Source organism: Cinclus cinclus, chromosome 9 (genome assembly GCF_963662255.1).
Source record: "Cinclus cinclus chromosome 9, bCinCin1.1, whole genome shotgun sequence".
Taxonomy (NCBI): Eukaryota; Metazoa; Chordata; class Aves; order Passeriformes; family Cinclidae; genus Cinclus; species Cinclus cinclus.
Genome location: NC_085054.1, coordinates 13,166,698 through 13,271,733, shown reverse-complemented (window position 1 = coordinate 13,271,733; position 105,036 = coordinate 13,166,698). Strand labels below are relative to the sequence as shown.

Below are 105,036 nucleotides of genomic sequence, written 5' to 3'. Positions count from 1 at the left end.
GTGTGTCTGTGGCCATGTGTGTCCTGTCCTCCCTGTGTAGTGTAGGAGGCCTGTTGTTTCTGTGCATTGTGACTCCTCTGACTGTAGTGGAAACAGCTACACCAATAAACTCTTCACAGGAACTGTGCCTCTGGCTCTACGCTTTCAGTTTTATCGCCAATGGCAATAAATTAAATGGATTGAAATTCCCCAGCACAAAACTTCTTGCCCACCATAGCCAGCAACGTAGCAAGCCCCAGCTGGAGCAAGGACTGTCACCATGTTACCCACTACCAGCATGAAGGTGGGCTTTCTGTCATCATCATCATCATCAAGCAGACTGGTTACTGTGGACTCAGCCTCCACATTGGCTGCTGGAATCAGGAGGCTGGGTCCCATGTTTAACCAGAAACACGTTTTCCTGCCTGCTTGCATCCATATAAATGTGCATGTTTGTGCCCGCGTGCTCGGCAGCACTCAGTGCCCATCTCCTTGTGCAGTCTGTAGCCACACGCCAAATGGCAGGCCCATGAGCTGAACACAGAAGAAACATCTCATTAAACATGTCCTTTCCATGCTTTCTTCCCAGGCAAGAAGAGCCAGGTCCTTGTGAGCTACTGGCTGCCTGCAGCCCATGGTGATGAGTGAGGTGTCCTCGAGTCTCGCTCTCCAGGGTGCTGCTGCTGGGAGTAGGTGAAAGTCCCACTGCCCATGGTCAGTCACTGGCTGCTCCAGGGGTTGGCTGCTGAGGCAGAGGGCTGAGCCTGCCCAGGTACACAGGTGGTGGCCATCCTGTTTCTGAGCCACGGTTGTGCCATGGGGCAGGCAGTGCCTGGCCTTGCAGCACCCTCTCCAGGGCCTGGCAGCGCTGCAGAGCCTGCAGGAGAGGAAGCAGTGTGGGTGTCTATCTTCAGAGCATTCAGTTGGGAGAATCCATGACCCACAGGCTGTTCTGCCATGTTAGGAAACACTCCCTCTCCCATTCCTCCCTCCTCAGTTCTGAATGTCCAAACCAGCAGGCCATTGGTTTGGACTGGAGAGATTATGGCTGTACCCAGTCCCACAAGATTCATGTCTCCATCTGGATGTCCAGCCCTTCCTGTGCAGTACCTGGGACTGCGGCAGTGCCCCCACCCACCCTGGGATGCAGACCAGGGAGCACAAGCGGAGTGATTTGTGCCCCTTACTGCATCAATCCTCCAGATCAGAATGGGCCTGACCTCCAGCTCCAGCAGCCAGTCAGACTCCAGGATGCTGCGGTGATACCCCTCTAGCTCCAGACTCTGCCGCTCCTTGGCCAGGGCAGCCTCACACCGGCAATATCCATACCTGAGCTCTGCCAGGGCAGGCCAGCCCTGGCCCCTCGCCCTGCTGCTGCAGGCGCAGGAGATGGATGCGCTGGGAAACACGATGGGCCTGGGCATGAAGGGTGGCTGCCCAATCCCTGCAGTGCAGCAGGACCAGCAGCTCCTCCTGGCTCTCTTGCAGCTGGGCTCGCAGCACCCCAGCACTGCTGCCTGTGCCTGAAGGCTGCAGTGGGATCATGGGCTGGGGGAAGCCCAGGCAAGAGCTGGGCTGCTGAGGGGCCCTGCTGCATGTAGGGGGCTGTACTCTGCCGGGAGCCAACCCTGCTCTGCTCCTCGCTGGTGGCTGCGGTGGCAGGGATGGTGACAGTGATGCTGATGGTGGCAGGGAGCAGCTGTACCTGTTGCGGTGAAGAGAGGCTCACTTCTGGGCAAGATCTGCTGTGGCCAAGCTCTGGTGAAAGACATCAGGGACCAGCCTCAAGACCTTCACAAAGGGCCTCACATCAGCAAAGCCACACAGGTCATGCAAACTCTGGGGGCTGAAGATCCTCTGGCTGAGGATCCCCCCCTGCAGCAGCAGCCCCCAGTTTTGTTGGTAGGCAAAGAGCTGTGTGGCCAGGTGGGGGATGGATGCCAGCAGGGACCACTGGATAGGGCAGGCAGCTGGCTCCTCATGTATGTATAAGTTCTCACAGAGAGGGACCAACACCCTGACATCAAATCTCCTCTTCAGTGTGCTCAGGAGCTGCAGGTAAGAGGCCAGCCAGTCCACGTAGCTGCTGGCCATGTCAGGGCTGCCTGAGCCAGGCTGGCAGTGGGCAAGCCTCTGCAGGTGCTGCCAGCTCTCCATCTGCCCCTAGGGGCTCCGTGGCAGTACCAATAGCAGCAGCACATGGTACAGGCTGTGCAGGTCGAAGCCCTTCTGGCACCTCTGCATGTGCTTCACAAAGGTGTTGATCTCCCTTTCGAGGGCAGAGTAGAGGGCCTCCATGGGTGGCCACAGTGATGGAGAAGAGTTGACCAGGATCACAGCTCATCCACATCCACATGGTCCCGAGCCCTGGATGTGCTGGAAAACACACTGCACCAGGATGCAATGTAGGCAGGGTTGCTGCAGGGGCTCTGGTTTGGGTCACACATGTGGACTCAGCAATCAGTTCTACCAAAGGCTGGTGTGTTGCTCAAAGAGTGGGACATTTGTCCCGCTTGGAGGAGTCAGTCCTGGTCACTCTGCCAAAGGAGAGAGAGGGGGTGGATGGAAAGGAGGGCAACAGGGAGGGGCTGCGGCAGGATGAGTAAAGGGGCTGCAAGGGGTGCACTCCATGGGGTATCCCCACTTTAGTCAGACCAGAGGAGGAGGGAGAGGCTGCTGGGTGCTGGCACACCAAGACCCTGCTGGATCACAAAATACTGCTGCAGTGCAAAGGGGGAGTAGCTGAGGGGCTGCCTGCAGATTCAGGGGATGCTCCTGTGCTGGGGCTGGGGAGAATACCCCTAGCTGGGTGTCTGCAGGCCCCTAGTTCTCCAGGGGGTGCTCTGGGATGGGGCAAATGTTCATTTGCTCCCTGATAGGGGGCTCACGCCAGACCAGGACTGCACTCCAACCAGAAGTTTCTTCCTTTTTGCTATATGAGAAGAGGTTTATCTTTACAAAAGTAAGCCTGTTCAGAGACATTAAAATAGAAGGTCCATTCCCAAAATTATCAACCTTATTATTTTAAACAACTATATTGTTTAAGCAAACTGTTTGGGTTTCTGTTTCTGTCACCTGGGTTTAAGTACACTCAAGTTATCTTCTCCAGTTATTTTTATTCTCTGCAGACAGGACGGGGTGGCACACCTCTGTTGTCAGACACCACTGGCATCCATTCACACTGCCCTATGGCTGGGAAGTTAAGGAAACTGCTAGCTAAAACCATTTCTACAACAAAACTGTGAACAAGAGCCAGAGGCAAAGCTTCCCCTTCCCCCTGTGTGTCTGAAAGTTCTTGCAGGGGCTTTCGTGTCTGCTTTTCAGACACTCAAACTTCATTAAAATAAGTTGTGAAAACCCTTTTTCCTCTTCTCCATGAGGAGGGTTTTGGGGGGGGTGTGGGGCAGGTAGTGGCAGGAGACGGCAGCACAGTGCATTCCTCACGTTGGCAGGAGTGAGAGCGGCTCGGGTTTGCAGTGGGTTTGTTCAGATGTGAATTGCACCATTTTGGGGAGAGCGGAGATGATGCTGAGCAGGACAATGGTTGAGTGTGAAGCCCCAAGAGCAGCCCCAGCTCAGGGGTGCTAGAGTCCTGCTTGCTGCTGTAGATGCCAAGGACCACCCTCAGCAAATACTGCTGAAATTTGGTGTCCTTGCACATCCCTGACATGGCCCCAGCCCAGTGCTCTCTGTCTCCTGCCCTCCATCCACCTCCCCTTCATGTCACTCAAAAGAAGGGACTCACCAGGCCCAGGAGAAGCATCAGGAAGAGAGGAAAGGGCTCAGCAGGGCCCTGCTGACCTCCGGGGAAGGAACCTGCCCTCCTCAGGCATGGGTGCAAACCTTCCTCCCCATGGGAACAGCAAGTTTGGACGTGTCCCTTGTGCTGCAGCCAGCCTTTCCCAGAGCCAGTTGCCAGGCTCACAGACATTGCCACTGAACTGCAGGGCAGAGATGAAGCTCTGTCCAGATCTCCCTCACACAGGTCTTAGCAAAGGATCTTTTTCTAGTAGGGATGTCTGAATCCTGGGCACAGGCTTGGACAGCATGTTTCTTCAATACAGGTGAGTACTTCTGTAATTTGTCTGACCTTCATTCCTTTGCCCTGGGATGTTTGCTTCCTGGTTGCTGCCCTGTGCCCATTCCAGTGCATCATCCCCTCAAAGTTCTCCAGCCCTCTGGCTCTCTGAGGTTCCTGTGCTGGGACTGTTCTCCAAAAGGACTCATTGCAGAAGTCATTGAGGCACTTCTGGGACAATTCTGTGCCTGTGCAAGGTTCCCCTCTCCAGATGCATACTTTGGCTGGGATGCCCCTGGTCACAAGCCACTGTGTCTTGTTCTGCAGAGATGGCTCTCATGAGCTCCCGTGCAGAGAGGGGGCAATGCTACTGTGAGATGTGGACAGGGAAGCCTCAGCCTGAGCTCTGAAATGTGAGTGCCGAAGCTTCTTTCCTGCAGGGAGCAGCAAGGAGGTGGGCTGCTGCCCATGAGTGTCCTGTGTGGCTCAGAGGGGGGCATGCAGGAGTCAGAACAAGGAGAAGTGCTGAGCATCAGTGCTGCACAACATCCCCCATCTCTCCTGCCACTTTGTTCTGTGACCCCCTGGGCTGCCAGATGTGGTCTTGTCATTGAGCAGGACGGGAGGGTAAACCTCACGTGATTTCTGCAGAGAAGGGAGGACCTTGTGATCTCTGCTGCAGGAGCCCAGCTGGATGATTTCCTTCATCCATCAGCCCAGTGTCCCTGGAGGATGTCCCCCCCTCCAGCACACAGAGTACGGCAGCCTCACTGGGGCTGGGAGATGCTGGGGCACGGCTGCCTCCTGCTGTGCCAGGCTCTCTTCCTCAGCAAGGACAGATGGCCAGATGCTGGGGCCAGCTACTGGTGCTCTGAACTGGGGCTGCACTCACTTTTCAGCCTTGGAGGTGTTAGCACAGCCTTGCCTGCTTTTTTCCTTCGCTAGTCCAGGAGCACAGCATTTCAGGTTGCCTCCAGGAACTTACAAGGGACAAGCACAACAAAACACGGCAGGCATCAGTTCTGCTGCAGGTGCACAGCAAGAAGAGCTCTCTCTTTCAGCACAAAAAGTATTTTGCAAGCTGAAACTGTTCAGGCAAGATCAGGAAGAGGAAATATGCATGGCTCAGGCTACCAGCACCCATCAGCAGAATTCAGCCACAGCCAGGGGTAGTGATATGACACCATTTAACCTCCTTGCTTGCTTGGGTTGCTGGTTGTGAAGGAGACAAAGAGCTCCCCTGGCAAAACAGCCCAGTCTGGGCATTGCCTACACCACAGCTGCCTGACATACTTTCTTACAGCATGAATCACACAGTAACAGTATCTGGAAGCAAAGCCCTGCTTATGCATTTAGTCGAGCAGAATCCACAAAGCTGCTTGTAGCAGAATCATCTGTGACCTCCACAGCATTGTGCCATTAATAGCAAGATTTGGTCTGGATCAAACAAAAGCAGGGCAGACTTAATAGGAGAGGAAATGAGGTGGATGCGCTCGGCTGGCCTCTCCCCACATGCTCCTACTGTAATTATAGTCTGGTGCAGTTCAGCTCCCTCATTCAGAAGTCTCGTCACCAGGACTGCATTTCTCATGGCCAAGGTATAAAAGCCACACACAGATACGTTGTGGCCCCAAGAAAACCAGCAGCAGCACAAAGGGAGCAGTGGAGGGAACCTCAGCTTGTCACTGCCCGGAGCTGGATGTGAAAGGGAAAGGAAGGAAGGGTTGGGCTGAAGGAATAAGGACCGCTATCTGCAAAGAAAGCTGGAGATACCTGATTATGGGTTTGGTTTGTCAACAGAGCCAAGTGCAGATGGGCTGGTAGAAAGTCCCAGCTATAGTGCTGGCTCCAGTGATGCAGCTCAGGATGGTGCCTCAGAGGCCAAGGAGTGGCACGTGGTCACAGTGGGGTGGATGTACCCAGGATTCACCTTCTTGGTCCATCTGCTCCAGTGATCTATCTGCTTTTGTGTAGGCTGAAAATGAAGACAACATCCTGTTTTCCTGACCTACAGAGAAAGGGTAGCCCTGGAGGGCATTTCTGTGCCTGGATGGGATAAGAAGCTTTTCCCACTGTGGTCAGACTAAGCAAGGGTATAGCTGCCCTTGGCCTGAGTTCTGTAGTGTGCAGAGGCAGTATTGTGCATTGCAGTGAGACTGCTGGTGGCTGAAGTGATACAGGAGCCAGCAGGGTGCCCAGGACAAATAAACTCTCCCCAGCCCACACCATCCTCCCTTAGAAGGAGGACTCCCCCTCATGCTCCTGCTCTCTGGGGAAGCAGGTGCCACAGTGCTTGATGTGACCCTGTGAAAACCTTTCCAGACATCCTTAATCACATTCCCCTGGAACAGGGACACATCTGGTACAAACATGATCCTCTCCCCAAGGAGTTTGGGCTAATTCCTGTCACAGAGCCTCAGAGCAGCCTTTGGCAGGGAGAGCTTTGGCAGAGCTTTGATAATCACTATCATTACTTTGCAGGGTATGGGGCTGGAGGAGAGGTCCACAGCTTCATGAGCTGAGTTTAAGCAGCCCAAGCCTGAGCTGGCCTGGCCAAACTGACCAAGTCTGAGGTGTGGCTGGGCTACCTACAATCTGGGAATGGGAGAAGGGAGGACCTGCCCTTTTCAAGTGTTGATTTATAAGCTGGTTTCAAGGGAGTGTGAAACTAGAACAAGGAGAGGGCCAGAACTGTGGGATCAGTTTGCACCCTACTGCATGTTCTGTGTGTCCCCTTCCTCCTGCATGCATGCAGTCTGAGTTAGGAGAGTGCCTCGGCATCTGGTGGTCTACCAGGGTCTGGCAATGGGTGGCATGCTTGATTTTTGGCTGCTGTTCTCACTAGTTCTCTGTCTTTGGTGAACACATTCCTGGCTGTCCTGTACTTTGGGCAAGGGGGGATTTGGTTGCCTCAGCAAAGCAGCAGGACCTGGCAGTGGTGGCTATGATGGTGGCAATGCATAGCAGAGCACAGGTTCCCTTATTCTCTGTCCCTGTGCCTTCATCTGGTCCAAGGTATCCTGCCTCTGCTGCTGCCTCTCCCAAATGAGATCATCCCAGGGATGACAGTGGAGGAAATCAGTCCTCCACCCTACGAGCACAGTTCTGATGAGCCATTGAGGAAGTGGGACCTGCAGCCAAGGTGGCACATCTCGACCCCTCGCAGGCGATGAGAGAGCAAGTCTGTCAGATGCTTCCCACCCACAGCAGGGCATGCAGGCTGCCCGCCTCCCAGCAATGTGCCAGACCCGTGGCAGAAGAGGAAATTAAGATATTGTCTGAAGTCCAGGAGGAATTCCTGCCTCAGCTTGTTCCTGCCAGTCCTCTGCCGACCTTCCCTTGGTGTGGAAAGCCCAGCAGGAAGCTGACTCACTGTCTGCTACTGCCATGCCTGGGTGCGGGGCCCAGCTGCCTGCAGCACCAGAGGGTTGTTCCTTTCATGGATGCAGGGATAGTTCACTGCTCAGACCCACCAGCACCTGTCTGTCCTGGCTGTCCTCTCTCAGAGCCCATCACTCCGCTGACAAGCAGAGGAGAGCAGCTATGGCATCCTGGTTCTTGTGCTGTCTCATCTGGGCTGAAAGGAGGGTTGGGAGCTCGTTGGGTTGCTGACATTGCTGCCAAACCCACAGTCAGCACTACTGTGCCAGGTTTGGGGAAGGAGGCAACCCTGAGGTTGGGGGGGGGGGGGGGGGGGCGGGTGGAGGAACAGAGGGCTGATGGGCTGGAGAGAGGTCCCAGGCTTCTGCACAGTGGGGCTCACGTGATAATGAGTTAGCAATCACCTGCTTATCATTATTCTGTGAAGAAGCAGGTACTCACAGTCACCCCTTCTCAGGAGCAGCGCCAAAAGCCAGCTAGGGAACAGTTCAGATGTTGCAGTTTCCAAGTGGTCTCTACAAAATACAGGACTGGTGCTTTAACTAAATGAAGGGAATAAATTTCAGATGTAAGTTTCTTGTCAAGATTCTTGCCACCTTTTCTACCACGCTGATAGAGTACAGGGCTTACAGCGTCAGTCACTGATACTCCATTTGGGGAATCCAATGTTAATTGACTGAGAATTGGGAAGTTACTTTGTTCTAAGGACTTGGTCAAGGCATCTTCTACTTCCCCCTTGGAAAGTGTCAGTCAACAATAGTATTAATGCTAAAAACCTTGCCCTTTTGAAAGGCCGTATCCTCCCCTTCTACCCTGGATGACAGGACCGATGGCCAAAGTTTCTCCAGAGAAATCTGGGAGGGAATGTCTGGTAGTGGAGGCTGCCGGCCGGCAGGCAGGTAGAGGAGAAAAGTGTGCTCCTCAACTTTCCCGTGGTTGTGAGGAGCTCCACGGCCCCCTGGTGACCAGCCAAAACTGAGAAGCTTAACAGACAAAATTGTCTGCAGAAACAGTATCGGCAGGAATACCCTCTCCTCCCTTGAGGAAAAAGCCGGCTGTGGCAGAAACATCCTGGCAACAAATATGTGGCTGTAAGGAGGGCTGTCAAGGACACTGTGAGCAGGTTTAATCCCTTTCTCTGACACAGTGATTAGCCTGCGGATAGAAGTATTAGATAGGAGATAAGAACTGCAGTTAGGCTTTTGGCACCCTCTTGCATGATGTTTTCGTAAAACAGGGAAAGTGGTGTAGATTAAACTAATCCAGTATAAGTACAAAAGAGCCTGGATAGTCCCACTCAGGATAGCTCTCAATAACTTGGTATCAAAATGGAAGGACACATTGACAGTGACTCATGTGTCAGGAAACTACCAGAAGACCCAGACAGTGAAGGTGGAAGAGTGGTGGGAGTGGTCATCACAGGTGAGACAGTGGCCTCGATGCGACTCTGTCCAGTGGCGGATGTCGAACAAGATACTGCCATCTACCTCAGAATCCTCTCTGTGTTTTAAGTAGTTGAATACCTTCCCATTATTGACCAAAATAATAATAATGATAAATTAGAAAACCTTTCCCCTACAACACTCCATTAGATTTCCTTTCTTTCAGAATAATTTTTGGTGGAAAGAAATACCTTCACAGAGCACTTGTGAATTATGATCTGGGCACACTTCGATCTGTGATCGAGTTCTATCTTTGAACTATGATGTGGAGAAACTTTGCCCAGAATATTGCTCTTTGCCACCTGTTTCAGATCTCAGTGACATCATTTCGAAGCTCTATCAGGATTCCTGTTAACGGTCTCTCTCACTGCATCACGCTATGATGGCCTGCTGAAGGAACCCCAAACCCGAAATGTTCGCTATTCTGGATGACATCAACTGCCCTTACAAAGGTCCGCACTCGGCTCCTGTGGCTGTGTACAGCAGTGGTCCCCCGTCCCCGCCGCGTGTCCCTGGGTGGCACCGACCGCTCGGGCCTCCCCAACCCTTCTCAGCACCCTCCTCTTGAGATGCGCTCTTCTTCCCAGCCAGTCTCATCCCGCTCATAAAAGCTCAGGCACCGACCCGGCCCCGCCACTACCGCAGGAGCCGCACTCCCCGAGCCCCGGGGCGGGCGGAGCGGGGCGGAGCGGGCGGCCCGGCCGCTCCCCGCTGTCCGCGGCCGGCGAGGCGGAGCCAGCGCGGCGCGGGGCCGGCGAGCCGTGCCCGCCCGGCCGCGGCGATGCGGCGCTGAGAGCCGGCGGCAGCGCTTCCGCGGGCGGCTCCGCCGATGGACCCCTCTCTGCGCCAGGTGGGCAGCGGGGCTGGCCCCTGCTCGGGGCTGGGACAGGCGGGGGCCGGGCGGAGGCGGCAGGATTGGGTCTCGAGGCGAGGCGGGCATCGGGGTGCCGTGCCCCGGGTCAGGAGCACCCCCGGGGCCGTGGGACACTGCGCTCCCCGCGGGCCGCGCCGCGCCCCCGCTGCCCCCTCGCCGAGGCGGTCCCGGTTGCACTTTCTGTGGAGCGATGGGATGCGGAGGGTTTTGTCCCCGAGCGCTCCCCAGCCCGGCGCGGCACCGCGGGAGCTGCGGGAAGGGGCTGCGGGAGCGGGAGCCCGACCGATGTGCGGTGCCGGCAATGCCGACTGAGGGCTGCTTGCGGGAGGAGAGGGTTTGTCGCATGATAGTCATGGCTGCCCAAAGCCGGCTCCTTAATCCTCTGGAACGACTTCAGGGTCCGGAGCCTGCTGCTGCCTGCGTGTGCGTGTCACAGAGCGGCTGGCCTCCGGGGCGCCGGGCCGGTGGGGCGGGAGTCCCCTGCCCCTCGCTGCCGCTGCCCAGTCACCGTCGCGCCGGCGGGCAGAGCGTGCCCGGGGCCGGAGCCGTACCTGTTAGCCGAGGGCTCTGGTCCCGCCTGCCGCGGTGCCCTGCCGGGGTGAGCACACGGCCGTGCGGACACTGAGCTGCCACGGGGAGCGAGGGACTGAGGGCGCGGGGCCAGGTGCCTGGCACAGCCCACAGGTGCCCGAAATTCTCTGTGCCGCTTTTCTCGCCTGGGCGTACGCAGGTTTCTAGCCTAGCCTGGTGATGCCTTTGATTGTGAGGGGCAGGTGGGCGCAAGGCCGGGGCAGCTCTTTCTGGACCCATGGGTGACAGTGGGTGCCCGTGGCATTGGGCACGGCAGGCACTGTGGGGTGACGGGGCCTTCTCGAGGTCTGCGGCCGAGGTCTGAAAGCCTCTTGCTTGGGGCATGACACATCTGCTCCCTCCAGCCCCCAGATGGTTTCCAGGCCATTAGCCCCAGTGTCAGCCCTGCGAGCCATGGGTGCGGAGGGGAGCTAACAGCGTTCCGGAGCAGCCCGTGGTCCCTGGGCTGGAGCAGCTGATGGGCTTGGGCCTGCCCCCTCCCTGGTGAAGCACTTTCTTTATCAGAACAGATTGTTTTCCCAGATCTGGCCCCAGAGAGGAAGGAGTGGCTGCCCTCGGGCCGTGCGGCTGGGGCTGCCCCGCAGCATGCGGCAGCGCATCGCCCAGCATCCTTCAGCCATTAACTGATTAACCTGCTGCTCCTGGAAGTCTGGGCCGTCTGTATCTAATCAGATGAAGGCTAGGGTTTCCCAAAGGGCCATTTCACCAGAGCCTTTATGCCCACCCCTCTGTCAGGAGGAGCCTCCCGGCCTCTTGCAACCGAAGTAGCCACTGAGGAGCCTGAAGGAACCGATGGGAGTGGGAGGCTGGAAAGGGGATACCCAGAGGTGTGCTTCTCAGCTAATTCTACCCATCAGAGAGCTGCCTGTTTTGTCCAGCTCCACCTGTCCAGGCATGATTCTGCCATTATCTGAAGAAACAGGGATTTCCAAGGAAGGGCTGAGGGGCAGTACTGGAGCCAGAGTATCTCTGAGAGTCACACATCTCTTGTGAATCACAGACTTATATCCTGATGAAGCAAGGTAGGCAAGGCTGGAGAACTGGGGTGAGCATATGCAGGAAAGCATCAGACTTTGCTTTGCAGGAAAGGCAGTGGGGGTGGGAGAGAGGGAATGTGGCTTCCCCAGAGCCGGAATGTTTGGCATTTGCTGCACCCCAGCCACTCTTCCTCTTTCTCCATGGGGGGTTCTTGGTGGGAGGGAAAGCCTGAGTAGAAGGGAGTTGCTTCACTTCTTTCTGCAGCAGCAAAAGATGAGCTTGTCCCAGGGGAAGCATGTCCTGTTTTACAGTGAAGAACTTAGATCCCTGTGCTGTTGGTCTTGCCTTAGCAGGCTCCCATGCTGTGGTGGCAGCATTTGGATTATCCCACTCAGCTATGGGATCAGTATCTGGGGTCAGGTGGGGATGCCAGGGGTCTTCACAACTCCCCTAGTTGCCTCTTCAAATTTGCTTTGTGAAGGGTTCAACTTACTTGTCATCCTGGTTCTGCCAAGGGAGGAATAATTTTGTCCAGTTGGGCCAGCTCGACACTGCGGAAGGGTTTCCCATGTGCTGTGGCCTCCTCTGCTTGCAGACCCCAGGGACAGTGAGCTGCTGGGGTGTGTGCTGCTGCTGCTGTTCTCCTGCAGTGTCCCAAGCCAGTCAGGTTAGAAAACCTTAATCCTCAGCAGCTGGTACAGCACAAAGATGTGTGTGTGTGTGCCTCTGCTATCAGAGGTCTGCTGTGTGGCACGGCTCAGAGATGTGATGGATAATGCCTTTGCTCCAGCCGGGTGTGAATGGAGGAGTCCTGTGTGTGTGCTCTGCCGTCTCCTTGCTTGGCTGCTGCAGTGAGTCCTGTGCCCAGGCAGGGAGGAGGGGCCCTGGAGGCCAGGGCTGTGGCATGGTGACAGATGATGGTTTCCCTGTGTGTCTGGAGTGTGGGCAGGATGTGGGGTTGACACAGAGGATGTGACTCGCTCTCCAATTCCCCCTTTAGGAGCAGGAATGTCATGGACAGGGTTAAAGGTGACACTTCTCCCATCCTGTCCTTCTGCAGTCCAGTTGGAGTGACCAGTTAGTGTGGTCCCAATAGTCAGTCTGCACTGAGGAGCAGCATCCAGTGAAGTCACAGATGCTGTTCTCCTCCTCATGTGGTAGTGGCCTAGAAATGCTGGCATTTTAAGCGTTAAACAGTTTTCCTCATTGCTCTTGTGGTGAAATCCAAAGCTTTTCATCTGTGTTGTAAAATAAATCCCCTGAAGTTCTTAAGCTTTCTGACATGGGGAGAGAAAGGCGGGGTAATTCTGTGTTTATGTCTTGCATGGCTGTGGTGATTGGAATTGTCCTCTCCACAACTGTCATGGTCTTCACTTACTATTCCCCATGTTCCCCATCCTTCCCTGGCCACTGCCCTTCTCTTCTTTGTGGCCTGGGATATGTACCATAGAGATAGGATCCTTCTCTCCCAGGGATACATGCAGATCAGGAAGAAGCCTCAGAGTCAAGGCTGTGAAGGAGTACTAAGGCTACTGGAATTGCCACCATGAATGCACCCGAGCTGCTTTCTTGGCCCCCAAACTGAGGTGGGGAGCAAGTACCTCTGCCAGGTTTCTTTGGCTCTGGCAGCGTTGCTCTGACTGCTGACTCCTTGATGCAAGTGGAAAGCACCTGACTACTCCACAAAGCCATCAGGGAGTCTTACAAAGTATTGCCCTTTACTGGCCACAAGACTGAATTTGCTGTGCTTTGGGCATCTAATGGCTTCTTAATCCCAGCATGTACATAAACATCTGCAGGCAGGGAAACATGGGTAAGGAGAGCAGCTGAAAGGACTTGACTGTGAATGCACCTTTGCAGTGTGGAGCCTGCCCTGTTCATGGGTGCAGCAGGTACAGGACTGGTCTGATTTTTGGTTGCACATATAATTCTCACCAGCTTTGGGCTCTCTGTTGAAGCTGCTTGGATGCATCATCCAGAGACCCATGTCCCCAGGGAGCCCAGGTTCTGCTGGGTGGGAAGGGCTTGTACATGGCTGGATTAGGTTTCTCAATAGCTTGGTTTGCCCTTCCCATGCTCCCTGCAGTTGGGAGAAGGAGGAGTTCCTGTGAGAGAGAAACATGGCCAGATGTCCGGGAGAATCTGTCCAGAGACTCTTGTCTGAGATGAGGGAAATGGTTCAGCTGACGTGGATGATGCTGACCATGAGTGATGTGCTGTCTTTACAGATAACAGTAAGCTGAATGCCCATGTGTTAACAAGCATTGTCTTAGGAAAATGCCATCTTGGAAAGAAAAGGTACCTAGAACATCATCTTCTTTAGCAGTGAGATTGCTCTTTGAAGGAGTATTGTGGCCAAGCCTCTCTCCAGCTCTCAAGAACATGTGATTTGCCAGCTTCCCCTGACAACCTCCTCTCAGTCTAATGAGAATATTGTGACATCTGAGAAAAAGGACCTGTAGGGATTAAGAAAAGACACAAATGCTGACTGTTACATCCATCTTGTATATGTAATGCTCTGTGCCAATAGCAAACAAACAGAGCAATCCTTCTCTGTTTAGCCTGTGCAGTGGAGCTAAAGACAAGTACCACTGTCCTTGAAGTTATCCATGCAGCTAGTGTAGTATGGATGTTCCTGCACACTGAATCCTCCATCCAAGCTGTGTCTCCCCTAAACAATTCAGAGTGATGAAGAGGCAGATATAGGGCAAAAGGGTTAGACTGCCCTGTTTTGGAGCAGCAATTGCAAGGAAGAAAGCTCTTGTACCAAAGGTGACATGAAGAAGTGTCTGGCGGAAGAGAGGGAGTCCTGCTAGCTCCCTCCTTAGGGCATTCATCTGGAGCCAGGCTGCATGAGCTGCGACCTTGTCAGATCCCATCAGCAGCAAGAGGGTAGGCTGGCACAGGCTCTCAATGAGAGCCCCCACATGAAGGGAAGCCAGGTTGCCCTGGGCCAGCCTGTAGCTGCCCCATTGTGGCCTCAAAACCACCTTGTTCTGCTCTGGTTTCGCTTCTTGCCACACTGACATTTAACATAATGATCACAAATGTTTTGCAATTTCTTTTTCCCGTTTTGCTTTAAGGAGAATATGTGAACTATCTGAATGTGATCATTAAGACTGAAACTTGTGAGAGCCTGGATTTCCTGGTTATCCTTCAGTTACCCTAAACTCTGCAGTTCTGCCTCCTCATTTTTCTCATTTCTGAGATCACCCACAGTTCAGCAGTGCTGTAGAGTCAAGTCTCAGGAAAAACACCTATGGAGGGCCTATATGCATCACTTGGCACAGTGCCCAGGGGACTGAGAGGTCGTGTCATACAAGTGCAATAATTATCACAGCAACTGAACTGGTGGTGGGGCCTCTCATAGATCAACTATCAGTGAATTTGATGAGAAGGGAGAAATTAGGGTTAGGATGAGGGGGGTGTATTAGTGCTGTTTATTCCTGTTACTTGTGTCTTGAGCCAATGATGAAGATTTGGCTGAATCACACTTTCTAGAAGGGCTTCTTATTTCTGGAGGATCCCCTGCTTTTTGCAGTTTCTTCAAGTGGTTACACAACCCAACCTTGTTTTAAAATAAATCCTGCTTCATTCCTAAAGAGTCTGGCAGATCCATCCATTTTCAGGTCCTACTTTTCTTCTGCTTCATGAGAGTTGCTTTGTCCCAAATAGCTTCTCTGCAAAAAAATATTTTCTGGCACTGGATTGCCTCTTGGTTGCTGGCAAAGGGGAGCCAGCAGGTAGCAGAGGGGGGGGTCTCAGTGCTTCTGGCTGCTGTGTCCTGTCAGCAGGGTCGAGTCAGTTGAGGATGCAGGGGCAGAGATGAGGTTTGCAGCCCATGCTGGGCCACATGCTGCTCTAATCCCCCCACTATCACTGTCTGGGCTAGATAGGTAACCCCTAGCTCTGGCAAATCTACATAATGACATTAACATCTTCACAACTACTTTTGCACTACAAGGGATCTTTCTGAATAGCAAAAATGGCTAAGCCTTTTATGTTGTCTCTGGAAGGCTTCTTTCTCACACCTCAAAGCATAAGTAAGCAGTAAACTTCCTTACTTCTGTTTGTACATCTCAGACATGCATCAGATCTTGTTGCAGCCGAATGTCCTGGGAGTTTCTGCTCAGCAATTTGCAATCATCTTTGGGCCTGTGACTTTCCAGAAGACATTCTTCTGTTTGAAGTACTCCTTGCATTCCTTCTCTTCTGATGATGAACTTTGTTTGGCTGTACTTTAATCCTGTTTTGTTCTAACAGGGGGTTGTGGAATCCACACTGCTCTGATGGTCACATCCTTGTAGGTACTTACTTATCAACCAGATGTTGGCATCTGCTAGTACTGTCAGTACTACTTTAGATTTTAGGTCCTTGATGGGAATTCAAAATAGCGCTGACCCTGTCACTGCTGATATTTGTTGGAAACTCCCTCAATTAGTAATGATTTTCCCCATTCAGAGCAACAGTTTTGAGATCCCTTTGCTGCCGTTTGCTTCTCAAGAGCTGACTTTTACTGAAATACTGTGTTCTACATGGGCAATGCCATGAGAGTCAATCATGGTCCTATTTACCTCGTATGCTTGGATGCTAAGGGAGAAGAAGCCTTTGTGACTAGACTTCTTTCTACATGTTAATTGGCACTGGACCAGAGTATCTTTAAGATGCAACAGCTGAGAGCAAAACCTCCGTATTTTCCCTGGGGTTCTCATACTAAGCAACCCATGGTTATTAGGGATAATCCTGCTTTGACTCCCATTTAGATTCTGACTCTTTCAGTCTCTTGGAATTTCCTCAGCATTACCAGACTTATAAAAAAATTAATATCAGCTGTTGAGAAACTTTACTGGGCAGATCTCTGGGAACTCTTGGACCTGTTGATTTGTAAAATGTTTTATATCCTTTCCATTTACTGAAAGCACTTCAACATCACAATGTGATGCAAGATGGGTGCTTTCCAGGGATATTTGTTAAAAACTTCTGTATGTCTCAATCATCATGGCACTAAGCCTGCCAGAGTTCAGGAAGTGTTTGGACAATATTCTTGAGCACATGGCATGACTCTTGGGGTCATAGGTCTGGTCCTGTACAGGGTTAGGAGTTGGACTCGATAATCTTTGCGGGTCCCTTCCAACTCAGCATATTCTGTGATTCCGTGATAATTCATGGTGCTGCCATCCACTTCTAGCAGTTGGACATGCCTTTTTAACTAGGGATTTTAGAAAATAGTGAAACACAGACTCTTCTGTCTTTCTTGTCTCCCAAATTCTTTCCCTACTTCCAGTCTTATTTCAGATTGACTGACAGTGCATCCCAGCTCAAAGGCACTCCACTTGCTTTCTGTGTGGTATTTGAAGGAAGGACATAGAGGACAGGCAAACACCAGGAAAATGTTTCACATGAAGAGTTAAAAAACCCGAGATTACTTTATTAGTGAAATGACAAATAGGGGGAGACATGGCAAAAGAGCAGAAAATAATGGATGAGACAGAGAAGGTGGACTGAATTCCTCTGTGCCTCTACCTCTGACTGCACAAAAAGGGATTTTCAGCTTCACATTGATGAGACTGGTTTAAAAGTGTGTGTTTCTGTATAATGTGTGAGTAGATGGTGGAACTCCATAAGACAGGGAATTACTGTAGTCAAGGATGTGGCAAGATGCAAAAAGGTATATGACGTAATCCCAAATTATGCGTAATAAACATTGCAGAAGAAATACTGTTTCAGGGCTCTTGTCTGAGATTTTTACAAAGCATATGGCACTGTGGCTGCTCAGTGACAGACCACTGTATCCTTGTGGCTTCCTGAGGCCCTGAGCTCTATTCCATGGACCTCCAAGACCTCAACTGTCCATCAGCCCAGCCTCACCCTTGATGCCCTTGGCTGAATTCAAGAGAGGGAGGGAAGTGCAATGAAGCCACCTCAGTATACATTTGGTGGCAAGAGGGAGAGGGTCTTTTGAGAAGCACTGCCCAAGCTGAGAGCCGGGTAGGAATACCTTTTACTTGCCCAGTTTGGAGCTGCAGGCTGGTCAGGGAAAGTTGTGCTATGGCCAGGCTGGGCTTTAGCACATGCCATGTTACCTCCTTTCTTCCCGGGCTACAGAAGAGATGTAGGAAATCCAGTGTTGCTGTGATGTGACAGGGAACACACATCTGTAGATACCCATGTGACTAATGTGCTTAGGGAACAAGTCGTTTTAATTCAGTTCCTAATTAAAGTTTTAGGCTGGGAAGAGCTTGTAAAGAAGGCATGGAAGTGGTGTTTACTTTTATGAACATAATGAAATTCAGTATGCATTTTCAAGACTGGTGAGAATTTCTCAGATGGTTGCAAACTCTGCAGGACTATTACTTTACCTGAGAAGGAGAGTGGTTCCACTGCCCATGGTGGTATTGCAGGGGCCAGCTCATCTTAAACTGAGCTTGGAGAGAGTGTACAGTGAAGTCTGGAAGGGTTCACAGCTGCCTTTCTGTGCACCTTGTGCTCATTGCAAAGGGCAGCTCTGAAGTATGTGAAAAACACAAGGGAGCGCATTCCCTCCATTCCCATGACCGGTGGTTCATGTGTAGGTGCTTCTTTGAGAAGATTAAGAATTACCTCCATGGACCAGGCTTTTCCTGGGAGATATTTGAAGTTGGAGATGTTCTGGAGGGTGAGAAGCTGTGCAGCAGCCAAAGTGGGGGAGGAGACAGGAACAGAACAGATGGGAGGGGGAGGCGAAAGGGGAGTGGGAAGCAGTGCACATACATCAGTGACCAGAAGTGACAAACTGCTCTTAGATTATTTAAAATGCACAAACCTTTTCCTAATACTGCTATTCTGTAAAGCTGCTGGCAGACTGAGGGCTCTGCTCTTTAATTAGTGAGGACTGGGGCTGCTAATTGGCAGAACTAGCATGAGTCATAGGCTCAGCCTAGACTGCAACTCTGGAGCAGCAGGACCCATGGCTGCAGTTTGTACCCAGCTCTGAGCCCTGCTGGCTTGCAGGGCCTGCCTGAACTCAGTGAGCTGCTGTGTGGGAATTGTGGGACCAGACAGGCACAATCCAGTCCTTTTTTGCTCTACAATGTGTCTTCCTCCTGCCTTAAAAGAAGTAGACTTTTGTTTCTGTTGTCCCTAGTGCTGTTGCAGGTATTGTCCCTCTTCCCAGCTACCCCATGTTGGCTGCTGCCAACTAAGCTGTTGCTTCTGTCTCTTACCTGTGACCTCCTGGGCTGCCCCTCCCTTCCAGCATCTGGTCCTGGTTTTGTTGATCAGATACAACCCATGGTTTCATTTCAGCCTGCTATCAGAAAATCAGCAAGGTTGCATTCCTTACCATATGGGTCTAGGGTGCCAGGGACTCCCCCTCCCCACCAGTCTTACATCCATTAGCTACAGCTCTTTATATTTGCCCTATCACTTATTCATGATCATCCAGATCAATCTCTTGAAAAGTGCATTTATTGAAACCTGATTCCGGCTTTGTCTGAATTGCAAGGGCCTTTCTCGCCCAGTCTCTGCCTCGTGGTTTGCAACCACAAAGCCCACTGAGGCTGGGAAAACAGCTGGCTCAGCACAGTGCTGCTAGGAGAGCCTTTTCTAAGCCTAGGAGCATATGGATCCATCGCCAGGAGAAACGCAAAGCTTGGATGCCCAATACCCACTGAACAGCCTCAGTGTGTTAGGAGGACAAAGGTAACTTACTCATATAGTACTTGTGGTTGAAAACTTGTAGCACCCACAGAGGTTTTTGCTTCAGATTCTCAGTGCAGGGGTCTGCATTTTTGAGACGTGCCCGCCCCTTGCAGAAGGGCTGATTTGGTATAATTACCTAAATCGAGGGAAGGCACTGCAAGAGCCTCTTGTAGTATTGTGTTTGTAGGCAGATGGAGGCTGAGACAGCCAAGTTCAATCACAAAATACTGGAAAAAGCAGACAATTGTGTGTTCCTTTCACACGCTGAAAGGTGTCTTCCAAGCAAAGACACTTTTCCTCTCTGAATAACCCCTGGAGAACTGATGCAAGCCATCCTGGTTTAGCCCCTCCTGAGCACGTTACTCCTGGCAGTTGTGTAGGTTTGTGCACAAGGAGCAATGGGAAGTCTGAGTGCACTCTGAGAGAGGCTGCACTGCTGTGTCCTGAAGTTCAGCTGGGGCAGCTCATTCTTGCTTGAGCCTGGGAAGAAGCAGTTTCCAGAAGACATAGGACATCCTAGGAAAACGTGGAGATTCGGGGGTAGTCCAGAACACACAAGTAAGGAGAACAGAATATGAAGACTTGCTTCTGAAGAGTGATACAGTTGTGGAGTGCTTTCTTATGTTAGTCCCTGAATGTGTGTCCTGCTGGGCTGGGAGGCCCTGGAGAGGCCAAGGCACCTGCAGGTGCAGAGTTTTATGTCTTGTCCTCTGGAGCTTACCTTGCTGGCTTCAACAGCTGGATAACTGATGAGGAGGGTTTGTTAAACTGCTGGCCACACACTCTAATGATGCCTTGCTGCTGCAGTAAGGGCTGTGTGCTGCCTGTCTGTCCATTCCCTGGGTACAGCACACAAGATCTCACTTAATTCTTTCCCTGCTGAAACACCATACTCCATCTCCTGAGATGAGATACAGGCATGTGAATGCAAGGGAGAACTTTCAGTTTCAGTCACTCTGAAAAAAAAACCAACAAAACAAAATTTAAAAAAACATAGAAGGCCAAAGAAATCCGTGGCTTCAATTGATTTTTTGATATCCTGAATAGCAGGAAATGTTATTTATTTCTGAGTCTAGGATCCCAAAGTGCCACATGTTATTTGAACTGAGAAATGACATCTTAGAGTTTACTGTCACAGTGGAAGGTATGATGGTGTGACCAGTACTGATGAAACACTGCTCTCTGTGTGCAAGCAACTTTATTTTCTAAATTACAACCCCATGGTACAGGATCACTTTTCAGGATTGTGCTTTGCTGTGCACTTTGTGGCAAGGCAAGTTCATGGACAGATTGTTACTGAGGCCATAGGAATGAGGATGTTGGTCTCAGAGTTTGTTTAACATCTGAGTGACCTGCCCTTGATATAGGGACTGGTACATTACTATTTTATTCTTCCTTTCAGTTCCTGCTGTTGTTCCCTTTAAAACCAAAGCAATAGACCAGCCGAATAAACTCCTAGGAAAAGAATAATTGGGAGGGGATGAGCTCATTATATAAGGGGCTTGAGTTAACTGTATGATCAGTATTTAACCAGCTTTAATTGATGGAAAGTGGTTACACAAAATCATCACTGCTGTTCCTCCTCTGTCTTTTAAGGTGTTCTCTTCAAATTGGTGATTGCTTGTTTGCTTCATTTTGTTGAACTGTTTTGTCTGTGTGTGAGGGTGGACCTTCTGTATCGTAGAATGAAAGCTGAAGGGTTTTTACTCTTGTCCTGGAAGAGCAGGGGTTTCTCCATCATCTGGTGCCTTGTTGGAGCTGGGGCTCCTCAGAGCTGGCACATTGCTGATGGGCAGTGCTTGGTCCTACTGACCTTGCTTCTGCTATGGAAGTTCAGCCTTGCGGCCTGACACTTTTTGGAAGCTTTCTGCTCAATTTAATCCTTTCAACTGATCAATGAGATGTGTGGCATTGAGGGAGAGGGGAGTAAAGTGAGGGCAGTCTCTTTGGTGTCTCCATCTGCTCATGTATTTAGTCAAGGCTCCTTGGGGAATTTCATGTTTGGAAAAAAGGGCTGGTGGAAGGAGATGCACTAAAACAAACTCTGCCTTTCAGGAAATGGGGCTATGGGTATGCTGGGCAGAAGTTACAATAATTATTTGCTCTGTGGTTCCTTTTCTGGCTGTCTCAGCACAATATTCCTTTTGGAAACAGCATAACTAGGTGCAGCTATTCTGCTGTTCAGAGGCAATTGCTGTTGTACAAACAGCTACAACCTCACAGTAAACTGAAGTCATTCTGGGCAGCTGAAATACCATAGTGCCTGGGAGTTCCAACATGTTGCTTTCTCTTCCTTAGCAGCACAAAGAAGGACCTGCCATAAGTTGGTGTAGTTGTACAAAAGAACTGTGTCTCCTTGGAGAAGTGTCTGTTAATACTTTTGCATGTGGACTTCTGCTGGGAAAGGGGTCTGAATCAGTGTGAAATTTAGATAATTTCTGTGTGTTAAAGATATCTGAGCAATCCCATTGCCTGTCTCCCCCCTTTTCCCTTCTAAGTGGTATCTATTAAATAACAGTCTTCATGCCTGTGGATTGTCTCTTCTGTGACAGATTATCAGCTGCCTGTGGCTCCAAGTTAGTTTCTTCAGGGGGTGGAAAGTCTGTGTCCCCTCTGGTCTTCAGGGACAGACGGTGTAGGCTGCTGTGATTGTGGCACACTCCCATACGCAGGGTGTGCCCGCCGAGGCACTGGGGCACGGTGTGCATGGCAGGGTGCAGACTTGTCTTCTGATTAAACTGTACTTGCCTCAGGCTCTCATCTCTGCCATCCTGGGTTACTGGTGTCTGAAGGCATTGAAATGCACTGTTAGGGATGTTTACACTAAGTGTCTTATAAAAGGCTTTCTTTCATCCCACTGTTTGGAGACACAACCTTCCTGTTTTCTGACTCTTTGCTTTCTACCATGGTGGTAGTAGGAGCCTGGTGAAAGTAACAAAAAGATCCTTAAACAAATGTTGCTGTTCATGTTTATGAACAGTACTCAGAATGTGATCTGGGAAATTGATGATTTCACAACAGCAATGTCTTGCCATATGCCTCAGGACACTTTTTTTTCAAGCATCCAGAGTTTTGGAAAACCTAAGAGGATGTAACAAATCCTCTGTATAGCTCCTCACAATCTGTGTGTGATATATTGTTCATACCAGCTCTCTGGGATCTCAAATCTGTAACGTAAGATTTCATTTTTTTTCTATCACTATTGTTCACTGGCCATGAGGATGGTCTGCAAAGATCATGGGTTTAGGTGCTGATCAGATGCAATGGTGCTTTTCATTCTCTTGGTGAGGGGAGATTAATCTGCTTGATATGGAAATCCTAGACCAGAGCACAGCAGTAAAGCACCTTTTATGTACACCTTTTAAATGTCATTAAACCCAGTTCTTGTATTGGGAGGACAGAAGGTTGGCCTGTAGATGTATTTCCTACAGTAAGGAAAGTCCAGGGTACTAAAGAGTTTAGGGTGACTTAAGTAGTTTAAAAAAACCTACCTAAACCAAAACCAAATCATTTAAAATAGAATTAGTGTTTCACATTTTGTGTAATGTAATATAGAAACACTATTCAATTTCTTCAAACATATTAAGCCAACAAGCAAAGAGCTAATGGTGCTGGTGGGATTAAGAGGGTAGGAAGGGCTTAAAGCTCATGATCAATAATTTAGGGGCATAAACAAAATTAGGAAGAAGGTCAGTCTATGAATCGATGAAAGGCAGAATGGCCCTAATGTTACTCAACAGTTGAGCACTTTGGATTTTTGTCAATATTTATCTAAGCAGAGTTTATGTGATTTCAATGGGAAGACATGGAAGTGATTAGTTTGCAGTAACTGAAATGTGGTGTGACTTCATGCCTAGCTCTGTAACTGCAGGTCATGCTTGCCCTGAATCTGCCTTCATGCTCCTGCTCTTTCCCTGGTACCAGGTCCCACAGGCAGACGAGGCAGAAGAGGCCAATCCAGCAAACTCATTTTCCCTGCTATTTTGGTAGGCAAGCTGTGAGATCCACCTGTCCTGCAGATCCCTGCATGTGTGTTACCAGAAATCTGGGTTTGTGCTGAGACTTGTCTTGAGACACACGGAGCCGTTTAAGATGTTGCAATCTATGTGAAACATCACATATATAAACATATATAAACACCAGTGCATACATACCTCAGACATCAGGACCATCATGTATACATCAGTGTATACATACATCAGAGAGACACTCAGGTCATGTCATTTACCAAAGGAAACTCTTGCCAGAGTTTGCAAACAAAGCTCTGTGAAATCCTCTTAGCTGTTTGCTGGTGATTTCTGGAAGCATTTTGACTTAAAATGATGCGTGGGTGTATGACATTGTAAACATGCTTTATTTGTATTTTCTATTATTACTATAGCATGACTTTTAATGACCAGCAATTCCAAGTTTTAAAATATTTAGACAGTCAAACCAACTATTCTGTGCGTTGATATCTTTCCGTGACAGTTTCTATAAAACTTGGTGTTTCATTACTTTAGTTTCCGCATGAAGCTCATTAAAACTGCTTTTTCTTCCGCTCATGTTACATTAAGAAAAAACAAAATCAGTTTCTCTGAAAATGTAAGTAGGACTTACTTAAATATTTTCAGCGGCTGTAGCTTGGAAGTAGCCTCTGAATACTGCAGCTTCCCCCAGCTTTCCTTGGGTGTTTGCACCCTGTGTACAGATCTCAGAGGCACCAGTTCTTTCTAATGAGATGTCTCCTGTTTTTTGCAGGGTGCCAGAGTATGGCTGCGGGAGGAGGACCAGCTGCAGCCATGCACTGTTGGCTTGTCTGCCAATGGAAATGTTCTCTTCACCTCAGATTATGGAATGGTAAGTGAAGCTTGCATGAGGTTGTAGCCTATGCCAAGCTGTAGGATGGACTTCTTGGTTTTGCATGACCATCATGTTGAAATTTATCAGTGGAAATGCTGCAATTCTCTCTGAAAAGTGACCTGTCTCTGTTACAAACTATGCCAAAGATCTAACAAATGTTATAAAGAGAAGATTGTTCTTGTTCTCTTCATTTCTCTGCCTACCTCACTTTTCCTGGTTTCCCTTGTGCCATCTTTGAAGGAGTTGTATTAACAACCTAGCAAAATCATCATATTGGCTAAATGCTCCTGGAAGGAGGCAGCTCCACCAGCCAAGCAGCCCTTCCTGCCAAGATGTGCAAGCTGTGCCACTCTAGGGGTGCTTGTGCTCACCACCAGCCACTTCAGCAGTTCTGCTGTCAGCCCTTTGGGACAGGGGCACCTGGCAGTGGGCTCCCTATGCTGCTCAGTGTGTAAAGGCAGCAGAGGTGCACAAGACAGCTCAGCAAGGCAGTCAGGCTCCCGTGAGAGCAGAGCTCTTCAGCAGTGGTAAGAACAAGCTTCTTTCCTGACTGATTTCCAGCCCTGTGCTCCTGTGGTTCCCTGCTGCATCTACGGCAGTACTCATGGAATAATATTGGTAGGAAGGGACCTCTGGGGATCATCCAAGTCCTCAGTGAGTCAGCTCGCCTGGCTGACCCTGGGAAAATTATCCACAGCCTTCACAGAGGTTCTTGGTGAGTCAGACTGGTGCCTGGGCTGGGAGGAGGCTGGGGAAATTCACAGGACTGTGCCCTCCAGCAGTGAGCAATTAGAGCTGCTCAGCTGTTCTGGTGAAAGGGCCCTGCAGGTGGCTGCTTTGTTACAGAAAAAGGGATAGGTTTTCTTCAGCCTTTTACCTGGCAAACAAAGGAGGAAGAAGAGGGAAGGGGGATTTAGGACTCTGTTTTGTGGAGTCAGTGATAGTACTGTATTTTTCAGTCTAGATTTGAAGTCATCATTCTTTTATAAAGAGTCTGAATTGTTTCTTAGAGATGAAAATTTCCCTAGCAAACACATTTCTAATTTGGTTACTGTAGTCTCTCAAATGCGTTCTTGGGAAGTTGACTTGTTTTGGGAGTGCTGGATATAACTAACACATTTTAAGGGATCACGGGTAATGCAACAGCCTCCAGAGGGAGAAAAAATGGTGAGTACTTCTGTGACTTTCCCAGTTCTGTCTCTTCTGACATGCTGCTGGGGCCTTGTAAAAACTTTCAAACCCACCTGGCACCTCTGAAAGGACACAGGAAATCCCTCTTTAGAGCTGCCTGTGTGGGTGCACCCACCTCCAGCCTGTGCCCTGTATCCTGGAAATTTTGCTCAGGATAATGCTGGGTGGCTTACAGGTGTGAAAAAAAAAAAAGCTGAGTTTGGTTTTTGTTTTTTTTTTTTTTTTTCTTCCATGAAACAAGAAGCCACTGGGCTGGAGGAGCATGTGCTTTATGGCTTATGTAGTTAAAGCACATGGTGATCATTAAAGGGCTTCCTTTATTCAGTGCCACCCACGAGAGCTGTGTGCTTCCCTCACCTGCCACATTCATTGCTTTTTACTTGGAGGAGGAACTGGCAGTCCTAGCCCAGGTGAAAAGTGGTGTCTTCACCTTGGGGCAGTTGATCCCTCTGATTTTTAGGACCCCCAAATCTAGTGTCCTCATATTTGCTGTGGCCCAGCATCCCTGCAGCTTTTGCAGCTCTGAGGTAAGAAGTCCAGTCATGCTTCAAAGCTTTTGTCATTTGTTTTCACTTCCTTAAAAACACCTCAAGCAAGAAATCCATCAGAAATGTGACTTCCTGGGAGGAAAGGAGGAGCTTTGCTTATGAAACACAAGATTGGAAACCATGCTCCAGACAAAACAGCCAAATGCTTTATGGATAAATATAACTTGGATGCCAGGTGGGAGCTTTGCTTATGTGCTCAGGATGGCACTAATGGATGGAATTGAGTTTGAAAAGGAATAATTTCTCCCTTGCTGAGCCTGGTGAGCAGCACTGGCAAGCCTCATCTTGGCTTGTTTGATGGCCAGATTTTGCTTTATTCCTGACCAATGCACAGCCTTGGAGAGAGTCATGGTAATTTTATTCTCACTTTGGGCTAAATCTGAGGCAAATTTAGTGTGTCACTGGTGAGAAAGTAGAAATCTTCGGCTGTAAGGTGCATGTTAGACTGAAAGCTGATTATTCCCAAAAATAAAAGTCTGCTTATTAATACCTGTAACTTAGTGGTTCATATATTAGCTTGTTAAAAAAGGGATATTCCAGGGGCAACTTTGCTGAGAGATGAATTTGCCTGAGTTCTTACTTGCTTCAGAAAAAATAAGCTATCATATTCAGGTCAGTGTGATGAATATCAGCCTGGCATACCCTTCCTGGAACAGGATGATGGGGGAGGATCTTTCAAATTGCTCTCCTGGCAGATTGCTAGAAGCATCCAGGAGTGAGCAGTGGGGTAACAAAAGCTTCCTTATTGGAACTTTGAGGGTGGAGCATCATCCTGTTTGTGTCTCAGACCTCTGAGCTCCTTGAAGAAAGTCACTTTGACAGTCTTGGGACATGTGTCTGTGTCCAGGAACATGGATGATCCTTGCAGCCTGTTGGTGAAACAGACTGGAAAAGCCACCCTCTTCCCTGGAGGGCAGAGAACAAATTAAAAGTCAGCTTTCATCCAGTGCCAGGGAAGACCTGAAAATTCTCCCACATGTCACAGGTGCCTTCCAGAGGCACAGAGCCATCACCTCCCAAACCTCAATGGGGCTGGAGGCCCCAGCCTCTGCCTGAGGGAAGGTGAGCTGCCTGGGCATGCAGTGATGTGCATCAGATGAACCTCCACAGCTTCAGGGACAGACAGGTGACAACTTGGCTGGGATGTCAATGTGGCATCATGCTGCTCCTCCAGGGGGTAAATTTCACCTCTGTAGTGTTTCTGTCATGAGGGCACCAGGGCCAATACTACAAATCCACCTTTGTTGCTGTCCTGCCAGAGCACCTGTTTAACTCTTTATGGATATTGGAGCAGACTTTTTTTAGAGGGGGATGACTGGATAACATCAAGTTATCAAGAGGCTCAAGACAGTTATTACAGGTGACTATCTAAGCCTTACTAATAATTTACTTGTGTATTTGGGACCCCTGTTCCTCTTCAGGGTTCCATTTTCTCCCATGTTGTTTACAGGACCAAGGAAATGAGCTCTGACCCATCACTTTCATGCACAGCAGCCTCTGGGCACAGGTGCTGCCAGCTGCTTGATATCTTTCTTTTAGTACACTTGTCCACTCAGCTTTTTGTCTAAATGTTTTCTTAATGTTTCTCTTCTGGCCCAAATGGCTGCAAGTGCTGACAGAACAGTAGTAAATGAGTAAGTACCAGGCAGATACAAGGAAAGACCACGTCATACTGTGTTTTACTTGTCCTTTTCCAAACTCTGTGTAAGTCAGCAGACAAGAGAGAGCCAGGGTCATTTGCTGCCTCCTGGTTTGAAAGTGCTGTACTGATTTTGTTTCCTGACAGCCCAGTTCATGTTGTGTGTCTGCAGCTTGTACTCCCTCCTGAATCTGGTTGTCCCATTCTCCCTTTCTGCTCCCTCAGCTCTCTTGTGACAGTGCCTGAGGTCTCTGCTCTGAAGAAGAAAAAGGTGTTTTTCTTTATTTAGGGTCATGCTTGCAGAGTGGGGGTCCTACTGCTGGCAGTCAGACCTCTCTGACACCCAGGAGCAGAACTGGTGTGGAGAGGTCTGGAGAGAGCCTTTTTGCTGGACTGGGCTTTGTTTTACACTGATCATGAACATGAACTCTGTATTTTTGAAAGCTGCCAGGCTGGTGAAAGAAGTGGGCTGTGAAGGAGTCTGCCAGTGGAAGAGACAGAGTATTCCTTGCCACACAGGCATGACTGGTCAGAAATGGGGTGAACACACCTGAGGGGCTGAGCCAGGTTCTTCTCCCCAGCTGCTCTTGTGCTTGTGCATCCCAGTGATCTTGTAAGGGATGTTGTGCTGGGTTATTGCTGCCCTGCTCTGGAGGGGTGCAGGCTCAGAGCCTGAAGGAGTGAGCACCTGCAGTGTGCTGCAGCTGTGAGCACCCTACAAGGGACTCACAGGGGTGGCTTGCTGGAGGGGGCTGGGTGACCTCATTCTGTCTGCAGCCTGCAGCTGCAGGGATGGCCTCTCCCAGCAGTGACGGCAGCCTGAGCACTCCAAGAAGGTGGGCAGGAGAAACCAGCTAGATCAATGCTACAGATCATAGCTTGTTCTCTATGGAGCCCATCAGTTTCTTGCTGGTACCCAGGAGGGCTGACAAACAGGGATGAAAATGAGGTAGAGACCAGATCCCCTAGAGAAGGGAGAAAGGAGAGAAGGAAAAGCACAAGATTCTTTGGAGGGGTTACTGTGGACCAGTTTCCTTCTCCAGGATGCCTATATGAAGTCTCCCATCTGTCTCTCTTTGGGTCTTACCATCTAGCACAGCTTTGGATGCTGGGTGGGAGACGGCACATGGCTGAATTCAAGAGTGGGAAGCAACTTAAATAACTTTGTGAAATGCCAGCGTCGTGCTTGAGGAGGAGGAAAGGAAGGCTGGGATGTGCATGTGGTGGAGGGGGAACAGTCACATAATCTCAGCTGTGTTGAAAGAGGGTGAAGATGATCTGATAACTGAAGAGTGGATTATTGAGGAGAAGAAAGCTCTGGCAGGAAGAAGGATGTAGCGGTTGAGGCGAGATGAGTACGACTGCACAGAGAGATGAGTACTTCCTAGAGCAGTGATAGAAGTTAATAGGTGTCACTGTACAAATATTTTGAAAGCTGTATCATACACATACGTGTCATCACACAGAGAGAATGTCACTACTTTATTTGGCTCCTCAAGTGCTTTGCTTTCCTTTGCACATGAGATGACAAACTCTTCCAGATGCTCTCTGGCTGCTTCTTTGGAGAGTGCAGTGCCAAACTTTGGAATGTGAATTAACTTTTCCTCTACTTCCCCAAGGTCAGAGACATGATCTCACCTGTGTTTTTTGTGAAAGACTGTTCCTGGTCTCTTGGGAGCAGCTGCCATCATTATTCACAGTCATGAGTGCAGTATGTAATACCTGTCTAGCCTAGCAGCTGGAGGCTGATGCCCTGTTCCTGTTAAGGGGAAATTAAGTAACCTTTTGTTGATTTGTCTCCATCAGTAGTGAAAATGAGAGATTGACTGTTTAGCAAAAGAAGAGAGTATGTTGTATGGTTTCTGGCCAGAGGGCTCAAATAAATAGGAACAGGAACTGAAGGGTGACTATAAAAGTAGGGAGCAGTTCTGTGTCTTATTAATTTCCTTTTCCAATGCCAAAGTATAAAGGTGCACATTTCTGGTAGGAAATCAGACCATGTGTCCAGGTGTCATGAGCTAATTTGTCCTTCTCCCCATTCTTCCAGGTGTTCCAGTACCCCAAGGCCACCCTTTCCAGAGAAAAGGTCTTACCCATGCACCAGACCAGCGCTGATGGGGTAGAAGACATGTCCATGCTGGGAGATCTGCATGAAGCTGCCATCCTGCTGAACCTTTACCAGCGCTACCAACAGGGTAACATCTATGTAAGTGCTCATCCCTTTTGGCTTTGTAATTTTTGTTTAGCTTCAGGGATGCCACTTTGCATGTAAAGTACTGATGTCATCCTTGTATCTTGATGATAGGAATTGGAGAGGTTTTTCTGCCTTGCCAGCTTCATTGTCCCTGTGAGATCCTACCCTTATCAGAGGGGCCTCTTTGCCTCTATGGAGGAAATTTCAAAACATGAATGTTCACCTCTGAGCTTTGGCGTAATTGTGCAGCTCTGTATCCTCCATGGAGATCCATGTTTGATGAGCTGTCATTCACATTCCCCAGGTTCCACATTATGGCTGTGCCGTGCTTTATAAGGCCAAGCAGACTGGAAAGTGCAAGTGTACATTGTTGCTGAGTATCTGTCCTGATCCAGACAAAGATACTGCCTAAGAAAACTAGGAATGCAAACCTGTTGCCTAACTCCTCTGCTTTTGCATGCAGTTACGTCTTTATATATATATATATTTCTTTTTATTACCTTTTTTTATTGCTCTGCTCTCTTTGCGCAGATGAATACTCATAGCATCTCCTGATTTACCTCTCAGGAAGGAGACAAGTGTTAGGAAAGGGACTTGAGAGAAAAGCACACCTGGGACAAGACATCCCTAAACTGCTGGGGTGGCAGTGCTCTGCTGAGACTTGGAGAGAACAAGGAAGATAGATAACAAAGACTGTCTTACCTTGCTTTACTCTTACCTTACTTGTCCATGCTATGTGCACACAGAGTTTTCAGAATATGACAGAAAAAATGTAAATATGTCTGTGTTGCATAGCAACTGTTATCAAGGCAACCAAACCATATGCACCTGTATTCCAGTAAAATATCCATAAAGTGACCCTGTTTCTGAACCACCTCCTGCACTGGATGCAGAGGAGACTGTAAATTCTCTGTTTTGTTCTTTCTTTTTGCTGTAGACACCTTTGTCTGTCAACATAGCTTATGACCCTGTGACAGTACCCATGTGCACACACTGTTTTGGTGGTCCCTATCCTTGCTCTTCTTGTCCTGTGTTTGACATGTCCTATGTGTCTATTCAGCTTTTGACACATTTGGGTGTATTCCTTCTATATTTCTTCTTCCTCACACCTTAAAATATGATGCAAGATTCTTTTCCTTTTCAGCCTGTGCCTTGTACCAGAAATGCCACTACACCAGCAGTGTCATAGCAGTCATATCTCCTTAAGCCTTTCAGCTACCTTTGATGTGCCATTCCTTCTCTTATTCAGTATTAGTTCTGTGCCTTCTCCATCCATGCATAAAGGTGTTTTAACACTTCTGCACCTCATTTTTTGCCTTTGCATAGTGCATGAATCTCAGATGTGCGCCTCAGGTCGGAAATTTTTGGAGATATATGAAGGGGCCTGACCTCTGTTACATGCTCAGCACTGGGAAGAACCCCTCAGCATAGAATTATTAGCCGCACCATGAGCTCCTAAAGGGATTTTTTTCTGATCAGGGAGTGTAGGTAGCAATATATCTTGACTGGTCTGGCACCCACAATGAATTTACTGCAGCAATACTGACAAGTATTGCTCAACAGTACCTTTTGTTTTCCAGATAAATACTGTTCAAGCTCTGCCCAACTGTTGAAGGAAATTATATGAGCACAGCAACAGCCTGCATCTTCCCTCTTCATTCTTAAAATTCCTGTATTCCTTAATAAAAGTAGACCAAACATAATGAGAGTGATGTAGAAATGAGCCAGGGGCTGTACTGCCACATGTTGTGCTGTCCTTAGCAAAGCCGTGCATAACCATCCAAGTAGTATCTATTGTCCTGAGAAGTTGTCTTGCCACGTGTGGCTTGTCCTGCTCTGGAGAATTCTTTGGGGGTAATTACTTTGCTGATAGAGAGCTGGTATGTACATGGTTTTACTGCTATTAAAAATTATGGATAGAAATTGTCTGTGAGAGAATGAATGTGATGAGGAGACTGCAACTGGGTGGTGGAAAAGTTTCCTGGGAATGCCTTTGAAAGAGATGACTGTACTGGAAGAAGTTCTGGAAGGGGCTTTCCAGAAGTTCTCTGGAAAGGAGCTCTGTTTCTAGTGAAACTACAATGAAAAATGCAGACTGAAACATCTGAGAAGAAAAGATGCTGTGAAGGTCTGGGAGAAGAGTTAGAATGGACATTTCTGTCTTGTAGTCTCTGGACAGTGCCTGTTGCTCAGCTGCTTGTACAATGCTTTTTTCCCCAGTTCATGTTTTCTCACTTAATGCTTTCTTCTCTCTCTTTCCACCTCTCCGGCCAGAGATCATCTGCTTGCTTATTGCTTTCATTACCAATTAATTATATTTCTGCCCACAAAGGTCCCTGTCAGAGGGTCCTCAGGACTTGATCCATGATATATCAGTTTATACTGATAATGTAATTTGGCCTAGGTGATTTCCCCCCACCCCCTGATGATCTCTTACTGCTCCTTTAATAAATGAGTTTTAAATATTTTGATGACTACAGCATTTTACTAGTCTGGCTTCTGGTTTCAGATCTTGGCATTGCTATAGCGTCAGATTTAATTTGGCCTGATGAGTTTTCATTGTCACCAGGTGTTTAATTTACAGCTTCTCCAGTAGATATATTCAAATGCTTTTATATCTGTTGGGTGACTTGTAGTTAGTTCATGGTTTGGAAATAATGCTAGATATTGTCCCTGCTCCTGCAGCAATCTAAGTGTTTACTGGGTCATGTCTACTGATTCCTTGAGTAGAGGAGTCCAAGATGTCCCTTTGAGGGAAGCTACTACACCAGCAGCATGGATTTTGACCATATTACAAAGCCATCCTTAGGAGAGAGGTAGCACCATTGCTCTGAACTGCAGCTCTGAGAATAACTGGATTTGAGCTGGTTGGCTGAACCGGAAGTCATGCCCCAAAAAGCAAAATTAATTTCCTCTTGACTGCACAAAACGATACATTTCAAATTCAATATTGTGCTCTGGGTATTTTATTTTAAATCTTGCTACCTCTTTTTTTTTTTGGTCTGTGAGATTTTCAAAATAAATATTTTCAAAATAAAATGTTTAGAAAACATAGAAATGTTTTGACTTGAAATACGGAGCTTCATCTTCAGCTGTCAATTTTGATTTGGTTTACCAAATGATTTAAGCTGCACCAAAGTGCATTTTTTTCAGCAAAAGAAAAATTATATGCTTTAGTGGTTCTTTGCACATGTGTGCAAACTGTGTGTGTGTGTTTGTGTTGAATTCTGGAGGTTCTTGAACCCTGCCAAGCCCACTTTGCTTAGGACTGCAGGTATTTGAAGGTATCTCCTGACACTCTTTCAGTCCTGGCTCTGCTATTAAGTTTCAAGCACAGTGCAGAGTAGCTGGGTATGAAGATGGCTTCATGTTTTTAAATTGTGTAAGCTTAATTTAACAAAGACAACAGCATAAAAATGTTATATGGTAAAGCAGCAAAATTCAGACTGCCCCATCCATACCCAGCTGTACAGCTCCTTTTCTGGGGTTTGACATTCTTTGCCACACTGTGGAGCTCTCTGCTGAAGCCCAGTGTCCTTATTTAGGCTTTCTTCTTCACCATGACTTATTTCAGGATCTGGCTTTGTTGTGGGGTTTTTTTGTTTTTTTTTTTTTGTTTTTTTTTGTTTGTTTGTTTGTTTGTTTGTTTTAACAGGAGCTTGCTTCATTTCCTTTCTGTGTTTTGTTTTTTCCCCGTAGACAAACATTGGTTCCATCTTGGCATCAGTAAATCCCTACAAACCCATCCCTGGTCTGTACAGTGTGGATGCCATAGAGCTGTACAGACAGCACCGGCTGGGTGAGCTGCCTCCCCATATCTTCGCCACCGCTAACGAGTGCTACTGCTGCTTGTGGAAGCGTCATGACAGCCAGTGTGTTCTGATAAGGTCAGAAATGGAGAAACGGCTACTCCATGGCTGCATCACACGCCTTGCTCCTGCTGTTCCATTTGCATTGACATCTGCCTGAATACCCACACCATCCTCCTTGCCTTTGCCTGATCCCTGCTTGTCACAGTAGAGATGTCACATGTTTATTCCTGGAGATCACTTCTGTGCTGCGGGTAGGATGGTCATCAGCTCTGTCTGTCCTGCATTTGTGAATGAAATGTATGTTTTTTCTTAACAGTGGAGAAAGTGGAGCTGGAAAGACTGAGAGCACCAAGTTGCTCCTGAAATTCCTGTCAGCTATGAGCCAGACCTCCCTCGGGGCTCCTGTGTCTGAGAAGAGCACTCACGTGGAAGAAGCCATCCTGGAAAGCAGGTACAGTCACCCCTGTGGGCATCTGGAGAGCTGAGTCTGCCTGCCTTTGGGGGACCCTACCTTTGGGGGACCCTACCTTCTGGGCAGCCAGGCCATGAATGGAGCCAGACCTGGGTAGAGAGGATCACAGAGCTGGATGGTGTCACATCAGGGAACTGTGAAGGTTGTGGTCTTGTGGAGATGCCTCACCCTGGCTGCTCTCCCAGCTGTCCATGGACGGATTAGGCTTCTTCCCAACAGCAATGTGGGATGTGCGTGGCAGCTGGAGAATTAATGCTCTAGCTCTCAACTGTAGGTAGGACTGTAGTCCTCCCAGTGACTCTCTGCCTTACTCCTGGTTTCCTCCCTGAGCCCCTGCTCTCCCCCAGCCTCCCTGTGTTTCACGCTTCTGGTATGTCTTACCCTCAGGAGTCCCATGGGCCACCTGGCAGCTCTCCTGCTGTCCTGGCAAGTGATTTCGTGGAGAACCATCTAAACTGTGATCAGGCATCAGGCAGGCAGGGAAGCACGTGGTGCTTGAATCAAATGTGTTTGAGAGAGAAGCTGACAGCAATGATGGAATGGAGACACACTCCAGGGAAAATACTTCATGCCAGAAGAGGTCCTGACACCCCTGAGGAACCATAACCCATGCCAGGGCAGGGAAACCCATGAGGGACCATGGCCCACAGGTGACCTAGGCTGGAATAGGGAGTGAAGGGAAAAAGTGTCCCAAAAACCTGAAGAAGGAAAGTGTGGCTGAGGAAAACCAGTAAGAGGCAAAAAGCAGCAGAGAAAATGAGGAACCAAAGAGTGAGGGAGAGAATTCCTGAGCGTGACCACAGGCTCTTGTGCTGCCATGCTGGGGGAGTTTTTGAGGGAGTGGGTGTAACCTGAGGTAAAAAAGAAAGCTGAGGCTAAGAAATGGAGGACAGTAGGTGTTTGACTTCAGGTAAGCCTGGGGAAGAGGCAGGAAATAAACAGCTGTCTTACTGGTTTTGTCCTTTGAATCATATTTAATAAATTACATTAAAATTTCCAAGCACAAGACTGTCTTGCCTGTGACTGAAGGACCTTGCTGGGGCTTCTGCAGTTTGGTACTGTCAAGGTTGAGGCTGCAGATTAGTTCCAGATAGTTGCAGAAACCTCCAGAGGAGGCAGCTGTGAGAGCACTGTGTGCTTTAGGTCCTTATAAGCAGAGCAGCCTTGAGCAGAAGGGCTGCTGCCCTTGGACCTGGTGTTCCAGAGACTGTTGTTGGATGATTTATTCTTTGCAGGTGTGCAGATCTTAGCAGGCATGGAGGCAAATTGGAAAAAGCTCTGAAGAGCAATACAGTCATGACTCAAGATCTGCAAAATCTGCTTTAAGGCAAGCAGCTTAGAAGGCTCAAGCAGTCTTAGCAGTTAAGTGATAACTTGACAGTGATCCAGAGAGCTTATGATGATGGGTGGGTGATTCCTGAGTCTGCAAGATGCCGCAGCTGTGAGCTGGACTGAAGTAAGAGATTACAACCTGTTCCATGTACATCTCTATGCTACATGAACTATTGCAATATGAGTGCAAGAGAATCTGATTTGTCACCTTTTCTCCGAAGACAAGAAGATGAAACCCTGACCCAGGAGCTGCTGCCACTTCTATGCCACTTCTATCTCATGTGTTTGGAGTTCAGCTGCACTTGCTCTGACAGTGGCCCTCCTCAGGTTCTCCAATGGTGGATTTTCATCCTTTCCCAGCACATACCAAGGAACAATACTGAATTCTTTCTCAGTTTCTGGCAGCATTGCAAACAAAGTACTCATTAGCTTTCTATAATATGCTCTTGTTGGAGCATTTGTACTTGGTGTATTTCTTACAAATCAGGCTCTCAAAACTCCATTGGCACCGTTGATTTTGTCTCTTCCTTCTTGAAAATATCCATCAGTTCATTAAAAATTCTGCTAACTTTCAGCTTTTTTTTCTTGCTTGCTTCACTCTGAAGCTCCCTTCTCCATGTTGGGTGCCACTGCTGATAGCATAGCCACCTTTCCTGCTATGCACCCCGCCAAGTCTACACATCTTTTTGTCTTCAACTGTGCATCTGAATCCTGAAGCTGGACATGGTGCAGTGCTGCTGAAACTGGTTCCCACTATTTTGAATGCTGGAGTGTATCCTGCCCACATCCAGCAAGCAGCCAGCACCACTTTCCTGATGTGCTGCTCTGCCTCACTGTGAGTTCACTCCTGCCCCAGGTGCCAGCTGTGATGTGCTGCTGGCCATTTGCTTGGTCCAGGCCCCTGCCCCCTTGCCTGGCTGAACAAGCTCACCCCACCCTCTGCCTTTTGCTGCTCAGACACCCTCCTGCTTATTTCCCCCCTGAGCCTGAAAGACTTTGCATTCATATGTGTGAGCCCATTGCCAAACTGAACTAAAAAATGTATTCCCTTGTGCTTTTCATATATTATTTAGAATGATTTAGAGCCACAAAGATTGATTAGCTGGCTCCTGCACTCTCACTGCATCTGTCATGGTCATATAATATAACATTACCCTGTCTTCCCTTTTTCTGGCTGTCCCTGTTAATTTTGTTGATTCATGAATCACAGTGGGTATTTCTGTGCCATGTCCTTATTTACATACTTGTTTCAGAGATGTAGGTGTTGGAGTTCAAATTCTTCAGGGCAAGGAACTTTCCTCATCTATGCACCCAGATTTCTCTAACTGGCATTTCTATGGTTGTGTGTTAGAGGAATTTTCATTTCTATCCTTGTTACTTAAAAGCAATTGTTTCAAGAGATGTTAGGAAAATACTGCCTGTATTTTCCTGAAGATTGAGTGTTTCCTTAACCACAGCTCTCCCTTAGCTAAGCTTTCTGCAAGCTCCAGAGTGTCTCTAGTTGTGGTTATTTTCAAAGATGTATTTACTAACTTTTGAATAATCTGATATCTGCCCCAGTGGGACTGTACAGTAGATCTGTGGAGGTGTTTAAAAGCCAATATTTCTCAGGGTAATAACAGCAATAATTTTTGTTTAAAGCTATGTATGTTTTAAAATTAGACATGAAAACATACAGGCTGTTCTTGTGGCATCTCTGTAATTCCTTGCTTGTCAGCCCTTCAGATTATTTTTAGAATTGGCTTAATTGCAGAAATGAATATTTTAATCCTGGATTCAGTGTGTCAGTTTGAGCGGTTTAGGCTTTTCCCATGTACTGTTCTGTGAAGCAAGTACCAAGCATTTTAACTTTTTTTTTCCTGAAGCCTGCAGACAAAGTTATTCAATTTATGGCTGGTCTGACATTTGGTGATAGAGTTTTTTGCACCTTTTTTTTTTACCTGAAGTGGATTATGTCACTCTTAGAATGTAATTTTAAAATCTACAGTGTGTGTATAGTCCCTCTACTTGGAAACGATGTGTCTTATATCAGCCTAAGCAAGATTTAGGTAACAAGGGCTTGTGTGTTCCAGTATCAAATTTAAGTATGAAACAAATTGTTGTTAGTTTGAAGATGTTTGCCTGTAATTTTAAGAGATGGTTTATCAAAGGCAGAAGGAAAAGAGGTAGAATGAATATAGAAGTATGTGGTTTAAAGGTACAGAGTGTTTGCCATATTATGTCTGATGCTTCTGAAAATCCTTGAAGAAATGCAGTTGCATTCATGGGATGTGCTGTGTTGAGGACACAACCTGGTTGGGTCTTGCCACCTTTCATTTCCTGAAGCCACACTGGTGGGGAATGCCCTTGACCGTGTGAGCACCAGCTGCCCATGCCATTTGGGGACTGATTTAATTAAACGCAATCCCAAAGGTTTAAAATTTATCTAGCAGTGTGTTAAATTGCTTTTGCCATCCTTCCTTTCCCTTGAGCTCTTCCTGCTTGTCCAGGCTGGTGCTCTAACAAATAAATCTCTCATGGCAGATCACAGTATGCAAATGTCAAAAGACTGGGCACATGCTTTGTTTAAATGGTATCCTATCACTAATTATATCTTAATTACCTTGTTTCTACAGCCCCATCCTGGAGGCCTTTGGAAATGCCAAGACCGTTTATAACAACAACTCCAGCCGCTTTGGCAAATTCATCCAGCTGCACTTCTCTCAACATGGACACATCCAGGGAGGCCGAGTAACTGATTGTATCCTTTTCTTCACTGGAGCAGAAATGGGTTGGGTGAGCAAAGATGAGGAGGAGCTCAGTGTAGGCCAGGAAGTCCTTTATCAAAGTTTTTCAAAGTCAATTTACAGCTGTGGGCAAATTTGCAACTTAAAGAGGGAAGAAGTGTTTGTTTTGTGACTCTGCAACACCTAATTCTGGGAACCTTTTGTCTCTGTACTGTATTAGGTAGGGACATTTTGGCTTTTCACTTCGTTAATCTCAGCACTTGATACTTGAAACCCTGGAATTTTCTACCTTGGGAGATCCCCCCAGGTTGATTGTATCCTGTTTGCTCCACATAAAATTGTTCCCTTATCTTAGCTCTGCCAATGAACTCGATGAGCAATGATTGAGAAAAGTGAGACTAAACTAAGAATACATATATTCTGCACAATATTTGGGTGCAGGAGAGAGTTATGAGTCCCTGTTTTGGGCTGCCATCTTCAGTGGACCTTGGAACCCTAGTCACAGAATCACAGAGTATCTCAAGTTGGGAAAAACCCTTAAGGATCATTAAGTCCAACTCCCTGCTCCTCTCAAGACTACCTAAAATGAAATCATATGACTTACAAATGTTGTCCAGATGCTCCTTGTACTCTGAGCTTGGTGACTTGACCACTTCTATGGGGAGCCTTTTCCAGTGACAGTAAGGACAGTGAAGACTGGATATAGTCAAACTATGTTGTACCATGATGACTTTCTTCCCTGTATGCCTGTATTCTCTGTATAAACCCCCTCCCAAAGGTTTTGACATCTTTTGTCACCATGAGGTAGGTAAAGCTGCCCTGGCTACATTTCTTGATGTATGTTCAAAGCTGCTGCTGACTGTAGACCACACCAATTGCCACTGGAGTAGCAGCCAGATGAATTTACTGCTGTTGTAAGTGACAGGCTTGGATTGTTTGGCCTCTGCTCTTTGTGCTGTCAGTAGATTTAAGATAGTGGTCTCTTGCAGGAGCTGTGAGAACTGATGCAAGACTTGCTGTGTGCAATTTCAGATAAGAGTGGCTTCTAATCTTTCTAGGTGTCCCTAATGTGGCTCATCTTTTGTTAGGTTATCTATGCTCTACTTGGTCCTGCCCCTATAAATATCTCTTTAATGCCTCATACCTCCTTGGACAGTGAATAGAGAGGATGATCTCAGATGATTAAAACCACTCTTTACCTACTTTCCAAAGTGTCAGTTATTTCATGATTTGTTGCTTGTTGCAGAGTGCATCCCAATGTATCTAAGAACATTTTTTGCCTATCATCAAGAAATCTGTGCTTCTGTCACTTGGATGTTTTTTCCTTAACATGCTGTTCAGATTTACTGGAAAAGGTAGGTATCCACTCTACTGAATGCTGGGTAAACCCTCTCCTCATAGGAGGTGTGGCAGTGCCAGATCACCTCCTGGATGAGGCTGTCTCCTCTGCAGTGTGGAGATCATCAACTCCTTAGGTGTTACTACTCCAACTGTCCCAACTGAGGAAGAGGCAGAGGAGCAATATTTGTTCTGTATATATCACAGCCTGCTCTCCCATTTTTGATAAACTGTGCATTACAAAGAGACTCCAAGAAAGAACTGTTTACTGAGGAGAAAGGGAGAGGGAAGTACCTGGAAACACAGCTCCACAGAGAAGAATGTGGAGTACAACTCCAAATGCAGGCATCTGTGATTGGATGTAGATTACTTTGGAGTCAGGAATTCACTGAGGAGCTGAACTGACAAAGTTCAGTTTGTTCCTGTGTATGCTCAGTTGCACAGCCACAAAGATCTTTGATGTAGAATTTATTAAGGCAAAACCATCATCAAATAGTAAGAAGTGTCTCTTGTGCATTGGCACTGGAGATTTACCTGTATCCTCGTCCTCTATTTGCCTTTGCAACCACAAGTCTGATCTCTTTCTGCTGGCTACTCTTGTATTCTTTGTTTCAGAACAGGGTGGTACATCAGAACCCCGGGGAGCGGAACTACCACATCTTTTATGCTCTTCTAGCTGGTGTGAGTGGGGAGCAGAAAGGTAATTTCCTTTTCTGGGATATGTCTCTTGTCCTATTTCCAGTCCAACATGTGAAGCAGGTGTAAGTGAGTAAGAACATGAATATTTCATGTACTTGATATGTAGCTTCTTCTTGAAGGCCAGCCACATGGTGATTTTGTGGGAAACAGAAAGGTGAGTTAAGAGAGGCTAAGGATGACAGAAATCCCTTATGAGAAAAGACTTTGGGCATTCTCTGCTGAAGGAAAAAGTATGTACAAAGTGATGAGGTAATGGAACTGGCTAGAGGCAGAGGAAGGGTAAAGAGCCTTGATTCAGTTGCTGGTGGGAGCTGTTGAAGGAGTTCAAAGGATGGACTGACAGATATATTTTTAGAAAAAATCTTCAGTCTAGGTAATAGTAGAGAGAATGACAAAGACCAGAGATGTAGTGGAAGTGCTATAGAGCCAGAACATGTCTTGTGTCTGAGCAAAGGGTTTATAGCTCTGTACTTGGAAAAAGGGAGACTTGGGTCTGGAAAAAGTGCACACAGAGAAAGTGGCAGCTGCAGCCTGTGGATGAATCCTCTTAGTAGTGCAGCATCCCCCTGACAACATCTGTGTATATCTGTCCCAGGCATTGCTGAGCACTGATGGTGTTTCTGGAGAGGTCAGATAGGCAGGAACATGTTACAGTTGTACTTGTTTTGGGGGCCTAGGGAATTTCTTTATGCTTTTATTCTCTGTGTGTTAGGATAATCAGATGGAAGATTTGGGTCTGACAGAATAGAAGGGATTAGGATTTCAGTTTTAGGGGATAGGTGCAAGAATGGCTACTTAGGTCAATTCAGAGATCAATCTAAAGCAAAGGAAGATAGTGTGGATCATGGTTATTATCAGTTGCTTAAGGAAAGCATACAAAACAGATTATTTTCTTCAACAGATCTCTGCTATTTCACCCCATCTAATTCTCCAAGATGGTGTCCCTGACTGCTTCACCTCCCCATCTCTAATGTGGTTTTGGTTCTTGATCATCCTTGCCTCCTTTCTCCATTGATCTTTTAGTTTTCCTATGTTCTTTTTGAAATGGGGGATCAAATCTGCAGATAATGTTTACGATGTGGTTGCACAGCAGATATGCAGAGACCTAATTCTGGTTTTACGTTTAATTTTGTGAACTATGTTCAGTTTTTAACTGCTGTTTAGCACTGAATGTCTTCAGAAATCTGTGACTTTCTGAACTCTGTGTCAAATTATGATATCTAATTTAGAGGTCATTACCATATGTATATAATTAAGACTATTTTTCTAAACACTTTTGGAGGCAGAATTAATTTGTTTTTTCTTGAGTCAGTTCAGTATTAAGAAATTCTTCTGAGACTCTGCAGCTTGGGATTTGACTGTTCTAAATAATTTTGCCTACCATCTGCAAGCTTTGTTACAGCACACCCTCCTTTTCTATGAACTAAAAGACTGGTTGCTAAATAAATTGTTGTCTCTCCCCTGCCTCTTTTTCTTCTGTTGCAGAGAGCCTCTCCCTCTGTGAGCCAGAGACTTATCGCTACTTGAACCAATCTGGCTGTGTGACTGATGAGAACCTGAATGATGTAGAGATGTTCAGTAAGGTCATGGTGAGTCTATGAACTAACTCCTCCTGAACTTTTGGGCACAGTCTCATGGACTAAACATGCTGCATGGTCTGGATCTCACAGGCAGAATTGATTTGCCTTAAGCCAAAATTTGGTGTTCAACAAGTCCAAAACTCAGCTAAAACAAGACTCCAAAATTGGCTTTAGTGTACAGAAATGGGAGGATTTGGGAAACAGTCAGTATGAATAATAATTTAGAATTATAAAAAATTGGGGGAGCGGAACCCCACCCCATAATGGTTCGTGGGTGACTCCTAGATAGCCTGATGCAGGAAGCCTTACACTGACCATTAGAAGGGGAACAGTTTGGTCTGAAGGTACTGTTCTCCAGAAATATTCCAGTAAAGTTATATCACCTGTGCCAATCACCTATTCTGAAATACTACAGAGATTCAACAGACCTCTGTTTATCAGAGGTTAAGGAATTAGCAGGATGAATGTGCAAATTCATGTTTTATTTGATAGATGCTTATTGGCATGAAGGTTTTAATAATGTAGGTGTAAGCAGATAGGCAAGATGAGTAGAGTCAGCTTAGGATTTCAGTAGCTCCTGGTTAGGTGTGATTTAAGGGAAGGAATCACCTGTACAGCAGAAGTTTCAGCGGCAATATGGCATTTATTCTTCAACTGAAGAGGTGCTGGAGGAAAGAAGGGAACTAGAATCCCAGAGGTTAATTCACTGACAGGGTGAATGCATGAAGACTAGGTCCTACCTCTCAAAGTCAGTTTGTGCCACAAGAACCCTGGCTCACATGCAGGCACTAAGAGGGAATGTGCCATACTTCATTTTTATCTGATAGCACTTAATGCTGAAAGCCTGGTTTTAAATCTTGCTGCATAAATCTACTATACAGAGTTAAAGGGGTTATGTGGATCAGAGTAAATTAAGTATCTTATATGGATCCATCCTTCAGGGAAGAAAATAAGTGAGAATGTGGAAGCCATCCAGTAACACCTGTAACCTGTGCTGGCAGTGTTCAGGGTAGGATTTCCTCACACAGGCACAAACAGGTTCTTCCTGTGACAGACTGTTGATGGTGGCAGCAAAGTCCAACCCTAAGGAAGGGCAAATGCCCACCTGCCTTAGGTGGCAATACAGTAAATGTAGGAGAGAATGGGAGGCAGTAAAGATCATTGACAAATGTATAGCTCAGAGAGGTGCTGTGACATCCCATTTCATTTGTAATCATGGTGACTGTAATTCTGAGTTTTACATCTTACACACACTGGACCTGGCTCCAGTGGTTGCATTGAACTTGGCTGTACCTACAGCTAACATTAGCTGTTTGGTTTTTCATAGACTGCCATGAAGGTGGTGGACTTCAGCACTGAAGAAATCAGAGACATCTTCAAACTTCTTTCTGGCACACTTCATTTGGGAAACGTTGAATTCATGACAGCTGGTGGGGCCCAGGTTACAACAAAAGCAGGTAAGTAGGACCCAGCAACTTGGTAGACCATGCAAAGCCCCATAAGGCCCCCAGTAAAGCCCTCTCCCTTTGCCTTTCTCCCTCTGTTTTGCTGGTCTGTAGTACCTTAACCAGCAGGTTCCCTGTAGTTTAACCATACAAAAGCATTACCACAGGATTCATGGCTCCAAGGTACTAGTGGGATTTATTTGGTCTGTGGCCCTGTGATCCATTTGTGCTCCTGGATATTCTCAGACTGAGTCCACAGCCTCACAGTTTCGCTTTTGCATTGAAAGAAATGGAAGAAATAGGATCAGGAAGGAGTTTGAGATAAAAGTGATCTGTTAAGAGACTTTCCCCCATCTTCATTTGAAGCAGTTGCTAATGTGCACTCTGTTACAATTATCTAATCTGAGCTGCTCTGCAAAGTGAGTCCCAAAACAGAACCAATAAATATGTATTACAAGTGCATCAAGTCTTAAGTTAATTGCCAGTCTTCTTAACATCCAAGTTTAGCAATCCCATGATCAGACTGCAGTATTGTGCTTTTACAAAAACATACCTTCTCATGCAGTGTTTTGCTGGTGCTGAGTTTTGCATAGGGTTTTGCTCTTCCTTTTGTCAGCAGGAAGGCTGACTTACATGAGTATGTGACTGGTTCATAATGGATGTGTGAGCCTCAGACTGGGTATGTGAGCATACAGGTTTGGGTATGCCCAAGAGAATCAAGTAAAGAGGAGTGTGTTTTGTGCTGGGGTTTAGTCACTTGCCTTATAGAAGTGCCTGGGATTTCCTCACCAAACTGCAAAAATATCCCTGAATGATGGGGATCCATGCAGGAGAAAAAAGTGTGTCTTCCTTTTAGTGCTGAATATTGCCAGTGACCTCCTGGGCTTAGACGCCTTTCAGCTTTCTGAAGTGCTGACACAGAGGTCCATGATTCTGCGTGGGGAAGAGATCAGCTCCCCTCTCACTGTGGAGCAGGTAAGTGTCCTAGTGTATGCCTCCAGTGTGCCACTTCTGCATTTCCAGGCCCTGAGCCTTCCTCCTGTGTCACCCATTCCAGCCTAGGGCCTCCTGTTTCCTCCTGTTTGCCCGTATTGGTAGCTCAGGTCCCAGTGTTGACTCTGCTTTTCAGGCTTTACAGGGGAGTTCACTTGCAAATACCAGTGCACAATACTGGTTTTAAGTCACCTTCACTCACCAGGAACTGGTCATATTTGTGTCATGCAGAAGGTGCATCAGGTGCTTTGTGGTAATTGCACACGTGTATGCTTTAACCTGCAGAACTCCCAGGTTATGCTGTGTTTACTGGGAAGTAAAAGCTGGCACACAGTTCCCACAGAACATCTGGCAGATGTTAGGCTGTTAGCCCACAGCAGCCTCTTTCTGGATCCATACAACCGCAAAGGAGGACCAAATAAATTGATACATAGCTCTTGTGGTGTTGCTGATCACTTGAGGGCACTCTTGGTGTTTTAGGTCCATACACAGATAACTGTAGAAAATTCTCTGTCATTAATAAAAAGCAAGCCACTGGAAAACAAGGAGTACTGTTACTAGGATGGAAAAGGCATCATGTTATAGCAAACTGAACATCTGTAATGGAAGTCATGTGCTGGCACAGACTGCAGAGGGTTATCAATCCAACACCTACATTGGCAGAGAAGCCAGAGTTATTAGACTCTCTCTGATGGATGTCTGTCTAACTTTCCTTCAGATTTCCCATGGAAGGAATTTCACAGCATCTTTAAGTATCCTGCTTTAGCTGCAGTGGAGTCTGGAGTTGAAAAGATTTTCCTCATATTTAGATTACCTTTGACATCCCAGCTGTCCACCTTACAAGCTTTGGCTTCTGTGACGTTTTTCATGTGGTGTTCTCTTTTCTAAGCTAAACAATCTCGTTCCTTCAGTGCTTCCTTGTAAGTAATTTTCTAAATCTCTTTGTCTTCTGTCTCTGTTTGCCCACATCTTTTAAGAAGTGGAGTGCCCCTAACTGGGCACTGGTTCAAGCTGAAGTCTCAGCAGTGCTCATTATAGTAGAGTAGTTGCTTATTTTCTTGCTGTGGACACACCTGCTAATATGTCACAAACTAAGCTTTACCTTTAAGAAATGGTCTCCTTTTTTGGCATAGTCTGTGACCTTTCTTTGCAGTGAAATTGTGTGAAAATTATTTTTCAGCCTGTAGTGTGTGGTAGATATCTCAGTATCCAACACCACAGTTTTCTTCTCAGCTGTCTGTTCTAAATAAGCCACATCTTTCTCTAGCAGTGTGGAAGGCTGGATAACAGGTAATACAAGAGGCACTTCATGAAGCCCACAGCAATGGTATGCAGCTGTAGGATTTACAGTCTCCCTGAACAGAGCTTTCCCTGATGGTATAGCTATTCCTGACTTGTGTGTGTATTGCACCCACACTTAGTGCTTCTAGCCTAATGAAGTACCAAGGCCACAAGAAAATTGTGATAGCAAATGGGTGCTGCCATTTAGCTGTCTTCACTAGGTGAGCCTGTTGCACTCAACACTGGCATGTAAAGACTGCTCCTGCCTAAGCCCAAGTGCTGCACCCACCTGTTCCCACTTGTGGTGGGGACAGAATTATTGGGGATTTCTCATTATGTAATGGGCTCGTTACCCATCTGAGCTTTGACATTTCAGTGGGCTGAATAGATAAACTGGCCTAAAGGCAGGCAAAGATCGGAGGATGAAAGGCGCCTTTGAGAATCTCATTTGAGCCATATTGTGGGGAAAGTGGCTTTGCTTACAGCTGGATGGGGAGGTCCCGTTCCTGGAAAATGTGTCCAACTTACTGTGTAGCCAGATACACTACAGAGGCATGGCCTTGAGGGCATTCTTAGTCCCAACCAATAAGGCAGATCATGTGATGGAGAGAAGACATATCCAGAAAAGGCATGTGTGGCCATGCTTTGAAATGTTCTCTTCTGTGGAGAAGGGAGGTTATTCTGTGTCAGCTTTGAGCTGCTGAAGAGGAAATAATACCTAGGGAGAGAAGGGAGAAGAAGACCAGTGTGGCTGGTTGAAAAGGAGGATCTGGCAGGCTGCACTGCAGAAGTTTGTGAGACACTGGAAGGGGTCAGGAACAATTGGCCTGTGCCATTAGCAAAGAGCTCATGTTACTTAGGATTGTTAAACTGAAGGGGGTGAGGGTGCAATTTAGATCTGTCATTGCTGGTCTGGCCTACTGAAGGAATTGCCCTGCTAGTGTCACAGGCAAGACAGGGGAAACAATCTGTAATCTATTTACTGTGGTTTATTTATGAAATGACAAGATTACAGGTTTCACCCTACTTGATTATTTAATATACTGGCTCACTCACTCCTCAGCATTGCATTCTCTGGAATTCTCTAGATGTCAACTTCTTTTCCCAGTTGGGAGTTTAGACAAGTACAGCTTGTTCAGGAGGGTTGGGCAAAAGCTTGTCTGGGTTTTTATTGTGCAGTTGCAGTTACCACTCTCAGGTACTACCACAGCCAAGGTCCTTGGGCATGCCCTGACATTTATCTCCATGTCTCTGATCTCCAGGCTCTTTCCCCACTTCCAGCATTTTTCTTCCAGTCATGATGTTTGTCATCTTCTCTCCTGGCTCCTTTTCCCATCCTCTGAGATCATGTCTTCTTGTTAGGGACCCTTATTTTTGGCCTTCTCTTCTTTCCAGAACCCTAAACTCTGGTTTCCCATTCTAAATAGTGTACGTGCAGAAGGACAGCACATGATCAGACTCCCAGTATGTGGTTCTGTCTCATGTCTCTTTATTAATTGGAGGATTTAAGGTGTGCCACTTTTGTTTGTCCAAGTGTTATCAAAATACGCAACCAGTCCATTCCTTGTGCAGCTATCACGTAGCAGGCTTTTGCTTGAGATGCTGAAAGTTTAATTTTGGATGTTCATCAATGTGTTTACATATACCGAATTATCTACTGCCTGTTAGTGATCACAAGTTATTTTTTCCACGTCTGACACTTGGTTATGATATCTGCATGGGATGTTGGGTCAACTGCAGGAAACTTTCAAGCAATGAACTTCTGGGCTATGTGTCCTGGCTGTTGGCCAGCCTAACTGGATTCCAGGAGGATAATGCTGTTTGCAGGAATGTTTTGGAAAGGGAATTTTTTTGGGGGTAACTTGGTGACAGAACATTCTATTAAATCCTGCCCTACCAGTTTCTGAAAACTGAGCAGAAACCCACTTGACAGCTCTGCTAGGAGTACTGAACCGAGATACCTTGCCTGTCACTGCAAATGTTGGCTCAGGTGATACAAATTACTGCCCTGGGCTTAGTCCTGAGGTATTTTGCCATCTTCCCTGTCCCAGTGCTTGTTCCAAAAAATGCCATTGATTTTGTTGCTTCCTTCACCCTCTCAAGTGCGGTTACCCAAAGACCATGGTTTATCTGTGTGTGGCCTGGCTATTTGAAAACTTGTTACAAATAAATACTGTACTCACACAGCCAGTACAGAGACTGGACACCTGAAGAGGAGTGGGGGAACCTGAAGTCCTGTAGAGATTCATGTGGCCCTTATGCCTTCTAATCTCTTTTGTGACTAATTTTTTCTTTCTGTATTTATAGGCAGCTGACTCCAGGGATTCCCTCTCTATGGCACTCTATTCCCAGTGTTTTTCATGGCTCATTAGCAAGATTAATACAAAGATCAAAGGCAAGGAAAACTTTAAGTCTGTGGGCATCCTGGATATCTTTGGCTTCGAGAACTTTCAGGTCAGGATTTTGTGTTTTGTGGGGTGGGTTGGTTTTGGAGATGTTAATGCATATTGGAAGAAACTTTAGTGGGTTTGCATCCTGGTAAGGATAGCATAGAGCATTCTGGGATCTCTCCCCTGCCACTTTCCCTGAAAGCAGAAAGATACATTTAGCTGTCCCATTTCTGCCAGCCATATTCATATAGGCTGATTTTCAAGGTCTGGTTTGTGATAGAGATCCTAAGCAGATCGTCTGTGATAGATAATCCTGAATTTTTGATTTGTATTCGAACCATATATCCAAATCCTACATGTAGAATTTTTGTTTACGTCTGTTTTGCGTTGTGTAGAGAATCCTGCATGTAATGCTTCTAACTACAGCTGATGTGGGATGTATGTTTAACAGTCATAGAGTGACTGCTCAGATATTTCACAGAAGAGAAAGCCTGGTGACCTAACAGGGAATTTATTTCTTTCTTGCAATAAGGGAACATAATTGCCTTTAGCATACTTTGAATTACTATGAATTAGGTTTACTCAATTAACCTTGCATGGGCTACAAAAGCTGTTCTACTGGACTTCTCCATACTGTCCTCCTCATATCCACCTGACACCACTATGTTCTCTGGCTTTACTCCAGGCCTGGCACCTTCCCTGTTGCTTATAGACATTCTTTTAGAGCTCAAGAACAAGAATGTAAAATTTTATAATTGTTTCTTCTTGCAGGTGAATCGTTTTGAGCAGTTTAACATTAACTATGCAAATGAGAAACTCCAGGAATATTTCAACAAACACATCTTCTCCTTGGAGCAGCTGGAGTACAACAGGTGACAAACAGTGGGAGGGGGCCCCCACTGCTTTCATGAGTAGTAGGAGGAAGGACATAATTCCTCCTGTACTGCTCAATCCCTACCACTGAAGCAGGAGACACAGCTGGGCCTTAGTACAACCCTGACTGTGGTCTTGTTAAGCATTGTCCATGTGCTTTGCCAGCATAAGTCACTTATCTCCAGGAAAAAGCATTCTCCATTGTAGTGTTTAGAAACTCCAGATTTCCTTCTCTCTCAGCTGAATGAAAATTTCCTGGGCTTTAACCCATTAGAGTACATGGTCACTGGGTGCATTACTGACTTTGGTAATGATTTACCTATGGCAGTGGTAGTGTAATGTAGATGGAATCTTGGTGTGCAAAAAGCAGATTCCCCGAAGACAGACAGTTAGTGATATCTGACAGCTCTTTCTGTCCTAGAGATTCCTGTACTGTGAAAAGGACTCTTCTCCTCAGCAAGATTTACATCAAGCTGTTTCCTGAGCTTGGGGCTTTCTGCACAGCTTTTTCCTCTTCTGTGGGCTTCATATTGGATTGTATTTTGTGAAGTACCTGTGATGTTCTGGAGTATTTCTGCTTCTAGAGAAGGCTGCTAGACAAATACTTGAGTTGTTGCTCTGAAACAGAAGCCTTTATGTTTGTGAATGAAGGAATTGAATAGGGTCAGTGTGGGCAAATGAGAGCAGCCTTGTGAAGGGAGACAGTTGAATAGGCAATTCATTAATTTCTAAAGATTACAAAATTGCAAGGCTATTTATGTGCTCACTTCTTAGGCCAGTTCCATCATTGCAGGAATCTTATATTAAAAATGGTACCATCATGACAAATGATTCTTGCCTGATGGTTGCTTAGAAGTTTAAGTTCTGTAGTTGAACTTTGGAAGAAATGAGAGGATTTTTTTATTGACTACATATCAAATTATTCTAAGGCAGTGTACCTAAAGCTCATCTTTCACCATATAAAATCTGCTTCCTCAGGCTTAGTAAATAGATTCATGTATCTTATCTCAATGCTTTGAACCTTAAAGTATGAAGCCTGGGCTGAAGCATTTGGAGGCAGCAGCTCCACTATCTTCAAAATGTTAGTCTCCACCTGAAAGGTGTCTGTATCAGAATATCAGTAAGTAGTTTCACACATAGCCTCTAGTCTTCCTTGCATTCTTAAGAGCTATTCTAGGCTTCTCTGAATTCTGGAAACAGACAGACAGTCCTGTATTATGGGAGCATAAGATGATGATAAGGGGGAAAAACACATTCAGCAGATTTATAGAATGTCATGGGTGATTTTTGAAGAATATTATTACACTACTGTACTTACATCAGCTCCTGTTCTGAAATATGCAGGGCTACCCTGTAAGCTCCTTGCATGTCAGGCCACAGCTTATCTGTATCACCCTCTTCAAAACTCTTCCTGAAAACTCTCTCCAGTCTCTTTTCTTGGTGGACCTGTGAACTGTGGTTCAGTCTTCTGGCAGATGTGCTTCAGGCCTGCTTTCCAGATTGGTGGGTCAGCAGCTGACTCTTGAAGCAAACTGTGTGGGCTGATCCTCCTCACTCCAGAAAGAGCACAGTCTTAAAATTCATGTGAAATTTGCTCAATGACTGTAAGAAAAGCATCAGTCTAAGTCACTGGTATGTATACAAAAGGCTGTCTCTCATTTCCATCTCCTTCTGTTAGCAGTGCAATAGGTGTCCCTTGTTATTTTTCCTCAGCTATGGCAAAGTCTAATTCCTGCAAATTGCCTTGAGTCCTGGGACAGCTGCCAGGCTCAGTTACTTCTGCTCTCCTACACCCCAGGACATTAGATCTTTCATTTCACAACTTTGTTCTGTTTGTTCTTGATTGTCAGGGAAGGGATAAACTGGGAAGCCATTGACTGGATGGATAATGCAGAGTGCCTGGACCTTATTGAGAAGGTAAGCAGTTACCTGTGGCAGTTTCTAGGGATCAATGGGGACTGCTGATTGTCTTGAGAACTTCCCTGGTTTTAAAAGCAGATAATTGCTTAGATTCTCTTCCCATAGTGGCCTGGCAAAAGTATGAGCTGTTCTACCCATCGTCCTGGCTCAGGAAAGAAGATCTTGGCTTATTGTTGAGCATAAGCTTGGGAAGGGTGTCATAGTTTTAGACAGGGATTAGCATTCAAATAAAATCTTAATGTGAATTTTTTATAAATAGTCTCGATTTATGTTCTGCTTGCTGGATGCATTATCTGTCCAGAATTCTGCTTTCAGTTTGAGTTTTGCTGGGTATAACTCAAGGGTTATTGCTCAATGGTCTGTTCAGATCTCCAGTTCTTGGCTTGGTGCTGTGTAGCTAAAGCTTTTGCTGACTGTAAAAGCCTGTCTCTTGTTTGGCTGTAGAAACTAGGTCTACTGGCTTTGGTGAATGAAGAGAGTAGATTCCCCAAAGGCACAGACAACACCCTTCTGGAAAAACTTCACAGCCAGCATATGGTAAGTAAGAAAATAACCTGGCAGGCAAATGATCAGTATGTTAGCCCCATCAGCATTTCAAAACCTAAAGTGAAGGTTTTGTTGATGTAAAATATGTGCTTTGTGCAGGAAATTTAAAATGCCTTAGGCCTGAACCTGTGAGTTTTTAATAGGGCTGCACTGAACAGTAATATGTAAAGTAACCTGAGAATGGTCTCCTATGCACGTTAGAGAAGAGGGGGTGTGCATTCCACAGGCTGCGGGCAGAGGAGGTTTGGATTTGCAGCATGGGATGGAGTCAGGTTCTGCTGGTCTGTGACGGGACATGAGGCAGCACCCCAGGCACAGGATGTGGCTGCACAGTGTGTGTGGGTTTCTCCTGCCAGCTGACTCACAGCAGTCTGCTCCAGAGCATGTCAAATCTGTCTCCTGAGGCTGGGGACGGCTTTTGCCTCATGACTTTTAATGAAAGCTTTCTTATTGTTCCTAATTAATTAATTTCTTTCATCCTCTTTCTTGTGTGCTGGACACAGTAGTGGAATGGCTTTTTCATGCAGGTCAGAAAGCTGTCCTGGGGACACAGAAACCCCACTGAAATCACTGTAGCATTCCCTTACCATGTCTCTAGTACAGCCAACACTTTGTTCTAAATAGTAAATAGACTGAAAACAAAGCAAATTAAAGCCTGTAGCATGGACTCATGGAATAATTAACTACTTTAGTAAGAACACTGTCAGCAAATACGTTTTCTAGTCTTTTACTTCAGGCTCCATCCAAACCTGAAAACATACAAGTCTGTATCCTTTATCTGATTTTTTTTTAAATTGGCACAGATGCAGATATTCTAATTTTTCATATTTGCATTGTAACTCTGCTAGTAATACTCATGACTTCAAGTTAGAAGCAATAGCAATGACGTTTGGTTGGCTACTTACAGCTTTGAGGAAATATTTACTTTCTTTAGGCTTAAATCAAGGCCTTCAATTTAGTCTGCTGTGGCTTTGCCTTGTTTTATAGGTCAAGAAATGTGAGAATGCCTGATTTACCTTATTTTTTTATAATTGTTGTTGGCATTTCTTAATATAGAACTAATGAATATTTATAATGTATCACTTGTTATGAATTTTCTTTCTCCAATGTCCGAAACTCTTCAGTTTGTCTCCAAATGGAGACATTTCAAAGCTCCACTTCCTGCTGTTCATTTCTGAATTTGTCTACATATTTTTTTCTCTATTCTTTTCTGAGATAAATAATCAGACCAGAATGCAGTTCCCTTGGTAAGAAGGTACCTGTGGTTTATTGTACAGCAGCATGAGACTGCCAGTATTATTTTGCATTCCTTTATGCCCCACTACATTTTGGTTGCTGTTTTTTGGTGATTTCTGTGCATTGACTAGCCTTTTCATTAAGCTGTTCATAGTGTCACCTCTGTCTGCTTTGAGGCAATAGCAGTTAACATGGAGCCCTAGGAACCTTACAAGAGATGGAAGAGGCAGAGTTTTAAGTATAGGGAGGAACAGTGGAGAGTGCTCTAGGATTTGCATTTGCTGAAGACAAAAGCATTTTTTATACCAGTTAAAGTCTCTAGTGGTGGCTGGAAGAGCATTGGAAGACATCCAGCCAGCATTGCTGGGAAGCCTGATACAAACAAGCCCTCTTCTCTGTGTTTTCTGTGCAATGCTGTAGTCTTAAGGAGGAAAAGCATAAAGCTGAGATTTAAGAGAATATGATCTCTGAAACAACTGGAGAGAGGAGCAATAGGAAAGATAACAGAAGGAACTAAAAGTGTTTTAAGCATGGGTGAAATATAAGGGCTTGGTAGAGAGGGAGAGGAGAACAGGATGGCAGTCCACATGAGAGATCCAGTAGCAGTCATGTTTGGAGTGGAATTTTGTGATTGGAAAAAGATGACTTTATGGGGGGAAGGGAAGAGCAAGAAAATGGGATGAATGTGAAAAGAAAAAAATAAACATGAAAAAATTTCAGTAGCACTAACAAATTATCAGCATCAGAAGCTGTCCACCTGCTAAATATTGCTAAAAGATCTTGAAGATGAAAGAGCCAAATTGCAAACAGCATCATGCAACATGTTGCTTAAAATTTTCTTAGTACTTTTGTCTGAGAAGGTGGGGAATTATATTAATTTTTAGAAAGTATTGTAAGAAACTATAGGTCTATAGTTCTGATTTCACAACTGTGTAAATTCACAGAATGTAAATGGTCAAATATCTCAGTGACAGGAGGCCTGTAAGACACTTTCTCCTGCAAGCACTGAGGTTTTCTGATGACTCACAGGGCAAGGCTGCTCTGAGAGGGGCCTCATGAGACTGGTTGTGTTTTAAAGTGAAAATGAAAATGAAAAACAGTGTAGATAAATGTAAAATGCTGTGCCTGAAGGAAAACAGTCCCAGTTTCACCTTTGAAATTATAGCCCCTGAACTGACTGCTGCTCTTCAGGAGTAAGACCCAGAGGCTGTGATGGAGTTCCATAGAAATACCAGCAAAATGCTCAGCAGTAATAAAAATCCCCTCTGAAGAAGTAGTATAAGCTCCCAGGAAACTAACAGTAAAAGTAGAAAACATTGTTTATTGCACTGTATAATCTGTAGATCACCTTCACTTTGAACCACGTGCACCATGGGGCCCCTCCACTCAAGGAGGGCTTCTGTCAGAATTGGTAACAGCAGGTCTGGGACAGCTTCAGTGCTACAGAAAACTGCGTTGAAGGGACCTGCAGGGTGGAGACAAGACAACTTGGGTGGGTGTGATGGGTTTAAAAATCACACGTGGCCTGGAGAAGAGTAACAGCACTAATGGAAGCCAGGCTTAAATCCAAGCAGCTCTAGTTCCTGTGTAGTTGGTTGAGAGCTCCCTGTGAAAGGATACTACAGATGCAAGAAGTCTGCATGGGTTCACTTGTGGAATGAGCAAGTATTTCAAAGAGAAATCCATTTGGGGTTACTACTTAGGCAGACCTCATAGGAATAATTAGAGGGAATATTAGGATGAAAGTATGATTTACTTCCTTTGTTTGTACTCTACATAGCCAGAGCTAGAGACAGAATACTTAGCTGGATAGATTATTGGTTTAGAGCAATGTGGCTGCTCTTAAATAGTTAAAATGGTTTTCACAGAACAGAGAAAGGAGGGGGGGAAATGAGAGAGGAAAAAGATAAAGGAAAACTGAATACTGAATGTAGGGGAAGAGAGGTGCAAGGAAAGAAAATATAGAGGAAGACAGGAAATTGGAATGTTATTTCCTTCAATGAAGAAAAGGTGTGGAGGTGTTATGCAAAGCTGCCATCTTCCCTGCATCCTGATCCTGTGTCCTGCACCACATGGTTTGTGTGGAGCTCAGTCTCCTCAGGTGTCAGACACACAAGAATTAACATTTCATCCATGGCATGCCTCCGCAGCCTTGATTCTGCAAGCCCTTGCTCACATGAGAAATGCCTTGAAGGGCTGGATATTTCCATCTTAAATTTGAGTAACATATTTGTAATGTAGCTGCAGATAGCTGCAGCAGATGTGGTCGGGCTCTGCAAGAGCAAAGGTCCTTGCCCATCCCAGCCTTGTCATAGTCATGGCAGAGTACCTGACTATTTCTTCTTATACCAGCATTATCAGACAATTTCTTTTTCTTTCATTTCAGAGCAACCCCTACTATGTGAAGCCTCGGGTGACAGACCATCAGTTTGGCATAAGACATTATGCAGGGGAGGTAGGTGTTCACGATGTGTTTGTGAGATGCTTGGTATATTCTGAACTTGAGGTCCTCAGTTCTAGCTTCCAAAAACCAAGAATGTCTCTGAGCTGTGTGTTTCCACACAGTTAATGTCCTGAACCAGAGTACAGTGAGTGTGGTGGAATTAAAATAGTGTGTCACTCTTCAGTATTATATTCTCCAGCTTGGATGTTTGAGTTTCTCAGGTAACTTTTTGTTTGAGGGATAAACTCCTTACTTCTGTTATTCTTGTTGACTTTTCTTGGACATTCACAAACAAACAAAACTCAAAGGAAAAATCCCTAGAAAAATCTGACTTTTGAGGAGGAGGAGGAGGAGGAAGGGCTGAATACCTATTGCAAAAAGGAAAAGGTTCTGAGCCTTTAAGGTTAAATGTTGCTCTTTGTTGTGAAGAGATATGAAGCTGATGAAGGTGTGCCAAGGGAGGACACCTGCACATTAAAGGAGGGCTAACCTCCTCCCAGAATAATCTGCTGAACACTTGCGCTTGGGAAGTTGGGGCACTGGGTGGCCATTCTCCTCACTCTCCTGAAGTGAATAGAGTACCTCACACCTTGCAGAGGATTTCCACACAGACCCTTTCCCAACAGGCAAATGTTTGCAGCTGTTTCACTTGGCTCTTGTTTTCGAGGGTTTTTTTTGGTGTTTTTTTAACTGATGGCTAAAAGCCACTTTCTTGCCAGTAACTGCAGAACTCTGTAGCTCTTTGACCCCAGAAATTCAGATCTTGGCACATGCCTGCAATGTTACTGTGAAGCTCTGCTGGAGGCTTGTACATTGGTATGTAAGGACTTAATGATCTGTACAGCGCTGCTCTGGTGTTGCAGGTGCTGTATGATGTGAGAGGCTTTCTGGAGAAGAACAGAGATACCTTTCGTGATGACATTTTAAACATGCTGAAGGACAGCAGGTATGCTTGCCAGGAGGCCACATCTCTTGGGCAGAACTAAGCCACATTCGTGTAGTGAAACAGACCAAGGAAAGAAGTTGCTTTTGCCAGAAAATCAGGCATCATTCTTTATCATTCTTCTCTTTGTGCTCAAGTGTCCAGATAGAAGAAAGGAGAGGTGGAGAGTCAGTTGAGGCACAGATTTAATCAGGACTCATGTTGACCTAGTTTTAAAAAGAGCTTTAACAGCACGACAGACGTCCCTCCAGGCAATTTGTTTTTTTCCCCTCCTCCTTTCCCTTTCTCTTTTCCCCCTTCCCCCACTCCTTTTCATTTTTCCTCTTACCACCCTATACCAACAATGGCAAAGTTTTCCCTGAATGAGTCAATGCTCTTTGCCATGCTGGCAATTGCCAGCTTTTATACAGAGGCTGCTCTTTCTCCAGCCTGCTTGTTAGTGAAAATCATCTTATCCTGAGCCAGACTGAGGTGCTGCTGTGGCACTGGGCATGGACCCTAACGTTATATCCCAGAGCTGCAACATGACCTTAGAGAAATGAGCTAATTTTGATCTTGAACAAGATCTGGGAAACAGAAGTGGGGGCCTATTAAGAGGGAGGCGTTTAATAACACAGAAGATTCTACAAGTTTTTGAGCAGCAACTCTACCATGTGTCTCTTACCACAGTCCATGTGTTGCCTTTGGGCTCCAGCCTGATGAGACTGTTTCAGAACTGCATCTTCTCTGAAGCTGCTGCAGAGTGTGCACTAAGAAGCTTTGAAATAACCTGAGGGAGCTGAGACTGTGAGCTGCTCATAGTTGTCTCACTTGGACAGTGGCATATGGGGAACATTTTACATGAGGCTTGAGGCCAGAATTGTGGTTGTTATTGTCCGGCATAATGGAAGAACTCAGGCTTTTTCAGCATGCCAGAAGGGAAGTTGGGCCAGAAGCAGCAGTAACAATAAACTGGCACAAGCAGCTCTGAAAAGCTTTGTGCAGCTTTGTAAGAGCCAGCACCAATGTCTCAGGAGTGGCAAAATGGTGGAAGAGTCCCCAGAACTGACCTACATGGAGGGTAGCTCTAGAATTCCTCTGGCCACAAAAGAGCTGGGCTTCCAATTTCGTGATCAGGTCATGGGGACTAATTATGAGAGCAAGTCTGGGAGGCATCACCAGTCCAGCTGGCATACCTTCAAGGTAGTTTTGCCTGGGGACATTGCTTGCTCAGGAGAGGTGTCCCTTGAGCATTCCCTCCTTGCTCAAGGGAGGTGTCCTAGCCAGTGCAGAATGAAGATTTTCCTTTGTGTAATGTCCTGCTTGAAAGCGTGAGAAGGGGCTTCTGGCTTTGCAGCTGAGTGTGGCATACAGGACAGCCCATGAGATCTGGGTAGCCACGTGGGAAGTATTTCCTCACTGAAGTGCCCAGCTGAACTGCTTCCTGCAGCCACTCTGGCACAGCAGGTATAAAAATGAGGGGTGTCACAATGGGACGGGGCAGTAGCTGACAGTAATAAGAACCATCTTCTCACGGGTGGTAGGTGTCTTGCATCTTCTTTAATTCTTTTCTTCTCCCTTAGGCTGGACTTCATCTATGACCTTTTTGAAAGAGTCTGCAGTCGTTGCAGTGAAGAGACACTGAAGATGGGTACCCAGAGGCGCAGACCGACTGTCAGTTCCCAGTTCAGGGTATGATGTTTTCCAAGAGAGCAGCAGGCTTCTGGGGAGGAGCAGATGGATAAAGCAAAGCCTGCAGCCAAGAGAAGTCATTCATCCTTGTTTTGTGTCCAGCACTGAAAATGTGCAGGAATGTTGCAGTACTAAAAAAAGACAATGCCACTGCCCCAAGGATTTATGGCTGGTATAAAATGTGAGATGATAAGACTGAGCAGGGTGGCAGAGGAAGAGACTACTTTGCTAAGTATATTAAGTTCTTGAGGTTCTTTGCTCTTTCGTATTGGTTGGGTGTTTCAGCTAAGTGTATATGTCCTTTTAGACCACATTTTTACAGGTATAGTGACAGTTCCAATAAAACCTTATTAGGAGGGCTTTGCAAGTATGAATCTCACACACTTAGATTGCCTGCAGACCTTCTGTTCATTTCACTGTTTTGTTTTCCTGTATTTAAAGTTTGAGAAAAATCTAAAAAATTAACTCTCAAAAGCTATACAGCTCCAAGAACAAGGATGGCCATATAAATAGTCTTAAGAGAAAACTCTGTGGGTATGTTTTGGACAGGAAGGAATCTCATGGGTTATTGAAATTATGGTAGGCAGAGTAAAAGGACATTAGGAATGGGAAGGCTGCCTGAAGACCCTGTTGCATCAAATGTAGCCCCATTCCCTTCTGTAGTGACTGATCCTTTGGGTCTCTTTCACTGGTCTTTAGGATTCTCTCCATTCCCTGATGGCCACACTTAGTACTTCCAATCCATTTTTCATCCGCTGCATCAAACCAAATACAGAAAAGGTAAGTCTATCTCCCAGCCATATGTGTGCGTGTGACACAGGCCTGCATGGGCATGCCCTTGCACAAATGCCTAACAGGTGCCTCAAACGGAGGGTAAAAGTTCCTCCCCACCTTCCCTTTTTTATTCTAGTTATTTTTTGGTTGAGAAAAAACACACCCTCCTCCTGGTAATCAGATGGAAAGACTGGATGCTGAATATGAGATTATAGAGCCATTCTCACCTCTTCCAATGCTCATGAAGCCTGGAGGATTAACTAGGCTTGTGCCGAGTCCAGAGCTGTGGTAGAAGCAGCAATCACTCCTGTTTGTAGTGCCTGTAGAGAAATCAGTTCTGGAATGAAGGGCTTCTGCAGTAGGCACTGTCTCCTGCAGATCCCTGGCTCTTAGGCAGTGGAGGTGGACACATCATGAGCAAGTCACAGTGCATAGGCACAGGCTGGCTCTCACTTGTACTGTGAGCTGTGGCAGGAGGACATGCTGCTAACTAGATTGAGTGGGGAGCTTTGAACTGATCCTTTTCTTTGCATGTTTTGAAACCATGAATGATACGGCAGAGGACGGGCTGCTTAGGGGATTTATGCCAGAAAACAGTTCTGTAGTTTGTCTCCAGTTTAACTGAAAAGAGAGACTGCAAAGTGAACTGACTCAGAGTTCTGCACTCTGTAGGTGTTCAGACATTCATGCTTTCCTACCACAGTTGGACTGTGAGTGCAGTTTGCAAACTGTTTTTTTTTTTTTCTTCCAGAATCGGCCCAATTCCCTTTTGTCCCTTATTCTGCAATATGCAGTGTTGTGAGGTTGCTTTCCCCTTGACCTAAAATTGCCCTTTTTTACCTGCCATGCCCAAACATGAAGGGTTGACTTTCTACATTGGAACAGATATACAGCCTGTGACTGCCTCGCTTATTTGGTTTTGATTCTGGATCATTATTTAGGCACCGAACCTCTTTAATCCAGATGTGGTGCTAAATCAGCTCCGGTACTCAGGGATGTTGGAGACAGTGAAAGTTCGGAGAGCAGGTTTCCCTGTACGGCGCCTTTTCCAGGACTTTCTCAGCAGGTAATTGCTGTCGTTGTATGCTGGAACAACCCCAAAGTATAGAATTCTATACGACTGTTCCCTCTTTAACTGCTTCTTCTGGTATGGATCATCTGTGGGATGTTTTTCTAAGCATGGTCTTAATGCTCATACCATAGACGGATCTGGAAGGCCTTTTGGACTTTTTTTTGGACTTTTTTTTTTGGACTTTTTGACTTTTGCCTTTAGGCTAAAAGTCAGAATGGAAAAATAGCCAGATGGTCTTTGGCCTTTTTTTCTTTGATGTTTTTTTTTTTCTTGGTAGCTTTGCCACAGATTTGTTAGTGTGATGCTGTGAAACCCAGCTGGTCATAATATGTAGAAAGAAAATGCTTAAAACCTTTAGGCAGCTGAAGAAAATTCTAATGGACAGTATATTTGATGATTAATATTGGAAGGAGTGATTATTTCTTTTAGTGAGATACATCAAAAGGATTTTTTGACGTTTAAGGCTAGAAGGGACACTGAACATTGCTTCCTTTGTCTCTTGGAGCACTAAATGCCACCCCTATACTGAACAAAATAACTTGTGTCTGATGAAAGCACATGTTTCAAAAAGACAGTTGTTCTTTACCGAAAAATGCTGTTAAGTTTGTATTCTTCTAGTGGGATTGCAACAATAATTGCCACTGTAGTAGGAACAGATAAAGGTTGGGGGAAGGAAATTTCCAAATTGGATGGCAAACATGAAGAAGGAAGGTCCCAGAGGAAGAAGAACTAATGGGAGGAGGATAATTAGTTAAAATATTGGGAAGAGAGAGGGAGGGGGTTGCTGTCATCTGTAATCTGATGAAATTCTGTTTTGTTCTTAGGTACAAGATGCTTGTGAAGGCCCCAAGCCTCTCAGACAACAGCAAAGCTGTATGTGCAGGTTTTCTTCAGACCTATGACAGCAGCAAGAAAGAATGGCAGTTGGGTAAAACCAAGGTACTTCATCAGTGTGGGGATGGGTGTGGCTTTGCTCCAGCTGCAAGGGGACATGATTGCATCTGGTCTCATTGCAAGGCACTGCAGTCATGATCCTTTCAATACACTGGTCTATGCCACTGACCTGAAGCATCTGAAGTATTTCCCATATTATGTAGACACATAGCAGGTTTTTTTTTTTTTTTTCTTTATTTAAACTCCTAATTGACCAGGCCAGATTGATTTTGTTGTGTCTGATCCAGTTTAAAGATTCAAGGGGAACAAGCATGGGTCTCATTTTATATAATTGTAATGTGTGCCATTAACTCCTGCCTCTTGTGCTAGGTATTTCACTCTGCTTGGCTAACTGAAATTCTTGCCTGAGGCAGCGAGCTGAATCTTGGTATATATCTAAGCTGTGGATAGCTACATCACCAGATGTATGACAGCTTTCTGTTGGGGAAGCTCAGATGATGCTTTTGCAGCTAGCCCAGATGCTACCATACATTTTCTATGAAGAGGTATCCAAATGCTTCTGCCCACTTGCGTAATTCAGATCTTGCTTCTGTTTTGGTGAATGTTTAACACTTCTCTCTTGCCTGGAATAATCTGGATTTTCATGCAGAAATAGATGTGAGCATTTTGAGGTATATTGCTATAGAAATCTGGGAGTGTGAAGCTGTCTCTATCACAACTTTCCACATATTCCAGTAAATTCTTCAAAGAATATTCCAAGATGGATGGTATCCAGTGCAGACAGCATTTCTCAATAGTGGGTATGCAGTCCATATCTAGAGCAGATGGTAGTACATCAAAGCAACTTCTTGTATTTTTTTTGCCCTTAAGCCTTCAGAAAAGTACTTCAGAATATTTCCAGTGCCACAATGAAACCAGAAGTGATTCCAGTTAACACGCACATTTAATTTGTCCAGGAGATCAGATAATGACATTTGTTGCTTTGAGCAGTTGTTTTCCAAGAAGTGGATAGACTGTAATATTTATTAGAGCAAGATCTCCCTCTCTTTTCTTCCTAGAGGACTGGTGGTAGTCCAGTTAATAATCTGGGCTATGAGTTGTATGTGACAGTCAAGGAAACCACTGCCCATTGCTGTGGGGCAGACATGTATTAACCTGGAGTTTGATTGTTTTGGGGTGGTTTTTTTCCCCATGCCTCTCCACGATGTTTCAGAAAAATCTTCTGATTTTATCCCTTAGCTGTATTTCTGCTCTGTGATTAAAGTGTTCCCTGCCTTTGATTTTGGAATCAGGAGTCTCCTCTCCTCACTGCTGCTTGCAAACCAGGAACCATTTTGGTCATTCCTGTCCCTGGATTATCCACACTGATTGGGTGACTGCCAGTCTCACAGCATTTTACTGTTAAAGCCTATGTGGAGAGTGTGTGTGTGTTCCAGAGCTGTCTGGAAAGCTTTAGAAAATGGTGTTTAGAGCTGGTAACCACAGAGTTTGAACTTTCTTTTTAGCATGACAACAGATGGAAGAATGCTGCACTACAGCAAAGGTGGCAGGATGGAGGACCGAACTCACATGCACATACTCCCCTTTTAGAGTACAAAAGGTTATAAGCTATACAGCTGGAGTCCAGGGCCTACAGCAGACTAACAACAAGCAGGAAATCCAGGCTGTGCTGAGCCCCTGGAAGCTATAGATCCCTCTTCTCTTCAGTCCCCATTGTGCATCATGGAGGAGTCAGTCCATCTGTCTGTTTTCACTCACTCCTTGACCTGCACAAATTATTTGGAAAAACCCCAATATGTGTGGTAATTGTGGCAAAGAAAATGTGTGTGTTTTTTGTCAAAACTCTGGATATAGTCTAATGTATTTATTTTTTAACGATTGTGTCATGTTATCTAAAACTTGACTGAAGTGCTGTATGTGGCATGTTGGTAAACTGCAGTCTCTTTGCTTGGATGCTGGTTGCTGTGAATCTGAATATTGTGGAAAGAATGAAAGAAATGATTAAGAGAGGCAATATTTGTATTCTTTATGCCTGAGAAGGAAAGTTCACTGGAGCTGGGAAGCAGTTGAGCTATCTTGTTTGGTTTTAGAAGTTACTTTATATGGGGCATGGTTTGTATTAGAGATGTGTGTCCTGGTCAAGGGGAGCAGTTCTATTTATTGAAAGAATGGATCACTCCAAGGCTGTCCTGGAATGTTCCACACTTGCTGCCATGCTGAATGGCTGGCCAGCCCCTGGCTGCTCCAAGGTGTTGTCGTTCCAAGGTGTATTACCCTGCCATTTCTTTTTTCAGATAGGTTTCATGGCATTCTTTCCCATGCAAAGCTATTTCATTCCTCCATTGGAGACCACTTTGCAACTCAGCTTTGTGACAGTGCCTCCAGAAAGCCTGTCCCTAAGAAAGCAGATGCTAAGGTGAGGCCTTGCAGAGCAGTGGTGCTTCCTGGTAGCACCTTCCCTGCTGTCTGGATCCAGCTGTTATGTCTTGCATTACAGACTGCTTTGTCTGCATTCATGTTTCAGCTGGTGCTAGGGTAACATAAGGCCTGGAAAACTTGGGTTGATGGAGAAAAGAGCCCTAATTTTTCCAGAGTCTTTCAAGTAAAGGTGAAGTGAAGCTACCAGCCAAGGGGAATAGAGCATAGGTCATTGTCCTGAAAAGGAAATCCCCTGCATGGCCTTACTGCCACTTCTGCTGCTACAGGTGCAGCTCTGGGTGCTCAGGTTGGTATTCCCAGAACTAATCTTGGCTTAGTCAGGAGTAGCTACTGAAAAAGGTGTGACATCCCCATGGGGATGTAACCTAGGAAGAAGTATAAGGGGTGGGTGAAGAGCAAGGCTTATAGAAAGGGGAATACTTCCTGCAAGATGAATGGAAGGATAATTATATCCCTAGCAATTGTTTGGAGGAGGAAGGAAAAGACTCTGTGAATTAGTGCAGGGGATTGTGAAGCTTGGGAAAGGAAACACAGGAGGAAGGGCAGGATGATCTTTGTGTTTTTCATTAAGAATAGAGCAGCTGCTCTCCTGGCAATTGTCAAATTAATGTTTATAAGAGGCATTACTGTATGCAATGCAGGTTTTATCTGGTGGTATGGCAGAGTTGAGGGCTTGGTTGCAAACAAGCAGTATGATGATGAGAGAGATTGTGCTAAGGTGCCTTTGCCTTCACCGGAGATGTGCTGGGATGGAGCAGAAGCTTTCATGACCCTTTCTTCAGTGCACCTGGGCCTTCTGCCATACTTGCCCATACCCACAACACAGATTTCCTACAGTGGTTTAGTACAGTAACCTTTGCTATCTGAAGGCATTTATTTCCCCATATCAACCTGCTGGTTTGCAGGGCCTGTTTGAAGGAGGAGGTTGCTGTACGCTGTTTGGCATCCAGGTCACAGTGACCCACTTCCTGCTTTTTCCCAGTGTTGTCCCCAAGAATCATATGATCCTACTTATGAACACATGGGTGCCCAAGCAGTTACATTTGTGTCTGTTGATGTCTTTGAAACCTCACCGTGTTCACTGTCACGCTGATGGTGCATGCAGGCTTTGAGGTTGTGTGAGGAACACTGTGGTGATGCACTGTGGTTTAAAACATGGCCAGTGTCTAGTATGAGCAGAATGATAACCTGGTATGTTTTGTTCAATCATTCTTTTCTCAGATGAAAACAATCTCATGTTTTCAGAAAATGACTGTGAATGATGACAGAGAAACAGCCACTTTCCAGTTTATTTCCACAAAGCATCAAAAGTACTTCTGGACTTGAAATGCATGTTATTCTTCCTTGTCATCTAGTGGAGTCTAAAGAAGACCTCCAAACCTTCAAAATGCCAACAGTTTATAACTAGATATTGTTATGTCTTTTTGAGATTAACCCCTCACCCGAGCATATATAGATCCTGTAATCCTGTAGGATTAGGGTTGGGTCTCATGGAACTCTGCATGCCCTGAAGTTTCCCCCCCTTTAACTGGTCTGGCTCAGCAAAGACTGTGCTTGCTAGGGAAATACTGATGGCCTGAGTATTTTTGCAATTTGATGAAGATAATGGACCGAGACAGTGTTTTGCTGGTTGCATTCTTGAAATGGGTGACTGCTGCTTGGTTCAGGAATGTAATGGAAAGAGCAATCCCTACCTCAGAAAAATCTTTAAAAGATTGTTGAGTTGACAGAGGGAGTGGATGTACAACTTGCAGGGAAGGATGCCAGCTTCATGGTTGGCAGTACCTTGATAATGAAGCTTCTTTTCAGGCTACCCATGGTTACTTAGTCATTACAAAACAGCTCCTTTCTTAATGGAAACTGCTCCCCAGGAGAAATTCAAGTCCAGGAAAGCCACTGGCAATGGGTAATAACTCAGGGAGAGGTGTCAGTACACAATGGTCATTGCAGGGGGAAGGAAGAGCCTTGAGGGATGAGGCCAAAAGCAGTGATGGAGAGGATGGTATGGAGAGATATAAAGGGGAGAAAAGTGGGAAAGAGGAGAGTTTGTGCAGAGCACTGGACTAAATGACTGTTCAAATCTCTGGCCTCTCAGCACAATCACATGGATCCAGTACATTTGTAAGGACTTTCTACTGATTAATGTGGTTCTGAGTTCTGCAGATTGATTAATATCAGCTCACATCCTGTGTACATGGCAGTGCTTTAACAAGTGGGGCTGCACGTCCCTAGTGTAGCCAGTCCTGCTGCTTGGCCCTGGCAGGGATCTATCCAATGCCAGGCAGCAGGTCACACAAGCATAGCCATATGGCACTTGCTGCTGTGACTGCAGCTTGTATGGACATATCTTATCAGCTTATTCTAGTCTAGGTACTGCTAGCAGTGTACCCACTGCACCGTGGAGCTCCATGCAGGCTGCAATCCATCTCAAAAAGCAGTGCATTTATTTCAGGAATTTGTGCTGAATCCTGTGCTAACCTAATGCAAGCCAGCTGATTTAGCATTGCTTAGGTATGTCAGCACAATTCCTGTAAACATGGCATATCTTGCTTGTATCTCAGTTCTTTTTTCTTTGACATAGCACCTGCATTCTTCACAAGCATTTAGCACGGAGCAGAAGATGTAAATACAGGTGGTGAAAGATGCCCGAGTATTAAAATACTGGCCACTGACGTGCCACTAATAATTGGAGAGTTCTATCGTCAGAGCTCAGTTACCCTAGCGCTAGCTCCACTGTCGAACCTCTCCAGCACGGAAGCATCTCACCCCAGGGTTTCTGGAGGTCGGTGGAGGGCTTCAGAACCGGTGGGCTCAGAGTATGAGCAGCTTTGTGCCTCATCTGGGCTTTTGGGCTTTCCGCCTGCCTCCCATTAATGTTGCTGTTGAGGTGACTTCCTGGAGTCTAGAAATCTTAAAAGTTCCTCCCTTTCCTTGAAACGCGGAGGAGTTTCTTTGCAAAATATTTAATCACCTAAGTAGATCCCAGTGCCTGCTGCAGGGAGGTACCGGACTGTGCCGGGAAAGCTGTCAGCTGGGAAAGAGTTAATCACAGGCGCAAACTTGGGCTCTCCTCCTCCCTCCTCTTTCCCTCCTTCCTCCGCTCCCTCCCTCCCTCTCTCTTTTAAGTCTTGACCACAGAGTGAGGGCGGCGGGGGTTGGGCACGGAGTTTGGCTCTCGCCGCTGCAGAAGTTTTGGCGGCGCTCGGAGTGCGGGCGCCGTGGGGCAGCGCCGGGGCAGCGCGGGGGCGGCGGCCGAGGCAGCGCAGCCGCCCGGGCACGGAGCGCTCTCCGCGCCGCTCACCCGGGATGGAACCGGCCGCTCTCCCGGGGACTGACTTCTTTCCTCTCTTTGTGTTTACTGAAACTCCTCCCCGTGGCGTCAGGTTTTCCTGAAGGAAGCTCTTGAGCAGAAGCTGGAGAAGGATCGGGAAGAGGAGTTGAGGAAAGCAGCAGTAGTCATCCGGGCCCACGTCTTGGGCTACATGGCAAGGTCAGTGCTGGGGGCTGCCCCACCATCCCTGTGCTTGCGTGCCTGGGTTGCCCCGACACCCTGCTTCGCTTTCTAGTCCCCTAGCATCCGTCCCGTCTTCCCCTCCTGTGTTCTAAGGGAGAGTTGCAGAATCTGCCCTCCCTGCTAGCATCAGCCCTGCTGAAACCTTCCTGCGCTTTTGGCACCTCTTTTTCAGTTATGCGCACGTTTGCACCTTCCCTCAACGCTGCTCAGCGGGCTTCCCGTGGACTTCTGTACCCAGTGCTTGCCTCTGATGACACTTTTCCTTGCCTTCAGGGCTCTCCTGGCTGGGCCCCACCTACGCTTTGGGTCCCCTCCTTTTCCTCGTGCCTGTCAACTGTTTTCTGCTCCCCCTGCCAATTGCTTCTTCCTCACTTGCAGTTCTGCCTTTGCTCACCCTCTTTCCTCGCCCTGCCTGTTTGCCTCGTGATCTCCCTCTCCATTTAATTAACTCTTCAGAATTGGTTTTTGGCCAGCTCTGCAATAGTAATCTCCTCTTGCCTCTCCCTTTTGCACCTGACCAGAGAAGGTTTGGGAGAACCAACTGCAGACAAACCACCCCTCCTCTGCCCCTCGAAGTCAGTGCAACAGCTGACTCCTTAATGGCTGTGGTATGCACGCTTAATCCCAGTACGATGCTCTTTCCTGGCTGGTCTTTGCTCCAGACACCTGTCAGTCAGGGTTGTGAGGAGGTGAAATCCCTGGCCAGCAGAGCTCTTTTCAGCAGGCACTCTTCTTAGAGCTCCAGTTACACCAGGTAGTTCCTTTTGCATTGGGAAATGTGTGCAAGGGTTGTACCCTGCCTTGCCAGTGTGGAATATCAGCAAAATACACATTTGGTCTCTGGGGCTTTTATTAATTTATTTATTTCCCTGTAGGAAGACAAATGAGCTCGCTCTATTGTTTGTACATGAGATTGCAAGTTCTTTGTGTCAAGGCCTCTGCTCTCTTTTACTTTGTGTCTAGCATTTGGAGAGAGGGGTTGGGATTAGCACAGGAAAATTGATTTGCTGGGAAACATCACTGCAGGCATACAGGATTACTGCTTTTCTGAGTCCCTGGTAAGGAAGCTGCTGCCCTGCAGGGCTGTGATGGAGACTGTGTGGCAGCAGTGTTCCTCTTGGTTAGAAATCTTGTGGTCCTTCAGCCTCCACACTTCTGAATTCCTCATCCCACATGTTGCTGTTATAAGTCTCATCCTTAAGGACAAGCTGTGCTTCTGCAGCCAGAGTGTAAATCTTCACAAGCAGCTGGAAGTAACGGGACATCGCAGGGGAGGAGAGCAGGGAGTAAAGAAGAGCTGGAAAAGGGGTCTGTAAAATCTTCTGTGAAGAGAGTTTCCAGTTGCACTGCACCTGTACTAAAAGAAGTCCAGCAGGCGGGAGTTCATTTGGGCAAGTGCTGAATGGTCTGTGCAAAGTTAGGCAGGAATACCATTATGTGCTGCCTTAAACTTGATACCATTTCTGTTAGTTTTGCAAGTGTAAGCATATTTAAATTTGTTTGGTCTCATGCAAAGTAGACTGGCAAAGGAAGGATTTTACTGGTTTCTCCCCCTTCGTGAACTTGTTCTGTGAGCCTGGAGAACCAGATTTTCTTTGCTCTCATTCTCTGCAGCCTATGCAACCTAGTATCTCCAATCACTAAAATGTGAGACAAGAAAGTCAAGCCCATTGAAATGACCCCATTCTTACGTAGCTAATCTCTGGAGCTCTGAGATGCGGGTAGCAGCTTCACCAGCTAAAACCCACATAGTGCAGGATCCATGTAGGAATCTGGCTGTACCCCTGGTTTCTTCAGGACTGTGTTGCTCATGGGAAGAAGACAGTAGCAAATTGCTCCATAATCCTGTGATCTCTAGTCCTTGGAGGCATAACTGCTAACTACAGGTCATTGACAGAATAATTAAGTAAATTTCAAAGACAGCATTGGAGTCTTGCAGCCTGCCTGCCTTCTCTGGTGTGATACATGGTCAGGTGGTCTCCCAACCCCTTCGCTTGGTCTGCACGTTGAACTCCTTTGGCCGGTGCAGAAGGGTGAGTGGGAGCTTGAACAAGGGAAATTAAATTCACAGCCTGTGAGCAGCAATTCCAGCTGAAGGGCATCTGCAAGCTTGGCTGTGGTCATGAGGAATGAGGGGGCACTTCAGCCTGGCAGATTAGCAGGCAGAGCTGGCCTAGAGCTGGGCAGGGCTTGGCACATGTTGCACTTGAGAGAATTTCTGGCAGATGCATTTTGCAGAAGTCAGAGTACCCTTTTTGATGCACTTGGTCTGCCTTGGCAGAGTGTGCATGTGCAGCTGTTCACACCCCAAGTGCAGGACACAGGGTGGACAGAAGGAGTTGGGATGAGGGGACTGCAGCCCAGGAGTAATTAACCTAAAACCACCTACTTCTTATCACTTCTTGCTTTTCCTTTTCTCTGTGCTTCCTCCCTTTGACTTAATACTTGAGGAAAAGAGCATGACCTCTGCGCACTATTGCTATTAGCATCCCTCTCTGGGCTGATGTGTCTGATGTGCAGGGAGGTGGCAAGCTGTCAGCATGGGTCCCTGTTACCATTTGAAAGGAATTTCATTGGCAGGACAGGGGTTTTAAGGCGTGTCTTTTCCTCAGGGTGTTGCAGAAGGTCTCTGGGAAGTTTATATGAGAATATAGTGCTATTTCCAGTGTGCTTTCTAGGGCTGTAAAACCTCAAGGATTACTGTAGCCTGCTGGCCCAAGATCCTGTGTAACAGCCCCATAGAATTTCTCTCTGTGTCATTCTGGTTTGGATTAAAGAAGGTTTTGATTTGACTAGTACCAATGGTTGCTTCCCCCAGTGCAAGATACTAAGGTGTGTAAATATATTGAATTACTTAAAAAAATGTCTGCTTATTTTCAGCCTTAATAGATACCAGCTTCAGGTTGGTTAAATCTTATGGCCCCTGTTGGAAAAACAGAAATGTAGATACTTTAACTGGAGTAAAGCCTGTCCTTAGGCTTTTCTATTTCTTAAGGTCCTGCATGGAGCAATCGCTCTCATTCTGTAAGCCTGAATTTCTGGTTCCAATCCTGCTTCCTCAGAAATCACTTGAAGCTGTAACATTGTTCTTGAAATGGGGGTGCTAGCACAGAACACAGGATAAAAGCAGTATTCTATACAACAGTATTTCTGCTTACAAGTGTAAGAATTCCAGTAGTATTTTTTCTGTAGCCTTGTGGTGGGAGTTTGCCTCTGTGTGATGATCTGGGGCCCAAAAATCCAGTTTTGACTTGCTGCTTCCCAGCACAGTCCCACATCAGTTGTGTTTGGCCTTTGATTCTTCAATACAAAACCTTATGATTGGCTCTTTTGGATTGTTTAATGTTTGCTTGAACCTAGCTTACAAATTTATCCAGATTACTGTGTAAGGGTAACTTGTTGTTTGCCCAGTTTGTGTGTTATGTGCAAACTACTACTAGGAACTTTTTTTCATGTCCTTGATAAAAATAGTCATTAATGCAGAGGAAAAACCTGACTTTTCTACATCTTTACTAGACTACAGAAATACTTAATGATGATTGTTGTGTTTTGGGGCCCTATCCTGTTCTTAAAGTGCTGTAAATTTGATTTTGATATAATTGATGATCCTTGTGGGTCCCCTGCAACTCAAGATGCTCTATGATTCTTGTTTAGGCAAAATGTCCTGTAATGGAAGTATTTGTTTATGTGAACCTGTTACAATGTTTCATTCAGCCATCAACATTGTAGTATCAGTGTGTTTTCTCCCAAACAGTGTGAAATTAACGTGACCAAGTCTATTTTTTCCACTGCTTTTGCTTTTCCTGGTGTAATCTGCTTTTGACCACTTTAGAGATGGAGCAATATTTGTTCTCATATGGTAAGGCCATTTGTACATTTCTATTATAATAAATCCATACTGAATGGTTACGCTCACTGCACAGTGAATGTGTTTATGTGCAATGCTAGGACACTTTGAGCCAGAGGACCTTCCCTTTCCATGTGCCAAGTATCTCTCCCTTATCGTCTGAAAGTCTTCACAAAAGTAGGTGCCTGTTGAAGCCAACTAGTGTTAGATTTAGGAGGGAGAAGAGCGAGGTGAATATGATTTACAGGTAGTAATCATGTCACTTCTGGACTACGTTTTTCGAAAAGGACTTTTCTGTGGATGTGGCCAGTATGCAAGGGCAGGAGAAATGCAGAGCACGTATGACTTCATGGTGCGTTAAGTGTGTGGTTCTGTTTTTAGGAAGAAGTATCAGAAGGTGCTATCCAGTGTTGTTATAATCCAAAAGAACTACCGAGCATACTTCTGGAAGAAGAGCCTGCTGCGCCTGAAGGCCTCCGCGGTGACCCTGCAGAAGCACTGGCGTGGCCGCCTGGCTCGCAGCCTCTACCAGCACCTGCTGCAGCAGGAACTCCGGAGGAAGCAGGAAGAGGAGGAGAGGAGGAGGCAGGAGGAGGAAGAGCAGATCAGAAGAGAGGAAGAGGAAAGACAATGGCAAGAAGAGGAGGAGCGTAGGAGGAAACAGGAAGAGGAAGAGGTGAAGGAAAGGTACAAGATGGTATCTTGCGTTCGGTCTTGGTTTTAGACAATTTATAGGGGAACATTCTAAAATGAGTTCTCCCCCTTTGTTTTAACCAGTCCTTTCCTCCAATAAGGAGTGAGTACAAGTACCTGTAAGTGGAAAAATAAGTTTACTAACAAGTGAAACCGCAACAGGCATAAAACAACAGTAAATAATCGCTATATACAAAATTGCTAAATCTCACAAGCTCACTGAGAACAAATTGAAACCCAGAATGGTGGAAATAACCCTTTCCAAGATGGTGCCTTTGACACAGGGAGTCAAAGGGAAAATGGCATCAGGCCAGCCTCAAGGTGACAGCCTCTGCAGGTGACTGTGCCATCAGGAGACAATGGGGAAGGATGGCAGGAAACCCCCACGGGAATGAAGGAGTTTCCCCAGCAGCTGTCATGGCAGATGAGAAGTGCTGCTGTGTGTGGGGTCAGCACTGCTGCTTGCTGCACCTGCTGGACTCTGCTGGGTTTATTATTATATAAATTTCAACATGTAATTGTGTGATATTTCACTTTTCTTCTAGTTCTTCTAGGCTTTTGTTATGTACTTTTCCAAAGGGGGAATCTCATCAGACTGTGTGGCAAGTATCAGAACATTCTAAAGTTAGAAGCACTAACTTTGAGTCCTGTGTGCAGTTTTGGGCACCAGAATATAAAAAAGACATTTAGCTATTAGAGAGTTTCCAAAGGAGAGGAGCCATGTGAGGAGTGGCTGAGGTCACTTGATCTGTTCAGCCTGGAGAAGAGGAGACTGAGGGAAGACCTCACTGAGGTCTTCAACATTCTCACCAGGAGAAGAGGAGGAGAAGGCTCTGATCTCTTCACTTTTGTGCCCAGTGACAGGACTCAAGGAAATGGCAGGAAGCTGAGTTGGGGAATATTTAGATTGGGTATCAGGAAAAGGTTTTTCACCCAGAGGGTTGTCAGCCCTGGAACAGACTCCCCAAAGAAGTGGTCACAGCACCAAGCCTGGCAGAGTTCAGGAAGCATTTCAGCAATACTTTTGGGCATGTGGTGGGACTCTTGGGGTGCCATGCATGAGGCCAGGAGCTGGACTCGATGATCATGATGGGTCTCTTCCAACTCAGCGTTTGATTCTGTAATACAAGGAAGGACCTGTCTTTCATTGGCTGTAGAGTGTTTTTGCCCTCTAGTTCCCAGAGCATGAGGGATGTGTTCACCCAGTATCATGGCGGAGAAGTGTCAGTGTTTCTAGGAGTCAGGCAAACTCATTTCATTTTCATTTTCTCATTAATGTTAAATGGCATCTGGGTGAGTAGCCAGGATGGTACTAGCAGACCAACTTGGCTAACTTCTGTGCATCCATTTGACCTAAAAAATGAGGTGGAAGTCCATAGAAATTGCAAATCAGCTAATCTACTGAACAAGCAGAAAACCCCAACAGAAGTGTAGAGACAAAACCAGAAGGATCTAGGTGCAGTTTGAGCTGTAATGAACTAGAAGTTAGCATGCAATTATTGTGCATACACTGTTAGCAGAGGGGAGATAAGGAACAATTTGGTCTAACATTCAACAGGAAAAAAATAATAACGTTGAGAAAAATGAGGTATTTGATGCTATTTCTATCTTCCCCAAAAGCTTAACTGTTGGATATTAAATATGATTAGAAAGGATGTACAAGAATTCAGAACATGTCATGGAAATAAAAGGCTAGAAAATGCTCAGATAAATCGTATTACAAATTATAAAGAAGGTGTGGGGATTTGATGAAGATAATGTTTGGGTACTTCAAGAACTAGCTAAAGCAGTTCAAAACAGTAGCTATTTTCTTTCTTCTCTTTTGTGGATGGAAATGCCAAAACATTTATGACCCCCTTTTAAAATAGAGAAAGTAAGAATAAGGAAACTGTGGACCAGTCAGCCTGACCTTAATTTCAGGAAGATACTGAAACAAATGATCAAACAGTTGTAAATGCTTGATAAAGGAATCCAGCCAGTACACATTTCTGAAGAACAAACAGCATTAGAGATACTTTTTTCCTTCTGGGTTATTGTATGGCATGTCTTGTGGACAAGGAAAAGCAAGGAAAAGCCCTGCAGGATAAGTAACTTGACTTTGAGTAGGTAAAAGGTAGGTAAGGGCTTTGATATGTTATGACAATACTCTAAGGTGTGCTAAAAGAAATTTGCTTTGGAAAAAAAATATATGGACCAAGATTAGGATTTGTGATTTTACTGCATTTAATTAATAAACAACAGTAGTTTCTTTTTAAATAGAAGAGAACTCTTGAGTGGGATTTTTCCATGATCTGTGCTGGATATGGTACTTGTGCAATGTTTTCGTAAGAATTTGGATGAGGAAATATGAACATCCTTATTAAATTCACAGATAAAACCATCTGCTGAGGGGCTGTAGGCATTTGGCCTAGGATTACAGTTCAGATAATTTTGACAGGTTAAAGGATCTGAAAAACAGGGTAACTTTTGGTACAGACATATGCAGATTTACAGTTAGGAATAATCAAATGCACAGGGAGTGGAGGAGAATTCTTTCTTCAACATCAGGAGGAGGGTCTGGAGGCTAAGTTGAATATGTCCCCATTGTTGTGCTGTGTGAGAGGAGAAAGCAAATGCTGTCTAGGAACAGAATTGTTTCTGCAAGATGGGGTGATGCTTTTGTACCCATCAGTTGGAATACTGTCCCTACTTTTGGGTATCATGTTTCAGGAAGAGTGCAGATCAGTTGATGAGGACTGGAAAGCAGGGAGAAATACCCGTGGTTTAAAACCAAATGGTTTAAAAACTGTGAGGAACAGTTGCAGGAATTGGTATGTAGATTATAGGTGGTATTCCTAATTTGTTTTAAAGCGGCTGTGCTTTTGTGCACTCTTTTAAGGTAGTTGTTTAACACATGGTGACTGCTGGGGAATCTTTCAGTAAAGTTGGAACCATCTGGAACTCACTATGTCAGCTTTCATTTGCAAGTATTTCCTGGATTTTTTTTTTTTTTTTGAGAGAGTGAACACAAGAGTGAGAGCTTTAAGGATTTTGTGACTTGCACCTTCAGTTTAGAATTTGTCTGGGAAAATCTGCAAGGCTTGGGAAATAAATATCATTGCTCTTGTGTTCTCCCAGGGGTTGAATTACAGATTTGAAAGTCACTACTAGCAATGATAGCTTTCTTCCATCCAGCAGCATCTTTTTTCTGGTCCCTAAGCATGACCCTGGCATTTGTCTGTCTGCTGGTTCAGTTGCTTGTAGCATACTTGCTCTGGAGATACTGGCCATAGTGATAGCTTTGCTTTGAATGCAACCTTTTTGATCTGGGCAGAGCTGCAACACCGTGGGAGAGTTTTTGTTTTGTTTTTTTTCTCTGCTCATGTTTACTAACAAACTCTGACTCTTACAGTCTTCACTAATAAGCTGGATTTTGCAGGCCACTGAGAAGTTACGTGAATTTGGGCTTTAATACAGTAGAAGCAAAGCAAAACACAAATTCAATGCTGGTGCTGCAATAATGCTGTTTTTAAAAAATGAACACAGTTTCCTGGTATCTGTCAATTACACAGGTACAACCTCAATATTCACAGATTTATAGTTCTTCAGAAGATTCTGTTTACATTTATCATGAGTCTTCTGTCACTGTTTCCAACGTCTTTCCTGGTGTGTTCTAGCTAATCCAATCTCCTAATTGATCTGAAAGTTAAGTGCGTGGGGAAAATCTGTTACATCCACAAAGGTCATGCCAACCACATTGGATTGGATTTTTACTAAATTGCAAAAGCTTTTAAATCAGTCTTACAGCAAGTACCTCATTTTAACCTTATCCGCGGAGAGATGATGTGTCCATGTAATTCTGAAAACCTCATGCAGGAGAACTGGGTCTGTCTCTGACTCTTATGTCTTGTTTTTTGACAGAGAAAAGGAGGACCTGAATGCACTACTGCCGGTGGCCCAGGTAAGTTTAACAGTTGTTCTTTTCACATGTTTTCTTGTGAATATCTGTGAAGAGTCCTTCATTGCCTGCACTTTGCCTGCATACTGATACTGCAACTTAAAAAATGGGCTTTCTTCACTCAAAACCTGCAGGTGTTTAGTTGTGGCAGAAGTGCACAGAGTTAACAAGGTAGGGCTTTTTTCAAGGCTCTTGTATGAGTTTGCATTGGTTCTATTTGAAAATTTCTGTATTGAACATGCAGCATCCTATTTTTATCTCCACTGCTTGAGCTTGTTAGATTACCTTGTGATGTGCTGTGCTGTGACACAGTCTGTTTTGCTGGATTGTTGCCTGTAACAGCCAAAGTGAGAGTGCAGCCAACTGATGCCATGGCTAAAATAAATCCCTTGTAGCTGATCTAACATACCAAAGAGCAGACCACCTACCCTGAGGTGTGTGAAAATGGCTGTGTATTTCATTGGGTTTTTTCCCATACCACTTGCTCCCCAGTTTCAGACCACCTGTGTTCAGGAGAGATTAGAAGCATAGAAAATGCATTCATCCTCAAGTAAGAGTCAGGTAGAGAACAAGCAACAGGGTAACTAAAGAAATCAAGGATTAAGGCTTAAATGGGCCAATATATTGACTGCATTGTCATAAGTTCTATCAGGAAGTATACTCCTATTGGAATTTATTTCTACTTTTTCTCATGCGTATATCTGTTCTCTCATGTGTATGTTTTCAACATCCTCCGTGACAGAGAGGGTGGCTTTATCCTAAACATCAGTGAAAATCACCAGTATATTCCGTCTTCCAATTATCACGTATCTGCTAGAAATTTCCTGTTACTTCAGTGTGGAGACTAGAGTAAGCCAGTCTTCAGCAGTCAGCCATCAGCCATCTAGTGATGCCAAAGAATGCCAAGAAATTCTGGGTGGAGTTTTGTTGGGCTGTGATTGGAGTGGATACTGTGGTTGGAGTCCTGTTTCATGCAAATATCCCTTCCAGCCCCAGATTCTGATGGTCAGATCCTCATTTCAGGAAACAATGAAATTTTCAGACCTCTTAATGAATTTCTGGGCAATCTTCAGTTCTTAAGTAGTCTATGCATATATGTATTCATATATAGTTGCTTTCTCCTATATGTGTCTGAGTTCAAAAAGAGAGAATGGACTTTCAGGCTGCTTTTATCCAAATTGCAGTGTACAGTGACCAACAGATAGAGAGGCTTTTCTAAAAATTCACTGAACCCAGTGAGCTTTTTTTTGTATGATTCATAATGGAGGTAGATTGCTGGGAAAAAGGAGGTACCTGAAGATCCAGTAGTTCTACCTTTAGCTTTTACAACATGAATGATTGCAGGATGCTTGGAGTCATCACTCTGCAGATGCTAAGTACAAGGCAAGCACAGGAGACAGGAGGAATGAAAGGTCCAGGCAAGGAACACAGGCAGGTTGAAGAAAGTGCTTTAACACTGTTCTAAATTCTTTAAGGTGGAAACAGTAAACACTGAGGAGGTGGATATTCCCCTGCAAGAAGAAGAGAGACGTCAGATGGAGGAGATCTTAAGACTGGAGAAGGAGATTGAAAAGTTGCAGCAACAGAAAGAGGATCACATGTCTGTCATCTCTGAAGACACCAGGAATGAAATCTATCGGCAGCGAGAAGAAGAGATACAGAGGTTGGAAAAAGAGGCATCAAGGGTTGCCCAGGAATTCTTGGAGCTGCTGGATTTTGGCAATCTGGATGAAAGTGTGCAGAACTTAGAACACTCACTTTCTAGTGAGGGGACACTGAACATTGACTGCAGCCTGGTGGCACCACTGGCTGAAGAAGAAGTGGATGAGGGTTTTCATGCCGATGATGAAGGACGGCCAGCTTCCAGTCTGGTGGTCTCAAATCAGCATGGCACAAGGAACAATGGTAACTACTCAAAGGAAGTTGCAAACACAAGCCTTTTGCATCTCCAGAGAGAAGTGGGAGAGGTTGCCCCTGCTTCAGGACTGCCAGTGGAAAGAACCACTGGCCCCAAGGAGCAGAGAGCCCTATCTGACCCAGCAGAAAGTGTTTATAGCACTGTCTCTGATACACAGAGGAGTAACAGTGGAGAGGCAGGAGAGCCCATTTATACCTCCCCCCCAGATGTGGAGTCTGACTACGACCATGAGGAGTTTGATGGCTATGGAGATGCAGGTAATGCTTCAGCTGAGCCTCTGAATGAGGAGGAGTGTCTGAGACACTCCCATGGTACCAGCCTGGACTCCAACCGTGGCAGCCTGGACTCGGTGAGAATCTCTCCCTTCACCTTTCTGGACATTAGTGTGACTTTGTTGATGTTTAAAACATCTCTGCCTTCTTACTGTATGCCTGCTACAATTTTGCCTGGGTATTAGTTAATAATATATAAATTTCTCTTATATCAATAATCTGCTTGAAAAAAAGGGAAGAGTCGTAGATAGGCTGAAGGCCAGGTTTAAGATTGTTTGGTGTCTGCTGGCACACAGGCTATTACATGTGTACCTATTTTAGATTGTTTCCATTGCCGTATGTTAACGTAAAACCCTTTAGGAGGAAGGAAAGCAAACAACTTTTACTTTGTAGGCGTATGTTCTACCTTAGACAGATTTCACAGAAGGGGCCTAATGTTCCAGTGTGCAATGACAAGAGGAAATGGGAAAGGCTGGGGTTTGATTTGTCTTCATCACTAAAACTTCTCTTGTTCTAGGTCTGTTCAGAGTAAAGGGTTTCTTTTCAGCTGCTATGTACAAGTTAAGCTATTCTAAAGCTGGAAGAAATTACTGTGCTGCTTGGGCTGGATCCTGGTGCACACAGCCAGGATCACTGAACATTTTCATTCCTGCAGCAGGGACAATGACAGGCTGGTAAAGCTGGGCTATTGGCCTCACACTTCAGCATCTCAGCTTAGATCCCACACTAGGTCTGGATTTCACAAGTGTTCTCAGGCCAGCTCCATAATAATGCAATGATAAATCCCCTTTTGGGACAGGATGTCAAAACCCACATAAGATTGTGAGGAGTTCAGGTGTGAAGCCAATGACAGCCACAAAATTACTTCCAATAAATGATGTCTCTGAGAAGAGACGCTTGAACTGCAAAATATCTTTTAAAAAAAACTATTGAATTTTAATTTTTTTTTAGGAGCTCAATTTACTTCCTTCAGTATGTTTTTCCAATGACAGATTGTGACCTTTCTTGAAAAAGTTGCATGATTGTCTTGTTTGCATTTCCCTAATGTCAGCTGCCAGCCATCAGAATTTTTTATGTGATCTGCTTGAGTAAAGGTACCTTCTCTGTGAGCAGGTGCTCACAGATCATGTTGGGTAATCTTCAAGTCATGAATCATTCTGTCACGGCTTAGGCTGGTTTCTGCCATTCTTCTTAAAACACAGAAGTGGAGGGTTTTATTGGGCTCATCAGTGAGTAAGACTAATGAAAAAGCCAGTTGATAATTTGTCACAGTGTGAGCCACAGGAAATGATAACCACAGCTGAGTCAAGATCCCATCAGTAGCTGCTGTTCCAGGACTACCAGGGTTTTGGAACTTAAACCGAGGGAGAGAATGAATGAGTGGACCAGGGATGAGATAAAAGAAGGCCACAGAGAGAAGACAGAAGGGAAAATTAAAAGAGGCAACACGTGGTTTGAGGAAGGAAAAGGTCTAAGGAACTGCCTTCACTAGTATTATGTTAATAAAGCAAATAGAAGGAAATTGTATTTAAGGTGAAGGAAATTATTTTTTGTGTGTTGAGGGCCTTTAACTAGTTGGAGAGCAGAGATGAGTAAATTCAGTACTATTATTTTCAGTAATTCAGATTGATGTTTTTAGGGCTCACTTTTCCTCTACTGTGCTTTTTTTCCTAATCAACCCAAAGCAAGTAATTTCCTTGCTAGGGTTAAATCACTGTTCTATCTTGTCTGGCATTGTAGCCTTTCCACCAGAAAAATCAGAAAACTTGAAAAATGAAAAAAAAATGAAAATTTTGGAGAATTCTCTCTTAATCCCATCAAATTAAATTTGGCAAGGTAGACTCTGCCTTGAAACAGGAAGTTTTGTTACTGTGAACTGGAGCTTTCTAGCCATGTCCACTGCTCTCCTTTCAGGTATGAAAATTCCATGCTCTTGCTTTAGGCATTAATGGATAAGCTGTCAAGCCCCTGCTTTTACCGTAGTGTTTTTATTGCAAAGGGACTGTGTGTGGTTTTGCACCTTCTGACCATGTGACTTCTCTAACCCTGTTAATTGCTCCACTCCTCCTGTGACCAGGAGAACCAAAGTAGTCTATATCTCTTCTTTTTCTTTAGTTTCTGGAGAGTGAAGAAGAAGTGGATGTTTACATTGACACAGATGAAGAGTTTTGTAATGGACGAGTCACTATCTTCAATGGCTCAGGGCCGCCCTACTTTCACAGTTACCTCTACATGAAAGGTAAGTGGATTTTTGCCAAAACCACGGATGGATGGGATCCAGAAAACCTGCTTTCCTCTTCTGTTTGTCCAGAATCATCACCTTTATTTGCTCTTCGGTCTCAATTTTATTCTCCTTTTTTCTTCTTCTTTTGTTTAAAACAACAAATAAAGAGATAGGAGCTGGGTGTCAGAGATGTCTTTGCCACTGAGACTTAACTGTGCCTACTTGGTAAGGGCTTAAATGATTCATTCTCAGCTACAAAACAAGTCAGAACAAAACTACTTGAGTAGTGCATATATTTCTCTATTTTGCTTTTGTTTCACTAGTTTATTCTGTTTTTTCTGTGTTTGTAATTAGGCACAACTTTGTTTCTCTCCTTCAGTTCCTTTGTTTGATGTAGGAACTGAAGTGGCAACTACTCCTGCCCAGGGGCAGGATCAGAATGGAAGCACAGCCCCTGTTGCATGTCTGCTGAAACGTTGCTCCCTCGCTTTTGCAGGAGGTCTCATGAACCCGTGGCGGCGGCGCTGGTGTGTCCTGAAGAACGAGGCCTTCATGTGGTTCCGCACCAAGCAGGAGGCTCTCAAGTCAGGCTGGCTCTACAAAAAAGGTGGAGGAATGTCAACGCTTTCCCGCCGCAACTGGAAACGCCGCTGGTTTGTGCTTCGAGAATCCAAGCTCATGTACTTTGAGAATGATAGTGAGGAAAAGCTGAAGGGGACTATTGATATCAGGAGGGCAAAGTGAGTGCAAAAATAAATCCGCTTGATCCTTGATATTCGCTCTCTAAATTAGTAATGAAGGGTCCAGTGGTGCTGTTCACTGGCCTGTGTATCTCCCATGGTGCTTGGAGAATCAGGAACAAAAAAAGGAAAAGACAGCATCTAGTTCTTGCATTTCATAATCCAGCAGAAGCTCTTTCCAAGCCATGGATGGCGCCAGACCAGGGAGGGCTAATTAAGTACATACCCCATGCATTCTCTCCTACCCAGACTCCATCTGTTTTCTGGCTTCTTCAGGCATTTCACAGAGGTATTATGAAGCTCGCAGCGGGATTTGAATTTGGCAGCATGTACTATGCCTTTTCATGAGTCCTGAATGCTCTTTCTGCTGCCACAGTCAGTTCCTTAGCTCCTGTTGTAAAAAGGACAGACTGGTCACCTATTAGCATTATGCAGACCTGTAAAGTGCCAAAAAGAACAGCACACCCAACTTCATAAACAGATCTTCTTATCAGCTTCCCTTTATCTTTTCTTCCATTTAGTCTGCTGGTGTCTTGAAAATCCATGTAATGCCTTAAGCTTTGGTCTTGAACTGTACAGATCTTTTTAAACATCTGGTTTATTGGCAGAATTTTGTATTTCTGTCAGAGTTACAAGCCATCTGAACCAGTGATTTCCCTTCTGTGTGGCAAAGGGTATGATGCAAAACACTTGACCAGATGGAATTCAGGCCTCTGTTGAAAGGGTTTTAGCTTTGGCTCTTGTGCTTTCTTATGTTCCAGAGAGATTGTGGATATTCATGAAAAGGAGAATGCTTTGGACATTGTGACAGAAGACCGAGTTTACCACATTGTTGCAGAGTCACCAGAAGATGCCAGGTACAACAGGAAGTTTTATTAGGTCTGTTCATTCGGTGCAGGTCTAACCCAGCTACTCATGGGAGAGATTGAGAAACATAATCAATTCTCTTTTGCTGGAGAAAAAGGGGGATTTGTTCCAGAGTGTAATTTTGTGCTTCCTGGGACATATCACACCTGCTTTGGGGACTTGATGTTGCAGCTATCAAGGTTGTGGTTCAATCTGCCAGTCACAGGACTGCCAGCTTCTCATGTGGCTGTGAACATGCTGAATTCAAGGGTTACTTCAGCAGACACACAAACCTTAATATAAACTGGAACATCTAATAGCTGATTTATTTATTTAATGGAATCTTGAATCAAACAAAACGTCTATTCATGTTGTCTGTAAATGATTGCGAGAGCAGCTGGGTTTTATCCAGGAGACAGAAAAAAGGCTGCAGCTTATCAGAGTCTGTAGTGTCATCTGATAAAATCTTCCCAGTGCAAAGCAAACAAGTGACTCATGTCCTTCCTTCTTGGCATCCTGGCCAGACAGTGGGAATCAGTTGTTTAAGGGCAGGTTGGACAACCTGTCCTGGCTGTGCAAAGCCAAGTCCCCAGCCACTGGTGTCTTCCCACTTTTATCAAGGCTTCTGCTCTCTCAGCCCTAACAGTGTAACTGTTTCTCTGATCTACTGATTCTGTGAAGTTATTTAGGGTATATTATTATTGTGGTGTAAGGAGAGAAAAGAGGAAGGTGTTTGGATACAATTTAACAGAAATAGACTGAAGAACAGCCACTTGGACAAGAAATGGGCAAATTTAGGGAGCAGTAGTGGAAGGAACAGTAACTTCTTAACCCAGAACTTCTACAACTGCAGTAGACATGCCCTAAGATAACACTGCAGAATTGTTAGGATGAGTGTAAACCAAATGTGGCCTCTGTCTATGCCCTATCAGTCTGTGTTCTAAGGAAGAAGAAAGCACCAACACTTCCAGTAGCAAAGGGCAGATTAGCAGATGCCACAGAGTATCCAGTTTGAGAATCCTCCATGAAGTATGGATGTTTGCTGATCTCACTGGAAGCTGCAGATAAGAATCTGCTTTTTCTGCAACAGCAATTAGCCTCCAGATATGTCTGTAAGAGAAGCCCCTTTGCAGACAAAAAGCTTTGCTTCAAATTCACTTATAAAACAAACCCATGATTAATTGCCATATGACTTTCAAGTTTATTAGCAGATCAGAGAGAGACCAATCAAGAAGGCTCCCAGGCGTCTCTAGGACTCTACTCCAGGAAGATTCCCAACTAACTCTGTTTTTACAAGTGCTGTATGCTCTTCTCAGTCTGCTGACATGGGCTCCCTGTAAAGCCACTGCCTACTTAAGAGTTCCTTGATTAACAAGTGGAAAACTGGATTTTGCAGGAGCAGCTGTCAGTGGGTTGAAGAACGTGCACAGAATTTTCATGGATAAATAAGGAGGAAGGAAGACATTGGAATCTGGTATGATCAGCCCAAGAGATATTTTGTGACATAGTATTCAGGAAATTGTGAATGAAGAAATTTTCCCAGTGGCATCTTTCCAGTTTGCTTGATCCTGTTCTCAAGCCAGTTTCACTACTGAAAGTTTAACTCTGATTCTGTTTTGATTGGCAGCGGTTGGTTTAATGTTCTGAGCCGAGTACACAGTGCTACAGCACAGCAGCTGAGGGAAATGCAGGATGAACAGGCCAATCCAAAGAATGCTGTGGTGAGTTACTGTGCAACCAGCCTGTGGGCATGCTTGGAGCCCTCTGTGTTTAACTGTTTGTGCATGTTTTTCCAGCACATGCAGTGCTGTCCTTCTTCAGCAGTGTAAGAAAGTTGGACATTCATAATTATAAAGAGACAGCAAAGCTGGTAGCAAAGAGGGTAGGCAGTGGGGAACGTGATGTTTATTATGGGTTGCTCACCTTGGTCACAGATAGTTCTTTTCGGCTGGAGGAGAAGAGGGAGGCTGCCTCACGCAGATAAAATGTCTTTGGATGGGACTAGTCTGGGTCACAGTTATTCCAGACAGAAGATAGCAGTTGGGAAGAACAGTGTTTTTAAGTGTTTTGCCAGTACAGGGGTAATAACTAAGAGCTAATAACTTTCAGACTTTCATAATACTCTCTGGAAACTTGTAACTGTTTCTCCTCCAGTCCTGTGGAGCCCCTTGCACATCTTACACTGTTTAGGGAGCAAAGATGACTCTCTTATGCCTTTCTTGTGTGCTCATTTCTACTCAAGCTATTGGAATTCTGACGAATGGTTTCAATTCCAATCCTATTCACAGAGGAGAACACTTGTAATCTAAAATGCAATTTGTGTCTTCTTCACTCTACAGGGAACCTTGGATGTTGGACTTATTGACTCTGTTTGTGCCTCAGACAATCCTGATAGGTAGGTACAGCAATCTGACCGTCTCTTAAATCAGAAACTCCCCACAATATTTTTGTGGATAGGTCCAGGTTTCCTTGGGGGTTTGTATTTGTTTAAACTCATGCATCCTTTTCTGCAAACAAATAAACATAGCTGAAGTCTTCAGCTTGTTTCAACCAATGTCACTTCGTAGGCATGAAATCTGTATATGTATTGTCTTCAAGTCAAAGTTTCTCCTGCACCTCCTAAAAGTGAAAACAGCATAATCTCAATGCCAGAAAATTATAGTTTTATCTATTACCAACACTGAACAAATATATCCAGCAAAAGCAGCACTCCCATTTTTTCAGCAGAGTAATTTTGAGTTAACTTGTAAATTTAGGGGAAAGAAACAGCATTGTGGAAGAATAATGGATGAATTTAGAAATTTGTATAATTCTTGATAGCTTTGCAATGCAACAGAGCACAGACCTTTAGTTAGTTAGTTTCAGAGAAGAGATGATGGGACATTTCATATCACTTTATGTTAACATTTAATTACTCCCCACATATTAACAGGTTCTGCCAGGGCAAAGACACTCACCACAGTGCTGAAGTAAAATGTTAGCTATTAAGTTATTATCTCTGTGGTCTGGAGACAACTCTGGCCTCAGACACAGGTTGCTAGGACTTTCTTTTTTAGTAGTTTAGAAAATGCATTTCAGAAGTGAAGTAAGATTTCATTGATGAAAACATTTTAGGCAGCTCTCGGCCTGTACTTTTCATAATTAATCTCTGAACCATTGAGAACTAGGAACAAATAGTAAGCTGAACAGTCAAGATTTGGTTATGTATGTGCTGAGGTATGCTTTTCTGGAATATCAGTGCTGGAAGCAATGTTAAATAAATTCTGAGGAGAATGCTTATTTTCAATATGTAGCTTATTTTTATCTTCCATAGGTTTATGCGTTTTTTTAACCAAGCTCAGTTGCACCTTTTGCTTCATATTTGCATTCTACTTTTCAATTTCTCTGTTTTCTCACAGAAATCTGGTCTTGCTTTCAAAGTTTTATGAGTCTATCCTCTTGAAACTGGTCATACCTTTATTTTTTTGTTTCCCTGTAAAGCATTGATTCTGTACAGAATTGCGAATATTCTGTTGGTAAGATACAGTTGCAAGAGAAGGACAAAGTCATCCAGGAGCAACACAACAGTTTTTCTTCTGCTTTGCCAGGATCAGCTCATCCTTTCTAAAACAAGTCTCTAACATGTTTTAGCTGATCCTACTGAGACCTGTCTTTGTTATTGCATCACTGGTTTTAATAAGTATGAGGAGAATGGCTGTACCAGCACAGCCCAGTGGTACAAGCACTGGCTCATTCCAATCAGTCAGTGTCCTTTGCTAATGAACCAAGGACATTTTGCAGCTGCTTATTAGCTAATTAATATTTTCTAGTCTCTGGAAGTAGCTTTTGAAAGATACTTAATTTCATTTGGCTGATCCCTGCGTTTATCAGTTGACAGAGCTACTGAACACGATCTTAAGTATTTCTGCACTCCTGTAGTTTGTGTTCAGAAAGTCTTTATGGGGCGATAAAAAACATGACTTTGGGTGTGCTGTGAGCTATTTGCATGGCTATGACTAATTTTAATGCTTTTGTTCTCTGGCAGACCGAATTCTTTTGTGATCATCACAGCCAATCGTGTGATTCACTGCAACAGCGACACTCCTGAGGAAATGCATCACTGGATCTCCCTGCTGCAGAAACCCAAAGGCGAATCCAAGGTCGATGGCCAGGAATTCCTTGTGAGAGGTGAAAGGAAATACATGCAATTACATGTGAAACTCATCTTCTGTTTATAATCTGACAGGGAGATTTGATTGTTGCTAACTCGGTTTAGGGTTTAGCTGCTCCCCAAAAACTGTCATTCTCTGCCCCCTCTACCTTCCTGCCTGCTGCTTGCCATGTCACATGTGTGCTAGCCCTGGCTCTTACTTAATTCCCTGCCAGGTGGAAAAAATAAGTGCTTCATATGTTTCATTTTCTGATGATAGTTCTAGCCTATTTAAACATGTCTAGTAAATGCCACCAGGGAATAGGAAGGAGCATGGCTGCTGATAGGAACAGCTGTCTTAGATGGACTATGACATGACACTGTGGCTTTTGTTGGCAGCTCAGTTCCTTCTGACACCTGTCATGTAGAGAGGGAGGGAGAGAGATCTTTGTGGGTTTGCTGCTGTCCTCAACTAAACTAACTAACCTGATTATGGTAGACATAGTGAGGTGAGAGAAATTCTCTGAGGTTTAGCAAAAGGTTTAAATTACATCTTTAGTCAGAGCTTGGTTGAACGTGACAGAGTGTGAGTGGGGATCACACGTATATTGCAAAATATTCACACATTTGTGTTAAATGTTTTTAAATTTCCTCTATACTTTGAGCTCATGACATGGTCTTAAATGTATGAAGACACTCATGATCCAGTCTGTAGCAAGAAAGTGGATGAGCAAATTGCCTTGTATCTTCCAGAAATGTCTGTGGAGGAATAAAGGTCTTAGAGTGGTCATGGCAGGGCAGAAGGAGAAGAGAAAAGGGTCACTAAAATGTGGGAAAAGCCTTCAACCCTAGTCTTAAAAAATTCAAGGAGATTGAATGTTATAAAGGAGACTATAAGGCAACAATCTGAGTACCTTAACTTCAAATTCTTAACTACAAGGCAACAGTTCCTTTTATCTGGTATTGTTCATTAGTCAAAGAGAAAAAGAAATGATCCTTTGCAGAGTATGCTCTGCTCTTGATAAGAAGATGTCTGTGTGACAGCAGCATAGTCTCAAAGGCATATATATGTATTCAGGAAGGTCTATCTTTTCTTTATATGGAGCCTCTTGGTTCTGTCCCACATTTTTTGAACATTTTGCCTTGTGGGTGGACATTGCTTTTTACACCTCTGAGTAGAAATTTATCTTTTTGACAGCTTTAGCAGTGCAGGCTGTAATTTTTTTATGTTGAAGTATTGAATTTTCTTAATCTTTTTTTTTTCCTTTTATTTTGCGACAAAGCTAAAATGGCAGTGAAATTATTTGTCCTGACCATGGGAGCAAGAGATGCATGTAATGACTTGTGTTTCTTTGCTAGGCTGGCTTCATAAGGAGGTTCAGAGCAGCAACAAGATGTCCTCCCTGAAGATGAAGAAGCGCTGGTTTGTTCTGACAAACACTGCCCTCGACTACTACAAGTCATCGGAGCGCACGGCTGCCAAGCTTGGGACGCTCGTGCTCAACAGCCTCTGCTCCGTCGTGCAGCCCGACGAGAGGGTCTTCAAGGACACAGGTGAGAGGGACAAAGTGGGAAACAGCAGACTCCAGGTGTGCAGTTCCTGAAGTGGGCATAGTGCAGAACTGCAGTGGTGTGTTGTGTTGAAAAGGCAGTCTTGAGGTTTTTGTGTCTGGCTGCAAACGTCTCTGCCCATGGAAACTGTAAGAGATGTGCAAAGTGTGCAAGTGACTGTAAGTGCCTCACACCTGGCAGAGATGCACAGAGCTGATGTTTCTCACTCGGTAGAGTCACTGCTTATCTCAGTGTTCCCCAGGCAGGGTAACAGGTGTTGAGTTCCTGTAGTTGACACTAATTATTGGTACATCTTCAGAACTGTCACCTTGTAGCATGACTTGCATTTGTCTCTGGGGTCAGTGTAACCTCTTAAATAGCAGGCATCCTATACACTGTAAGGGATGTACAATGCATGTGTTATGGCATCACTCCACTTGATAGAAACAAAAGATGAAAAAGGCCTGCCTATGCCTTTGCTTTCTGTGCAACATGACAGAGTTCTGGGAAGGCAGAATCTGGCATTATCCTCCATTGCTTGCCTTAGGAGTTTGGAAGGGAACCCAGGTTTATGGGAAAAATGGTGAATCCACCATACAAAGATCGTGAACCTCAGAAAAAGACTTGAAAAACTGGACATTTGAGTACTGGAGTTATTTGGGATACCTTTTAAAAGGGCTGGAAGTATTTAGTGAAGTGAGATGAGAGGAAATTTATTCTGCTCATTCACAAGAAAGTGTCCATATTCTTGGTATCAACAGATGTCTAGGGCTGCCTTTAGCAGATAGAATTGCCATCACCTTGACACGTTCTCTCAGGCTGTCAAACATATATTTTTAAAAGTTCTGAGAGTTGATTTGGCAGTCTGACTAGGTGCTGTGTGTAGAGAGTGGTCATTTTCCAAGTGATTAACAGGATGGTGTAGACTAAATGCTGTTTGTGAAATTGAGCTGCCTGGTTGGCAGGCAAGTAGTCAAGGTACACTGCACGATACTTGCATCTTGGAAAGCTGTCTTTGTACCAAAATCTGGACTGGGGCTTTCCTATTGATAAATCTGTTTGAGGAATGGGGATGTTAATGTCTACCTAGTGGATTTTAACCAGACACACCATATGTCGCTATGAAAACAGCAAGGGTTTTTCATCAAGCTACAAGCAAAACCTGTAAGAGATCAATGATCTCTTAATAAACAAGTCCAGCCATTAGCCTAACATTGTCAAGTCCACCACTAAGCCACGTCCCTAAGTGTTACATCTACACATTTTTGAAATGCCTCAAGGGATGGTGATTCAACCACTTCCCTGTTGACAGCCCTTTCCTCTTGTCCTATCTCTTGTTCCTTGGGAGAAGAGACAGACCCCCACCTGGTTACATCCTCCTTTCAGGTAGTTGTAGACAGTAGTAAGATCCCCCTGGAGCCTTACTTTCTCCCAGCTCCCTCAGCCCCTCCTCACAGGACTTGTGCTTCAGACCCTTCCCCAGCTCCATTGCTGTACTTTGACACCAAAGATGATCTGCTCCGTAACTTTCCCGGTATCAAGGATGGGCTGACGGACCTGTAGTTCCCCAGATTCTCCTTCTGACCCTTTTTGTAGGTGGATGGCACATTTGCTAACCTCTAGTCAGAGTCACAATGTGGAAGCCAGTTTCACCTTCCAGCTTTGTTCCCACCTTTGTTTCTCCACAGGCTACTGGAACATCATAGTCCATGGGCGGAAGCACTCCTACAGGCTGTACACAAAGCTGCTGAATGAAGCCATGCGCTGGGCCTCTGCCATTCAGGGTGTCATTGACAGCAAAGTTCCCATAGAAACACCTACACAGCAGCTCATTCGGGACATCAGGGTAGGTGGCATCCTGCTAGTACCCACATGAGTTGGGAACAGCCAGACCACCACTGGCCCAACCCAGTCATTGCTGAGAATGTGGCAAAAAATGGGGCTGCTGTCTTAAGGGGAAAATTAAAAAGAGTAATAAAAGAAACTTACACAACTGTGCAATGACAGCAAAAATATCAAATATTACGTTAATTTTATTTTGTCAACTGATCTGCATAAATCTAGACTACAACTCTGTGCTATTAAAAATTGCATGCAGGATTACACCATCATTTGCAGATCTCTGCTCCATCCTTTCCGCTCCTAAGCATCCTCCAGACACAAATACAAAAAATTCCATTCCTACCAGCCATCTGACTTCAATGTACCCTGAAGTTCTCTTCATACCTTAGGTTTGTGTGGTTAAATATCTGAGTAAAGTGTGGAAAGACAATAGCCTTCAAAATAGTCTAGATTATACCATAGGAGTAATTTTTGAGAAGAAACTTGCTAGAAACTTTGGCAAATAAACCTAGAATCATTTAAGAACACACTCTGAAGCACATTTCAGAATAAATGTGTTTGTGATGAGCTCTAAACTTGATGCAATTAGATAGTTCATATTTAGAAGGAAGAGCTGAGAGTGATTATAGACAATCTTGGAAAACTTCAGCTCAGGGTTCCAGGACAAATGGAACATTATGCATTGTTAGGGAAGAAGTCTAGGACAAAATGCAGAAGAATGTGATTCAGTGTGTATGGTAGTGACAGGCTCAGGCTTTGAACCAGGGAGCATTTTGGTTGTTCGTTCTGTAAACACATATAGTACAACTAGACAAGTTAAGAACAGGCTCATTATTACACACTGAAAATGGTTGATCTGTGGTCAGAAAGTCCAGTAACCATGTCCTGTTGAAAGCTTCAAGGACATAGGAGAGAGGGATCATGCTATATATATTACACATGCCACACTTGAAGGCAAGATTCTGTGCCTGGTGACCTGTGGGATGATGCAGGATAGCTATTCTTGAGTTTAATTTTCTGAAATAACTTACAGGATAATTTTCAGATACAGATTATGCTTTGATCACTTAGTCCCCCTAGAAATTTAAACAAAGGTCGTTGAGCTTGAATCTAAATGTTTAAGTGCATCCCACAAAGGACTGTGCCTATTCAAGGATAATTATTTTTTTCTTTCTTTTCTAGGAAAACAGCACAAACTTTGAAGTAGTGGAACAGACGTATAGGAGGAACCCAATCTTGCGATACACCCAGCACCCCTTGCATTCCCCACTGCTCCCACTGCCATATGGAGATGTCAGTGTCAACTGTAAGTATTTTACCCAAGTGACAGAATCCACTCACATTTTGAGGGTCAGTGAGGAGCCTGAGCTCCACAAAATGGGCCTGTAAGCTCTCTCTGTGCAGGTGAAGTCTGTTTGGGGCAGTGTAGCCCACAGGGTTCAGGGAGGGAACAGTGCCTTTCTCTCTTCCTTCTCTGGAGTGTGTTCCATGTCCACTGCCTCTTACCATGGGGGAGCACTGAATCTTAAAGTAAATGGGGGCAGATACTTCTGTCATCCATCCAGGGGACATGCAGGCCTCTCATTCTTCAGCCACAACTGGGTTGTGAGTGGCTCCAGTAGAAATACTGCAACAGGATTACATCTTTTAGCTGGCAGTGGGGTAGTATTTCTACAGAAGCTGCTGTAAAACCAGACTAAATAACTACTTTTTTCAAATGTGTCAGAAGCATGAAAGCTAGATTCATAGGCCACCAGAAAACTAAAGTGATTTGCTGATGATTATAGGCTGTTAGACATATTAAAAGTGAAAGCTGGTGAGGAACTATAGAAGAATGTTTCACATGGAGTGACTGAGCCACAGAATATTTTAAGAAATTAATTTCAATCAAAGCAATGTATATGGGAAAAACAGTTTGCCACACAGGTAGTGATCTACCTGTGCTTAGGAAAGTGAACATCAACTTACATAGCTTTATGAAAATGTCAACTCTGGTGGTGAGTGCAGAAACAAAACAGCTAATGGAAGGTTTTGAAAGCTTAGAAAAGGAAAAATAAAGTCTTTGTGCAGCTGTATATATATTGTGCACCCACATCTTGAGTACAGGATACAGTTTTGCTTTCTACATCTCCTTAAAAATACAGATAAAATCCTACCCAAAGATGATCAAAGGCATTGAAGAACTTGGCTACAATTAAGTGACTAAATAGAAAGCAGGATTCTTCAGCCTCAGAATGAAGTTTTTAGGACCAGAAGACTGTCATGGAGAAAGTGAAAGGACATTAGGTCCATCACAATACAAGGATCCAATTACATGGCAGATTAAAAGCACAGAAAAAATAAATTCTGAAATACAGAAAAAATACAGAGTGCACTTATACTGTGGAACTTATATTTTAGAGCTGTGTCTTTGTATAGTACAGTTAATAGATGGGCACTGAGGAAGCAGTGGCTGTACAGGAGATCCAGAAGGACCTAAAGCCCCAGAGATGTGCAAAGGAGAATGCAAGGTAGAATCTCAATGTTATCACAGGTGTCTGAGCAGTTAAAAAGGCAAATATTTAGGTGCTCAAAACCTCAAGTTTTGGTCTAAGCATTTTGAATCTAAAGAATAGGTATAAATTGCATTTGTGGTACAGCAACTTGTTTAGGTTCTGTGTTAGCCCAGGATCAAGGCTAATACAGGCACAACACAGAATTTTAGAATTACACAAGCCAGACTTCAGTGGCCACATTCTGGTACCTCAGCTGCAGACACTGAAGCCTGAACTAGATTCCAATGCTCATTTCCCTTAAAATTATTGCTCTGCTTTTCTGCGCAGTGTATCCAAAAACAGATTGGTAGTGGTGACAAATCAGATGTTGGCAAATACTAATTAAAACTGCTTTTGAACATTTAGAGAGGAAGCATTAATGAACTTAAAGTATAATGAACTTAAGTTCAGGATATGTGCAAATGCTCAGGTTGCTGTTCTTCCATGGCAGATGAGTATAGCTGATTGTAGTGCTGCTGGGCCAGTAGAAAACGAGGGAGATGCTCACCTCTTGTCACCTTTGTGATTGTTCCCCAGTGCAACAAGAGAAGGGTTACAGCAGCTTACAGGATGAAGCAGTGAAGATCTTTAACTCCCTTCAGGAAATCGAGACAGTGTCTGACCCCATACCCATTATCCAAGGCATCCTGCAGACCTGCCATGATTTAAAGCCCCTCCGGGATGAAGTGTACTGTCAGCTCATCAAGCAAACCAACCACATGCCACATCCCAACAGTACTGGGAACCTGCACCACTGGCAGCTGATGACCTGTATGAGCTGCACTTTCCTGCCCAGCAGAGGGATCCTGCGCTACCTCAAGTTCCACCTCCGAAGGTAAATGTCTCTTTGCTCTTTTGTTTGCAGCTTGTTTCCTTTTACTCTGCTGGTCTTCCACTGCCTGTTGTAGTTACCTGTCTCACCCTCTTGCTGTGCAAACATCTTCCTGTGGTGTTCTAGCCTCCTACCTTTGCCCAATTCTTCCCACCAGCTGTCCTGTATATTCAGACTCCCCCCACCTTGCCACCCATCTGTTGTATCAGAAGGATGTGGAATGAATGTAAGTTGCCCAAACAGAATACCATGAGACTGTGTTGCAGTGGATTTACAGCTGATGACCTGCTGCTTACTAATGTACATATAAACATTATCAACCTGCTAGAAAGGTGAGGACTATAGTTTTGTACTCATGGAAACATGTACTACCTTGCAGCTGGCACAGGCAAAAAGCATCCTGTGGAGTAGGAAAGATACTGTAAATCCAATTTATAATTTTTCAAGATTTGTTTAACGAAGCACATAATGCTCACAATTAGTGTCTTTAATCTGATTTAACCTCTCATTTTCAGGAACTAAATAATTTATATTTCTTCCCAAGTCATCTTCAGCATCTAGTGCAGCTTTACAAAGCAGTCTGCACTGGGCCTGATCTGCAGCTGTAACCTTGCTCCATTCCTAATGATGAGAAAGATCAGTAAAATCTATTTGATTCCTTCCAATCTAGAAAAGAATGAGATATTTGTATCAATACACTAAATAGCTACATGCATGACCTGGGTCTAAGAGATGCAGATACTCCATGTAGCCATTTCATTGTTTTGTCACTGGAGTTGCAAGTAATGTTGTACTTAGACCTGCTGGTCTTGGAGGGAAGAGAACAGTGTACATGCATCTGCTTTCTATCCTCTTAATTCTCTAACATACTGTAAAAGTGGCTCAAACACAGCCAGCAAATTAAAAACAAAACAACCCCCCCCAAAAAAAGCCACCAAACAACAAAAACATTAAATGAAAAAAGTTTACGTCTTATTTCACAGTTTTTACTCTCAGTTTTGTAAATTGAGATAGTCAATCCTGCTGTCTTCAGCTGTCACTAAGTGCTTAAACTGCTTATTTCATACATTGCTGAGAAAGGCCACTGAAGTGACTTTCAAATGACTGGTAAAAGATTGTATGGTTTAGGAAGTAAGCTTAGTTTTTGTGTGGTTGCATTTGACATCAGCATCTCTACAAAATTCTTTACTTGCAGTAGCCTAATTTTGTTCACTGTGTAATTTTTTTTTTTTGGTCTCTTTACGATTAGGGTAAAAGATCTCTTTCCAGACTCAGAAATAGACAGGTATGCACAGTTCATAAGTGATTCCCTGAAGAGAACAAAGACAAGGGAGTTTGTGCCCTCCCAGGAGGAAATACAGGCTCTTCTGACCCGTGAGGAAATGACCACAACAGTGTATTGCCATGGTGGTGGCTCCTGCAAAATAACCATCAACTCCCACACCAGCGCTGGGGAGGTAATGCATTAGTAGGATTAACCAGATGTGGGCACATCTGTGTCTGGAGAGTGGGTCTGTTGAAGTGTTGAAGGGACACCCTTTCCCCCTTTATTTCCAATTTTTCTTTTTTTTTTTTTTTTTTAATTGCAACCTCTTTTGCTATATCTTTGGGCAAGCTTCAGCTTATTCTACAAGGCAAATGCCCAGGTTGTAGAGTATCACTTGGAAATTGTGTTGCAAAATCTAAACATTTCTGGTGTTCTGCCGTTTGTCTGAAGACTTGCTAAGCACAGTTTTCATGGCCAAGGAAAGATTCCAGTTCATAATGGAATACTTCTGAGAGCTATAGTCTACCAGTAACTTAAATCATTAGCAGGTCAGAAGCAGGATTCCAGGTTGCAATAGTCATGTCTGTGAAAAAATTACTGCTAAACAGAGCAAAAAGTGGAATTGTTAATAGAAGAACTGAGAAAGTCATCATGGTATCAGAATCCATTATCTGCCTATGTCTTGTGCAGAATTCTAATTCTCCCATCCTCAAAAGGGTAATGAAGATTGAAAAGATTCACAGAAGAAAAGCAAGGATGATCAAATATAAGTAATGACTTCATTGCAGGGAATGATCTTGGAGGGTTAGAATTCTTTAATCTGAAATCACGGTAATGCAGGGAGAAATGTGATGGGAGATGTATGAAATGACAGGTGTCCTGAAGAGATACTGATTCTTCATTGTGAAAGGAGGAGTGATGCCTACTGTGTGACATGTTGGATTTTGCAGGTGGTTGAAAAGCTGATCCGAGGGTTGGCAATGGAGGACAGCCGGAACATGTTCGCGCTCTTTGAACACAACCAGCAGGTTGACCGGGCTGTGGAGAGTCGGGTGATTGTGGCTGATATCTTGGCCAAGTTTGAGAGGTAAAAGAATGTTCCATTAAACCTTTAATTTCTAGTTGGATGTAACACTGGCTTTCAGAATCCAGGGTTACCTTTATGTTGTGATTTGCACTGTGGATGCTGTACCATGGTACTTCTCCTAAATGTTTTTTCCCCTTCTCATTCTCTTTTATGTTTTACAGACTTGCTGGCTCTGAAGAAGATGAGGAGGAAGGACAGTGGCAACTGTATTTTAAGCTTTATTGCTTCTTGGATGTTGAGAATGTTCCCAAAGATGGTGTGGAATTTGCCTTCATGTTTGAGCAGGTAAGCTAACTCTGGGAGAATGATTTGGTTTCCAGTGTGGCAAAAGCACACAAGATACAGAGAACTAGTTTACCTTTCATTAGAAATGAGAATGCTGGTTGTAGCAAAAGAATTTAGTGTGTTGGATTTTGGCCTGGAATCTACTAAGCAGATAGACTGTGAAGTTTCCTAGGGAAGATGAGTATTAGAACAAAAGCAAGAAAAATTAGCAAAGGCTCAAAAAAATGAAACACTAATGATTATTATTTTTTTTTAAACTTGGTCTTTAATTTTAGAAGGCAGAAAAATTCAGGTAATGATTCAAGAGAATCGTTAAAGCTCTTTGCAGAACATAAATGTAAAGAAAACTGGAAAATCTATCTATCTATCTTGTAAGAACAAATCCTTGGGGTATTACCAGAACTGACTATGAAACATCATTTGAGTAATTTCTTTTGATGAACAGAGAGGCATTAGAAGAGTACTGCAGACAAGGGAAAGGAGAATGTAGTTGACAATATTTATCTGCTGAGTAGTCTGTTATTTTCTTAAGTCACTGTAGGTCATAGCACAGTGATGCTGGCAAGATCAGAGATCACACTGGTATGAAAGAGCCTTGCAGCTGGGATGTAAAACTAAACTGACTGGAGCACCCAGCTGTGTGATTTGTCCCATCTGTATTACTTCTAATGAACACTGACCTTGCCCTAGAAAATCATAGCTGTAGAAAAATTACTGAATCTGTGTTAATGGCAGTCAAGTCATGAAGACTGAAACTCACTGATAGTCAAAATGCATGGCATGTACATCACTCAGACCATGGTTCCTTTCTTGAAATGAACATCAAGCATTGTTAGCTAGAGGATGTCTAGAAAATGGAGCACATGGTGCTCTCTGGAACCTCAGTTGTACCTGACTCCTTTCAGTCTACACAGCTTTAACTGGCAAAGAGAAGTAACAGTAGGAGAATAGGTGTTACCCAGACATTAGATGGATGTGCAAAATACCCCATTAATAGATATCATAGAAAAACAGGCCAAGGGAAGCAAGATTAGTGGAGACATCAGGTGAAGGAGGAAGAGGAGGGAGATGCTTTTGTGTAATGAAACTGAGGTTGAGAATCTTGAATTTATTATATATGACTCTGGTGTTGAATAAAATCTTCACACAGGAGCTGTAGCTGGTACAGCACGATACCAAATTGCCTCAATTGTGGTCTCTCCCATTTGTTCCAGACCTAAAATGTTGTCAGTGTAGGACTTTCTGTACAGGATAGGAGCCCCTCAACGATGTCTGTCATGTTCAGGCTTGCAGAAAGGGATGTTCCCCCCACCCCGAATCAACCACTTGCAAACTTTGACATACCTATTACAATGTACGCTCTGACCTCCTGAATTGTCTGTCCTGCTGGGATCAGCAGATGTGACAGGAATCTGTACATGGACCCATATGTGAATAAAGTGTGCTTTTGCCTTCTAATGAGTTTGGGGGACTTTTTGTTTGTAGGCTCATGAAAGCCTCATAGCTGGACATTTTCCTGGGCCGGAGGACACTCTGCAGCGCTTGGCAGCTCTGCGGCTGCAGTATCTTCATGGAGATTATTCCAAAATAAGCTGGACCCTTGATGGAATCTACCCAGTTAACAGGCTGAAATCCAAAATACTGCACTCAACCAAGAGCAGCAGCAGTACCAGTCACACTCTGGAGAGGAGACGGACCAGCTTCCTTGAAGGGACATTGAAGCGTAGCTTCAAGACAGGGTCTGTAAAGAAGCAGAAGGTAGAAGAGGAGCAGATGATGGAGATGTGGGTAAAAGAAGAGCTTTCAGCTGCTCGGGCAAGCATAGCACAGAAATGGACCAAGCTGCATGGGCTCTCTCAGCATCAGGCCATGGTGAAATACATGTCCATTGTAAAGGAGTGGCCAGGTTATGGGTCAACACTCTTTGATGTTGAGGTGAGTGATTAATAAACTCCTAAAACCACAACTGAGGAGAGGTATCATTAGTCTGAATAACAGATAGAGCTGTGTGTAACAGAAGGGAATTTTTGGAGCTGGATGCATTTTGCCTTAGTAATCTCAGGGAAAGCCTGCAGTTATGACACAGAGCAGAGAGCAAGCAAGGCAGGGCATTTTGGTAAATGGAGACAATGGTTTCCCACTTCATTGCACAAACAAAGTGGAATGGGGGAGAAAAGGGGGGGTTTAAGAAAGTGGTGGCTAGCGAAAGTCAGCATAAAACAAAGCTCTGGTGTTCTTGCCAGCAAAAAGTGCAAAAACTGTTCTGCAGCAGTACAACAGAAACTGCAGACTGGGGCATATACAGCACTGTGCTCAGCCTGCTGGAGTAGGAGGCCACAGTTCAGTTCTGTTAGTTTTGCTGCTGCCTTGGTGGAGCACCAGGAGAAGTTGCTTGCACTCACTGTATTAGCTGTAAAATAAGAATTTGGATATTGACTTGCTACATCACTTTAGAATCTGATGAGAGCTGTTCCCTATTACAGTTATTTATTGCTCAACTAGTATTTGACTCACAGCCGTGTTACTTCTGAATCTTCGCAGCAGAAGTGCTGCCAGCATAGGCTCTGCAAGTACCCTGGTTTGTGTATGGAAATGTCCTGTAAGAGTTAGAAACAGAGGGCTTTTTTGTTTTAATGGAAAATTATTTGGTCCTCCACTGCATTTATGCAAAAGGTCATGTTTCTCTTTCTGCAGTGCAAGGAGGGTGGATTCCCCAATGATCTCTGGCTTGGTGTCAGCACAGAGAATGTGTCTGTCTACAAACGAGGGGATCCTAAACCATTAGAAACTTTCCAGTATGAGCACATTGTTTTCTTTGGAGCACCACAGCCCAACACCTTCAAAATTACAGTGGATGAGAGAGAAATGTTCTTTGAAACCTCCCAGGTATGTGAAAGCACTCAGCCATTTCAATTAAGCATCAAGGAATAGAATATCTCTGTCAAGACAGAACTCTTGACTAACGGGTTACACAGCCAAGGGAAAAGTTGCAGGGAGTTTAAGCCTGAAGGGAGTGGTACCTCGAATAGAGGGATGAGGGGAAAAAGCCAGTCTGGTTAGAAAGTGAAGGAGGTTGATTGGTGTTCCAGTGCATCAAGAGTTTCTAGTTCTGGGTGCTCTTCAATTTGCCTGTTTTTTCTCATTCCTTTCCGGTAGATGAATAGGGATTTTCACAAACTCAGGAAAAAAAAAATCAGTAGAAAGGAAGTTGCTTTTCTTTGAGCTAAAAATACTTTAAAATGTTGCTACAGCAGAGCACAAACTTGTCAAGCCTTTCTCTTACTGTCATGTTCATTTAGTATTAACATGCAAAATTTACTGTGTCGTGACTTTGGAGAAGGGGAATCTCTTACAGCAAAAGGTCCTGGATGCCTCAGTGCACTGTGGTTTTCAAAGTGCTTATGCTGTGTTGCTGTGTTCTCTCTCCAGGTGGGCGAGATAATAAAGATCATGAAAGCATACATCAACATGATTGTGAAGAAACGCTGCAGTGTCAAATCAGCCACCAGCGTGGACAGTCACGCAAGCATCTGGACTAGGTGATACGGATGAACTGGCACTAGTTTAGTCATGGGTATTTGCAACTTGCCAGCACAAGTGTAGCAAAGATGTTTTTTAAGAATTCAGCTAACTACTGTATCTAAAACCTGAAGTGACGTCTACAGTACCATAGGATTTGCGCCTCTGCCCAAAGACATTAAACAGTTACAACTGTTAAATACTAATGACCCAAAACTTGTTTTCCCCTTGCTTGTTCAATGAACAATGTACCTTAAAGAAGCAAAGTCAGAAGCATCCTCCTCCTCCTCCTCTGTGTCCTCTCTGCTGCTTTCACTATCACCTGTCATACTGGCAGAAAAATTTACAAGGATCATTTCTACAGGAGAGGAGACAGACTTAAGCTTCCTTAAGAATGTTGAACATGCAGACATCTGGGATCATGTGATCACAGCATGGGCTGCTAAAAGAATATTTGTTTTATTTATTTTGCAAACAAATCTAAAATACAAATCACTGTGGGTTTGGGGTTTTTGTCTTCAGGATGTACTAACGATCTGACCTGGTCCAAAAAGGAAAAAGCTTTTGTATAATTGAAGCCAAGTGGTCCAACAGAGAGGTCAAACCCTACGTGAGAGAGCATTAAACAAAGAAACAAATAAAAACACCCAAGGTGGTTGTTTACCTTCCAGTAAAAGTTCACAGGTACACGACTGTAAAAAGTGGCACTTTCAGTTGAACTACTAAATACTCCAGTCTAGGAGAAAACCTCTGGGATTAGCACCACTGAAATAGGCCATGAGATGCCATTCTGAGCACACTGCAAGCAGTGCCTCTTGCATAAAAAATAATGACTGCTGTTCCCCTGTACAGCCCAGGAGGGGAGATGGTTGTAGTAGTATTTCCAGAAGAGTTGCTCATCATGTAGTCCCGGTATTAGATGGAGATTGATGGTGAGCAGCTTGATAGCATTAAGATCCTCCTTTCTTTAGAGGGGATTATAGGATGACTGGGGTCCCTGAACTTAGTTTTAAGCCAGCTGTTTCCTACTGAGTGAATAGGCACCTAGATAAATTGTTATAGGCAAGATTTTTACTTCCTCTGCACTACAGTAAGCAAATGCCAAATCCCTCATCCATCTCAACATTTAACGGGAACTGCTCACAGTTCACACTGCTCACTAAATCCCCAGATCCCCATCCAGTCTCCTCTAGGTCATTAGTCCTTGGCAGAACTTGAAAACAATGCTTTTTTGCCAAAACAATTGCTGCTTGGAGGTTTTTATAGCTACCTGCAATTTGAAGAAGCAGATTTTTTTTCTCTCCAAGAAGCTGACAGTCATCTTCAGTCTCTTGACTTCAAAAAGCTGATTTAATTGTTTAAACAATATTTGACATCAGTCCCATCATAAATTAGTTGCATTAACAAACAAGAAACCTGGTGGTGAGCAATTTTCCATGACCCTTGTCAGGTCCTGGGATCCCAGAATGCCACGGCCCAATCTGTTTCTTACTGAAGCTGCAGAGCTGTATGGAATATGGGCCTTCTTCCACATTTAAAATTGGCTGTCCCCAGTTTCTGAAGTAGCAGCAGCTAAGGCCTGTTAGCTATGAAACAGAAATTGCGTAGAAAACTAGGAGTCAGTATGCAACAAGTTCCATTCCAATTCATCATCAAATTGTGCCATATCATTAACACTGTGTTGCAGAGCACTAGTTTTGAGGGTGACAGTACAAGAAGAACTACTGTACATATCCCCTGCTCCTCTCTCATTTTCACTACACTGCAGCCTGTGCAAACACGCTGTGCACTTGCTACATAATCAGCTGAAGAGGGTGGCCACTGCTGTGCATCATCCCTTCAGCTGGAGTTTTGCCTTAAATAGAGTCACTGATGGATCCTACAAACACCCCCTTGTTGTCACAAGGAATAAAGAGATGACCAGGTCACAGGTGAGAGAGAACAGGAATGCAGAGGCCACCTGAGAAGCAACACTTTGCAAACACTGCATACACTGGCTTGATCTCTAATGTATCAGACTAGGCTTGATTATCCCTGTCCTAACTCTGCACTAGCTCTGTGTTCTGGCTCTTGGGTTGCTGCAGGCAGCTTGAACCCACTTGAAACATAACTTCCACTACTATTTGTTGTAATTTTGCTCATTTCTATTACAGAATTCCTTCTTCTGTCTTTTTTAATTTGTAACTGGCTTTACAAGATGAAAGTTTAATAAATTATTGGATTGCACAGGCTGTATTCACTAACAGGCATTGTGTGGCCATGTTAAGGTGTTTACTCAGAGCTTAAACACTCGGAACTTAAGTGAAAAGCAGGCATCATCAGCATGAGGACACAACAGCCCTTCCTCCCAGAAGCAAATTTTGGGGTCACTAGCAAATAGTTTGCTGCTACAGTGGGGTAGGTTTTTACCCAACTTCTGTTTTCTCTCTGGGGCTGAGTCACACTTCTGGTCAGTGGGAGATGTCCCGCTGGTTCTGAGACAGCAGAGCAATGAATTAATCATCTCCCAAAGCCCAGTTTGTGGGATCAGCTCCATACCTTCTCTTCAGCACTTCCAAAGTCACTGACAGAAAATCACTTCTGGCTCAAATAAGCTGCCACTTCGCACTTCCCACACAAGTGCATAGCCGGGTGCTCACCTAAGAGCTTGTGTCACTGAAGTAAATTAGGAGTGAGAGCAGCTGAGCTGTCAGAAACACAGACAAAGAGAATTTCCCTCAATCCATACACAGGTATAGAATCCAAGCAGTGACACATAATCCCCATCATTATGCTCCCCTATGTACCTTGGTCAGATTCTCTGAGAGCTTTGGTACCCTGGAGGTAGATCTATGCAGTATCACTTCCAGTTGTTCAGATTCTTTTTCTCCATCTTTATCCTCTTGCACAGACTTTCCAGGTCTTTATTCAAGGCTCCAACTGCCTCTGTTTACTGCCAGCTAGCCATCTCCTTTCTGGGCCACTGCTGAATTTCAGACTGCACTTGCTTCATTAATACATCTCAATAAAGACAACAGACATGCACTGCTGCAGGTCCAGTATGACTACAACAATACAGACAAATGCATTTATTGAGTGGTAGCCATGAATAACAACCCGAAGTGGCGGCCAAGTAAAAGCCTTCTCTGACTCCCTTTTTAAATGTTTGATGACCCTGTCAGTGACATGCAGTCCCTCTGGGATCTCACCCAATTATTTCTGTAATAGTTAATTCAAGTTTGAATGCTCTGTTTACTTTATATGAACTAGTTCCATGACAATTTATAATTAGCACCTACACCCTAAACACAAAATGGTTTATACACAAAGACATTGCCTCAGGTAAGTTGTTTCACAAGTTCATGTGTCTAGTTATTATTGGCTGTGAACTTGAAAGATTTGTTATATATATACTTGGTTTTAAAACACACAGCCTCTCCCTGTGTAGGCTGTGTATTCTATTATTACCCTGTGCATTTGCTTCAAAGTAACATGCTCCCCTTGGGCCTTTAAGCAAATCTCACACATTAATTCCAGCCCCCTCTGTAAAATATGAATTCCTAAATCAGTGGGATGCAAATTTGCCAGGCTCTTGGCTACTTTTTCTGACCACAGATTCCTAATGCACAGCTGGTATATACCTTGGCCCCATTCCAGGGTCAGGAGCAAGGTGAAGGCCAGTATCCAGATTGCCAGTGACAGTCACTTACCCCAGTGCCAGCTCAGCTCTGCTCCAGCACAGCTGTGACACCCAGCTGGGAGGAACCCATCACACCCAGACTCCACGACCCTGTTTAGATCTGAATGCAGCTTCAAGACAATGCAGGCCTGTGGCTGATTCCTGGTTCCTGACAGACATTTGCTAGCCAGCACTGGCTCGGGCAGCCCAGCCAGCTACAGAACAGAGCTCTGGTGTTCCAGAGTCCAGCTCCACCTCCTGCCCACACTGCACCCAGAGACACGGCTGGGGCCCCTCACAGTCCTCAAGCCTTCCCCAAAATGCTGTGAGGGCTCAGGGTTACCAATACAAACATGTTCTTCCTGTAAAAGCAAACACTTAAAAATCCTGTGTGACTGTCATAGTGACAGCCTAAGACAACAAACTCAGTTGGTTCTGCACTGGGTTAGACACTGGGCAGAGCTTTTGCAGGGCCCCTCATGAGGCACGTACATTAATAGGAGCAACGTACCTGTCTTGTTCTTTTCTCCTGTTGCAGTATGAGGTTGAAGGCAATTCAGCTGCCTGATGTGGGGTACAAATGCACTGAAGCTGCATGGGAAGAGATACCCTGGTTCAAGAAGGTGTGGAACGAGTACCTGGAAGAGGGGAGAAGTGGCTGCTGTCCACCGCAAACTCCCCGTTGTTGTGTCTTGAATACTTGGGCCAGGGTCAAGAAAGGTGCCCTTGGCTTTCTTGCTTGCAGAGGAGAGGGACAGACCCACCCTGCTAAGGCTGTGGTGTCCTGCTGCTACAGGATATTCCAGCTGTCCACAGTGGCTGTTGCAGCCATTTCCCTGCAGCCCACTGCAGTGTTGTGGGGCTGTTGGCAGTGCCCATCCCACGTGTTTCAGCTTTGTGTCTGCTGCTTTGTAGAGGAAATGGTGCTTTCTGGTCCCCTCTCCTGGCAGTTTGTGCTGGTGTAAGGCTGCCTGGCTGGATCTTGTGTCTGTGGTGGCAATGTTCTCCATCTGGTGGCTGAACAGTCAGTGCTGCAAAACAGGTATGAGGGAGAAGAGGTACAAAGAACTGTGTCTGCAGGAGACAACAAAGGACAGAATTTCAAAAACCTAGTCTTTTTTCTCAAAGCATCTCACGATACAAGCCCTGGGCAAATGCGATTCCCATTATCCACATGCATTTATAATTCATACTCATTTAACACAGGATGCTCTTCAAATACCCAGATTACGTTTATGAAAAAAAAGACACTTCAATGAAAGTTCAGTTGCTAATGGTGATGACATTCAATCATGCATATTTGTAAAACCATCTCAACCCACTACTTTTTAAGTTTAATTCAAATATGCATATAAGGCTTGTCAGCTTTAACAAAATGTAAGCACCATGGTTTTGTACAATTACCTGCTCTGAGTAATCTACTAAAAGGGAACATGACACATGGCATTTGAAACGAATTTTATAAGAAAGCAGGAATAGTACTCTTACCAACCATATGAGTGTCCTATGACACAGCATGCAGAAAAAGATCTCTGTTCTCATTTGTTCTAGCAAAAAATGCATAAGAGGCCAGCATACTTCAGGAAGTACATTTTGTAATAATTACATTGCTGGAATCCACTTTTTAAAAAGTCACCTTGAAGCAAATTACTCTGTTTATACTGAAAAGTAGTAAAACAAACAAAGAACTGTTATGCTGTTTGTAATTACAGTCCCTTCCGCATTGGTAAAGAGAAATCCATAAGGACTTACTGTCTGTGTTGTAGTACTGTGTCATCACAATAAAAACCTCATCTGGTATCCTCCCCTACCCCCAAAAATCTGTTAAAGATCTTAGTTATTGACAGATATTACAATACAGTATACAGGAGTTTTCAGTGTGCAAATACCATTGCTGTGGTTTAGCCATAAAGAATATACCCAAGATAACACTATTTTATACAAGCATTTATGCTGCGCACCATTTGCAAGTTCATTTGCTATTAACAGAATATTCCCTCTCTAGTACTTTGTCAACTCCCATTGTAAAACTCCAGAACTAAATGGGAAAGGTTCATGAGTGACAACTGAATTGTACTCTCCATTAAGGAATCTCATTTTCCTAAGCTCAGTTCTTTAATATTGGTCCTGCTTTAAAACTGCAGTGTCTGTTCAATTTGGTCAATAAGAACTTTACGTACTTCCTGACAGTAGAATGAATTTGACTAACTTTTAGAAACATGGGTGTTACATATCCCACTGGGCTCCATATACACAGCAACAGCAGATGCCTGAAGGACCCAAATAGTAGTTCCAACTTAGAGCAACAAAATTTGTAATGTCTGGTCTTCGTTTATTTACAGCCACACACACACACAAAAAAAAAAAATCACTAGCAGGCCATGAAATTTACTTACTCCTTTCAAAAATGTTTACATGTATAACATATGTCCAAAGCAACAAGCAGATGGTACATTTGGTTTAAGGGAAAAATGCTGAGAACTGCAACAAAAGCATCAAGCCCAAAGCGTGTTCAAGCTTAAAGACTTGTTGATTTCTATGTCAGTTAAGTTACTGATGCAGAAACACTTTGAAAATGAAAATGCTGGCTGGTGTAGCAACAGATGTGGATTAACCTTTCCATGATCCAGAGTCTCCAAGGACTGGACAAAATTCAGGAAGAGGAACTGAAGTTGTACACTTTTTGCCTAAACCTACCAGAGCTGGCAGAGAGTGTGTACCCTGGGGTGAAGGAATTTTAAGATGCCTTCTCAACTCCATTGCTCTGGGAAAGCATTTCTCTGCTGCCATGTCCCTGTGCATCATCTTAAATTTTAAGATTAATGTTTGTGAAGCAGATGACTTTGTTAGTAATCTTGCATAATAGGATGTTTCTTCCAGCAAGCCATCACTGGAGCTAAAAATAACACTGCACTTTGACCAGCAGTCAGAGATTTGGACATCTGGAATTCAGAGCTCAGACATCACTTAAAATGAATACATCTCATGCTTTAATTGCAAGTGTTACTTAGCTGGAAGTAGTTTAACTTTGCCTACATTTTTAGAGGCATTATGGAAGGAGCCTTTATACACTGCCTTAATTTGGGCCTCGAGGAGCTAATGAACTACACCCTGATTGGAACAAAAGGGCACAGAGGAATGTTCCCTGTGTAAGCCTGAAGCAGCTCGATAAAAACTGGGTATAACTAAGTTTTCAACTGCAAAAGGAAAATTACCAGCATTCTTTTTAAATACATCAAAGATAGGTATTACCTCTAAAGTTTTCTTATTGTGGTAACACACACTGGCTTTAATTCTGATCACAGCCCCTGCAGTGTGCTTTTTTTACACAATGATTAATGACCATACCTTAACTCTGATAACTGCTTCTGTGGAAATAAAACCAGTGTAAGCAGTTCAGTGTTTTATTTGACTTTATTCTTTTAATAACAATACTGCCAAATAATCTTCCTGTGTATTTCAAATGAAGTGGGTTAATTACCTGCACTAAGGCCATAGTGCTTATGCAAAAAGGAATTACCAGTGATTAGACAACTTGGGTGTGATGAAACAAGCATGAGAAATGGGGCCTGAAAAATTATTTACATCATTTATAAGAATAAAATATACAATTTTTAATAAAAAGTATATATCCTTTTGTGTTGAATTAGGATCTTACTACTAATTTCCACTTTCCATTTCAGATTCACACCTAAAAATGCTCAGAGTATAAACTTCTATAAAACTAGTAAATCTCAAAACATGGGAACTTGCAAATAATTTCCCCCACTTATTACTGTAGTTAGAAAAAGACAATAACTAACATTTTTTTAGACCATTAAGTTAGAAGTCATTTGGCAAAGCACTTAGGCATATAAGCTAAACCAGAAGACATCAGGAACAAGACTTTGCAATGTTTCAAACACTTCTCATACTGGGGTAAGTTAATGAATGAGAGTTCTCCCCATAACTACATTTTCTACAAGTTACCTCAGGAAAAACAAATGTTCACAATTGTGCCCAAAGTACCGAACAAACAACAAAAGTGCTTATTTTTTTTCATCAGCAAACTACCACGATGGCTCCTTTACCATGCCCCTTCAGGCTGTTCTTTTAACTGGCTCAA

General features: G+C 44.7%; 1 protein-coding gene across 1 annotated transcript; it reads left to right on the top strand.

The window, feature by feature from the left end:
- Positions 1 to 13,072: 13,072 nt before the first annotated feature.
- Positions 13,073 to 97,297, top strand: LOC134047084 (unconventional myosin-X-like). Its single transcript, XM_062498010.1, has 43 exons — positions 13,073 to 13,076; positions 13,492 to 13,561; positions 18,814 to 18,943; positions 23,684 to 23,782; positions 29,211 to 29,369; positions 33,057 to 33,244; positions 33,486 to 33,620; positions 37,589 to 37,713; positions 39,041 to 39,054; positions 39,653 to 39,737; positions 41,222 to 41,325; positions 42,644 to 42,773; positions 43,618 to 43,736; positions 47,343 to 47,489; positions 48,197 to 48,297; positions 50,149 to 50,215; positions 50,663 to 50,755; positions 54,387 to 54,455; positions 55,307 to 55,389; positions 56,949 to 57,057; positions 57,757 to 57,837; positions 58,773 to 58,897; positions 59,728 to 59,842; positions 65,620 to 65,726; positions 69,979 to 70,284; positions 74,191 to 74,230; positions 75,703 to 76,494; positions 78,533 to 78,656; positions 79,138 to 79,381; positions 80,143 to 80,238; positions 81,855 to 81,948; positions 82,567 to 82,622; positions 84,252 to 84,394; positions 85,716 to 85,910; positions 87,596 to 87,753; positions 88,932 to 89,055; positions 90,821 to 91,118; positions 92,365 to 92,572; positions 93,333 to 93,469; positions 93,631 to 93,754; positions 95,240 to 95,689; positions 96,449 to 96,640; positions 97,184 to 97,297. The coding sequence occupies exons 1-43, from the start codon at positions 13,073 to 13,075 to the stop codon at positions 97,295 to 97,297; spliced, it is 6,354 nt and encodes a 2,117-aa protein (XP_062353994.1).
- The last annotated feature ends 7,739 nt before the right edge of the window (positions 97,298 to 105,036 follow it).

What these genes read in the sequence shown, in the direction of transcription:
- LOC134047084 (XM_062498010.1), top strand. An exon ending in CCAGGAATTCCTTGTGAGAG is followed by an intron (nt 84,395 to 85,715) that starts GTGAAAGGAAAT and finishes TTTCTTTGCTAG; the next exon opens with GCTGGCTTCATAAGGAGGTT. An exon ending in TGTTCTTTGAAACCTCCCAG is followed by an intron (nt 96,641 to 97,183) that starts GTATGTGAAAGC and finishes TTCTCTCTCCAG; the next exon opens with GTGGGCGAGATAATAAAGAT.